General features: G+C 40.0%; 3 protein-coding genes across 4 annotated transcripts; 2 read left to right on the top strand and 1 right to left on the bottom strand.

The window, feature by feature from the left end:
* Positions 1 to 6,385: 6,385 nt before the first annotated feature.
* On the top strand, positions 6,386 to 85,045 carry dlc1 (DLC1 Rho GTPase activating protein). 2 transcript variants are annotated; one of them, XM_033974120.2, is made up of 18 exons: positions 6,386 to 6,788; positions 7,495 to 9,105; positions 11,152 to 11,280; positions 11,376 to 11,483; positions 25,867 to 25,897; positions 68,422 to 68,493; positions 69,945 to 70,026; positions 71,394 to 71,457; positions 73,198 to 74,822; positions 75,550 to 75,729; positions 79,190 to 79,349; positions 79,739 to 79,946; positions 80,544 to 80,760; positions 81,398 to 81,512; positions 82,641 to 82,859; positions 83,323 to 83,540; positions 83,625 to 83,798; positions 84,013 to 85,045. In XM_033974120.2, the coding sequence occupies exons 2-18, from the start codon at positions 7,531 to 7,533 to the stop codon at positions 84,110 to 84,112; spliced, it is 5,277 nt and encodes a 1,758-aa protein (XP_033830011.2). In that variant the 5' UTR covers positions 6,386 to 6,788; positions 7,495 to 7,530; the 3' UTR covers positions 84,113 to 85,045. The 2 variants fall into 2 exon arrangements, with proteins under 2 accessions (XP_033830011.2, XP_033830167.1); XM_033974276.2 differs by lacking the exons at positions 6,386 to 6,788; positions 7,495 to 9,105; positions 11,152 to 11,280; positions 11,376 to 11,483; positions 25,867 to 25,897 and adding an exon at positions 62,432 to 62,719.
* A 10,748-nt stretch (positions 85,046 to 95,793) lies between these two features.
* On the top strand, positions 95,794 to 103,484 carry lonrf1l (LON peptidase N-terminal domain and ring finger 1, like). The gene is made up of 12 exons (XM_033968264.2): positions 95,794 to 96,506; positions 97,819 to 97,940; positions 98,098 to 98,220; positions 98,870 to 99,070; positions 99,160 to 99,373; positions 99,455 to 99,557; positions 99,649 to 99,763; positions 99,959 to 100,080; positions 100,163 to 100,321; positions 100,412 to 100,574; positions 100,775 to 100,927; positions 102,254 to 103,484. The coding sequence occupies exons 1-12, from the start codon at positions 95,924 to 95,926 to the stop codon at positions 102,410 to 102,412; spliced, it is 2,217 nt and encodes a 738-aa protein (XP_033824155.1). The 5' UTR covers positions 95,794 to 95,923; the 3' UTR covers positions 102,413 to 103,484.
* A 1,435-nt stretch (positions 103,485 to 104,919) lies between these two features.
* cabp4 (calcium binding protein 4) lies at positions 104,920 to 117,393 on the bottom strand. Its single transcript, XM_055221733.1, has 8 exons — positions 117,289 to 117,393; positions 116,877 to 116,932; positions 115,885 to 115,983; positions 115,280 to 115,421; positions 111,219 to 111,249; positions 110,193 to 110,336; positions 106,757 to 106,866; positions 104,920 to 105,084 (listed from the first exon to the last, which is right to left on the bottom strand). Exons 1-8 carry the CDS (start codon positions 117,391 to 117,393, stop codon positions 104,920 to 104,922), a joined length of 852 nt encoding a protein of 283 aa, XP_055077708.1.
* Positions 117,394 to 128,655: the final 11,262 nt, after the last annotated feature.

Below are 128,655 nucleotides of genomic sequence, written 5' to 3' on the forward strand. Positions count from 1 at the left end.
GATGCCTGTATTTATAGGCTTTTGTGGCATGTGTTTTAAAACCAAAGCCACACAGATGGATTCCAGCTGTGGTCGCCATACCCCGACTCATATGGAGATGTTTTCAATGCTGCCCGACTTATTGGTCCCAGCGGCGTAGAGTTGTGTGAAATATGTGTAGTGCAATGTTATGAATGATAACCTCCAAGACCTCTACTGTGAGTGTTGACGTTAAAACGCTGCCCTCTAGCTGTCATCTGTTTAACCGCCCCTTCACATGCTGTCCACGAATGCTAAGAAATGAAGACCAGATGGGACACAATGAAAAGATCTTCAGTGTTTATCAACAGTTTTGACTTAAAATGTAAAACCCAAATGACACAGACTAACTTTTTGGCAGTGCAAACAACTTATTGCGTCAGTCATAAAATAAACATAGATAAACTCCAACAAATCTAATCTATAAACATTTGGGCACTTAAGGAAATACGTATAAAAGAGATGGACTGTTGAACAAAGTCATGAGTTAAAAAGCATTTAATCAGCATCTCCTGTCTAAATTAGCTTTAGATACTAATAGATAGATAGGAACAAGGCCGCTCCTTTTATTTTGTACAACTGTAAAAACATTAGCATCCAAGCAACCAACCCTACTTATGTTTGTCTGTCTCTGATACTCAACTTCTCTGTAGATCAGCTGCTTTTGTCTAAATCTTAAGCCAAAATTAGAAATACCTCATTTTTTTCCACAACTGCACTCAACTTTAATGAGATGTTTTGTTGTCATTACACGTTCTGCATTTTGTGTGAGTCGTGTTTAGAGTTAAAATACAGAAAATATATCAAAAAACTGTATATTTTAATAGAATAGATAGTATAGAAGTAATGTACATGTTATTGACCCAATAAATGTGTGATTTTCAACATTATATAGTACTTTCTTTACATTACTATGTGGTGGTTATACTGATGTAATTCCTCATAGGTATGTTAGTGGTCCATGGGTGTACAGTATATTAATCTGTGTGGTTTTATACTTTTCTGATACAACTCCAGATTATTCTAAAACAGTTCAGGAAAGCTTCATAGTATCAGTACCGGCTCCAGTGAGTATCTAGTTTTGATACTAGTTTTAGTAGTTTCTGATTTTCGATACTTTTGCCAACATGTCCTTTGCTTTTGACCCGTCCTTCATCGTTACCGTGGTAACCTGTCAGGATGTACGGGCGAGCAAAGCACAGCACGACATCTTTTGACCAAACTTATTCCAAATTGGGGATGTACAATGTCCAAGATCTTCACCAAAGGGCACACAAACCTCTTCATATAAGAAGATTACACAGATTACTTTAGCTCGGGGATTATTAAGAGCTGTATCTTCAATAACTCACTTCCTGTTCCCACAGTAGCAGTCACCATCCCAGCCCCCCTTCAGTTTCTCCCAGGGCCATTTATTGCATTTTGATCCACACAATCAAAGCAAAGCACAAATAAGCAGATCCTTCAAGAATATTCTTCACTTACAGCGATATCATTTGGGCCCATGTTGTAATCCCACACTCCGTTGTCTACACTGGGTATTTTGTTCCTGTAAATGGGGAAGCCTATGTTTCCACTAAAGCTGAAACAGTGTTATTTAAAGCACCATGACTCTTGGCCTTTCCAAAGGAGCTGTTAACCGCAGAGCAGAGTAAGTGACAGGGAACGATGGGAGGATTATGATGTGGTTTGTTAATGTTATTTTAAGGACTCCAAATGGGATACTACCATTTTAACATTTTGTGTAAATCTTAAACATTTCTAGTGATTCACATAACTGCTGCATTTGAGATAATTGCTGTTTCAAGTCTTTTAAACTTCCGCTCAATACTTTCAAAGCAATCCTTATGTATATGCGGACTTAAATGACTCACTTAAGCGTCGCCTACTTATTTTCCACGGGCAAACAGTGTGTGCTCTTCAATGCCCATGATTTAGGCTGGCTTATTTTTCCAATAATAAACTATATCAGTAAGGAATGTGAGGCTGTTTCCTTTGGGCCCGCATCGCTCCCCTTAAGAATGAATGACATATGGGTTTGAACAGTGGGGAATTACAGGGTGCATCATGAATAGGGCTTTTATTTGCTTCCTCTATGTGATTGCTCAAGACATGTGACTAAAGATATTTTCATTATTCATTTTTTTTTTTACATTGGTATCAGTCACATGTCCCAAAGGTCCAGCTTTGTGAAATTCTTTTGGCATCCTGTCTCTCATATTTTTTTACATGTTTACATAAGATATGATATAAGTAGTATATTTGTAGTTTTATGAGTACTGTTTTATGATGATTTTGATAAAGAAACCATTTTTTACTCCTGATTTAGTAAGCTTTACGCAGCCTCTTGTGTATTGTTGCATAAGATTTATCTGTTTTATTAATCAGTTTGTGTATTTGTAGAGGAAGAGTTCATTCATGTTTGAAGTGCTATTTAAAAACTAAATCATCTGAGACTTGCATTTCCTCTTTGTAGAGCGATGTATTTATGACTCAAAGATGTTCACTGTAATTAAATGATTATTTCATTCATTCTTGGTCAAATCCAGTGACTGTGATAAAATAACTCCATTTGAAACATTGCCAAAAGTGTTTGATTTTTTTTCTTTTTGCTACCATCTTCTAGAGGTGTTATCAATAAAAATAATGTACGGTGGATTTTATCAAGAAGGGATGGAATTGTAGTTTGATAGCAGTAAAATAAATCTTGAAAATCTTACTATACAAAGAGTAAACTACAAGCCCCCGATGGCTTTTTCAAATGGCACTTATCTGTTTTTGCAAATTAACTCTTCATAGGTAAAAGGTGGCAAAAAAAACCAAAAAAACAAAAACAAGAGTTATCTGTAGAGGAGTCTGTTTTTGTGAAGCTGCAACTAATGATTATTCTGCTAATAGATTATTCTAGTGATGATCTGTTAGCTGTTTAGATTGCAAAAGTGAATATAAGATTTTTACTAAATTCGACCTTGTCACGTGTGCACAGTTACAGAAGTAAGTTTTTTGTTCATCAAAAACACTTAATGTTCCCATTTCCTGTGTCATTTTGAGGTTATTACTGTCATAATACCTATTCTCTGCCATAAAAACTATTCTCTGTGGCATATTTTGAAATGCTTTGGTGTGGTGCATTTTATTATTTTTTTTCACGTTTTAGTGTACAATTAACACTGACCCAAAGGAAAATGCATTAGGTTATAGGTTATAGCAGAAAATGGTTATGTCCAGCTGTGACCCCTGAGCAGGTTGTTACAGAATCATAACAGAATCATAACAGTAGATGGATACATGACGATATTACTGAACATGAGCACATATAATTGATATTACAAGAGTGAATTACAAGCTGCCGATGGGTTTTTCAAATGGCATTTATCTGTTTTTGCAAATGAACTCTTCATATGTAAAATGTGGCAAAAAAAAAAAAAAGAAGTTATCTGTAGAGGAGTCTGTTTTTGTGGAGCTGCAACTAACAATTAATCTGCTAATGGATTGATCTAGTGATGATCGTTTAGTTGTTTAGATTGCAAAAGTGAATACAAGATTTTTACTAAATTCGACCTTGTCACGTGTGCACAATTACAGACAAAGTAGGATTTTTTATCAAAAACAGTAAATGTTCCCATTTCCTGTGTCATTTTGATGTCATGACAGCCATAAAACCTATTATCTGTGGCATATTTTGAAATGCTATGGTGTGGTGCTTTTTTTTATTTATAGGACAGTGTACGATAAACACTGACCAAAAGGAAAGATGCTTTGTACCAAGTTATAGCAGAAAATGCTCATTTCCACCTGTGACCCCTGAGCAGGTTAATACAGAATCATAACAGTAGATGGATACTTGACCATATCACCGAACATGAGCACATATAAGTTCATAATACAACTGGTCCCGCATCTGAACGATTATTCAGTTACTAAATGAATTGATGAGTATTTCAATATTTGATTAGCTGTGATTAATCGATTAACTTGTTTCAGCGTATGTTTTTTGCACATACAGATAAAAACATTCTCTGACTCTTTACAATAGTCATCTTTGTGTACTGAAGTCAGCCTCATGATCCCAAATGTATATGTGCACATTTGCTTTAAATCAGTTAAATTTTTAGTAATGGATTTGAACTGTAGTAAACCAAACGCCCGAGGCTTTTCAGAACAAGTCCCACGTTGTTTTATTGCCGTCATTATAATGTTTGCAGCTCACAAACAAGACTTACATAGATCGCTCGCGGACATATTCTCACACATGTTGTTGATTGAACATGTGTTTTGGACGTCATCCTACACCGACAGGAGGGGGATCGTGACGTAGAGCGCTTTACCCCACGCTCGCTGATTGAGGGGGGGCTGGAGTGGGGTCTAAATTATAGACTCATGTTGGCTGCGTCTTCGTGGTAATGAATGGATATCCTGAGTCATGCCCTCCACCAGCTCAGCGCACGTGGAAGCTGGGACGCTCCAGATCTGCTTTTCATTACAGTGGACAGCCGCATGTGATGTCGGGCTGCAGTTTGTTGAATTTGGATGGTTTCTCTTGAGAGGGACCATCTGCGTCCCAAGAGAGGCAGCGGAGACAGAGGAGGACACTTTCCCACTGTGGCCTTTAAGTAAAGACTCATCCGAGGGCCTCTGCTCTGCACATCTGCACGACCCTGGGTTAAAAGGCACTGACCCTGCTTTAAAGACCCAAGCTAAGTCTGGGTCTAGCTAGAACATGGAAATTCACAAAAAATTAACCATCGTACAGTTTGTTTTATGGTCAATGTTAATACTGACAGTCAAACAAGGCACGGCAAGTTTATTTGTACAGCACAATTTAAAATGCTTTACAGAATTTACACGTTTTGAGCCTGGATTTAAACATAGTCAAAGGATCCAGAGACACCGATTGAGACTTGCAACCTCTATGTATATTTTTGAGAAGATAAAGCCACTTTTCTATTGAGTTTTATTCCAGACTCATGTTTTAAAATGACAACCACGCCACTGTCTCCACATCTTAAGACTGAAGCGTGACATTATTTCATTTTCAGTCTTCGTACATTAAAGTTCTTATTTCTTAGTTCTTGTCCCTAAATTCATTGCTCATCCACAGCCCTGACGTACTACAAACTGGATAAGAGAGTCGTAGGCTGTAGTTTTGCGCCGTTCTCACAAAAGTGTTCAAATAAGACTGATGTGTGTTCTTTAAGCAGCTGCTTGGACCAAACTAAATATTGTCCTTTGATACAGATTCAAGCAGATGCACTAAAAAGTACAAATATTGGCGTGGTAAATGTGTGACTCAGTATATCGCTCTATCTCTAATCTTCTGTCAGGACTAAATAATGACCTCGTCCAACCGAATACAACCGAATAACAGTATGAACATCGTTTGAAGTACATTGTGCGTTTGTGTATTTCTGTTACATGGAAGACAATAAAGGAGCTTCATTCATTTTGGGTCTCACTCGTGTTAGAAAACCCAAACAAAAATCTTGTCAGTTGAATCTGTATGTTTTTATCTATTAAACAGTAATTTGAAGTTTGCCGGAGTAAAATTAGTTCCTCAGGTTTATTGGTTCTGATAATTGAATAAGGAAGTAGCGGGTCCCAAAAAATGTAGTGTTGAGGCAGACGTTGAGACTGTTTGTTTTGTAACAAGATACTTTTAAAAATTAGCTTTTGTCCTGATCTGCCCCAGTTTTTCATGCGTAGGCTTTATATAGTTTTAGGTTTGTGCAGTTCATTACACAGTTTTAATTGAGATTGTGTTATCTGTAATTGTCAGTGATAGGATTTTTAATTGAGGGGTTCACAATCACTGTCAGTCTGTAAAAATATATATTGAAAGTAATTGAGGACGATTTTTTTTTTTTGTTCTTTATCATATCAGCAGCTGTAGTTATGATACAGAATAAGTGAATGATTGTTTTTATGTTTTATTTGTGTACTCTGACTTGTTCGTATATGACTGCAACCCCATCACACTCTTAAATGCCCTTTTCTCTTTTTAATTTACCAAAACTTGACAGTTATTCTTTTGTTTTAGTTCACTGGAAAGACTGGTTACGAATGCTTGCAAACTTGACCAAATGACAAATTTGAAGCAAATGCATGCCTCAGATAAAGCTGCCAAAACAAAGTGCAATGTGCTCTGGCCCTCTGTCAGAGGTCTTACGAGGCAGCTCGCCTGTTCCTAATCAAAACCAACTGGAGCCACGAGCCGTTCCCAGTGCTCCGAAGAGGTGATGAGGAACTCCGACGAGAGAGACGAGAGCAACTCCAACGAGAGGGACAAGATTCTACCGACACTGAGCGGAGAAAGTCCACGAGGCAGAGGGACTAAAGGGATACAGTGTGCAGCAGGACAGGGGGAGGGGGCTTCTTGGATGTGAGTCAGACGTCCTGTCCACAGAGCTGGGAGGGGACCACGCTGAGGAAGAGATCCAACAGAGGAAAGCAGAGGTGGAGTGGGGGAGAGAGGAGAAAGCCAGCCCCTCAAACACAACCACCCTTCGCTCTGCGCACTCAGCGTCAGCAAAAACCTTAATGTGATCAAGATGGAAGTGGTGCGTGGACTCTTCACCGCTCCCCGGCTTCTCCCCTGCCACTGGCTTCTACCACCAAGACGCACACAACTGGCTAGATAGCCTGCAAACAGAGAGGACTACCCAACGACTGACAGGAGGTTCGAACTGCGGGATATAACATGGATTAAAGCTGACTTCTGGTGTATCAGATGAATGGAAAGACAACCTGAAGCTGGATTTGCTGCCAAAGAGGTGGATTACTACTTGATGTATAATAACTATAATCACTGTTTTTAGATTATAGGGCTATGAAACACACTCATCGTTGGAAAATTTACAAGGCGTTTATCAAAATGTATTCAGCTTGTCATTATAACATTAGGAGGGTACATTTTTACAAGCTTAGAAATAAACTTTAGATTAGTTGCCGTAAAATTTCACGTTGGCGCATTCTAGGTACAAGTTTAACATTCTTTCATTTGAAAATTCACCTTTCACCTTATTCCGTCATAAAGTGGTGCTATAGCTTTGTCAGAGTGGCAGATGTTTAGCTCACTAAGGGGACATCCTGCTTGTTTGGTCTTTATGTTCTCTTGCTGCTTGTGTTGCATGGTAAAACAGAACAGGAAAAGTGCTATAGTGTCTAATACTAAATGTAGCCTTGTGCTTTATACTTTATGTTAACATCTTTTTCTTATATATAGATATTATGCAAAAATCAAAAATGTTGTGTACTTTGCCACTGTTCATTATTTTCTTTATGCAGTAAGTAGTCATGAATCAAATGTGTGCAAAAATAATATGTAATTCGTCAAAATGTCATAATTTTTCAGTTTATTTTGGTAAAGATCTTCATTTGGCAGTTTTGCAGTTTAGATGAAATCAATTTAATATCAACCTATATGCACTAAGTATAAATGAATTGAAATCATGTCTCTAACTCCTCCTCTTCCTTCAGATCATCATCTCTATGGCCTAGCTGCAGGTCTGCATTATGCCGGTCGCCATCAGGAAAAGGAGCTGGGAGGAACAGTACAGCTATGACGACCTCCACTTGGTGTGCTGCCATGAACTGGACAGGAAGGGATCCCGGGTGACCGCGGGGCCCAAACAAGGGCGTCGGACAAGGTGTGCCTCCATGCCGGAACAATGCCATCACGAGTCGTCAGAGGTCAAAGGTCAAACTGCGGAAGTAGCAGCTCCCGTTGACCATATCGAGGTTTATTGCGGTTTGCGGGAGGAATCTAAAGAGTCCGTGCACGCGGACATTTTTGAGACCGCATGTGTCCGCACTGAGGAACTGGAGACTGACCAAAACAGTGGGATATCTACTACAAATATTGGTTGTGTAACTGATAGCGGGCGTCCTACTGAGACAATGGCTTTAGGTGATGGGGAAAGTGAACAGGATTATAACCTTGGGAATAATAAAAATGTCTGCAAAGGTTCAAATGCATGTGAGGAGCCACAATGCATCACTATCCATTCCAACAATGAGTGTTCACTGTGCGCGGGTGACGGCCCTGGCATTTCTCCAAATCATGAGGAAACAAAAGAGGGGCATACAGCAGGGCACAGCATAGCACCTCAAATCTCTGACCCTACAACTACGACAGCTGACCTCCCGCATGTCAGAGATGGTCATCTCAGCTCTCGTTTGGATGTTGCACCGGTACACGCTAAAGCAACGGACAGTTCGGTTCTTATGGAGAATGGTTGTGTTTCACCCCATTCCAACCAAACAGTGGAGGCTGTTGTGATGAGGGAACAACAATGTGACAAAGGACTAAGTCAAATCTCGAGGAAGGATTGTGCTGAGCGGCGAGATGGACCGTTTAACCCGGGAGGGCACCTGATCGAAAATAAAGACAATTCTTTAAAAAGCATTCAAGCTGGAGAGGGGGAGTGTCAAGAGACCAGTGAGACATTGGCTGAAACTGTGAACAGTGAACTAGCCAACCAGATGTTATTGGAACAGAGGGCAGGCATCATGGACCGGCCAAATGAAGACAAAAGCGAAGAATGTACAAACGAAAGCATTGAGCCTGTGTATTGTGATATTCTTACCAGCGGTGGTGATGATGTTAATGTCACAGTTTTTAAACAGTATTCAGAAGAAAAGATTATACAGGAAAGTGTGCAGTGTGCAGATGAACAATGGTCAAATTCTAATATTAGCTCTATTGAAAAAACAGTTGTTGACCAAGCAGCATCTCATTCAGAGAAGTCCATTTCTAAGTTAGACACTATCCCAGAAGCTACCTTGGCTGAACCAGATGCCCACCAGAGATTCAATTTAACCGCACTTGAGGTTTTGCCTAATGGTCCAACTGCTGAAAAACAGACCCAAGAGACGCAGATGTCTTCTGCACAGGTCAATGATGAGGTCGCGCCAACTGATTGTCATGGCAACCGCGCCTCCAGTCGCCCACGCTGTGACACACCTGCTGAAGAGGTGGCAGATGGTCCCAGAGAGCAGCACACACCTGTACATGCAGCCAGTGGGGATACAAATAAGACTGAGCAAGTTTTAGAAGGAGAGGCCAGAGTTAAAGTGCGTGTGAAAAAGGTAAGGATACACACAGCATTACTTGTGTTTTTTAAATTTATTTTCAAATTCATAATTGCAGTTTCGACAAAATGACACACACAATGCAGTCAAGGCCAGCAAGTCATTTTGGTCCCACACTCTGGCGAGCCTCATGGAAAACAATGACTTCACTCTCACATGCTCATAGAGATCTGTGAGTGAGTGGGGGGATCTGCGAAATGTTTTACTCTTTCTCAACGGCTCATTGCAAAACAAGGTCCTATAAGGGCATAGAGGCGCTGAATGCAGGGCTGAGCTCAAGCAGCCTCCACTGTGACTCCAACCGCCTTTCTAAATTAAAGTGTGCCAACAACAACAAGATAGACAACATATCTATTAATGTAATGCTCACTGACAATACTTGATTCATCTGATTGCACTGATACTGTCAAATAAGCACCAGAGCTTTGAGCTTTAATAATAACTCATAAATACAGTATATAAGCATTTCCGTTGCACTATTAGAACTGCCATACTTACACTACATTTTGTGTGAAGCTAGATGTGAAAACACTTGATGATGATGATGTGTTAAACATGCAAGATATTCCTGCAGTTTCCCATAATCACATTAGTTATCTTTTTTTAAATGTACCATCTGTTTTTTAGCAATGGCTTTAGATGATCCTGCTAGACTTTGTCTCTAAGTTTATTTGTTTTAGCGACCTGCTCTTATCCTGACCCTGGGCCAAATAAGCTCCAGTGTCATTTATCTGCAAAGCACACGAGCAGGAAACACCTTTTGCTGATTGCTTTTTCTTTATGTAATTATGAAGGAAACAAGACAAGACAAATTTTTATGGATATGAGCTGTAGAAACAGTATGAACACACTAGATTTTTGTCAGAAAAAAGCATGTATTGGTTTGTTGAGCAGATGTCTGAGAGGCTTAAAAAGACAAGGAAAGATAAAGAGAAAGGAGTGGTTTAAAGTGCACACAGTGTGAGAACTGTCTCCCATGTTAAAAAAACAGGATGTTGGGAGGAATGTAACTGAAACCTCAAGAGATGAGGAAGCAAGAACAGAACCTAAAGTGAATGCCCTTAAACGCAGCCTTCTGACTGGCTGCACTTGTTTTTAATTTGTCCATTTTGTGGTTGTTTTTGCCATGCTGAGCATGATGCCTTTGTTCATTCAGTGAGGGCTCGTAAAGATGTCATTGTTTTACCACTTACAAAGTTTCATTGTGAAAGTTAGCCTGGGAGACAGACTGTTCGTAGTGATGAACGGCCTTAGCTCAGACTGGAAGCACCGATGTGGACACACACACAGCCCCTGATGCCTCTGAGCTACCCCAGCTAACCTAACAGGGACCGCTTTGGGCAGGCTATGTGGCCTCTAACTGGAAACGACATTAAAGTGCCTGTCATAAGACGTTATTAGGATGTTGGTGAGGGCCAGGCCCTGTGCTCCAGCACAGCATGTGCATATTACTGCAGACTTGGTCTAGGAAGAACCATTAGTTAAAGACATTAGCATTACGGACAAATAAGATCATATATGCGGGTTGTCATCATACACACCCTGAAACCCACACTGTAGTACAAAGACCAAAGAGCATCAGTACAAAGATCTCTTCTAAACACTTAAAAGTGTCCTATAGGCGTGAGCACACACACACAGTGACCGAATGAGGTCATTCTCATAAAAAACAACTTCATAAAAATAGTACCAATTAGAGGAGAATAATACAAGGTTTGTTAAGCACCTCTGAGCCAACTTTGTGACATCATTTCTCTGGATCTTTCTTGAGAGAAAAATAAAACAGTTTGCCATAAGATAAGCTGTGGGAACAAAAAGAACACTGTGTTTATACAAGTCTATTACTTGGGGACTTAAACTTTGTGAAAACAACAAAGTGCAGTAAACTGGTTTATAACCTGTCTTACAGTTTAACAGCCACTAGAGGTCAGCGTGAGACTGGGTTTCTCAATGAGTAAAGACTGCCCTCTAGGTCAAAACTTATCTGAACCATGTTTGAATTAAAGACAACAACAATGAAAACATACATGTCCTTTGTTTTAGCATGAACAAGTACGTCTGGACTCAATGATACTCCTGCTGATGAAGCTGGATCAACTGGACCAAGAAATAGAGAATGCCCTCAGCGCTACATCCTCCATAAGGAGCACGCCTACCCTTCTCCGACATCAGGTACACCACAAATCTTTAAAAACACATTTCTCACTTAGTTATTCCACGGTCATAGTTTAATAGCGTTGCAGTCATGTTACTGTTCTTCCATACAGGAGTTTGATGAATCTGGATCAACAACAGTGAGAAGCTCTCCACAGCCAAATGACAGCCCCTTCCCCTGTACCCCAGAGGCCTGTCTTGGAGCCAAGCCCAAAAATGGAGTAAGTGACTGAACAAACATTACGGCTCTGGCACATGACTATGTGCATCCACACTGTAACACTGTAAATCACACACATTTAAGCAGACCTATTGTGCTTACGGCTGCCATATAGTTAAAATCTATGACACCCGCAGATCATTATGCTATAATTTTAACTCTCAATATTAATCTAAAACAACAGAAAACTGCAGTGCCCCATGGGAGCTGATGTTGCCGTAAATATCATCACAACAAAGACCCATGGAGCTGTTGGCCTCTTCTGTGGATAGTGGCAGACTGCACTGGCAATATGGCATCTTGAAAATTTTGAAAATAAGCAATTAAAGATTGCTCAAACATGCAGAATTCACTCCAAAAACAACTTCGAGAGGGTAAATAAGAAGGTTGAACAACTGTACTCTCTGAAAAGCTCGATTATACATAATATGTCTGCTTTAACATTTTTCAATTTTTTTCAAATTTAATGATCAAACCCAAACCCACAGTCGTCATGTGCAAATGGCTTGTTTTGATGGTTTTTTTTTTAACTATTTTCTGAAAACACTATGAGAACAGAACATTGTCATATTTGTACAGAAACAAACACCAAAAATATGCACATAGTGGTTGTTAATCTTGCGATTGTAGGAATGTCTCCCCATCACTTAGAGCTCAGCCAAGCAGACGTTAAACTCTATAATTAGCTGCTCCCAAACCTCCAGATCCTTTCGCCTCAACAAAGGGGTCAATCGGGAGGGTCTCGGAGGTGAAAAGCCAACATCGGGGGGGAGCGAGGAGGGAGAGATGTGCTCGCTTGCTCACTTAATGATTTTGTCAGGACTGTTTTACAACTGACTTCAGAATGAGGGCAAAGTGAAAGGGCAAAGTGAAAGGGCAAAGTGAAAGGGCCAGTAGGCAGCAGCCTCACCCTGAGCTGTTGTTCAAATAGAGAAAATATGACTCTGGTTTAACATGACTGCAGAAATGTGAATCGAAAGACACTCAAAATCTTGGTATCTGAAAACAGACAATTAGAATATTTTTCTCAGTATTTGCAGTAGATTTGGCTGACACAAAAAGTCCTTTGTGTGTTTTCTGCAGTGGAGGAAGAAGTTTTGTTACTAGTACTGATAATGGAGCAAAAAAAGACTCAAGTAAAAGTATCACGTGAAAAAATCAGCTTAAAAACATACTTAAAGAGTAAGAAGTAAAAGTATTTTGTGCAGATTTTGAGGTCTTATTAAGGTTCAAATGTAGTGATATTGATAAAGATTTGTGCTGAAACAATTGAATCAGTGTTTTTATTTGTATATTTTTTGTTTGTTCAGACTACAAACATGTTCAAACTAAACCCCTCAGGATTTTCAGCAGGTCTCAAACAATAATGAAAATTTTGTACTTTCTACTCCACTACATTTTGTAATAGGAAAAATAACATACCTTCTCTTAAATGTAGCGAAGTAAAAAGCCCATCTTCTTGTACTTATCCGGGGCCAGGTCACAGGAACAACAGTCTAGTAAGGACAGTCAAGTAAGGACTCCCAGACTTCCCTCACCCCAGACACTTCCTCCAGCTCCTCCGGTGGGACCCCAAGGCATTCCCAGACCAGCCCAGAGACATAATTACATATATACTTTACTACTTTTATTTCGTTACATTCCACCACTTGTTTTCTGAACTGCATTATTACTTTAGAAATAGAAATTACATTAGAAATAGAAGATTGTTCAGAATCAGAAATCAGTCCGAAAAAAACCTTTACAACAATGATGGTAATATAAATAGTAATATTTAAAAGCCATGCATAGAAGGCAAGTGTTCAGTAAAAAAAACCTGTTTCTTATAATTTAATCATGTAAATATTAGTAAATTTATCTTGTGTTATAGAAGGACCCTAAAAATAAATATGAATGTTATCTAACTGAAAATACTGCTGCGTGTTGAAACATCACAACATCCACATCAAACAGCATCTGTCATTCCAGGATTAACTATTGCACATGCTTGTTGACATTGCTTACTTTTCATAGCATTTCACAACTGCATTACTTTGGTTGTAGGCTGGTAGACACTTGTTGCAGTGGCTTCTCTGTGGGGTGAGTGACTCAGGCCAATGGGATGGTGGCTTCTTCAAGAGCCTCTCCTTGCTAACCGTTGCAGAGGAGTGTTGACTCCCCTTCGAACTTTCAAGTGTTGTGACGGCCACTTGATCTTTTTAGTGGCACGGTACAAATGATGAGGACAGATGCTCGGAGAGTTCAGTGCATGATGTACCTAGATACGCAGAATCAATGAATACTCCACGTTTGTCTTTGTTCTTTCATGGATTCAAATTTTTAACTAAGTCTTTTGTATTACTTATGTGCCAGCAGTGGAGGAAGAAGTACTCTATTTTGTTACTTAAGTAAAAGTGCAGATCCCAGACTCTGGTATACTCAAGTAAAAGTATCACATGAACAAAATTTATTTAAGTAAAAGTGTTAAAGTGACTGTTTAAACATGCATTTAAAGAGTAAAATGTAAAAGTATTTTGAGATTTTGAAACCTTATAATGCTTCAAATGTAGTGATGTTGATAAAGATTTGTGCTGGATTTTGCTCAATAGAAACAACTGAATGGATCTTTTTATTGTGGCTGTTTTTAGTTGTATATTTTTGTTTGCTTAAGCTATGAAAGCGTTAAAATAAACCCACTGGCCTTTTCTGCAGGGCTCATGCAATAATAAAAAATACTTTTACTATTCAATCCTATTCAAAAATGTAGTGGAGTAGTAAGTACAGATACCTGCTCTCAGATGAAGTGAAGTTAAAGCAAAAAGTATCCAGTACTCCAGTATTTTTCAGTATTTTGTTAACTATGTGGACTCTTAGATTTGACTAATTATTGTTATTTTAACTCTGTGTAAAGCACTTTTGAGTCGTCTGTGTTATTGAAAGGTGCTCTACAAATAAAATGGACTCAGTTCAGGAAGGTTTGAGCCTGATTAAATCAGTGCCTAAAGCTGGTTCCTGTTCATTGGAGTTAGATAATGAATTTCAAGTGCGGCATATCACTTTAGAAAAAACAGACAACAAACCATAACATTGAAACTGATTTATGCCACTGTCACAATAATCCTATAGCACTAAACATGGCAGAAATAAACAACTTTAAAAGCTAGTTTGTATCTCTAATGAGTCATGGAAGGTATTTATTAAACCCTCTAGAGCTCAAATGTTACTGTAGTACAAATTAGTACAAAGCAAAGTAGCCATGAAAAATATTAACCCAAAATGATTGTTCCATTCCATCTATGATTTGTTGAATAATAATGACAATAGTCCTGTTTCCTGTTCATTGGAATGTCCAGCCCAGTGGAATGTACTGTTAGAAGATCAGCTCACCAACAGTTACAACCTTTATAACCATGCTGTTTTCTCGCACTGACAAATGTACAATAATAACATTTGATGAGGACAGACGTTTGTTTGCATTCCTCCCACCGCTTGTTACAAAGGCATCGGGTTCAAGTGAACTGACTCCCGGCACATGCTAGTGTCACCCTGTGGCTATTGTTAGCCTTCAGCAGGTGGCTGTTATTCTGCATCAGATTTGGGGCCTACATGAGAGGATGTTGTGCCTCAGCAGGTGTCTTCTCTTTAGGGGAAATGCTATTCTTTCCCCCAGTGTTTTTATGCAGGTCCATACTCTGTGCTGTGTGGAGCAGGTGTCTGACTCGGGTGTTTGTTTTGAGTTGTTGTGTTGTGAGCAGGTGGCTTTCATTGGGATTATAGAACCACAATGCTGATATGCCATAGGTCTATATATATATATCATACCTACAAATATATATGTTTGTGATATGCTGTTTTTTTTTATTAATTTGGGACTAGGGCTGGGTACAGTTGAATAGTTAAAAAAATAAGGTAATACTGGTTCCAAATGGGCTGTCAAACCTATCGAAAATCAGATACTAATCAATACTAAAACCAGTATCAAAACTAGATACTCGTTTGAGCAGATATCAATATAGATATCTAAAACGAAGAAATTAACCTTTCCTGAATCACTTTAGAATTACTTTGAGCTGCATCAGAACAAGCATAAGACATACAGACTAGTACACACCCATGGACCACTATGGAACCTACCTGGACACTGAGGGATTACACAGATGTAAGTTTGAAATGTTTGAAACTCAGCCTTTTTGGTAAGGTCTATTCCAGGGTACTGGGGAGGAGAATCTGACCAATAGTCAAACCTCAGATCCAGGAGGAGCAGTGTGGTTTTCGTCCTGGTCGTGAAACAATGGACCAGCTCGATAATCTCCATCGGGTCCTCGAGGGTTCATGGGAGTTTGCCCATCCAGTCCACATTTGTTTTATGGATCTGGAAAAGGCATTCGACCGTGTCCCTCGTGGTGTCCTTTGGCGAGTGCTCCGGTACCCTTTGCTAAGGGCTGTCCGGTCCCTGTATGACCAGAGCAGGAGCTGTGTTTACATTGCTGGCAGTAAGTCAGACCTGTTCCCAGTGCATGTTGGACTCGCCAGGGCTGCCCTTTGTCACCTGTTCTGTTCATTCTTTTTATGGAGAGAATGGAGTGGTTTGCAGCCGAGTGTGAAGTGACTGGGATGAGAATCAGCTCCTCCAAATTCGAGTCCATGGTTCTCGACTGGAAAAAGGTGGTTTGCCCTCTCCGGGTGGGTGGTGAGTCTTTGCCTCAAGTGGAGGAGTTCAAGTATCTCGGGGTCTTGTTCACGAGTGAGGGAAGGATGGAGCGTGAGATTGACAGGCGGATCGGTGCAGCGTCTGCAGTAATGCGGTCACTGTACCATTGTGGTAAAGAAGGAGCTCAGCCGAAAGCTCTTGATTTACCGGTCAATACGTTCCTACCCTCACCTATGGTCATGAGCTCTGGGTAATGACCGAAAGGACAAGATCGCGGATACAAGCGGCCGAAATGGGTTTCTTCCACAGGGTGGCTGGATGCTCCATTAGAGATAGGGTGAGGAGCTCGGTCACACGGGACGAGGTCTGAGTAGAGCTGCTGCTCCTCCACGTCGAGAGGAGTCAGCTGAGGTGGCTCAGACATCTGCTCAGGATGCCCCCTGGACACCTCCCTTGAGAGGTGCTCAGGGCATGTCCCACTGGGAGGAGGCCCTGGGGAAGAGCTAGGACACGCTGGAAGGGACTATGTCTCTTGGCTGGCCTGGGAACGCCTTCGGGTCCCACCGGAGGAGTTGGAGGACGTGTCTGGGGTGAGGGAAGTCTGGGAGTCCCTGCTTAGACTGCTGCCCCTGTGACCTGGTTCCAGATAAGTGGAAGAAAATGGATGGATATTTTTATAAGCTGATGGGTGCTATAAAAAGTTATTACACAAACCCAGTGATTAAAAAATACTGTTTTTCCTTAAGTCGTTGTACCTGTACTGTGAAGGCCATGTACTGGTACTAGAAAAATATTTTGGCACCTACATGTACAAAAGTGGCTTGTATTCTGTGGCTGAACTAACTTATGCAACTGAAGTTATTTGTGGTTATTAAAGCCTTTGGTTTTATAGCCCTAGTCTATTTTTAGCCCTCTGTGGCTGAGGATGTGACAGGCCTCGGAGGCGGGTGGAGTCGGGTGGAGGCTACTGACCCCTGTGGACCTTCCTCTCAGCGTTACCGTCGGAAACAACACATCATTCAGCTCTGACTCTCAACGTTCCCACTGGCATCGCTCTTCACTATCTCCCTGAGACAGCTCTCCGATGGGGCGCATGGCAGTTGTGTCTGTTAAATGTAGCACACCCGCGTCTTACATTTCGTGCACACGCTGAAAGGGAAGACCTCGTTCGATCCATCACCTCTTCACGATCTCTGAGAATTTTCCATAACCGAGTCACCTTTGACCCCATATGTTTGGATCTGTGTTCTGTCTCCCTGACGACCACACTTCAGAGCATCACTGGTACCTGTAGGTGTCTTCTGGAAATGAAAACAAAAGAAACAGAAAAACATGCAATATATAGTCAGTTGAATGTTATTAATGAACTTTTTTTGTAGACGGATACATTTTTCTAAGTCATTTTATCTGTTGAGGAACAATGCTATCGGAGCGGGTTGCGTGCTAAGGCTGCTTGCAGATCTATGCTCTGTCCTTCCTCTCTGATCCGGTTTGGCTCTCACAGTCCCCCAACATCCTCTGTCCCAACCACACCTTTAGTAATGTCTTCTCTGTGATAAAAGACACGACTACTTGGATTTTCCACTCAGTGCTACCCGCGACTGAACAGCACTCAACAGTTTTATGATCTGGGCATTATAATGTTTGCTTATACATTCCACCCACATATTTGACTTTTAACACAGTAGAGAGTGTGCAGAGCTAGTGAACCTCAAACCCAATAGCTGTTCTGGTCATGGCCACTCTATGTTTGTGCAGTGTGAATGTCCTCGAGGTTGACATGCCATTCAAATGCTTTATCTGACTTTAAGCTCCTATATTGCACTATTTTCTGATCTGTTATAATGTTGTTTCCTCATCGCAAAACAACTGCAAGTCTGTTTTTAGGAGGTAACAATATTCAAAAAAGAGTCAATTTTGGATAATATAGGACCTTTAAATATCTTGGACTGTATTTCATATCTTTCTCCTGTCTTCATATTTCTACATTACTTTATTCACAATCTCTTCTGGGCTGCTTTGCGTCAGCGTTTGTGTTTATTGTTAACTCACACTAAGCTACCCGCTGTGTCACTGAAGTTCAGCGCATACTACAATAGACTGTTAAAGAATCAAATCGGCAGGGAGCTGGCACTTGCTGTCAGTAAATCATCTCGAATGAATGGAAAAATATGAGCACCTGGAAACAACCCAACAATAAAGTTCCATAAATCAGATGACGAATAAATGCACTCTTTGATTCGTACTGTAGTGTAGATGCTCAAACACGCACACAGGAATGTGTAAAACCAGGTGGAACTAGGACATGCTGGGGACTTGTGGCTTTTGATTGGTTATCTGAGGAATGTTTTTACGGATGTGGTCACATTCTGGTTTGATAATTATTAAATACCTACCTGAAAGTTATGCTCCATTCGCATATTTTTGTTGCCAATTATTATCTTTTTGTTGACCTACTTTTGTTTATCTGTGAATGGGTGACTGTGTAACGCTGTGATTCATGGGAGGGCCAGTGTCACAACAGTATGGTACATCTGCTTTCCCTTTTTTTCCAGTATGTTAGCAGCTAATCCTCATTGTTAGTGCAGTTGGGCTCCTAAAGCGTCTCCATTTTTACCCAGGGCCATAGGCTACATTCAGCTATGTGAGAAGAGACAGGTGACGCTGGTGTTGACTGTTCTGTTTGCAAGCACACTGATAAGTGACTGATACGGCCACACAGTCTGTCGCAGCCTTGTCACGAACATTTCAAACTTATTTTCGATACGAAGGAGTAGACCTGTCACAATAATTACTATATTGACTTATTGTTCAGTATATGAAAGCTGGAACAATATTTTTTGAGTGTCAGTATTTATCATGTTACACTTTCTTTGCACTACTGTGAAATTCTGGTTTACTTTTTTGGTATTTTTTGCTATTTACTTATCGCAGCTCATGATTTTTTAACAATATTGGACATTTAGAATAGTTTTTGTGTTGGCATAATATAGTTTCAATATTATTGTTTATCGTCTATATTTACTTCAGCGATATAACGAACTTCAAAATATGTTATGGTGACAGACGTACTACGGAAAAGACTCAACACTCAATCCACATTTCAAAACCGTAATAGTAAATGGACCCAGCAGAGAGGCTCAACAGTATTGGATGTGTGTTTCTGTGTCTACATGCACATTGTCTACAGTTGTGAGAAATACTGCAATAAATGATAATATTGAAACTACTTTGTGCCACTGATACAGAAACAATAATGCACGATAATCCCAGTAAATAATTGCAAATAGACAGTTTCAATGAAAAGGCCTGAGCTGCAAAAAATAAATAACAGAATGAACTGATAATTAGCCACAGAAGTTACTCAAAAATCTATCGTTCCAGCTTTCTTATACTGAAAAAACTCATATATGCCCCAATCCATAAAAGTGATACAGCAACATGGACTGATAGTGCAGATGTGTGAAGCCTGAGTGATCGTATATTGTCCATTTCTTTTTGTTTTTATCATGTCATGTCTGTATTAATGCTACTGACCTGCTGAACAATAAGTGGATATAGTAATTATGGTCCAGGCCTAGTGTCTTGTGCCAAAGTGATTTTGATTTGTGTTTATGTTTAGCCGATTTTTGTGATTATATTTTATTCCTTTGTATTGTAAAATGTGGCTTATCTCTTGGACAGTGAAAAAAATCTGAAGTCAAATCTTACAGTTCGTATAATTGAGGTTTCCAGTACAACCTAAACTGTTTTGTTGGTTGTAACTGTAGTCTTGGTGTTGTATCACATTTTCTATACCGTGTTTCTTTTTCGCGAAGGCACCTGCACGGGGGCATTTCTTGGACCTCTTTTGTTGCATAACTATTTTTTTGTGACACCCGGAGAAGACGCTTAGAGATGGTCACTTTTGGCAGGAAGCGTTTAATGTTCAGAGACAGGAGTTATTGTCTTGTCTGCTGATGCATTCCAGGGCCAGTGGACGTTTCACAGTTTGTGCTCCGGGGGCCCCGCACTAAATCCCACCAGACAGAGCATGAAACCAAAAGCTTGTTGCTCTGGTCTGGCCCTGTAAACAAAGATGGTGCATTCTGCTCTTTGCCATTCACTTGTAATTAACCTCGTAGCACAAGTATGTATGCAGAACTAGAGGTGATCAGCAGATGTAAATTTTAAGAGGTTTCATTCCAGAGGAGAAGAGGATTGTTCATATATGAAGGTCACATTTGGGTTTAAGTATAAGTGCTTGAGATTGTAGTGTCATGCTTCAGTTTTCAATTAAAGAGCCCATATTTTCTGATCTGGTCTTAGGTGCATATTAGAGATAATAAAGTGCAGATATTTGCACTTTTTAGCACATCGTTATCTGCCGTAAATCTATAGCAATGGTCAATATTTTGTCCCATCATATGTTTGTCCCAGTCAGCTGCTTAAACATGTATAAATTATGTATAAAGCTAAACACTTTCGTCTAAAGATGGTACTGCGAAACAGCTCTCGTGTCCTGTTTGTAATAATAAAAGGTTGTGGATGAGTTTGTGCTAAATTCAAATGAAATAATTTGGGGAAAATTATCAAAATTGGCCTCACACATACAAAAATATTGGCAGAGCTCATCTAATTTGTTTATTTATTTATTTTTTGAGTGAAAGGTTATGTTAAAGCAGACCTATTATGCAAAGTCAACTTTTTAGAGAGAACCATGTTGTAGTTGTTTCCCTTCACCATTTACTCACCTGGAAGTTGTTTTTGGAGTGATCCGTGCATATTTGTACCATCTTTAAGCACTTTATTGCCGATCAATCCCTGTTTTCACTTTCGCCGGTACACGCCCACTGCTGTACTTCGTTTGCCAATTTATTTTCTTAATTGGTGATACATGTAGGATTCGACAGTGCTGCGTAGTCATTTTGGTACTTTTTTTTTTTTTTTTTTATCTGCTGCTCGTTATCGTTGAGTGATATCATTTTCTGTGACTTTATCTCCCATTGCACACCACAGTTTTGTAACACCAAAGTGAGCGGACTTGTTCCTTTTATTTTTATTTTAAGTTGTTTTAGATTACTATTGTGATTTAAAATGTGCAAATTGAAACATAATGATCACAGATTATAACTATAGCAGACACAAGCTGAACAGATCTGCTTTAACAGTGTGGCTTAGTAGAACTATGCTGTCTTTAAAATCAATCATCTACAGCAGTCTTAGCATTACTTCCTGTTGACGCGCTCCATCTATAACATATGGAAACTATTAAAATGTGGGGAAGAGACTTAGCGGACTATGAAAGGGGGACAAGGGGTTAGACTTTTCCTCGAGGAGTGGGTGAAAATGAAATTGTTTCCCACGTTTTCTCACACAACTCCTTGTTGATGGAGCATGGAGAAGTGTGCGTTCATGCCAGTCCAGAAGGCAGACATAAAGTTTAGATAACATCTCTAAGTCCCTGGACAATAAATGCATGTGCAGTCAGTCATACACACAGATTTTCTTCCTCACCTTTGTGACTGGTGCTGAAGTCGCCAGCTTTCCTGACCCTATAAGCCATCTCCTCCAATTTAACCATTTGCGATAAGTGTTGGAGAAAGAGGTTTGGGTTAGCCTGAGCCCTCCTAATCCTAAAACAGTACAGAGCATGGGTGGCCACACACTGCAGCTGTAATACAGGAGGGGGCTGGGAGTCACAGAGCCACAGTGGACCAAGTTTGTGGGGCAAGGGACACGTGTACGTGGGCCTGTTACAGTGATTACTATATTGACTTGCTGGAACAATATTTTTTTTGGATCACTATTTATCATGTGCACATTTTTGGTTGTTTTGTGGCTATAGGATCAGACTTAAGTCATAAAGGTTTGAATTAATAACTTCTATGACTCATTACAGATGCAAACTAAGAACTGAAGTGTTTCATTCTCATATTTATTTATTGCAGCTCATGATTTTTCAACAATATTGTACATTTAGAATAGTTTTTGTTGTTTAAATCTGGTCTTGGGTTGTTGTGTCAGTGGCATAAATTTGTTTCAGTCTTATATCTATCTGAAGGGAGGAGCCAATTACACTGAAACTAACACACCTATTTGTTTCAGTCTTATATCTATCTGAAGGGAGGAGCCAATTACACTGAAACTAACACACCTGTTTGTTTACAGTTTCTGTTTGTTGGCTAGGTCTATGAAACTAGATTAAGTGTGAACTGTACCTGAGTTATACACTGTCTGGCCCCCCCAAAAAAGTCGCCACCTGGATTTAACTAAGCAAATGGATACGAGCCTCCTGCAGGTGGTCAGGTCTAGGTTCAGCAACAGTCTGTGGTCAAAGAATGAGGTTAGCTGACACCTGAATATACTGAATGACCAGGTTATTCCATCAATGGATTTTTTTCTTCCCTGATGGCATGGGCGTATTCCAAGATGACAATGCCAGGATTCATCAGGCTCAAATAGTGAAAGAGTGGTTCAGGAGCATGATACATCATTTTCACACATGGATTGTCCACCACAGAGTCCAGACCTTAACCCCATTGAGAATCTTTGGGATGTGCTGGAGAAGGCTTTGTGCAGCGGTCAGACTCTAACATCATCAATGCAACATCTTGGTGAAAAATGAATGCAACACTGGATGGAAATAAATCTTGTGATGTTGCAGAAGCGAAATCGAAACAATGTCACAGCGAAATGGGTGACATAATCAAAGCTAAAGGCGGAACAACCAAATAGTTAAGTGTGTGACCTTTTTTTGGCCAGGCAGTGTATTTTGCATAATTGTTCAGGTCCCTAGTGGAGCTCTCACAATCACACATACCGGGACAACAGAGGGATTACATAGACAAACACTAACAATAAAATATCTATGTACAAGATGTTTTTTATTTGTTCATAACATGCTTTTAAAACACTTGCTAATTTTTAACTCCATTGTATTGGTGACAGTTAATATGATTCTGCATATGATTTGTTAGATTATGCGATTGGGAATTCATTGTTACACAGTGACTTTATAGTTTGCTTGATGCTTAATGCGAGACTTTTAATACTGTAACATTGTTTATTACATTCACTAGCAGTCATTAAAACAACGCAGTTAAACGTTTTACACCAGATTTTACCTCACACCAGCTCCCAAATCATTTCACATACTAAATGTCACAAGCTTCTATTTTCTCTTTTGTCTTCTGGGTGCTACAAAATCACTTTAAATTATCGAGAAATAGCAGCACAGGCCTCCAGACACACACATAGCTGAGGCATTTGTGTTAAGCAAACACATACCATACCCCCCGTGCCCCTGAACAAGCCATTTCCAGTAAATTAGTGGCAGTAAATGAGGCAGCTGATATACTCGGAGCTCTCCCCAGTGAACACCTGACACGGCCCTGGCCCTCAGCCCACCAACCTGCGCACGAAAACAGTCCAAAGTATGTCGGATAACACTGGTACTCGCTGGTACCCATTCATTCACACTCGCACAGTCACCGCTACAGAACCGCAATTGTTATTATGAAGCAAAACACCAGGCCAGATTTACAATGTGTGCAAATGGCTTCAGGGGTCATTGGCAACAACCCACGGTGTAGTGTTTGCACAACAGAACGGGGACACACGGCTGAACTTGAAACCTGAAAATGTCTTATTAGTACGGTACAATGTATGAGCGGGAGACCACCCATACTCGGTTTACAAAAGACAGTATTTTAAAAGAACTTGTTCATGATCTCTCAACTGCATGTCATGATAACACATGATCGTTTATCTAAATCTGCAATAAATAAAAAAAAAAAAAAAGATGAGCTGTAATAAATAAACAGCAGAATGAAACACTTTAGTACTTAGTTTGTATCTGTAATGTGTCGTAGAAGTTATGAATTCAAAGTTTTATGGCTCAAATCTGATCATATAACCAAAAACTAACAAAAAAATTACCAGTAGTGCAAAGAAAATGTATACGTGATAAATATTGACCCCCAAAAATGTGGTTCAATAAGTTAATATATTAATTATCATGAAAGGCCTAACTCTTAACAACTTGTCTTACTTTCTTGACCAAAACATTTTGCTCAGTATCTATAGCAATTCTAATGGAACAGTTTGGATTTATAGATATGTTATTTGCAGTGTGTCTTTCAAAAACATTTTTAGTTCACTATTGTCAGTAGTGCTGTACAGTGAGTACAAGTAACTACAAAGATGCAGTGGACAGAAGTTTGTAGGGCTTGATACGAAATATAGATAAATTCGATTATGAGGATTTTATGGGACAGCAGCAGAAAGGAGAAGTTAGAGAGTAAGTTAGCTGAACATTTCGTATTTTGTGGTGTAAAAACGCAGAATAAACTCATGATTTTTTGTTTTGTAGTACTTTTTCCTGCTTAAACTCTCATGCAGGTGTAGTCTTGTGGGTACAGCTTGGGTCAGATGGTTTTGAAAGCTTTTTCCACGTCCACTTTTCAGTTGACTAATCGATTGCCAGGACTTCTCTTTAGTCTACCAAGAATGTCTTTAGTTGACTACAGCCCTAGAGCACCGACTGTGTGGCTCTGATTCGGTCTAGCTCTAGTTATTATATCATTACCACAGATTTTCTCTTTTATAATGTGATTACATGTCCCTGGCTGCCCTATTAGATAACTAATTTCCCCTCTTGTTTTTCTCATCTCCTGGTAATGAGGCCGTCTATAAACGAGGTAAAGTGATAATATTTACTCCAGTGGTGTCATTTTCCAAACACTGAAGTTCTAATGTTCTAAATCTCACCAAATAACACCTGACAAATACAAAAACGTAACTCATTTCATTGTGTACTTTCCAGGCTCTGAGATTATCCTCCCTTGTCTCCTCAGATTAGATAGTTGAGATAGTTCAACCAGTGTTTGCCGTGACCAAAAAATACACTTTTTTCCTTTCAAATTTACACTGGATGGTGTGTTATAAAGAAGAAATATAGATGACGTGATTGAGACAACACTTTATATGGCATAAATCTGTACAGACCTCTACTTGAAAGGTTTTTATTCTGCACCTTTCTCTTTATTTATGTTTTGATTTGTTATATTATCATTTTAATGTCTTTCTTATTCTTAATTACTTTGTGTATGAATGTGCTATACAAATAAACTAGCCTTGCCTACTACAAAGCAACAACAAACCATATATAAAAGACGCCATTGTGCGGACCCGACTGGTGTCATAAAGCTCAGAATCCCCTTGATATTTGAGAAGCAACATAAGCAGCAAATCCCTTGTCATAAAATAAAAAGTGAACAACACAAGAAGCTATATTTTGTTATGTTTTTTAGAACGTTTTGCTACTAACCCATAAAATGTCATCGCCCTTGTCAATAATTCTTCTTCAGATTTGTGCAAGAAGAATGTGTATTAAAGCAGGTCAGGTTATAGAGGTCAGCGAATGAACCCTGGGGTCAAAAGTCACAGCCAAGAAAGACCTTTGCATTCCAACTGACTGGTGCCCTCTGCTCACTCACAAGCACTCAGACAACCTCACATATGTTTAAAATGAACAAAGACGCAAAGGCATTTCTGAACTTTTGACATTTTAATGACAGTAACTCAATTCGGTAAGAGTAATTATATTTTCAGTAATTACAATGGATTACTGCAGGCCAGACTAGCCTCGGAAATGTGCACGTTTTTGCTGTGGTTCGATACGTCACACAACCATCAATTTGAAATAATGTTAAGCGATGATTTTTCAGATAACACATGCTGCATAAATAATCAAATGTCTTTTGTTTTACAGAGCAACTCCATATCTGAAAATGAAAAGGCCGGTGAGTAATAATCTATTTATATATTGCCATACACAGTTTTGGCTTTTCTGTGTTATATTTTGATTTGTGGCATTCCTCATAATCTTGTGCTCTTGTGAGGGGGTTGAGGTTTTGACGATGCTGGATTGAGGACTAGATAAGACCTTGACTTATCCCAAAACAGAATCTAGTCTGTCGCCCTCGCCAGATAAGGCAGTCTGGCTGTCCGATGGCATACATAAATCACGCCAGTCCATTGTATATTTAGTTAACTTCACTATTTAAAGATGCTCTGTATAGTCCAAAACTTTTTTTGTGTTTTGCCAGGAACGTTTCACAAAAGGGGAATAAATAATGTGCCAATCTCCATGGAAACAAGTAGATAACTCCAACAAAGAAACAAGTATTTTTGGCAATAAAAGCACCAAAAGATAGATTATAGCATACTGTGAAATTCCAAGCAATTCCAAGCAAAATAATAATTTTCTTGGCATAACCAGGGGACGGATCCTGCACCAGAAAAGTTACATAGTGTAAAGGTTCTATATTATGCAAAATGTACTCTTGTGAGCTTTAAACATCAAGAGTTGTGTTTTCTTTCATTCACATGTGTTTGAGTAACTCTTTATTATTAGTCTGTTTACATCTCCAAAGCTCAGTATGCTCTGTTCCACCTTATGACGTCATGACGTGGCAGTTTTCAAGTTAACAGCTCCTTTTTTTTGTTTAGTTGAGATCGATTCCAGGGCTGAAATTATCCGAATGATTCTAGTGAAGGTGTATGGAGTTTAAAAACACAGTAGAGCACTTCCTGTATTACCACATAACATCACAAGGTGGAACAGACTGTTTTCTGTTTGAGAGAAAAATCAGCCTAAATCTGCAGGGTTCATGTGTTAAACATGTGTGAATTAAATAAAATATAACTCTGGTTTGTTTGTGATGAGGAAACAACACTAGAACATAACATTATAGATCAGAAAATGGTGTAACATGGCTCCTTTAAAACGAGTGTGTAATGTGCATATCCATACTGTCATACATGTGTTGTATAAGTTGAATTACTTGACATCACATCAGTCAGTCAGCAAAGCATGAGGCTGATTTCTTGATAAAATGCCTGCTGTGCATTGACACGTTGAGTCGCTGCCCGCTGTCAGTTCTTTGGCACCGTTTATTATGAATCAATCTAAGCAAAGAGGGACCTCGCCCTGAGGTCACTGCGTCCTCCATTTTGGCTCTGGCCTCTGTTCCAACAGCCTGCCGTGATGCACAAGCTCAACAGGAAACTGTGCATGGACAGTTTGAGAGGATCGGCAGGAGAGCAGTCGCCAGTCCAATAGTAAACAATAGGGTGAGGTGGTTGGATGTGGGACGAGGGCTTTATTATAGTCTCCTGCTGTCTCTGAGCCTGCTGGGACTCCTCATTCTCCTCTGTGTCTCCCTCTAATTACTGCTCAGAACTCTGCATGGGAACTCTCTGTACCTTTTGACAACTTTGGCGAGGACTTAAAATCTGAACTCACAAATTGTTCGGTCAAAAGAATATTACATAATGCAAGACAGTGTACATAATGTATTAACTACTCTACCCTTTTAGTAATTTTTTTGTACTTGTGCTATCATTTACCGCCTTCATTCCTGCTACATGTTATAGCAATGGGCTTCAGAGGGATGAAAACCTAATACCGTTGCCATAGCAAGTAACAATTCAAAACAGTGTTATATCTTTTGAGTGGGCAAAAGTTCCAAAGGAAACCAATGACTACATACTTTTGGCTTTAACTAGAACAGGTTGCTTATCTCGGATACTTTGCTTCAGATATGGACTCAAATATCTTTCCCTCTCCATCATAGAAGTAGAAGTGACTATCTTTTCAAAATATTAAGAGTAACGTGGGTCTAATCAGCTCTGAATGACTACAGAGCTAAATGAAAGATACTTTTGCCCTTTTTTATTAGTCTGTTTACATGTCCAAAGCTCAAAATGCTCTGTTCCACCTTGTGATGTCATGAAGTGGTAGTTTTCATGTTAACAGCTCCTTTTACCTTTAGTTCAATATTAGATTGGCAGTTCCAGGGCTGAAATTATCCAAATGATTCTAGTGAAGGTTTATGGAGTTTAAAAACACAGTAGAGCACAGTGTTTTGTTTTTTTGTTTTTTTTTTTTTTTAAGAGAACTTTGTGTGTTAAACATGTGTGAATGAAACAAAACACAACTGCAGTTATGTTTTTGATGAGGAAACATTATAACATAGATAAGTTAGTGTGATAAATATTGTACTATAGGCCCTTTTAATAAACGAAATTGAAGAAAAGTATTATTTCTCCCCCCAAACCAGTTGCAGTACAAGTCAAAGTTCAAAAATATTCAAAAAGCAATTGTAAGCATGTAATTCTGTCCACCTCTGCCCTCCATTACTAGAACAGAAAGCCAGCAAGACTGCACGGTAGCAACTTCAAAGAGTGGTCAAGCATCTGCGGTAATTTTTCTTCTTTTAAATTAGTCTTGACTCTCCATAAGCAAGTTACATAACCGCCCCAGGGCTGCGTCCATTTGACTCGGGCCAGGACTCGGTGGGGGTTGGGGAATGATAAAACTTGGCTCAGTTTTTGGGGTACTTGATGAAGCGCAAAAACTGCCCCACTGTTCATTGTTGACAGTTCAAAGCTCCCCCTTGTGTATCTCCACCATGGAAGCCCTCTGGGAATGGCACACTTGTGAGGACGTTACATCACAAGCTCTGCCCTGGGCGCTGCTGCTGTGAAAGACCTCTCATTCACGGTTTAAATTTACTATCGGTGCCACGGGGGATGCACGCCATTGATCATGAAGATGTTGTTTTCTTCCTGACAAGTCTAGTAATAGCCCTCCTGATGACCTCCCTGCCGAGTCGAGTTCCACCTTAAGTGAGCGGTCACTGTCATGGCAGGATGTGTTCGCCTTAAGCATCATTACGAGTGCTAACCTGCTGTTTAGGATGTGCATTTATGAGGGTTCTCGCTGACGTTAGTTGCAGTTTTGGTTTTACTGCACTCGGGGTGTGTTAGTGCTAGCAAAAGGTCGTACGAGAGCACCCAGACTCTCTTTTTCATGGGTGTTCTGTTCAAAATACAATACAAACAAAAAAACAAACAAGTACATAAGTCCATATAAAACATTGTGCAACCAAAGTATCCAAAAAGTATCCAAAGTAGCAGTATTTCGCTTGATCTTGTATTAATCTTGCCCTTTTTCCCATTTCATTTCTGGTGCAGCTAGTCTTTATCATTATACAGTCATGTGATCTGGTATTAAATATTTATCTACAGTAGTAACAAATCTTATCACTGCTTTGGGCGACAAAGGAAGCCACGCATGAAATATCATCAACACTTCCATCAATGAGTAAACCTGGTCCCAGACAGCACAATCTTCACCGCTGTCATTCATTTTTGTATATAATGATGTTGCCCTTGTCACACCACTTATTTCTTCTCAAAACATCTTATGCAACAGTGTATGGAGACAATAGTGGATTTATGTCAGTTGCTGTCAAGAAAGCTTGAATTGGAGTTCCTGTTTGCTTCAAGAGGCCTTTCCCTTTTTCCTTGGAGCTAAAAATGTGACCTGTAAAGCAATTGCGATTACATTTTGAGTTCATTTTTAGAACAAGATTGACTTCAGATTTATAATTTTACAGAACACTGGAATATTAAGGGAATCATAATCAAAATGTGTATAGATTTCATGTGGTTAGCGTGTTGTAAACCAAGACCCAATGGAGACACATGGTATTGTCGTTTTCAGAGCGTTATATAACACTACTTCGTAAGCAGAACAAATCAAGTTTGTAACATGTCCAGTGTCCCCTGGTCGCCCGTAATAATGGCGTTAAATATGGATTACATAACATCAGACAATGGAATAATTATTTGTTCTTATATCACTTTATTATGAATTGTAATTTACTGTGCGTTAGATATATTTGCAGTTGTATCGGCTCTTCTCACTGAGTTAAAGTCTGTCACCAACTCTCATTGAAAATTCCAATTTCTGGGAATTCCGCAAATCTTTTTTTAGATGCTAATGGGTGTAAGCGTCCATACTGTGCCTTCTAGATCTAAATATAGTCCAGTGAGTTTCTATAAACAAAAAAACAATGATGGCCTCCCAAGCAGTCTGGGTTAGAGGCTGAACTTTTACCTGGACTCATAGTCGGAACCTCCCATCGCTTAGAAAGGAAGGAAGAGGTGAGGAAGTGGTTTAACATGCACATCTTAAGGGAGGGCCTGTCATTCAGATGAAGTTAAGTAGTTACTGTAACTATTCCATCATCTCTGACCATATTTCCAGTTTTATTCACTCTTTCCTGTCACTGAGTTCCACAATTAGAAACCTCACTTCCAAGCTGTCCAGTAAATCAAGCCGGTGTGGTCCTTCTGCCAATCCCAAGTCTGAATGGTAAAACAGGAATCCAGCTTAAAGTTATCATTTCGGATATGATGTTCCACAGTGTGCCGTTAAATTATCCATTATCTGTCTCCATGGCGACAAGGAGGTCACACCAGTAGGTCAGATCTGTAGGGAGGTAACTCTGCTCACAGTGAGAATGAATGTTTTTCAGGATATTTTGAGTCACAAAAACAATGAAATACACTTGGACACAACTTCTCATTCAATGTTTTTTTTTTTTTTTTTTTTTTTTATGTTTACTACTTTATGTTTACTATAGATACAGAAATATATGAAGTAAGATTTATTATGATATATATGAATTATGTAGAAAAGAAGATGTTAAATAACCCAATTTTAGATTCAAATCCTCAAAGTAGCCACTGTTTGCTTTGTCAACAGTGCTGCAAATCTTTGGCCTTCTCTCAATGGGCTTCACAATGAAGTCTCCTGAAATGTTTTTCACGTGACAGCTACACCGCATCAGGGTCAAGAAATTGCAAAAACCAAGGTTCAAATCAAAGGATGGCTATTTTTACATTCCATATGTGTCTGTTCGGAAACGGAAAAATGGAAATAAAGAAGATCAATGAAAAGGTGTGTCCAAACTTGTGAACTAAATATGTTTAATGCCATACTGTGGAACATTACAGGGAAAGCAGTGACATCTCCAAGCTGATGTCATAATGTCTACCAGAAAAGCTACATAGTGTGCCTTTAATGAAAATAAACAAAAGGAAAAAAAAACAAAAAAACTCTGAATACATTTCTTGTTTAATTACTTAACAAAGATTTAATTATCAAACATTTAACTTTTTTGCTGATTATTATGTCATAATTGAATCTAATATCCCTCTGTTTAATTGCATTTTTCCTAACCCTTTCCTTGTGGCTAAACAGTCTTGGAACACATTCCTCTCTGTCTTATCGCTCATCTGTGATTTTGACAGATGTAGTGAAGCATCGTAGCCTCGAGTCAATAATGGTTCACGACTGCAGTTTGTTTTGCTGTACCTTTGATTGAGTTTGCCCATATTCCCACTTCTTCATCGCACATAGCTACAGCGGTTGTGTTGTGTTTGTGCAAGGTCACATTCCTGGCCTGTAGCGTCAGCCCAATGCCAGCCTCAACAGCCCGCCTTCTCCCCTCTCTCCATAGCATCCTGTATGGACTCTTGAAAATCAGGTACTAATTGATATTAAAACTAGTATCGGGACTATACTCATTTGAGCAAGTATCGATACTAAAAAGTCACATTCACAGGACATAAATTACACTTGAGCTGCAGTATAAGACCACACAGACTAGTATACGCCCATGGACCACTATGGAACCTACCTGCACCAATGAGGCATTACACAGATATAAGACCACATGGAATATAAAAGAAAGTACTGCCATCATCGCGGTATCAGAACCTGCATTGAGTCTCCATCTATTACACTAATATAGACATGAATTCATTTGTATTTGACACCTCTTCCTACAGTTTACAGTAGAGCTAATTTCCTCAGTCACTAATAATGCCCCTTTTATCTCATAATTCCAATGTTTTTTCAATAGCGCTAGCCATTTTTGGCCATCTCCTTAGCCAACAGGAAACCACTGTATGGAGGGGATTTACAACAGGAAGTCAGCTCACTCAACTCCCAGAGCTGCAACAACACGAGACCCTCCCATCCCGAAGAAAGACGCCTTTAAAAGGGCTGTATTGTAGCATTTATTTCCCCTCATCTGCTCGGTATGCGTTTCATCACCCCACTTCTATATATACATTAAACACAGATATGGCCCATAATAGAAAATGGGTCAGTGTGGTGTTTGTTAGCACATATCCCATGGAGCTGTGCCTGTGAAAAATCATATTGACGGGTGAGTTGTGGGTTTGCATAGTTATTAAATTAAAAGTACTCTCAGAGCGGCAGGGATTTATTATAGAGCTCTGTACTGTGGATTGGAAAGTATGCCTTCCATGGAAACATTCTACTGTTTCTTATGAGCCAATGTTATTTTGCTGTATGATTTTATATAAAAGTATTTTCAAGACACAGCCCATTTTAAATCTCCAATTTAGGGCAGATCCAGTGATCAGCCTGTAGTTTTGTTGATTTGCTAATTTTGCTCTACTCTAAAAGGATGCTTGTACTCATACTTATTAGCTTATTGGGAGGATATAATAAATGTACTCTCAATTTACCTTTTTCTCTTTAATTTTTCCACAGGTGGTACTTAGTGGAATTCTAGAGAAAAACCTGTTTAGGTACAGTACAAGTAAATATACAATCTCTTACCAATAAAACAAATACATATGTAATACTGTGATACATACTGTAGGTATTTGATTTCTTGAGGCTGAGATGGAAGTGATCAAGACAATGGAGTAACTGTAATCTTAGTAACCGAGAATGAGTTTAATTATTAATACAAAAGTTTGGACACAACATCTCATTCAATGTTTTCTTTGTTTACTACTTTCCACATTTGATATACATATGGAAGCAAGATATGTGGGATTATGTAGCACATACATATTTACATATATACTCAGAGTAGAGCCACTGCTCCTCCATGTTGGTGCCAGCTGAGGTGGCCTCCTAGATGCCTGGGGAGGTGTTCCGGGCATGTCCCAGCGGAAGGAGACCCTGGGGAAAACCCAGGACACGCTGGAGGGACTCTGTCTCTCGGCTGGCCTGGGAATGCCTTGGGGTCTCTCCAGAGGACCTGACATGGCCCTGGATAACCGATAGAAGATGGATGAATTTTATATTAAAATTCCTTAAAGTAGCCATCCTTTGCTTTGTCAACAGTGCTGCAAACCCTTCTCACACTGAGCTTTATGATGAAATTACCAAAATGGTTTTGACTTCACAAATGCCAAAAGATGTTAAGAGTTCAAACCAGGGATCAAAACAAAGAAGGGCAATTTCAAAACATTTCAAACACCTTTTGAGCTATTTAAGATGACTGGATTTCACAACAAAACCCTTTAATGTGATCATCTGGTGACTTTGATGCTACTAGACCCCACATTAAGGAAAAGGAGGACATTGAAAAGTCAGTTTAGCTCTTGGGCGGATGGTCACTTCAAAAGCACTCGCACACAATTACAGTCTCAACTCGACACACCCACGCATACATACTTCAACATACTGACACTAACTTGGCCCTACTGTAAAGACTACACTATAGGGCATTGTTTTCATGTCCATTCTGAGCAGATGCATTCACATACTGTTTATACGCCGTTTGAAGTCCTTCCAGAGAGTCTCCCTCCCTCTTGTTCTTACTCCCCTGTCTGTAATTCTAGGTCAGTATGTTGGCAGGTAAAGCTGGCTAAGAGATTTAGGCCAGGACTCAACTCCCTCCTGGTTTGCATCATGGGGGGGTATTTGGTAAGTCTTCCCTTCCTGTGTTTATGGAAACTACAATTGTTTTTCCCTGGCTGCTTCCATCTCAACCCCCCTTAAGACATATCTCATCCAGGTTGTAGTCTGTGCATGGCGAGCTGTGTCCAGGTGTACAGCAGACACTTGACCCAGTTGCTGTACATTTTTGGCGTGTGTGTACAGAGGGAATGAATTGAATTAAGACAGGTAACCATATGTGCATAAAAAGATTGGGATATTTTGAGTAGGTGATGTATTGTCTGTATAAATTGCAGTCAGTTGGATTTTTTTAAGATGAAAAATGCTAAATGCAGCATATTTTTAGACCCTATTCTGGACATTTATTGTAGGAATTCTGTTACTTTATGGCTGGAATATTGGAAAAAACTAGAAGATGTCATTAGGAAAGCTGTGTGCCGAAAATTCTAAGCAATGTATTTGTGACACTAAATTTGCCAGTTCTATTAGTGATAATTTGATGGTCAAATATTACACAAGGCAAGACAAATGTATTTGTGTAGCACAAAGTAATTCAAAGTACTTTACAGAATAACAAAGACGTTAAAATCACACAAATCAAAACATAAATAATCATCATCAAAATATGCATATGTTTAGTCATTTCTGGGATTAAGTGCATTTTTATGTTTGTATTTTAGTCACACTACAAGACTCATGCACATAAGTACAATAGTTACACCTCTTGTCACCTCCTCTTTATGGGCCGTTTTGTTTTCAGCTAATCCCCATTTACAAGAGGTCAGAGCAGAGGCAAGCGTTCGAGGTCATGAAACTGCAGAGGTACATGCAGGAATTCACTCTTATCTTTGTGCAATCAACACGAAGTTATAAAACCAATTGTCCATGATGGGCACAATGCTATCAGCCAGCAACTCTTAGCTACACTCGCCACATTACCTCTTGGACAGTTTTGTGCATACTTTTAGCCGGGGTTATTTGAGCTGCACTTACCGCAACTTCACCCCAAGAGGAATGTACTCACACATAATGCATGATTAGCTTAACACCTTTAGAATATGTGCTATTTTTTCATATGGAGATCTCAAATTACCTGTTACTGTGAGGTTTAAATGCGAGCTATAGATGCTGGAAATCACTTATTGTTGAATTTTAAGGTTTTGGCTTATCGACCAGTATCCTATTGCAAACATTAAACATCTAATTACATCATTCATTCATTCTTTCATGGGTGATTCAGGCACTTTTCCTGTAGTCACAAATTAATCTTCTTTGAAACTTAGAACGGGCCAGTTCCTTTCTGAGACCTGCACGGCCTTATCCAATCAACCCTCTGATTTGTTTGGTTTTTTTTGCATTTTAGCAGCTTAATTTCTATTACATAATGTTTTTGTTTATTTTGATTTGTTTACCGAATTGTAGGACAAGGTCGTCTTAGGTTATAAATTTATAAAACGTATTAAAATAAATGTTTACTACATTTTACAAACTAGAAGAACACACCACACTATTTCACTGGTCAATATTATTCATCCACAGCTTATACGAGCTCCACATTTACATGTAACAGGGACGTGTGCAGTTTAACAGCTCTAAAGTCATATATATCGACTAAATCAAAACTGTGATACTAAAAGTTAAACCACTATACGTGCAAAGCTAATATGAAATGCACCTATTTAAATCATCAAAACAGTGAGTCAAATGTCAAATGTATTGCATAAACAAGTTTCTTTCCTGTGAACAAGCCACACAACAGTGCTATGACAGAATAATTTGGTAAAATATATATTAAAAAAAAACATATCTACACAACAGCCCACAATATCGATGCTGTATCATTAAATTAAATAATACAGTACGTTAGTATTTTGATATTTTTGCACATCCTACTATCTGCAGTGTGTTAAAGCAGCATAATGCATAAAATAGTCTGGCAGAAGTTAAATCACATCCATATCTCTGCTCTACGGCCATCGCCATAGCAATGGGTAAACAAAGCTAAACTCTCTGAGCAGAATGAGGGATTAGCTTCATTTAACACAGAAATAACTAATATTGTAGACATTTGCAGACAGTAAACAGGTTTTACAGATTCACAGGTGAACCATTTCAGTTTGTAGTCATGGTGTAAGCGCATTAAACAACTTGGAGCCCTAACCTTACGGCTCGTCACAGAACACCATGACACTTGCAAATGCTTACATAACGCACGCCGCCTAGTTTAATGCTTACTTCATCTCGTTTTGGGACTAGCACAATCAAGATTTTGTGTTATCCTCAGCATCATTTCATAATTAGTGAGTTTTATTTCTTGTGCAGCGTCGTTTATGCAGCTGGTCCTGATGCTGATTTGTTGCAACGGAGCTGGGCAGGTACACACTCTGAGAAAGACGACAGAGAATAGGCATGAAAAAGATGAGAGGATTAAAAAAAGATGAGTGAAGAAGGAGAGAGAGTGGGGGAGAGGGTAGCTTGTCGTGACTTTGAAGCACTCAAGAATTCACTGGGAACAGCATGTGTCAGAAAGCACTTACTCACACGTGCACACCACTCTCTCCCACTCACACACACTCACACACACACACACAGAATCGAATATGAGAGCATTGCAGCACTGGTTGTCCCGCTGCTGCACTGATGCTTGGCGCTGCAGAGGGGAGTGTTCTGCAGACGAGAGGAAGAATCCTAACCACATCCGTCTTTAACATCGCGCTAGTTCTCTCTTAAGTGTCTAGTAATTAGTCATGTTATTTATGTGGACAGATTCTGACAGATTTGTGTCGGTGAAGGAGACAAATAGAACAAGTGACAGTCTGGAATAGGTGTGGTTCGGTCGGTACTAGATTTGTTTAGGGATGTCTCGCTCCATTCGAATGCTCCTGCTGCAAAGGTCCTTAAGTGACCACATCCGATCATCCACATCGAGAGCCCTGGACATGCTGAGTAAGGGTGGCAGGGAGGGTCATATGACAGGTGAGTAGAAAGTGCCTGTTTAATGCTGGAAAAATAGAGGGAATTGTGTGAATGTATGTGCTCCAGGATGTCAAAAGTGCTTAGTCATTGGATGGATTAGAACAACATGGGTGTCAAGATATTTGTTCAGAGAATTATGCCTGGCCGGATCGCCTGTGAGTGGACATTAATCAAATGAGCAATGCGTCCATGAATCCAATCAGTTCTGGCATCATTCACACAGTTTGATGGACCCCACCATCTCCATCTTTGCGAATGTGTGAGTGGGTGAGTGGTTTATGATATGACGTGTTAACATTTACCGTTCAGACCGAATGACTTAAGAGTGACCCCCTGTCTTTCTTTTGGTCCTGCACAGCTGTTTAGGCCCCTGTCTCTCGTCCCACTTATTGAAAGGATGTCCCACTATTACATTGATGCGTTGAAATTGAAAACATGACACATTTTTTTGTGTGTAATTGGGTTACGTTTGCATTTATTGTTATCCTAATTTCTCTCTGTTTGTTATAATTGATAAAATCTGAAAATCATGCTTAGGGCTGGGTATCATTAAGATGTTGCCAATACAATACATACCTCGATACATAGGGCACGATACGATACGTGTCTCAATACAGTGCACTGTTGATTCAAAACAATACAATACAATATATTTAAAATTGATTTGATATGATAAATAAAAAAGCTATTGAGGCTTGAAAAATAAAGGCTTTCAGGACACATAATGATCAACCCCATTTTCACAAAGAATAAACAACAAAACAACAAAATTTATTTTTTTATTTTCCAGTTATTGAAGATTTTGTTTTGTGCATTTTAGCAACTAGAAAAACACATCAGACTGTTCCATTGGCCAGTATTACTCATCCACATCTTAAATGAGCTCCACATTTACATGAACAGGGACGATCACAACATCTTTATTAAATTACATCTGTGACACAAAGTTAATATGAAATAACCCTATTTTAATCATCAAAACAGTGAATTGAATGTCAAATGTTCTGCATAAACAAGTTTCTTTCCTCTAAACAAGCCACACAACTGTAGCACTCTGACAGAATAATTAGGTAACATATACAAAAAAATACTCTTGGCAATATATCGATACAGCAGCCCATGATATCGATACTGTCATTAAATGAAACCACACGATATATCAATGTTTCAGTATTTTTGCACACCCATAATCATACTGTGTTATTGCAGTTACCCTACGCAGCAGCTATTTATGAATCTGTTCCTCCACATTCAACAACTCGGTTCTCTTTTTCTGAGTTCACCCTAAATGACTTTATCTTGAGTATTTTTGTTTTTTGTTTCTTGGCTTTTGAATGAGTCATTTCCCTTATCTATGTCTTGTAATTTAATTTTTTCTCATCTTTTATCCTTTTTGCTTGAATTCCTGTCTTAGCCCATATATAACTAATGATGTGATTCTGCCTGTGCCGAAGTGAGTCCATTATACTGGTGCTGTAACTCCCAGGATAAAACCGCTGCAGCTTCTAAATAATACACAAACTGTTTCATACAGTCCAGAGCATGTCCTTTCTGAGCTGCACTTAAGGCACACTGACTGCAGATGCCTGATGTCATAGTACTCTCCAAATGCTCTGAATGGTACAAGGCCCTGTCCCTCGTCCTCCTCTGGCCCCCTTCATGTGTGTACAGGTGCACCTCTTCAAAGGCACCAGGGCTGGAGCCTTTTTTTTACCTCCAAGCCTCCAGGTCAGTGCCCCGTGACCTCGCCTCTCCATTGAAGTGCTCAGAGCAAGTCATAAATATTCAACAAAAAGTACTGAGGATGTATCAGGCGGATGCCAAATCACTCACTGTCCCACTTTAAAGAAGAAACTGAGAAAAATGGGTCAGGAGTTATGGTCTAGTGATACCTGGTCACATTTCATTTCATATTTTATGGGCTGTTTTGCAATATTACACTGGAGGTATACTAGTTGACATATGTGCACTTTGAACTTCTGAGGAACAGACATTGCACCAGGCTTTGAAATTACAATGCAACCACTTATACCTTTTTCAGGTTATATTAACACCTAATGGTCTCTCATTGTAAAAAGTCTCATAATGTACAGTTGTGTTCAGTCCTTCCCCCCACATACAGGCAATGGACACAGCTGCCCAGGGACACACTGAATGAATTATGGCTACTTTTCTGTGCCAGTAACCTCTATTTTGACCACCACTAAGTATAATTGCTTATAATCCAATTACTAAATTATTATTATTATTATTTTTATTTTTATTTTTTTGCAAGCTCCAGAGGCAAAGCTTCATTCTATAACTTTCTAAAACCTTTATTCACTTGAATGATATACAGTATATTATCAAAAGTAAACTGTAGTGAAAAGAGTGCATTCTCTTTTTTAACCTTCTGAGTCTTAATAATATTTCATTTAGGTATTATGCAGAGTATTTTAATGTGAAGCTGCAGACTTTCTGATCACAGCAGCAGATGGCTGCAGTGTTTGGGTTTGCGATCTTTGGTGACGCGTGAGCATTAGCTAATAGCACTGGCGGCGTCCTCTCCTTGAGGACTCCGCTCTCTGACATGAGCGGTATCATGATCCTGAAAACAGATCATCGTGTTGACATTTCCTGTGTCACCCAGTGATCACATCACATATTTGAGCATGTTTACAGCCCGCGGCAGAAATACAACAGCAGATAACAGTGTTTAAGCCATGACAAAGCCCGCCTGTCACTCAGATCTTTGTGCGCTGTGTCTAATGGGTACGTCATGTAGGAGATCAGTGCTTCATCAGCCTATTGTGTGCAAAAGCTCGCTTAAATCACAGGCCTGATGCTCCCTAAGGCAGTGAGGATGTGTCAGTGAAAAGTATAGGTACAGATAACCCCCAGCCTGTATTCTGCAGGCCAGTGGTATAAGATTAACAACACAACTGTAAATGATACCGCACAAACTGAATACAATTCAAAGAGGTCAGAGGCTTTAGTGGAAGTTCATGAAAAGTCGTGCTGAGTGACATATTGATTTAGGAACAGCACACCTGAGAGCCCAGTGCCTCTGGAGCAAGAGCTTAGATCATTTTCTGGTGCCCCTCTTGCCTCATTTTGACCCACATATTTTAGTTACAATGGTCAAAACCGTGGTACAAAATGTTAGTAAGGTATTATAAAATCCATGCCGTTGTTTGCTGTTGTTGTTAATACAGAAATATACAGTTTGTACATTTTTAGTTGTTTTATTTTTTGTTTTTTTTGTTGTTGTTCACAAATCAAGAAATTGTGAAATAAAACATATAGTGAGGATTGTGTGGCAAAAAAAACAGTACAAAAACCGCCCACTGATCTACAATATTTATTAATTTAATAATGTTTGGCCAATATTTCTCTAAAATACAACATATGACCAGTTCTGGAGTAGTTTCTTAAAAAGAGCTGTGGATGTACTGTAGTGGCTTGTGCCTCATAGTTTCCATGATCAAAGATGGCTGCCGTTGGATATGGTGGTGTCAGCAGCTTCGAGTGAGCAGAGAGCTCCCTGCACTCAACACAGTGAATTATGTCAGCACATAAATTATTTCCACCCGTCACACTCGCTGACGTACAGGCTAATCCACGCTGCTTTCACATTAGGATACTTGAAACGGTCTGTGCATTCGGCATTTACAAAAGTCGTCATTACAAAGTCGTACCACGTCTCGGGTGAAGTAATGAGTTTCCTCTGGTTGGTACAAGGCTGCGGGGGCTAATTATAATGCTATTGAGGCCATTACATAATAGTGATAGACCCAAGTCCCAGCAGTATCGAAACACTTGTAGGTGAATGGATGCTAATAGGCTTAAAGTGCTAATATTTTCTGGTCAGGCTTAAAATGTCTGGCAATGCTTGGAATCGTGTGAATGCAGACTGATAGGTTGTTTGTTAGCTTGTCTGTTAACTTTGTAATTATCTTTCATAATAACATGTGTTATGACTGTACAGTTGGTTTGCATTTTTAAAAAAATGTCTTGAGAAAATTGCGTAATTGCCACCTTCTACTAATTGTAGGATTTAGGACATAGTTGTGCTTCTTTTACAAACAGCTAACGCTAAGTGACAAGCACAGACCACCTGTGTTTGGGCTAAGTCTTAGCAGAGGCAACCCCCCATGCCACGCTGGGCCTTCGTTCATTTATCCATCTTAAAGCCACAGGCAAACAGCATCGGTTTATCTGTTAGGTCAAAAGGAAAAGGCAGTTAATAGACTATGGGTCAAGTGCATAGTTGTCTGGTACAGATTGGGTTAGTTTTTATTTTTTTGGACGCCTTATATGTTGTTGTGAAATGGGTTGGTACAGTGTATACTATAATGGGTTGGTGTAGTGTAGTGTGGTAGAAGAGGTTCTTCAGGGGTTTCAGCTGTCATCTGGAGGCCCAGCAGGTTTAGTGACGCATGACAAACACAGCTTTCATCATTTTTTGGACTCATTTCTGTGACACTGGGCCTTGGTGGAGGTCATCTCTGTGTTTCTTGTACTTGTGTATATGTTGTGAATCCCTGTATGTGAGCGATGCCCTAAATCTTCAACATTAACCTAAACCTTAAGATGGTGAGTCAAAGGTTAAACTAACCTAACTTGTAATGTCCTGTGTGTAGTTTCAAAGTGCTGTTGTTTGGCCCCACTCGTGCACAAATGTGTTATTGTTACATCTCCGCTGTGCTTTTGTGAGGGTTTTCAATGTGGTCTGGTAGGAGGTCCATACACGTGTTCCGGTGTAGTCCTGCCCTGCCCACCACTCGTCCACACAGATGTCCCGGGAGCATTGTGGCCCTTCAGGACCCAGTGGGGCCATTTCACGCCTCAGAGCTGCCCAAAGAGGAAGTCAGAAGGGGCTTACCAATGTGTCATCCCACTGAATGGAGGGGCAGCAGGCCGCTATGTAACAAATTAGCCTCAACAAGACACATTCACTAAAAGACTGGCCAGAAGTTAATCTTATAATAGAACAAAACAATTAGTAAAATAAAATGTTCTTATTACCAGCGTTTGGTCACCATCACATCTCTTTCACAGCGTGCTTTTTGTTGTGGCAGATGTCGTAGTGAGAACGATCAGCATGTTTGTGGTTGTGGTTCTAGCATGTGTTTCATGCATGCCTGGATTTTATTATTTCTCCCAGCACATTTCAAACCATAAAACACAGAATTCCCAAAACATGTGTCTAAAAGGGTCAGACCACACTGCAACAATAATGGGGCCTGTTGTTTCCCACCACAGTGAAGTTTGTTGCATGTGTGTTTTGTCATGTGGGCAGTTCTTTGTATCAATGTGGAAATGAAAACCTAAGGCAGTGGTGCAAAGTTATTGAAATATTTAAGTTAGATAAGAGAAACAGTGGGGAAATTCCAGTGTTGCAACACATTGTATATCCGCAGTCTGTCATGGTCTGTTGTTTGTAGTACTGTAGTGGTTATAGTAATAGTAGTACTAGTAGTTGTAACATTACCATTCTCTCTGATTAAGACCGGTACTGAGCAGTTGAAACTGTCAGGTATGAAAACAAACTAAACCTTTGTCAGAAAAAAATCTATTCAATAAAATTATCTGAAAAATCAGGTGAACCTCATTGGACTTTTACGCTCAAGTCAAGGACAACAATGTGTCAAAGAATTCAGAATTTAACTGGAAGAAAATGGATGGATGGACTATACACAGTAGAGTAGTTTCAATATATTTTACTTTTTCCTGGATATTGTTTTGAAATAATGATACTTTTATTTCAGCATGTTAGTAGTTTAATACCTTTACTATTTTTTCAGTTAAGACGAGGTCCACACTCGCAGCAGAACCACGATGGTTACGACCCACAGTCCCACATGTGTTTTATTGTTATTAGCATGTAGCTAATGAATGAAACATGCACTTAAACAAAAGCCAATCGACAGAGTTGTTTATGCATTTGTTTGTTTGTTAGATTTCATGATATATCCTCCGCACATGCTCTTGAGTCAGTGGATAAGCACGCACATGTGTTCTCTATAAGATTACAGTGGAACACGACCAGACACGACTTTGGGATATGGGCCAAGGACATATTGTCTTGCTCTGCCTCCTCATCCGCTTTTTTTCTAAAACTGTAAAAACACATCTGTCAAATAAAGCCTTGTTGTGGGTCTTATCAGAAGTTCTTTGGTATGAATATAAAAAAGCATCAGGGAATTTAAATAGATTTTTTTTAATATTGCGGTTTAATACTGGATTACATTTATTCTCTGCCAATTTTGCAATGATCAAATGAGGCTTTGACTTTAAACTAAATGGGACTTTGAACTGGAGATTGTTAAGATTTCTGTTAGGGATGACAATATATTCAGTCCCATGAGCCTTTGTGGCCCTTTGAGGTTTAGGTATTAATTTGTAACTTTAAAAACACTGATTGTCTACTAATGTTTGAAAAAGCTATAAATAAAGTAGCCACACGTCAAGATAGACATTGAATTTTAAGAGTAAATCAAAAACTTCCAATATTACTAGGCATTTTGGGCCTTTAAATATGCTATTACATTAAAGAGCTCATATTCCACTTTTATGCTTTTACTATTTCTGATCTATGTTATAATGTTGTTTCCTCATCACACACATACCTTGTGTTTTGTTTCATTCACACATGTTTAACACACAAACCCTGCATATTTAGGCTGAGCCCCACCTTGTGATGTCATATGTCAATACAGGAAGTGCTTCACTGTGTTTTTAAACTCCATACAATACTTTCACTGAAATAATTTGCATGATTTCAGCCCTGGGGTTGCTGGTCTTTACCAAACAAAAAGTAAACGGTAAATGTTAACTTGAAAACTACAACTACATGACATCACAAGGTGGAAAATAACTTTTTTTTTTTTAGCTTTGGAGATGTAGACAGACTCATAATGCAGGATTACTCAAACATGTGTGAATAAAACAAAACAAAAAACACACTCCAGGTCTGTTTTAAGGAGGCAACGACATAATAACATGACTTAAAGCTCACAAGAGTCAATTTTGCATAATATATGGCCCTTTAATTGATTTACCTAACCCTTAACCTGTGTCCTGGAGCTAATACTTTTTCTGAGATCTCTGTCTATACTCGTGTCAGTGTCGGTGGATCTTTAAATTCAACCATCTGACACGTTCACAAAACAGCGTGTGCAAATACATCAGGGAATTGGCTCGTGGCCCATTGAAATATGTTTGAAAGGTGCTTAGTTACACCTCAGACTAAAGACGCTATATTTCATTTTCTCCTTTACACTCTTTTTGTCACGTTTCGCTCTGTGGAGTTGGCCCTGTTATTTGCTCCCATTGTCCCGCTGTGATAAAAAACTGCCTTTCAACCTGACATGTGGCAGTGTGAACCTGAACACGCTGCATATTTATGATTGAATTGGCGTCTTTCAGAGGCGTTCCTGTTGGGTGATTTAAAGCGGCCTGCTCTCTGCCCCGTGCACTCACTAGCGCGCTTGTTTCGAATGCCCTGGAATGTTTTGCTAAACCCAGTGACTCCACCAAACTCACGCTCAACTTGTTTACTTTGCTTGTCTTACAGGGCACCCTCTTCTTCTTAGGTCTTTCCACACTTTCTCGTCCTAACACACAGACTCACTGTATAGGACCCGTGCTCTATAGAAGACCTTATACCAGGAGGAGTCTCTCACTGGCTGATATGACAGACGGAGGTTTTTGCGGCATCCAGGAGACAGATCGTGGCTTGAAGCTTAAATTCTATTCATACTCTTTGCAGTAGGGTTATACAATTATGTAAAACTGGTCGTCAGAATTATTTGAAGCAATGAACCTGTATCTTCAAATGCAAAAGACTCATTTATTAGTTCTGCTTTGTTATTATTCTGTTACGCGTCACTTTGCTCCAGGTTTTGAGGCCCCAACAATCACATTTTCATGAATTATTTCTTTTTGATTACTCTGTCTTTGTTATTAATTAGAGCAGTAATTAGCTCGACAGGATATCTTCGTGTTTTATTGTACTTTTCCAATGTACTGTGTTATCTAGACCTGTCATGTTGACACATTTTGAAGTGCGATATATGAAGAAAATATACACGATAAATGATAATACTGAAACCAAATCATAAAGCAGAATTATACCTCTATAACTTTTCTAAATGAACTATATATATATCTATATCTATATCTATATCTATATATATCTATATATATATATATATATATATATATATGTATATATATATATATATATATACCGGTGTATATATATATATATATATATATATATATATATATATATATATATATATATATAAACATGAACTGAAATAACTAAAAAGCAGAATGCAACACTTAAGTTAGTAGCTTGTATCTGTAATGAGGCATAGAAGTTATTTATTCAGCCTTTTACAGCTTAAATCTTAACATATTGCAAAAAAAAAACCCTCTCGTATCAAGGAAAAGTACCCACAATAAATAGTGACCCCCTCAAAAGTATTGTTCCATCTAACTTGAGCGATAAGTGGATTCGTGATGGGCCTAGTGTCATCTCGCTATTTCTTTTTTGTTGACTTTTATGTGAAGCTCTTTGGGCAGCTGAAGTAGTTGTTAAATGCTCTACAGTGTTCCCTTGTTTATCGCGGGGGTTCCGTTCTAAAAAATAACCTGCAATAGGCAAAATCCACAAAGTATCAGCTTTATTTTTTACAATTATTCTATAGGTTTTTTTGGCTGTAAAACCCCTCACCACACACTTTATACACTTTTCTCACACAGGCATTAACATTTTCTCACATTTCTCTCTTGTTTAAACACTCTCAAAGTTCAAACCTTCATGCCTTTGTTGGTGCAGAACATTTCATCGACATTGTGGGTTTTGTCAGGGAGAAAACTTGCAAACATACAGCACTTCAGCATCACACTGTGATCCAACATTTATGCAAATTTGTCTGAACACATTCTGTACTGTACAGGAGATACGGCACGGAGGAGACTGATGGACAATGGTCTACAGTCCCTCAGCCAATCAGGACGCAGAACACAACACACGCTCATACACTGTGAAAAAAACATGGAAACTGCAAAGCAAAACTCACATAGACCAATTTCTCACCACAAAAAAAGGAATTCTAGCATTTTTACTGTTTGCACTAGTTCATGCCTCATTATGTATCTTGTGTCATTCCTTTGGACCTTCAGACAGATTTATACAACTTTTGAGCAGAGATCAATCGACATGTGTTTTTTTCATGGCCGATGTCAATTGTTTATAATACAGATATTTTTGGGCCGCTCTATATACGACAGATGTTGAATACTTTCCTCATAATCTGAGAGAGAGCTGTATAGTCATGTTTTGTGCAGCCATCTTTTCTTATTAAAGTGTTAATTAAAAGGTATGTGTGTATTTTTAGGCAGCTGATTGACCAAAACAAAATATCGCCCTGTGCTGGAGACCAAATATCGGCCTGATGTATCGGCCAACCAATATATCATTCTATCTCTGCTTTTTAGTTTATGACCTACATTTCCTCTCGTTTCAATTCATCTTCAAATATTTGCGTTATTAGCAAAGCCTTTAACATGTTGCTTTGTATTTTACAGTGTTCTTTTTTGATACCAGCAAGAAACGATAACAGGAGCTTAAGTTTAAAAAAAAAACAAGAATAAGAGGAGGAAGGAGACAAGTACCACTCCTGAGCCACCCTCTTGACTTTTTAGTGCCTTGGCAGGGAATGATTCAGCACATAACTTTAAGCAAACACTCAAATCACAAAGTCAAATGTGCAGATAGTGAGCTGGAACCACGCAGTCTGCGATTTCAAGTGCCCATTCACATCACTCAAAGATGGAGATTTTTTTTTTTTACAAAGCCAACACTCTCAGCACTCAGTTTTGGCACAACCTGGGATTCCCAAAATGGAGCGGACAAATATTTGCACACTTTGTGGAATTTTCTCCTGCCTGGGCACTTGGGAATGTCTGGTTTTAACACTGCAGAATTTGAGGCTGGAGCACTCCTACACCTCAGCCTCCTCCGTCAGCAGGAAAAAGGGATGGAGCACACTGCTGGCATGGATGGAGGGTGCTTTATTAATGCTATGGACAGTGTCTTTGGCTTGAATCAATAGTCCCGCTCGATTCAAGTTGCTGAACAGTAGTGAGGAGTGACATTGCAAATAGTGATAAACAAAGGTGGGCTACAACAAGGCTGGGTGTGAATTGGTAAACGCACAAAACCCAAGGCAATCTATAGCCAGTGGTGGAATGTAACTAAGTACAAGTAGTAACATTTTTGGTATCTGTACTTTACTTAAGTCGATTTTACAGTGGATATTTTTTACTTTTACTTCACTACATTTGAGAGCAGTATCTGTACTTTCTCCACTACATTTTTGAACATGATATTTTTACTTGAGTATTTTTTTGCCCTGGTATCTGCACTTTTACCTTTAAGTAACAACATTGAGTACTTCTTCCAGCACTGTCTATAACACAGACATAATTGCACTGGGCTGGTTTCTCAAATACATAGTCTGTCATATTGACTCAAGGTAATTATCTGCTTTGAGTACTTCCTCCAAGAATATGTGAAAGTAAAGAGAAGTGTCAGCCACTGCATAAGAGCCCCCAAATATATTGTTCTCTCTGTCATATATTGAATAATAAGTCAATATAGTAAATATTGTGACAGGCTTGACTCCAGTGCCCTTAAAAAAATCTAATTAATTCCTCCAAACAACATGCTTACAACCATATTACTTACAAATCTGACCACTAGTTGAGTTCAAAGCTTTACATATCCCAACATATGTTACTGTTTAACCACAAAAATGTCACATATTTTTTTGCCATCTACATTTTGGCTGAAAAAGGTGACAGTGAACCATTCAAAAATTCCTTCAGCAGCACCTATGCTAATTCTATTCTTTTCCAATCTGAGCATCATGAGATCGATTCCTGGCTCTAACAATTTGCTTAATGTCTTGCCCCACTCTTCACTCCCACGTTACTCTCTCTGTCAAGCCTTTGGGTGAAAAAATATATATTTATGTATTCACTTCTCCACAGCTCAAATTTGATCATGAAATACAGTGGTTTCGTTCTAAAAATAACCCACAATAGGCGAAATCCGCGACCTATCAGCTTTATATTTTACAATTATTCTATATGTTTTGCAGCTGTAAAACCCCTCACCACACACTTTATACACTTTTCTCACACAGGCAGTAACATTTTCTCACATTTCTCTCTTGTTTAAACACTCTCAAAGTTCAAAGCGAGGTGAACCGCGATATAGCGAGGGACCACTGTACGCCAAATCTCCCCACTTTTGCAAATAAAAAGTGTAAATACTGAGTGCAAAAATCTATATATTGAAGGATAAGTTGATATAGTCATTATCGTGACAGTGGTAACATGTTGTCGCCGGTCATTACATGTGAAGAAGACGTCGCATTCCCGTTGAATCTCTTCCAGATGGATACTGCCACCGTGTTTTAGTGCCCCATTAAAACCCCGTGTCTCGTCCCTGGTCACTTGTCTGCCTGTTGGGGTGCCTGATTGCGTGGTATGCTGTTTGTTTACTCCCAGCGGGCCTTCATTTCCTGTGCGTGCCCCTTTTCACCACCCCAAAGGATATTACTTTAATTAACTTAGCCTAATGCAAATACTAATGTCTGCTGTTACCATGTGGTTTTTCACTTGGAGATGCGCTGTTTGTTCTGGGCTGTGATTAAAACCAAGAGTCGCTAACCACTACAGAGAGGAGCTTTGAGGAGCCACATTTAAAAGGAGGCCATGCATGTGCAGATGTTTCCTCGGGCTAATGGATGATTCAGGGTGATCATCCAACAGACCAGCTGATTTAAAATGTTTACAAGAATTTTTATCTTCCAAACAAACACCTCATTTTGGAGCGGATCACGAGTTTAAAGTGTGACCACATGGGCAGATACAAGATTAGCATTACGTTAATTTAGCAGATATACATTTTGTGACCCAATACATCTTAAACTGCAGAATAGCAAAGTATGGTGTCACTGGAAAAGTATTTGTCCACTGATCTGAAGGTTTTATCGAATGGCTTTCAGCTACATTGACAAAAACATGAATAACTGCATCCATAAATCAAGTCTTTTTAAATTAAATAAAACCAGATGGGTGGTTTTAATATAAAATATGTTGAGATTAATAGTTACAACAAAGCATTCAGGAAACTCTGGAAAGATTTCTTGCTTTGTTATATAATCTTTTAACTCTTTTTACCTTATTATATGAATACTTTTGTCTCCATCTGATCTTTTTACATCTGTCATTGAAGGTACATGACTACGGCAGGTATTGGTACTTAGAAAAGTAGGTAGCATTCTGTGTAAATAATTGATTGAACGATCTCTGGCCTGGTTCCGGCTTGTGTGTATAGTTATGTGAAAGCTGACAGCTGCTCCGTGTCCCGAGGCACAAACATATCCCTTCTCTCTTGAATCTTTCCGCTGTGCATTTGTCACAGTTTGAGCGGACGCACGTTGTTTGACAGATCATAAGGTATAACAATCAGAAGCCTCAAAGAACCTCCAAAATGACCCGTTTAGGCACTTAATACCATGTGAAATTGTAATACTGTGTAATACTGATTGATAGTTAGTCGTGACCACATGTTAAGGTGCTGTAGGACGTTCCAAGAGAAGGGTGTAAATGGGAAGTAAAAAACTGCCACACTAGAACTTCACTGATTCATTATTAGTCTTAATCTTAAAGCAGACCTATTATGCTAACATGACTTTTTAGAGCTTTTAACCATATTATAGTTGTTTCCCCTTAACATTTACTCACCCAATGTTGTATTTGGAGTGAGTCATGTTTGTTTGAGCTCATTTTCAAGACACTATATTGCCGATCAATTACTTCGTTCTTCAATTTTATTTACTTAATCAGTGAGATGCGCAGAATTCGACAGCGGCTCGTAGTTATTTTGGTGCAAATGAAAACAAATCTGCTGCTTGCTAGCCTGATCTGTAGCTATCCATCAGAGGTGCTGAATGTTTGCGGTAATGACGTTTAGGGCGACGCCAGCAGTCAGCGGACTTGTTTCTTTTATTACGTCGTTTCCGATGACTACTGCGATTTAAAATGTGCAAATTATAACATAGTGATCCACGGGTGTCATAAATTATAACAATAGAGCAGACACAAGCACAATAGGTCTTCTTTAATGGACTTTTTCACTCCTCCAGCTGACTCTCCATCTTCCCTTTGAATGTCTTCTTTTTCTAATCGTGATACATTAGTCATGACCTCTGACCTCAGGGTTCGTAACCCTATTGCAGACCTGAATGGATCAAGACAAGGCCACTCGTTGGGTGTTGTCGCCCTGTGTGTCCTGGCTAACCTCTCTTTTAACAGCTGCTAATAATTCAAGCAGTGGAGCGATTCGCTTTAGCACATTGACCAGCACATTGACACCTTGACAACTTAATGCTTATTGTGAGTGCGGGTGGTTGGATTCAGGGTCAGTGGGCATTTTTGAAGATGGACTGAAATTTCCTTAACCCAATAATGTGGTAAATTGTGCCCCTGTGAGTTTGGACTGCCACATTCTTGTATGTGACAATCCCATTCTCAAATAGCATTCATTGTGGCCTAATGAATGGTAAACATGTAGGGTCTTTATCCTCTTTGCCCATCTTTCTGCAGGGCCAGGGGCTGTCATGTGAACCACTTAAGTGCTTCTTACTGATATGCACACATTGAAATCTGAGAGAAAAAATGCTTTCAGGCTTCACAACAACATGGATCGAACAGAAAACAAATACAACCAGTTGGCTTTAAAGGTCCTATATTACGCTAAATTGATTCTTGTAGCTTTAAGCCATGTTATAATGTTGTTACCTCCTCAAAAATAGACCTGGAGTTGTGTTTTGTTCCATTCACACAAGTTTGAGTACCGGTAATCCTGCATTATTAGGCCGTCTACATCTCCAAACCTCAAAATGCTCTGTTCCACCTTGTGACGTTATGAAGTGGTAGTTTTCAAGTTAACCTTTTACCTTACCTTACTAGAAATGGGCTATTCCAAGGCTGAAATCATCCATATGATTCTAGTGAAGGTGTGTGGAGTTTAAAAACACAGTGGAGCACTTCCTGTATCAACACATGACATCACAAGGTGGAACAGAGTGTTTTGTTTGAGCCTAAATCTGCTGGGTTTGTGCGTTAAACATGTGGGAACAAAACAGAACACAGCTCCAGGTCTGTTTGTGACGAGGAAACAACACTATAACATCGATCAGAAAACATCGTAATATGAGCCCTTTAAGGAACGAAGCAATAAAAACTTGTATGTTCCAAATTTTCAGCGCCATAACGTCTTGAGTGTCATAGAGAGGCTGTTGTCTCTGCACTGAATGGGACCTTTGTTCAGAAAGATATACTGTTGTTTGGGACAGGCCTCAAAAACATGTGACATGGCTTTGATGACATGAACAAGAATATCATTTATGTGACAAAAATAAATGAAACTCATGCATTCTTAATATATGTTTTTTTTTTTTTTTAAGTACATTAATTTTGCATAACTGGAGTTGAAATATTTATACTAGCAGCACGGGATGGGATTTTTAAATTTGGTGCAAAGCTAATGTTTTTTACATCATGATCAGAATAGATGTATCAACTTGAAGAGTTCTGTGACTCTGTAGTATTTAAGTACCCATTTAAAAATATACTTTAGGAGTATCAGGAGTCAAAGTATTTCACGAAAGTGTTATTACAGTTGTGATTTTTTTTTTTTATGAATTTTGTTTATTTATTTTTGTTTGCTCAAAGCCAGAACTTGAACTAAAAAATTTAAGTCAGAATGTTTCCACAAACATGGTAAAAATAACCTGTCAAATCATATGAAAAGTACTTTTTTTATTTTTCACTGCTTTTCAAAAATGTAGTAGAGCAGAAAGTACAGATACAGCTCTCAAATGGAGTTAAGTAAAAATAAAAAAGTATCCACTAAAGTAAAGTAAAATAATGTAAAATAAAGTAAAGTACAGATGCCAGTACCTAAACATTTTTCTTAAGTGCAGTACTTTACTACTTGTACTTACTTTCCACCATTGGAAGTAAATTGTTTACAATTTAAAAGTAATTGTTAGCCTCAGACCTATTATGCACAGAGCAGATAACACTAATTGCAACATGAAGCTAACAAGAAGTTGGCTCACGCTAGAATTAATTTAGGTTTATCAAAATGATCTAGCTAAGAGCTTAATGATATAATACTAGTTTAATATGCTGCTAAGTGAAGTAGAACACATTAAAAGTACTAAAATAACCAGAAAGCAGATACTATTACACTGGATTTAGATTCAAGACTTTATAGTTATTACCTTAGAAAACAATGAAATTATGTTTAGAGCATCAAACACTGCTTAGTTTTGATGTAAAGTGCAATACTGAAAGTAAAAAGTAAAGGCAAAGAAAATTCCAAAAAGAGACTGGGTGAAGCAGCGTAATTATTTTCAACTCAATTATTCTGTCTGTGCACAACTTGTGTTTATATTTAACTTAAAACCCTGTTATTTTCATATGCACTTTTTGAGATAGCTGAGCCTGTGTAAACATAGATGGGTGACCCTTTCGCCTGGCCATATGGAGACTGCCAAAAGTCCAGCTGCACAGTATTAGGCCTCCCTTATGCTCTGGATCGTGCTATCATCCCCCTGGGAGTAATGAAGGGTTCTGAGATAGCCGGGGAGTGCCGTAGGAGTCACACGTCTGCACACCGCTCCTGTTCATCACCTAAATATCAGTCCATTACCCGCTAAAGCAAACAAATCAATGCGTACAGAGGAAGGACTGTAAAGCATGCACGTTTTTTATCAATGCGCTCACCTTACTTGGACTTTGAGGCTGGCGTTTTGGATTTTTCAGATGCTTGTGCAGGACTAGATTTAGGTCAGCTATGCCTAATGTTAAACAGTTAGATATGTCACATGTTTTACGACCATACTCAACATGCTCTTTGTGAGAAGTGTTGTAAAGTATGTCTGGAATGCATCATCTGTGTGGACCAGTACAAAAAATACTGACCATATCTGCCCAGATCAGGTGCATGTGCAGGGCATGTGTCTCGTGACTTGAGATTCTATTTGAGCGTTACTAGGTCAAGGCTGTGTCACAATACATGACTTAATTTGGATGATGGTGGCCTTCCTGTTATTAGTGCAGGGCAGAAAATTACTTGTACAGAAACCCTATAGACTTGCACCAGACCTTGTAAACGAATATACAGTAATACAAGCTCGGCCTGTGAGATGTATTGGATATCACATGTGCTTGCAATTAAAATTTGGTTTCAGCGTAATATATAAAAAGCACTGACTTGGCATGTTTTCCAATACTTAACTGTTGAGGTGGGAATAAAACATCTAATTAATATCACAATTTTCTAAGAGTTTTTCTATTAAAAACAGTGATCACTTAGTATTTGTATATTGCCTTTAAGACCTAACTAAACTCATTTTCTTCTTCATTTAGCGCCCGACAGAGCCTGACCAATAGGAGGAGCGGGTTGGGAAAATAGTTTTGTGTTTAATAGGATGATATCACATTGCATCTTAAGAATCATGATTTCATTGTCAAGCCTCACAGTAAACCACCTCAGTATTGACTTTACTCCTGTATTTCTGTTACTATACATACAATATAGTCTGTGTGTAAAATTGACTCCATTTTACCATTTTAATCCCTTGTTGTTTTTGATTGGTCTTTTGTTGATAACCTGCTCACACAGACAGAGTGGATTTATTCATCTCACCACTCGTAAAAGCCAAAGAGTTGCCAAAAAGCCAAAAAGTTGTAGGAGTAAAGATGTTTTTGGACGACTGAAGGATTACACAGACATCTCACCACTCCTAAACACTGAATGGTTACTTTACCCAACAAATTACTTTCATTTTTAATCTACAATCAAGTATTGTATGATCTGCTGTGATCAGTATTATATGTCTGTCATTTTGGCTGCAGAAAGTGACACTGGTCCCAGGTGAAATCAGACCCAGATTGGTGTATGTTTCTGTAGAGTCTGTGTAGATCACTGATAGTCTCTCCGCTTAACCTGGTTTGTGTTTGTCAGGACAGTCGGATGTCTGCACTCCGCGTCACATGACCATAGCCAGGGGTTGGGATTCAAAGGGGGTTACGGGTCAGGGCATCGACTTCCTGTGTTACTCATTGGCTGATTCTGCACAGGCACAAAATAGACTGCTCTGGAAGCCCACATGTAACCTCGGCGACAATAGTCAAAAACAGGAAAGAAAATGAGAGAAGAGGAACAAGTTTGAACTCTTCTCTGAGTTAGTGAATGTTTCTGGGTAGTCACACAGCCAGGAAAGTCCTGGTGATGGGAGTGGACTAACTGTCACTACATCAGTGAGACATTATTCACTGGTATACAGTCCAGAGCTAAAATAGACCAGGGCAACTAATGTCTGAATCTTATCAACCTGGAAATATTGATTTACTCAAACATGTTTTCATGCTGGTGCTTGTTTTTTTAATAATTGTAAAGTGCAGTCACTTACTATTGTAGCTACTGTAATAGTTAACAACTTGTTCCACAACAAAACAGTCAAACAGACATTGTGTCAGTGGCTCAGTGGTTAGAGCTTCTCCCCAACAACCCAAAGGACGACATTTCAGTCACATGGTGTGTGTGAGTTGGCGGTTTGACGTCTGTAGGCACAGACTGCCAGCGTCACTTGGGCCTGTTTACCACAAGCACCACAGCACATGGAGTGAATAATGACCAGTGTAGAGCTCTGAGAGCGTGTACGCTCGTAAAGCACAGTAAAAATGTCAGGCATTATTATTATTTACCAAATAATAATATTGTAAGTAAACCCCACATTATATTCAACTGATCCTTTTTCAGTCCTTGTTGCCTTTGACACTGGCCAATTTGAAAATATGTATAACTTAACAAGGCGACCGACCCTTTGCCACGAGCATGTAAGCTGAAATAGAAGATATGTTTTAACCTTGTAAAACCAAAGCTGTAAATCATGTGATGGCCTCAAGAGAATTTTAGCTTATTTTCTGCTGTTAAATCTGTCATCTGTTGTATATTAACTAGATATATACGCCAAATGTACTTCAGAGAACGTGTATGCACAAACTCATAAACAGAAACACATTCTTTGATACTTATGTGACGCTCCTCTGCCTGTGGCTATTAACTGCACTTCCAACTTCCAACCTTGTGAATTCACACCCAGCTCTTTACAACGCGTCCTCGGGGCTAGTCATCAGCTAAACCTTGCACCCAAGCGCCCGTGATTCATTACTGCTCAAAGGCACTTGGCAAATATTTGTCTATAGTGTAATCTTAACTCCCTTCCACTCATTTTAACGTCTGCCTTTTTGATTAGCAATTATAGAGCTATGTAGTAGTACACCTGTGCCTCAGACTCGGGGTTACTCCAGTCTCCTCTGAACTACATTACATCCACCTGTAGACTTTCCCTAAGGCTGAAGTTATATCACAGTGGACCCCTCCCTGTATGGGTTTCAATTTGTTCAGAGCTTATAGAAAGGAAGACGGCTTAAACAGTATTGAGTGGCATAATATTTTCAAATGAATACTCATACAGTTCTGGAGGTTTTTAGGTTTCGTTCTGGTTCTCATCTTAGGTTTCTGAAGTTGAAAAGCTTTAAAATGCTCTTCAAACATTATCCCTTCACTTTTCTTTACAGATGTTAGTTAATTATAGCAGTCACAGTGTGACAAATGTGGAAAAATATACAAAATCTCGAAGGGAGTACAAATATAATCAGTTTAAAGGGCCCGTATTAGGCTATTTTTGGATCTATGTTATGACGTTATCGCATCATAAACATGCCTAGAATTTTGTTTTTGTTTCATTCACACATGTTTAACACACAAACCTTTCTATTTAAGGTGAGTTCTTCTCTCAAACTGAAAACACTCTGTTCCACCTTGTGATGTCATCATGTGGTAATACAGGAAGTGCTCCACTGTGTTGTTTTTAAACTCCACACACCTTCACTAGAAACATTTGGATGATTTCAGACCTGGAATTGCCAATCTATGCTGAACTAAAGGTAAAGGTTAGCTGCTAACTTGAAATTTACCACTGCATGACATCACAAGGTGGAACAGAGCATTTTGAGCTGTGGAGATGTAGATGGACTAATAATAAACATGTGTGAACCAAAAGGCAACTCTGAGTATGTTTTTGATGAGGTAACAATATAATAACATGTCTTAAAGCTCACAAGAGACAATTTTATATAAGGACCTTTAAATATAAACAATCGTAGTTAAAGTAGAATTGCCGTGCCAACACATATGTTTGCCATAAGTGACATAGAAAATCATTATCATTGGAGTACACTGATCAATACAGAGCTGAAATAAAAGCGTATTCTAAAACTGGACTTTGTTTGAACAGGAGCGGTGGAAAGTTCCAGGCATTATGGCGCTGCTTATAAGTGTGTGTGTTCTTTTCACTGCCATGTGGTTGGCATCATCGCTCTCCAAGTATCCCCATTGGTTTCCCAGCCAGAACATCTTGTGATTCTTAAAAAATGCGGACTGACACACACAGTAAGCCTTTATGTGTGTGTGAAATCCTAGTCCCCTGGTTTTAGATGCTGCACATAATAAATCAAAATTACGCATTTTGTTCAAGTTAGCGGAACAGCTGCAGCACGGCATAAAACTGTGAGCTGAGGCTAAGCAGGAGGATTTATGCTGACAATTGATGTTCACAATATGGCATGATTAGTTTAGTATTTAGTGAATCCTTACGTCAACTGCTCTGCAATTCAACCCTTCTTTCATATTTTTGAAAACAAATCCTCAGTCAAACCCGTAAAGTTTATACAATCTATTTTCCCGCCAAAACTGAACCATCACCAGCAGTCCTTGAGCATGACTAATATGAAAAACACGCACTGTCTTCTTTAGCTATCCGTGACGCTTTTGTGCAAATTAACTTTTTTATTTTGAATGAGTAAAGGTTTTAATAGACCCTCATTATGTGGGTATTTCCTATGCAGATGCTATGAAGCTCTGTGGCGCTCTACCTCTAACTGTCTAAAACGGAGACACGTGTGCTCCTGACTAAGTGTGTGTATACGCTCACTTATGCACTGTTAGCTTTAGCGTTCAGACATTAGCGCCGGACTGTAATTCTTTCTGGTCTATTGTCTTGAGCGCCAAGGTTGAGCAGGAGCCACATATGGGAGCACTTTGTTAGGCAAAAGTGTTTTGAGCTGTCGGTGCGAGAGCGGAGCATGATTAACTGTGACTCAGGGGTAAAAAAATTAACCTTTTCAGTGGAGAATGTGGGCACTAATGTGGGCATGTTATTGTTGTTATGTACGTGTATATGTATGTTATTACGTATATATGTTGGAAGACATTTTGCAGATGTTTTTTATATTGCTCAAATGCAGTGTCGGTTGTTAAGACAGAGGGTTAGGGTGAAGTTAGGGTGAAGTATTTAGTAATCTTAGTCTTCTTCACTGTCTGTCACTTAATGTTAACCTTTTTTTATGGTTTTATTGAAGGTCCCCTGGATTAGGGCTGTGTTCAAAGAGAATGAAATGTCATATTTTGTGTGATTTAAATGGTAATTATTAAAAGTCTACAGAAAGCATTTTTTTTCATTTGTTTTTAAGACAAAATAAAACTGAATAAAAGTTTGTGATCAACAGAGTTTTTCGGCCATATTACCCAGCCCCATGAACCTACATAGATATTGGCAGTGATGGAATGTAACAAAGTAAAAGTAGTTAAGTACTGTACTTAAGTATAGATCCTGCGTATCTGTACTTTACTTAAGTAGATTTTAAAGTGAATACTTTTGCTTTAATTTGAAAGAAGATGTCTGTACTTTCTATTCCACTACATTTTGAACTGAAAAGTAAAGGACTGAAAAGTGAAAGTATTTTTTGTGATTATTTGTTACCTGCTGAAAGGGCTGAGGGGTTTATTTATTTATTTATTTATTTATTAAGGTCATAGTTTAAACAACAACAAAAAAAAAAAAAAATACAAAAAAATGGCTAGAAAAAACAATTGATCTGATCTTTTGAGCAAAATTCTGCACAAAATCACTCCATTTGAAGCTTCATAAAATCTCAAAATCGACACAAAATACTTTTACTTTTTACTCTTTAAGTACATTTTTAAAGTGGTATTTAATACTTTTACTTTACTTGAGTAGATTTTTGAATGTAATACTTTTCCTTTGACTTAAGATTTTGTTCCTTGCTTCTTCCACCACTGGACATTGGTTGTTTGGGTTTCATGTGTCATGGAAAATCAACAGAAAATAAGTATTCTGGGTTTTAACATTTGGCTTTTCAAGTGCTGTATTCTACAACATTCTCATAGTACTTCTCTCAAGGGAGAAGTTTGGTTCCCTGTCAAACATTCAGAGCCTAATTGAGCTGTGAGCACAACTAACCCTGCATGAAAACAAAACATCTTCACAACTTAGCACTGACTTTCACAAAGTAATATCTCCATAATCCAACATGTGGATGAAAAACACAGGTTAGCGCTGGGCCATTGTTCTGCTGAGCGTCCACTTGTCTCCATTGTGATCACGGGTCAGTCCATCAAAGTGTGGAGGCGTTTGGTGCAGTGTCTGCTCCACACTTCCTCTGTTTGTGAGTGTGCAGGTCCAAGCCACTGTCTCCTCACACTTCCTCCTCTCTATTGTCCACGCAGAGGCACATGCGCGGCTTCTATACCTTTAAGTCTTTGTCTGGCCTAGTCTAATCACTGTCTTATTGGGTTGATCCACTGCCAAGCTATTTGTGGTCATTCCTGTTATGAAAAGATTAGTGTCCCTCTGCTTTTCTGTCTCTCTGCCTATATATAACAATGTGAGCTGTGAGGTTAATGTCAGTATGTAGACATATAGTGAGAGGTGAGATTGACAGATCAGTCAGGATGGCTGTTGTTGAGGTACACTCACTGACCAACATTCTTGATTTGATGAGACTTGCAGCATTTGAAAAATGTGAATATCTTGCAGTTCATAAATGGTAAATGGTCACATTGTTATATAGTGCTTTTTCACCTTCAAGGCTCTCAAAGCACTTTACATCAAGGAATCACTCAACCATTCACACATACACCAGTGTACACAGACACTGGGGGCAAGGTGGGTTTAGCGTCTTGCCCAAGGTCACGATGGCAGCATTCATCCGTGGGAGCTGGCCACCAATCTCTGGGTCAGTGGATCTGACCACTCAGCCAATGATGTTTATGTTAAGAGCAGGATTCAAACCGCCAACCTTCAGATCAACCTTCGGATCAGTGGGAAAACACTCAGATCAGATACAGATTATACAATAAAAAACAAAAAAACAGGATAAGGATAATTTGTTAATTCATCTAAACAATTTTAATCCATCAGCACAATACAAATCATAAACATCTTTCTTGCTAATTACCACAAAATACTAACACTATTTCAACATCAAGTTTGGAGTTTTCTGTTCTGTTATTTCCATAATCTCCATGTCAGCTATATTCTAGCATGGATACACACCATAACCACATATGCAAACGTCTTTAACTTGAACTATCCTTTATATATTTTATTTTATACTAAGCATTATAGTGTTTTTGGATTTTTCACAAAACCTACATAATTAGTTTAGCCTTAACAGTAAAGATGGTTTAATGTGCTTTATAGATGCTTCTATTTTGAACAGCTTTCCTCAAATACTATAAAACTCTTTTTTCAGTGTGACAGTATAATCCCCAACATCATAACAGCGCGTGGGGTATTAGACTTATCCTCATTACCTTCTTTGTGTTTGTTGACACGGCCTTGGGTGTTTGTGGTGGCGGGTTTAAACGTCATCCCCTGACCCTCACCTGGCCCCTGTTTGGGGATGGGGACAGTAAAGAGGAGCATTGGGCCCAAGGCTGTCCTCTCAGATGTCTGCCGGGAAGGAATTATTCAGCCCCCTTTTTTTTAGTAACTTTCCATCATACACTTTTTATATTGTACCGCACCACATTTTTACACTTTTATTACTGTTGCTATGTGTTATTTCAGGCTCATATTGCACATTCATGGTCAGGGAAAATACTTTTAGCTTTCATTATAGGATCCATTTATTTTAGATCAATGCGGTAAACTGTCAAACTGTGGCACGAGTTCCTTTATTGGTTGGCGAAGTTTTCTACAGTGATTGGCTTTTATCCACATTTGTGAGTTTAGAGCTGCTGGTTTTGTCTAATGTTAGAACTGGTTTACCCCTAGTTTAGATGTGGAATAATACTACTACAGACCTGATTAAATCTGATTGTACTGCCTAAGACGCAGCCGGCTACTAGAAATATGTCTACACCAAAATACCTCTGATTTCAAATTGTAACTATCCAGCAACGCCTATGATTAAAAGCCCACTCTTCGAAAATTAACCACAAAATCCCTACATTAAAAACAGTTTGTAAAATGTTTGTTTTATGGATAGGCTAATCCCTCTGGCGATGCTGTTGTTTCCTCTTTTTTATGTCCAAAGCTCTCTTTAGCCCCATCATCCATTTGATCTGTGTCTGAATCTCGAGCCAAGTCTGGGGCGTAGTTTGATGAATGAACACCCTTCGACAGTACGAGCAGGCACACTCATCTGCCCTGTAGCGACTGGCAGCGTTCGGCAGTCTGGTGTCGGATCTCCTATCACTTTACCACACACCTTCAACCATCGCCCGGCTTTGGTTGTGTGTTTGTCCATGCCAAATAGTGAAAACGAGAATCCTTAACACAGCGGTGGCGGTGGTAGTGGTGGTGGTGGTGAGTCTGGTTGGTCGGGTGCCTGGGTGGTCGGAGCTTATGGTGCAGGGATTTGGTCTTGTTTGGTAATCTTACTTCATCTTTCCTCCCGCGCTTTATTTTCTCTGTCTCTTTCTATCCCTCACTCTTATGTGTGTTTTGGCTTTACACACAACAGACACTAATTACACCACTTATCATCGAGTGAGGTAACACATTTACAAATCCAAACTCCAAAAAGTACTTATCACTGAAGTTTATGTTTTGTTTTTGTTTAATTCAGATGAGTTTATGTTTTGTAATTGTACCTAATTGCATTACAAATATAAAAAAAATGATATAATGTTAATCCAATTGTGCTTCTCCGAGTATTTTTCAGATAACATCCTTGTACTCTCCTCTCTGCAAGTCTACACCAGACAAAAGCTTTCTGTGACAATGTTATTTATTAATGAATTATTAGATTAGATTAGATTCGTAGTAGTTGCAGTAGTAGTCAAACAAGTCGTATTAGTAAATGCAGTGAGTACTTTGATTTAGAAGCGCAGTTTTATCAGACAACTCAAACAACCCCCCACTTTTAAAGTCCTCTGTGGGGGGTAATTGCTTATCTAAAGGATAAAGCAGTCATAACATAACCTATTTTACCCTTTAGTCTGGATAAAATACCAAGAATATCTTAAACTCAACTGATTACTCTATTTTTTTATGTTAAGCAGTCCATATTGTGCCCTATGCTCCCTCAGCTAGCCCATAGAATTCCCAGAGTTGTTCGAGGAATCAGGCTATAAGATTTCATCATTTATTTAGACATCCTTAGAGACAAAATGTTGCTCACTTTAAGACCAGCTGTGCGTTAGTTGTGGTGCGATTGGCCCCAATACTGTAGCTGCCAGGTCTCGTCTGCGCTGTGATATAAGCCAGGGTTTTTCTGCATCATCCTTTCCCCTGGAGCAGCCAAGCATTGGATTACACGTGTTTCCCTGCTACACAGTCACAGCTCTGGCTTTCTCTTTGCGAGCGTTGCCATGGAAATAACAAAGCGATGCCTAATGTCGATGAGCACCATGGAAAGGATGAAAATGTCCTCAACAGGCAGGGAAAGTATTTAAAAATAAACCAATTACAAATGAGTAAGACTCCCCCACCCAATGCATAGGCTGTGTATATACTGTGTTATACTGTGTTATGTGTGGCCTATCATCAAGGCACCAGCACTTTAGCACTTTCCCTGTACAAATAATCCAACAGTTATGATAGATGTCCCCGAGAACTGCTCAAATGGGACTTCCTACATACTTTAGGGGTATTAAGTGATCCAGCAATCGCTTTAATTACACAGACTTCCCCTTCAAAGTGTGATCAAAGCGTGGTTCTACTAGAATGTTTACTTCCTATAATCAGCCATGCATTGAGGACTGCAATTTGTTGATGCAGGGACCGTGCTAGAGTCTTGTGGGGATAGTTGTAGAACCTACCAGCCCAGGCCCAGGCATTGGTACTGCATTACCATACCGCCACTTGCGCTGTTGAGACTAATCCCCAGTCACAATGGACGTACCTCTACTGTCTCCACTGGGGTTCGTCTAATGATATGCGCACCCAGATGCAGTCTATGGGTGCCTATTAGGCCAGACTAAGTGGGGGCACTGAAGAATAGAGGGGCATCCCGGGGAGAGCCAATGTGGACACTTTCATTTTCATAGAAATCATTTGTAATCGCATTGCACACACATTGTTTAACATAGTGGCTAAGAAGACATCCACATCCACATTAGACCATTGCGCGCGTAAAGCAAAGGAATATTTATACTCTCTTTGTCAAATGGAACCTCTTGTATTTTCTGCCCAAGATAACATGATATCAGTGTTTCGTGGATTGTGAGTGATCAGAAGGTGTCCGTAGTGTCTTATCAGCGCAGCGCAGGGGCGGAGTCACGGCGCAGTTGGCCATTCCTAAAGCTTGAATCACACTACTCCTCATTCACATTCCGGACGGGGACCGCTTCATTCAGCCTCACAGCGCTGGAGAGAACTTGGGAAAGCGTGGATATGTTTGTGTAAACACAGTGAAAACGTGACGAAAGATATGGATTTTGTATTTTTGGTGAACGACTAATGGACAGTTGCAAAGGTGTGTTTCTTTTTGGGTGGATTTACCATGCGCTAACCCTGGAAAAAGGTGACTGGACTGTCGTACAGGCTGGAGTTAAGTTTTGAGAGGAGGCTGCTGTTGGGCACGTCACTGGAAATGATATTAACACGTAAGTCCTACTTGATCAATTAGTTTTATACCTATTTTAATTATGTAAATGTGTCTGTAATCGTGCGTAAACGTGGGACGCTGTGACGCATGGGAACGGTCTTGGCAATCCTACATTTGCAGCATTTGTGACAAGTAATACAAGAGTTTAAAATGTTTTTTGTGTGTAATTACCTTATTATATGTTGAGTTTTTCGTTGTCATCTTCATGCCTTCCTCTGTGGAGAAGGCTTGATGTCAGTTTGTGTTGGACAGGCTACAGCTGGCACAGTTAAGCGTCTTTTTATTATGATTTGCGACTTTTCCTGTGATGTGTTGATGTTAACACGGTATAACTATGAGCTTTTATGATTTAAGAATACTTGGCATTTCTGTCTGTGCCTCTGCGCTCAGTCAAACTCCGGGAGCAGTGATGTGAATTGGATTATACTCCGGTGGGATCCGTGTGGGGAAATAAGGCCGTGAACTGGAATGTTTAGCCCAAGACGTATTTAGTGTCTTTGGGATTATCATAGTACCAGTGTGCGCCATCACCAGTCCCTTCAGCGCCAGTTTGTTCAATTGTCCTCAGCCTTTTGCCAGATTGGACACCTTTTGCTGAGTGACATGTGCTGCCACTGCATAAAAACCCGCTTCTTTCTAACCGTCTCGACTTGATTTACTACTTGAAGACTTGCCCACGCAAATTATAGCTATTGTTTTCATAGATGCCGTCTTATCAGTCATTTAAGTGCATATAGGGGGGCGAGTAAGCTTGAAGTGAGCCATATAACCATTAGAAACGTGACAGGGGGCTACTTTCTACGAATGCGCCCCAAGAAGCATTGACTTTAAACCTGGACACTCTGACTCATGACTTGGTGTTTCCAGTGGTGCCTTATTTTGGGAATGAAAATATTCCTCTGACTAAACAAAAACGTACCAACCATCTGCCTTGAACCTCTGTCTGTAATTATTTCTGTGCGCGCTCTGGTACATGTTTATGGGAGTTGGCGCAGAGCAAGGAGAGTAGCAGATAAGGAAAACGCGCTTCATTGGCACTCTTTGTCAAACAGGAAGTGTCCAAGGTTACCAGGCACTATCTCAAGGTTTGACTTTTGTGTGTAAATTAGGAAACTGGTTTAATGTAGTTTAGAGCACCACTTTGGCCCGTGGTATCTGATTTATATGGTCACATGATCCACTGTCCCCCACATCTGAGCATAAATCTGTCGTCATCATCTTTGAGGCCTCCAGGGAGCAGTTCTGCGCCCATCCATCTGGACCAGCTGTGTGTGAGCAGAGGCGGCTGGCCCAAGAGAACTTTTGGAATGGACCATAGCAGCAGTTGTAACCTCATTATTCTTTGGCTTGTATGTCAACGGGGCACCGCCTGAGGCCCGCCAGATGGTGATGGTATCCCTGGCACCGGCTCATTCGTCTAACAAGCAGAACTTCTCTTGCACATTTAACGGCAGCTGTCCTGGCCATGCAAGCACAAAACGTGATACCCATCTGGGGGAAAATCTGATATATCTTATCTAAGCATTCCACTGAAGGACAAATAGAAGCTCTTTTACATTTGTGCTTGGCTGTCTAGCACTAAAGTTATACAGCAATTAAGCAAAAGATTGTCCAATTTGGAGTTCTTAAAGCTCACATGTTCAGAGTTGAATTGACGTGCTCTTCAGCCTCATGGTCATAGATTGACAGAGAGCCATGATGTCTGGGATTCCTTATCAACTCACCTGTCTAGACCCTCTTGACAGTGCCTTCAGGGTGACCCACAAGAAGGACTTGATAAAAAAATTCCTTTTAGTTGCTTTATATGCTAAACTTCAAGACCTGGCAATGATCATGTATTTACAGACAAGCCACACCAATGCCAGTTGTTGTCAGTGAAGAAATCCATATGCAGCAACTTCAAAGACAGGCCTTGTTTGCTAGTCACTGACAAACGCAAAGTATTCACGTTTACCCAAGCCAGACTCTTCTGCCCCCTGCAATGAGGGGAGGCTCTGGCCTGCAATTGTGAGAATTTCCTGCCGCAGGAAAAGAGAGAGAAAGGGGAGAGCCAGGTTAAAGTAAGCTAAAGGAGGACAGTGGAGATGGAGGTTACAACAGGAAGAAGACAGAAGAGAACAGCGTGGATAATTATAGTAGTCAATGCTTTTGGCCTGGGAGGAGAAGCTTAACCCGAGCCGGCCACTCACCACCGCTGCTCTGGCCAAAATCCAAGAGAAAGCTACTTGTGATCCATATGAAATCTCTATTAGCATCGCTTTGGGTCTTATTAGAAATGTTATCTGCTGATAATCGCTCTCATATCTTGTTCCTACTCCACAGGGTTTTATGTTATTGTTGTTTTTGGTCATTCATATGAGCCAGAACTAATGCTACATTATACAGTCCAGATGAAGGATCTCTGTCTATATTTATCACCGTAGAACAACACAGTCTACCATAATTATGGGAAAGTAAAACATTTTTGCTCTAGTAACTGTTAGGATTCTGGGTATCAGATTTAGCAACTGCTTGTTTGCTGGGCATGTCAGAGATCTTTTCAGGGAACTGAACATAGGAAAGTTTGGTTTCATAATAGTTCATCAGGCTCATTTAATCCACAATATGTGGCACAAGATAACATAATATCACTGGTTTTAGTATTATTATATTGTTCCTGCCACATGATTGACTGCCTGCAGTGTACATCACTGGTCTCTGTCTTACGCCACCCAAAGTTTCACATGTTTTTTTTGATCAATGGTACATGAAACATACATTGTGCCATGCCTCTGTTGACCTATTCACCTCTCCTTTTCAAAATGCATAGTGTCTTTCTCCAACCACAAGAACATTGGGTGATTGTACATAATCAACTTGATCCATTGTTTGCCTTAGCAGCCGGTCTGTCTATTATCAGGTTTGGAACAAACGAAAGGCGGTCCCTCTGAGGCCGGTGGTCGGCATTCAGTGCAGCGTTGTTCTGCTGGTTTCCTGTGAGGGAAGCAGGATGAGGAAGTGAGCTAGTACTCTGGCCAGGCCCAAGGAATTGAGGTGAACATTGAGAATATGTTCTAAACCACTTTGTTTTAGAATGACAGTTTTATGACCACAGTCCCTTCATCTATCTCTCTGTTCTTTTTTCTAGTTATTTGCAATTGTAGGTACATATGCTGCTCTATTGTCAGCTTGTTTGTGCCAGATACCACATGCAGCAGTTCACTTCCTGTACCTAAACAAAAGGCAGCAAAATATTCTCAGTTTGAATGAATAGTAAATGACAACAAATATGATTTAGTTTAAGCCATCTGTGTGCTTTGAATGCTGTGGTCTTTCAGTTTCCTCTGCACACCGGGTCCATATTATGTCACTGTAAAGTAGATTTGACACACATTCATGTCAAATGGGGTGTGTCATGGGATAGCTGCCTCCCTAGTCACCTATTGGATCTAGAGTCTTCAGTGGGGGCTCGGGGGGTGGAAAGCTAACCATGTGTTTGAATCTCTGATTTACATTTGAATGGCTTTACTGTCTTTTGAGTGGTTTGTCTTTAAACATGAGGTTGACTATTGCACACACACACACTTCTTTGCACACGTAACCATGCCATTACAAACATGCATGTTTGGTGGGGATGTAGACCTTTTAGTCACGTAGTCAATAGGTGTAGTTGATCAAACATTGTTTTAGTAAAATCTTCTTATTTAGATTATAAGGATTTATATGGCATAACAGCAGAAAGGAGAAATGACTGACTGAGTTACCTGAACATATATATTTTTTTTGTATTTAGATGTAAAAAGACATGTCACACTAACATGTCAGACTAAAGAGTCAACCAAGAATTTCTGAGGAATATGCTCTAATGGGGTTTTGATCACAAAATAATAACACTATCTTTATTATATCATGTCGTCTCAAACTAATTCTGATGAAGCTCACCCTAAAACGGTTCAAAGGTCAAATTTTGTCCTCGTTTCAAGACTAGTTTTAGTATTGATTTTGAGTACTTTTGACAACCATTTCACATACATCAATATATTGCCAAATCTTGAGGTGGACAAATATAAAAGTACTGCAATACACATGTGCAGTATTTGATGAAGCTGTTGGCTATTTGATTGCTGGTCCCTGCAGTGGGAGAGGGGAGCCCTTTCCTGGTCGTGTCACACCTTGTTGTTAGTGGGTTTTGTCTGCCGTCTAGGCTTGTTGTTGGTATGTAAATGCTCGTATGTAGACCCAGCCTTGTAGTCTTTTTTTTTACCTTTCTCGCCGATCCAACAGTCTGTAATTATCGCCTTCCTTTTGTCCCTTAAAGTCATTTTTTCTCCTACTTTCTTTTGGAGATGCCAGTTACTTCGCTGTCATTTGGGTCTTGAAGTGCATATTCGAAATTGCTGGACCAATTTCTGACACAGTGACTATACATTACAGCCAAATAATTGCATTTTAACAGGTGAACAGCATATGTTGTCACTTTCATCTTTGGTTTACCAGTGCCTTTTCCTGTCGTTGTTTTACTATATTTCTTTACAAGTTTTTCTCAAGGTTGTGCTACTTTTATACTCGCTGTCATGCCTCTCATGTAGACATTGTAAAGGCTGTTATTTAGGACTTGCTCCTGTGTGTTTTTCTACCCAAATAGCTGAGCATGGGAGGGGGTCGGGATGGTCAACCATTTGGCATATGTCATCTAAAGAACTTTGGCAGATAATTGAGGCTCGTCCCCATGGTTCCGCCGACAAACACGGTCTGGGCATTAGTCACTGTACTTAGCACTACAAGCCCAAATGTTGCACCTCGTCTTTAAAGAGTTATGGAAGTGTTTGGCAGGAAGTGTAGCGAAAACATTCAGAGCATCCAGGACTGTGGGAAATAAAGCATGTACCAACAATACTTTCATACATTCCAGCCATTTGGACTTTGTTAAACAAGGGGCCACATCTGTAGCACTTGTGTGATATAAAATAGACCTGTCACGATAAATACTGTATCGACTTATCGTTCAGTAAATAAATGCTAGAACAATATATTTTGGGGCTCAGTATTTCTTGTGTTACATTTTCATCAGAAAAGTGGGAGATTTTAGTACTATTACATTTGAGCTGTAAAAGAATAAGTGACTGTGGCTAATTATTGACCTATAAAAGTACATTGTATGCTGCAGCTCAGGCCTTTTAATAATACCGTCTATTAAAAATGCTTTATTTGGATAATCTTGCATTATTGTCATTGTGTCAGTGGAATAAAGTAGTTTAAATATTACCATTTATTGCAGTATGTCTCTGTAACAAAATATCATGCTTCAAAATTTGTTACCATGACAGGCCTAATATAAAAGACATAGCTCTGTTCAAAAGTATAGTTCTGTAAAGGTATTTATGTTGTTGATCTCTGTGTGAACATGAAAAGCCACTGTGTTACCTGTCTCCTAATGAGCTTTAGTTTCTGTGTGATGGAGTTAACACTGTTTGCACGAATGATGCTTTGAGCTGTAGCTTTGGAAGCATGTGAGAGAGGAGTGACTGAGTGTGACACACTGTAGCTAATGAGGGGTCAGACAGTTCACTTTAAGGTTCTGGCACCATTTCAGTCGATTTGTTTACTTTTTAGCTTTTCTTTTAAGAAATGTTTTTACACATTCCATTCTTAAGAAACAATGCTTATTTTGTATGGTTTGGTTTCATGGACATCAACATGTATTCTTTTTTCTTCTTCCAGAGATCGAAGCCAAAGAGGCCTGTACGTGGCTCAGGGCTGCAGGGTTCCCACAGTACGCCCAGCTTTATGAAGGTAGGACAGTCTCCACGTCTCCAGCCTCTGCCCCCTTATGTCCCACCGCACTGCATGCATCAACCTTGTAAAGTAAAGCAAACAAAAGCTGTGTTTACAACATAAGAAAGGCCTAAATGCTGGAAGGCCTGCATGTTCACTGTCTACTGGCATTAGCTTCTGATTATGTTTATGCAGTTTCAATGAGCACAGCGTCCCTTTTGTAGCACAAACACTAACAGGGAACTCTTGTGCCTGCTCCACCACACGTAGCATGGCATTCCTGAGGAGTGAAGGGCGTGTTATTTCACCAACCAAGAGACTTTGCTCTTCCTATACACCAACCACAAACATTAACCTTTCTATAATGTGGCCGTAACCCACATACAAGTGCGTCTGACTCAGTCTCACTCAGCCTTCTATAGGTCTGATTGGTGAATGACGAGTGATGGTCAGAGGCATATTTTTTCTGACCCTTACGTTTTAAACACACATGGACCACAATAGTTCAAACAGCCTTTACACTCCATATAGTAGCTTCTACATTATGGCATACTGCGGTCTGTCCACTCACCCTTATGTAACTACAGGATGTTGACAGCAGCGCTAAGCTACCTTTGTCAATAGATTGCTTGTTGCCACTTAACCGTGAAGGGTCTCCTTTCTAAAAGGGGAGCCTATTGTACTCGGGCTCAGGTGTTGAGACACTTTTTAAAAACACAGGAACAACAGTGGCACAGAAGGATCTCAAGTGGCAATCAATCAAACTTATTTTACAGCACAACACCAGTCATTTTAAACTGTCTAAGCTCATGGGGAATCCGTGCTGACACTTTCAGCCAAGGAACAGTCTCCATTGTTGCAGTGGTATATTGCCCCACTAAAGATAAGCAGACTGATAGGCCTGTTTCAGGACAGTAGACTAAAGGTGCTAGCCTCCTTACAACAGCATGTTCTTATCATAATCATCGTCTCCCCTTGGGGTTTTTAAGATTCCCTTTATGGGATGAGACATGTTGAATCTGTTCAGCCATTACATATGGCCAAAGAAGTCAAATCCTTGTACACGCTGTACGGTGAGCCTTTGTCCAAACTCTGACTTAGTGTACAAGTGTCTCTGTTAATGAAGTGGATTAAAGAGAAAGAAGTAGAAAGAGTATAGGAAGTGGAGCTCTGCAGTGCTGGAGTACCTATTGTCATTCTTCAATCAGTCCCCTGCTTCTGCTGTGTGCTCCACATCCCCCCTGCTTGTCCGCTCTGAAAGCTGCAGCTGTGTTTGTTTGCTCGGCTAAGACGCTACTTCCTCTTTTAGCTTTTCATCAGGACCATATGGGGGAGAAGGTGGGATGGAAGGGACTGGTGGGCGTTTGGGTGGGTGGCTGGTTTGGGTTAGGTATTGGCACACATTGGTTATATCACTGTCAAACCTTCATTAACAAATCACCTTGAATGTGTCGTTTCTTGTCTTTCAGATGCCCAGTTTCCAATAGACATCTGCTCCGTCACCAGAGATCATGACTTTCTGGACCGTGACGCCATCGAAGCTCTCTGCAGGTGACCCACTCTCCCCGTTTGTACTCAACTCCCTTTTGATGTCATGTACAGTGCTTCCTAATCTACCACTTTCTATACTATCTCTTGTTTCCCCTTAAATGAATCCATGAGGGCTTGACTTCAAAACCAGACCTGCTTTGAAATGCTGCTGATGAGATAAAAGAATACTGCGATAAGCACCTTGGAGCCATGAACCTTTTCGCTTTTTTTAACCGTTGGATAATTACACTTTTCTTTTCTGTCATTTTGAGGTTGTGTACTATTTTGGACGATTTTAAAGGTCTTATATTATGCAAAATTGACTCTTGTGAGCTTTAAGCCATGTTATAATGCTGTTATCTCCTCAAAAACATACCTGGAGTTGTGTTTTGTTTCATTCACACATGTTTGAGGAGTCTGTCTACATTTCCAAAGCTCAAAATGCTCTGTTCCACCTTGTGATGTCATGAAGCGGTAGACTCGGAATTCCCAGGCTGAATTCATCCAAATGATTATAGTGAAGGTGTGTGGAGTTTACAAACACAGTGGAGCACTTCCTGTATTACCAAATGACATCACAAGGAGGAACAGAGTGTTTTCAGTTTGTGTGTTAAGCATGTGTGAATGAAAACTCAGCTCCATGTAAATTTGTGATGAGGAAATAAGATTATAACATAGATCAGAAAATAGCGTAATAGCTGAATCATGCATTATAGACACCTCACTTCACTGGGACTACACCAGATGTATTATAAACCTATTCTTCAGATTGTCTCGCACCCACGTAACATACATTTAGCTTATGAGGGTGAAGCTAATGGTTATTTAATAGACTCCACTCCTTTATCAAAGTTGGCTTGCTGGAGTTATAAACCACAGCAGGTGTCCCACTATACATCTGGAAGCTATCATCTCAGTGTCCTGCCCCCGCGCCCCTCCTCTGTCTCGCCTGCCCCCTTTTACTCCACACTCCTCACCCCCCCATCCTTGCTATTGTTACACGATCTCCTCTAAGAGCTCTCTAGAGGGAGGACCGGGCCTCACTCCCCTTGTCCAGGTGGCAAAGGGGATAAGCCCCCCTTGAAACACCCCTACACCCCCTCCCATACCCCCCTTCCGCTCTGTCCCGAGATGTCGACGCCATTCCAGCACATTTCATTCTCCTGGACCTTTTCCTGTTTTACTCCTCTACTAGCCTTCATGTGGGGATTATCCGTCACCAGCTCATTAACTCTCCTGGATTCTCCCCCATCACTCTTTAAGTCTTCCTCTCTTTTTGTATTTCCACTTCTCACCCATGTTACTCCCCGCTGGTTACAACAGAGGGGTTGAAATGCTGTTTTCGTTGTTTAATGTTACTAATTTGGTGTTTGTTTGTTTGTCTGCAGGCGCCTGAACACCTTGAACAAGTGTGCACTAATGAGACTGGAGATATCGCCACAAAGAAAACGAGTAAGCGCTTTTATTGCTTTTTCTCACCTCTGTAATTAGGCCACAGGGTGAACATAAGATTTTTGTCTTCTTATTTAATGACAAAGCACCTGTTGGCTTTATTTCTCACTGTCGGTCAGGACCCTAAGGGAAGAGAGGTTAAGACTAATGGAGGGGTCTGTGGACTAAGACTCCCTTCAAAACCTTTGTTGCCTATTTAATACACTACTGTCTGTGGAAAAACAAACATGGTTTTATGCAAAAAGAAAAAAAAAATTATAGAATCGTTTCAATGTGAATGAGATTTAAGGGAATTGTGCCCAAAGTGAGCATTTACTTTGAACCAGGAGTCACAGTTATTGCCTTTGTCTAAACTTTTGTCCCTTTCATTTTCCTTCCCTTTTTCAATTAGTGTTTTTACAAATTATTTCCCCTATTTGAAAATACACTGTAACTCATCTCAGGGTTCACCACCTGCTTGTCTTGATAGAGATTTTATTGCCTTGCTTGAAAGGTTTTCCAGTATGGCATTCAGTGTATATATCTTTGATTTAATGTATCACTTGTAAAATGTGGAACATTCCAGGCAAAGTAGTGACCTCTCCATAAATAAAAGTTATACAGTCTACATTTAACATAGCCTTAAATATAATACAAACAAAGACACTACAGTGTCTTCACTTGAAAGATCAACAATAATCTTTGTTGCCCAACACTACTGATTTATTCTTTGAAGTTAAGATGTAGATCTTTCTTAGAAAGCTATGACTGTGTGATCCAAATGGACTTTCACTGTTTGGGAGAAGAATTTCTCCTAATCAACTTTCATTTGGGTAATATCCACTAGTGCTACATAGTAACATCCTTGTTCATCAGGATGAGCCACTCTGTCACCTTTCAAATCTGGAGTCAACAGAGACAGAGAAGTCAAAGAGGTTATGTGCCATCCTTGTCAGATGTCAACCCCCATAGACAACATAGGAATGCATTGATCTTCTAGTCTTCACATTCCCTTTCCCTCAAACATGCACCTCCAACACTTATTTTTTTTGTGCTGTAGTTTACTCCGTGCAAGTGTTTATAGATTCCACAAGTATTTGAAAATGCTCATTTGTCTTAAAACCTAGAACAAGCAACTCAAAAAGTTGGCAGAACCCAGTGTTAGCTATAAAAGAGGAACACACTGTTACTGAGCCGGTATGTTTTTCTTTGCAAATTAAAGACGGTCACAACAACCTGACAACATAGAAGCAGGTTTAAAAACTGAGAGCCTTTTATTTGGATCTCTTGAGGGAATTTAGCTGCAGAAGCGCATCAGAGCCTAGTCTCAAAGTGCTATCTGGATAAAGACGGTAGGTGGGGAATGACCCCAGTCTGGCTGGCTGCCTTTTGAGCTATAGGGGTCATGATGGAATTTCCTGAAGTCCCCCCAGGGCCCGAGATACATTAACTGCACTGGGGGAGGAGTGTGCATGTTGTAGGTGCTGGAGCATGGATGTGGCTCAGTATATTGGCTGCCCTTGGGAGTCTACCTCTGTGGGTTAGGAAGTCACACAGACACGTTTACTAAGCAATGATGTCTTTGCTTCATCAGTCATATGTTTGACCACAAGATCTCAGTTATGAAACATGGTTGTCTGTGAGTGGCTCCCATGAGCATAGAGGGAAAGAGATCACTGAATGGTCTATAAAATATGTTCAGAGTATTTTATAGAAAATATACTGTTAAAAAATCTTAAATGTAAACTGTCTTTCTCTTAGAGTGAAGACTCTGATGAAGATGAGCCCTGTGCCATCAGTGGCCGCTGGACCTTTCAGAGGGACAGCAAACGCTGGTCCCGTATGGACGAGCTGGATGTCTTCTCCTCACTCCACACAGCCGACACCTTGCCCCCGTTTCCTAAAGACCAGGTGTCACAGAAAAGCAAGATGCTCCTGCGAGAAGGCAACAGCTCAGAAAGTGTGCTGACTGACCTGAGCGAGCAGCCCGAGGTGGGCTCCATCCATAGCAGTGGCAGTGGCTGCAGAGTGGAGGACAAGAGCCACATGACCACCCTCAGCGAGCCTGTGCCCACTGGGGCCACACGCGCCAGCTCTGTGGCGAGTATGTGCTCCTCCTCTGGCACAGGCTCCGGCTGTGCAAATGAGGACTCTCTGTCTGATGGCATGCCCCCGTCACCCCTGGAAACACTTGGACATTTTACCTTTGACGTGAAAACAAGTATGGCTGGTCGGGGAGGGAGTTTGGATAGAGGAAGCAACAAAAGCACTCGATCTAGAGCGAAAAGCTTTCTGAAGAGGATGGAGAGTCTGCGGCTGCGCAGTGGCAGCACCTCCAAGAGGAAGAAGAAGAGCACCCCCAGTGGTGCTAAGATCGAGATCAGTGGTCCTGTCATCAAAGAGGGACTGGACGATGACAAGCTCAGGAGACTCAACTGTGTAGACATCTCCAGTATTAACCTGAACCTCAACCACCGCAACCCCACACAAACAATGACACTGAACAGAAACCGCACAGTGTCCTACTCCACTCAGACCAGTAACGGCAGCACTGGCAGCACCGGCAGCAGCCAATCAGAGGCCAGCAGCGGGAGTGCAGTGAGCACACCCAGCCCTGTCACCCGTGCTCGGAGTCACAGTACAGCAGCTGGCTCCGGTAAGAGAGGAGGCATGTATTTAGAGGGTTTTGATCCATTGAGTGTGTATCAACAAGCTTCAGAAAGACAGCCCACACCACCTCCCAAATCTGCTCCCCCTGTTCCCTGTCACACAAGTTCAGAAATGACTGTAGATGAGCAGAACCGCAGGAATAATTGTACCGTCCCCGACCATAGTCCCAATGTGGAGGAGGAAGAAGAAGACGATGGCATGATTTTCTTTTATCTACCAGAGGGGCACAAGCCTGGAACATTCCCCAAAGCTCTACACGACAGCACCTCTCGTAATAATAATAACAAAAATGAAAATGGCAACTCTGTGATCCTTAGAGGCCGACAAAGCAGACGTCAGCGCCGAGGCTCCTCTGGGTCTGTGGACAGCAGCCGGCTCAGTTTTTATGACAACGTCCCATACACAGAGGACGCAGAAGAGGAAGACAAACTAGAGGAGGTGCTCCAAGACGTCAGCGGCCTGCAGCGGTTCGTTAACGATTGGTCAGAGGCTGTAGCGGGTGAGGAGGACGAAGAAGAGGAGGACGAAGAGGAAGACTCAGACTCAGCCCTGGACTCGGCCTCCCCGTGTCCATCGTCTCCTCTCCAGAACCGCCTGGAGGAGACGGAGAATGGGAGCGACCAGGACAGCACTGGGAACCCACTGGGAGAAGGAGAAGAGGTGATGAGGGAGAGAAGGGACTCTGGAGTGGGAGCATCTCTGACACGGACCAGCAGGTGAGCAAATCAAACATGTTCAGTTGTCTGTGGTTAATATATGAGTTTAAAATGCATTGTTCTGGAAATATGGAAAACAAGTCCAGTATTATCACTTTAGGTTTATTGTTTTGTCACATAATTGAATTTAGCTAATTTTCTATTCTCTTAAAAATGGAAGCTTGTTTATACTGCAGTGCAACAAAGAAAAGGGTGAAAAAACATCCCTCCTGTATCAAACTTGTCTTGATAAATTGTTGGAAGTGAACGGAATTTGCCTCACTGTTGTGGAAAAGCGTTTCTTTGTTGTGAAAATTCCATGCATATTTAAATTACAGCTTTACATCTTTTAAATCTAAATCCAAAAGTAAGACAATGCCATGGTTTAGCAAACAAAGAGTATGTATAGAAAGTGACGGCAGAGGACAAGGGGGCACGCTGAGACTCCTCTCCTTACGTAATGCCGCAGAATGCTCTGGAATGCCTCTCCGTCTCCAAGGGGACTGTTGCTGTTTCTCCAAGAATTTGCAAGGGGAAAGTCTTTGGAAGGCATGCATTTTTTAGCCCCTGATTGATGTGTACACAAATCCATCTAATCCCCCTAGTCTGATCACTTGTACATAAAACTACAGAACAATGTGTGTGGCTGCATTTGCATTATGTTTGTCCGTACACAAAGATATGACGCACACAGTGGTCTAAACCTACATTCTCAACGTTCACATCTCAATCGCCTTTGTCCCCGCAGACCCCAGAAGCTGCGTTGGCCCAGCTTCCAGAACTCCCATCGTCCCAGCGTGGCCTCAGCTCAGCTCCAAATCAGCTGCCAGTCTGTTTTGCAGATGAACCTTCTCCAGAAGCTGTCCCTGCTGCAGCTCACCGCACTCTTGGAGAAGCACACCCCAACCAACAAACATGGCTTTAGCTGGTGGGTACATTAAAAAAAAAAATCTGAATATTAATAGTATTTTGAATTTCCTAAAACACTTAATTTACTTTTCAAGCCCAAGGTGCACTATATTACTTTTCTGGTATGTAGCGGATTTTACACCTTAAAAGTTACACAGTACACCAGAATTGTCCAAACTTTTTTCACCGAGGGCCACATAACGAAACATATTTGAAGTGGAGGGCCATACAGGGAGTCAAATTGTGCATGTAACACAGGTTTTAACACAGGTTTGACAGAGACATTGTACCTTTAATAAGACTTGGAAGATTTATTTTTAGGTCTGTCACAATGCAGTATGATGTTATTCAGGTCTTCAATTTGTAGTAAAAAAAAAACTTCCTGATCAATTGGGCCAGTTTAGGAGGAGGCGTGAGGGCCAACAAAAATTGGTCTGAGGGCCGCATTTGGCCCCTGGGCCGTAGTTTGGACAGCTCTGCAGTAAACCTTTAAACATTGTAATCATCGTAACTAGTGTATAAATAATAAGGCAATGAAAACAACATCTTTATGACTCTTCGAGAACACCCCGAAAGAGTACCTCTGATTTGTAAACTTGGCATTCCCGGTCTTATATATCCATCACTATTACTACAGATTCAGAAGATGTCCGCTTTAAGAATAGATTACTGTGGTCTTTGTATTTTCCATTGCTGTATATTGACAGACAATTTGGCGTTAGTGCACTGTTACTCAAAGTGTTCCTTGTAAATAACACCACTCCAGTTAATCCGTGTGCCCAGCGATTAGCCCTCCATCCCGCTCTTTCAATCCCCTCCATCTGCAGGTTGTTGTGTGGTGCGCTGACGGCTGTCCGCAGAGGTTGGGTTTCACATTCTTTTCCCAGGCCCATAATTGCTGGGAAGGGGTCTATATTGTCTTTTTTTTTCCTTCTTCTTCTTCTAAACGGGCAATCCTGGCCATTCACACGCATGGTGTTACTGGAGCTGGGGAAATGTACCCTTGACAATTGCATCTAAATTCTCCTCCCTGTGACTGTTCCTGTTTGTCCAGTCTGGATCAATAGCATTTTTTAGTTGGTTGTTTGATTGATTATTCAGGTCACAGTATAATCGTGAGAGCTAAAAAAAAAAGAATGATCGGGGCAGTTTTAGGAGGAAAATATACTGATTTTAATTTAATAGTACACACAAAAATCAAAACTTTCATCTGTGTGTTTATGTCACATTCAGCTGTTCACATACTTGAGTGAATGAGAGAAAAGAAAGTATCCCATTGTTGTCTGGTGTCAAATGAATAATTCCAAATAATCGTAATGTTTCTTGTTAAAGCTGTAACACTTGAGTGAAAGCGAAAGTAAAATTTAAATTCCGTGATGTTTTTGTACTGTTCTCGAGGCCAGAGCAGGAAAAGACAGTTATGACAGTCTTATGACAGGCCTGGACTATTTCAAATACAGAGGCCGTTTGTTGCTTTGCTGAAGGCCCACACGTATTCAACATTCCGGGCTGTGATCATAATGTGCTCCTTTTTTCATTTTTCCAAACTGCAGCTCTGAGAAGCACTTTTCCCTTACAAAGAGTGACTTGTCCTAAGAAACGCACAACATTTCATACTATTCACACCCAAGAACATAGCTACGAATGTGTGGGTGCCCAGATCTGTTCATGTTTCTGCTTTTGGAGCGGAGTTGTCCATTTGCCAGCCGCACACACCAGTAAAACTGTGTGGATTGTACAAAGAGGTTGAGGCCAGCCATTTTTAAGGCCCAGAATGCACGCTTTACCCCCTAACCCTGTTTATCCACCCCTCATAAAGTTGGAGACAGGCTTCTTCAACCTGGCTTCCGGCTGACACACTCATAAAACACGTAACTGGCTGTACCTTTAAAGTAGTATTACAAAAACAGGGGTAAGTAATTGGTGGCGATCATGTGACATCACACCACTCTACAGTCGCTATTTTTTAAAACTGAGCAGGAGGACTGATGGTAGGGTTTGCTGTTTAACTGTCACGTTGCAAATTTGTTGATGGGCTTATCCACATGGAACAAGCACTGACAGAAAGTTCGATGCCTTTTTTCTCAGTATAAATATATAAACTCTAAAAGTGATGCCATCGTTCAACCCCGATGATGGGATTCTAGTCAGCTGAAAGGCATTCAAGCTATAAAACTAAAATGGCAAGTTTGTGGAGCCAATCCAATCCTTAGGCCTGTCACAACAGCAAATTTTGAAGCTATATTGCTACAGAGAAATATTGACGATAATGCTGAAACTAGTTTAATTCTCACAACAATATTAAAGCAGGATAATCCCAGTGAGCCTTCTGTAAATAGACAGTATCATTAAAAGACTCAAACTTGGAACATAAGATTCGGGGGCTCAATATTTATCATCTGTACAGTTATTTTAGTTGTAATATGATGAGATTTGAGCTGTCGAGGGTTGAATAAGTGCATTTTATGGCTAATTATTGGTTCATTCTGTTGTTTATTTGTTGAATATATTGAACGATAAACCGATATAGTAATTATCTACAGGTTTATCAATCCCCACCGAATAGCGATAAGGTTCAACGATTGATTGATTGATTGGTTTTATTTCGAGTTAGTGCCAAGAGAAAAAGAATAATCATGTTTACTACATGTACATTGTAAACAAAAGAAAAGCACATCTCTCGAAAAGGAGTGGGAAGAAGAAAAACTTATATTAACCCACCCCTGTTCATATCATAGCTTCAAAAATTATGTGGTTGCTTTTGTACATTGATCCCGGAGCTTAACAAATATTTACATATTGCAAAATAAATTACATATTACATCTGTATATATATATATATATATATATATATATATATATATATATATATATATATATATATATATATATATATATATATATATATATATATATATATATATATATATATATATATATATATATACATACACACACACACACACATGTATATACATGCATATGTACACACATACATATACACATGTGTACATATTTATATACACATTATATATACATATATCTATAAACATTTTATTTAATTTTTTAAGATCACCCAGTGCTGTCACCCTTATACAACAAAAGCAAAAATTCTTTATAATTCCTTTTAAAGCTGTAAATATTTGGGCACTGCATCAGGTTATCTCCCAACCCATTCCACAGACTGACCCCACACACAGATACACACATGCTTTTCCTGGTGGTTCTCACTGATTTTGTTTTAAATTTACCCCTTCCCCTTAAATCATAGTGTACGTCCTGTGTGCTGAACAGTTTTTGGATATTTGGATATATACGATAAGTTTGGATTAAATTTGGATATTTCTTCCATTCCCTTTATATAAGTCCTGCCCACCACATAAAAAACATAACATTTTAGAACATGAACTCAACCTATTGCTCATATAAAACAAAAACTCATATTGGTATTGATATATTCTCGTCTCATGTTGTCGCAGGGCTGTGCCGAAGTTCATGAAGAGAATCAAGGTGCGCGACTACAAAGACAGGAATGTGTTCGGTGTGCCATTACAAGTTATTGTGCAGCGGACAGGTCAACCCCTCCCTCAAGGAATCCAGCAGGCCATGCGCTACCTACGTAACCACTGCCTTGACCAGGTAATTTAACAGTTAACCTTTTAAACGAGACACTGACATTTATGTGTACTTTGAGTTATGAATGTGGAAATGTGTGCCCTCGTGCCCGTCATTCAGCAAAGATAATAAAAAGATCCTCCTCCTTTAAGTTGCGGGAAGTTATGTAATAAGTTAATGTATTTTTTTACTTACATAAGAAATGGAAAAATGTGATACAATCTGCGTGTGTTCCTGGGACAGGCCGTACTTGTCTCTTGCTGTAGTCTTCCTCCTAGTTTTATTGAAGTAGACAGGTCTGGAAAGTGTAACCACAAACCAGTGTCTAATATCTCCTAGGCCCCGGTTCGATTTATATTGTGAGGTTTCTCTGCTTAGGATAATTTCTAAACTCATTTTGTCTTTTTATCCAGGTGGGGCTCTTCCGAAAATCGGGGGTGAAATCTCGCATCCAGGCTTTACGACAGATGAATGAGGCCAGCGGAGCGGATGGGGGCGGGGTCAACTACGAGGGCCAGTCCGCTTACGATGTGGCCGATATGCTCAAGCAGTACTTCAGAGACCTGCCCGAGCCCCTGCTCACGAGCAAGCTCTCAGAGACCTTCCTCCAGATCTATCAGTGTAAGAAAACTGGTTACATTTACACTTTGAACAACAAAACATGAAGAAAATGTATGATTATATTGTTTCAAAGCAATAGTTGGTGTCTGAGCCACATTGTAAAAACACTTCAGATTTCAATTTCTTTTGTGTCCTTTGTGCACTTTGCTTACTTTTGCCATAATTTGAACTAGACGCTTGCCAATATTGGTCTACATATTCCTCATGGGTTTCAGCTTCCTGTTTATAGGTGCCATTTTGAGTACTTTTGGCCATTCAAATGATATAATATTTTGTTTGCTTTTAATCACTATGGCAACAGTGATAATTTCTTGTCAGTCTGAATCCCATGGATATATTGGTATTAGAATAGAGTTTTTTTTTTTTTTTTTTTTTTTCTAGAACTATTATTGACATGTTATTGCCTGCGATCGTAACTTAATAATAGTGTTTATACAAGATTTACCCCAAAAGCCTTTTACACGAAGCACAGCCTGGAGTGTTGTCACATGTTTAGCCTTACGCAACAGCATCTCATCGCTGAAACACAAAACAGATATCATCAAGTAGACTGTTCTCATTGTTTATAACTTTTAACATGTTTGATCTCCCCCACAGACATGCCTAAAGAGCTTCGCCTTCAGGCCGCACGTGCCGCAGTGCTGCTTTTACCCGACGAAAACAGGGAAGCACTGCGGAGTTTGTTGTGTTTCCTCAGCGATGTGACCGCTAACGTGTCGGAAAACCAGATGACCCCCACCAACTTAGCCGTGTGCCTGGCCCCCTCGCTGTTTCACCTCAACACGCTGCGACGCAAAGAGAGCTCCTCGCCAAGGTGAGCATCTGACGCTAACTCAGACGAGGATAAAGGGGCGGGGAATGATAACTTATGTAATACGCAATATGTTTTATGTTCAATCTCATAAAAACAGGAAAACAGCACTAAGAAAACAAAAGAACAGGATATTGTAGATAGAGGAGGGAAAGGGAAGAGCAGGGAGGATGAGAAAGAGATAGCCCAAATGTAAAGGTTATGTAAACATGTCCATATTGTGGAGACTACATTCACAGAACGTTAATGCTGCTTTGTTTTCTTTGTATAAAATTAAGATTTAGATTTTTATTTTTTTTTATTGAACCTTTATTTAAACAGGAAAATCCTATTGAGATGACTTTTTCAAGGAAGTCCTGGCCAAGACAGTGGCACAGATTGAACCATACATACATTTAGACAATTACAGGAATTGCTCAGCTAAAAAAAAACAACATAGATCTCTTTTCCAAACCTTTTAGCTTTAATAATGTTATAATTTAGTAAAACATCAGGGAGTGGTTTCAAGGTGGTGGAGGAAACATAAAATACAGTTCATAGGACGACTCAGCCAGTGATGTAAAAGTAAATAAGATGTCTGGTGCTATTGTCTGTTCTCTTTATAACGTTTTATTCTATTTTATTCTATTTGTCATTTCAGGGTGATGAACAGAAAGCAGAATTTGGGAAAGCCAGACCAGAGGGACCTGAATGAGAACCTGGCTGCCACTCACGGCCTGACCCACATGATCCAGGAGTGCAGGAAGCTGTTTCGGGTCAGTACTTAGCAACGGTTGCCATCTGTACACACAAACAAGACAGTTTCAGCACACATATCACTTTTCTAATTAAAATGTGTGTGTTTTACCTGTTCATGATGTGCTTGTTGATTGTAAAGTTGACCTTGGTCTTGTACCGTGCTATTATATATTGCGGGTCTCTGTTTGCCCTGTAAATACACTCAGTTACATAACGTGAAGGTAACACAATGATGCAGACTTTTGTTTAGCTTGTCCTGGACTCACATAACGAGAGAGGACATATCTCTGTTTATACTTCAAACTTGCTAGGGCATGTTTGGTAAAAGACTCATTTATATAATTATACATCCCTTTTTAAAACCACGGTATTAGAAGCCCACTTGGCGACAATAACAGGAAGTAATCATATTGCTTCTGTATTATTAATCTAATTTCATCTTCATTTAGCGCTGGTCATTTTAGTTCTGTTGAGGCTTCACCGGAAAATGAAGAGTGTGTTGTTTGGTTTCTTAATTTGATTGTGAGAGAGTTTCCTGTGATGGTCCTATCACACGGGGAGAAAAATGAATTAGTCACCGCCTAATGTCCTTAAAATTAGATTTCTGTTTGCATGCAGGTTCGTGTAAGGATGACAATCTATTAAACCGGGGTTTAATGAGCTTCCATAATTCCTTATCTTCAGAGATTTCTTGCAGTGTAATGATGTTTGTTTGCATATTAGTTTGGGATATGACAGACTTAAGCAGGATTTGCCTCATTCAATTCATTTATACAGGGGAACCCAATGAGAGCACCCAGACTCTTTTTTTCAGGGGTGCCCTGTTCAAAACACAATACAAACAAAAACAAATAAGTACATAATTCCATATAAAACATTAAAACATTAAAAACATGTGCAGGTGTGTGTATAAAGTTAGTTACTAGATTATTAAATAGTGATTGTGGCACCAAATTAACCAGTTTAGCTTGATCTTGAAATGTATCCCACATTAAATGAGAAGCTTTTACTGATTAAATCCAAAGTAACATATGAGTGTTGTCATATGACATTTATAACGGATATTTGTGAAATAATGTGATTATGTTGCCATTCCTGAAAGATTCAAAGTAATAATGTCTGAATTGTTCTTTTGCCATAATCAGATCCCGGAGGAAATGAACCGCTGCAGAAACTCCTATGTGGAGCAGGCTCTGTTGCCACGGCGCCTGGAGGAGCTGACCAGCGAAGAGGCTGGGCCAGAGGGGGGGTACAGGGCCTTTCTACGGGACAGCCTGGACACCCTTCTCAAAGAGGCCAAAGACAAGTTCAGAGGCTACGACAGCTGTTCCACCCCTGAGCACGCAGAGCTGGCGTACAGAAAGGTCAGTGATGCACTCCATCTGAGGTCCCATTGATGAAGACACACTGTCCCTTCAACTATCTGCTTCCTGTCTTTTATCTTTCCTCTTCCATTTCTATCTAACAGAAAAAGTAGTTTCCGAATTACATGTGCGAAAACGACTCGGCTCTTAGCTTATTTTTCCCACCATAGAATTGGACACTACCCCAGTATGACTTCATTCACTTTTTCCCAAATGGACATTTCCTGTGTGTTGTAATGCTTCCGTGGAGTTTCCCCCTTCCCCCCCCAATTTACGTAATTTATCAGATCTAAACGAAGCAACAGATGAAATGCTTTAAGAGCTTAGGCTGCATGAAATTATAACTGGATTAAACGTGACTAATGGGATTTCATTTTATCGTGGAGTTTTGCCTCAAAGCGATGTCACCGTTTTACAATATAGCACGCAGACCCAAGTTTAATTTGAATAATGCTCTTCCCAGGTGCATGATGTTTTTCCGCTGCGGTTATGGAAGGTGACGGTGGAAATTCCTGCTACTCCCGAAGAGGTTTTAACTCGGATACTAAGAGAGCAGAGCCACTGGGATGAAGACCTGCTGGAGAGCCGTGTATTGGAGACTCTCGATGACAAGATAGAGGTTTATCAGTACGTGCGCAACACCATGGCTCCACATCCCACCAGAGACCATGTTATAATCAGGTAAAAATTATTCAATTATGTACTTTTCTTATATTCAGGACTGCAGTTTCACCAGATTAGGTAAACTCGTGCTTTCTCCAACAGGACCTGGGCTACAGATCTGGCCAAAGGGGCTTGTGCACTCGTGTGTTCGTCAGTGGACCATGAAGGACTGCCTGTGGTCGGAGTGCGCGTCAATGTCCTCACATCACGTTACTTCATTGAGCCCTGTGGAAGCAACAAATCCCGACTTACACATCTCTCCAGGATTGACTGCAGGTATGTTACTTAGAGACCAGCACACACACACACACACAATAACAAATGTGTCTTATATTATGCAATCTTTAGTTTTATAAACACTAAATCATTTGTCTCATGACTTGTCTCAGGACCATAACTAATTGTGACCATGACAGTTAAGATTTTTCTAATTTAATGTGGTGTTTTGTTGGCTCACTGTGACTAACTGTTTGTTTGCTGTGTTTTGTAGGGGCCGTTTTCCTGAGTGGTACAATAAACTCTATGGACACTTGTGTGCTGCTGAGGTGGCTCGGATACGCGACTCTTTTACTGTGCCAATGGACAAATAAAGCTTGGGCAGGACTACAGATGTAGATTGGAAAACCACACTCACTTTGAATCCAACAGGGCACTAGACATGATTCATTCCAGTGGCGCTTTTGTGTTGATACGTTTTAAGGACTAACTCTGGATCTCATTTGAAGGACTTTGTGACTCTTGATACAATGTCACAAGAGACTTATCTGTAAAAGTGTCCCATTCTGATGTCCAGCCACACGGACTGTCACGCCAACTTTTATCTGGGCCAAAGGACATGTGTGAGAGGATACGAGGCTTATCCAAAGGGTGCTACTGCTTCTGAGAAGCAACAAGATTTGGCAGTGTACAGTGTCTGTGTATATGTGAGTGAGTGCTGAATGAATATTCTCTGCACTGGTTTCCAGCTGCAGTATGTACATACAGTGTTGTGTAAATGTGTTGTCTGTCACGTATTACCTCTGTCCCTTTTTCTGTTACAGCAAAGCACACACCGATATTAAAGTAGTACATTACACATATATATCTGAGAGTGAAGCATGATGAATGTGGATGGACATTAGACAGGATCCAGAGAGAGGACAGACGGCACAGAGTTTAGTGTTAAAGAGGGTGCTGGATCACCTGCACCTCGTTTATTCACAAAAAACAGATTTTAATTTATTAACAAAAATATCGTCACGTAAACGGACTTGAAAAGAGTTGTTTTCCAGATGTTTAGTAAAGATCAGTGATTCTAAATGGGCCAAATTGGAAAACACACCAAAGTGAGTTATTCAACACTGATAAAATCAACACAAATTTGTAAATAAGATAAAGGAAAGCTCTGGTGAGGCGAAGGGTTTAAGAAAAAGTGGTCCTTTTATAAAGGTGGAGAATCTACAGGTTTTACTGTAGTGAAGGGGCAGACTGAATGTGTGTGTGAATACAAAAGAAGGTAATATTTTTAGGTAAACGTCTTTAAAGGGCCCATATTACACTATTTTGTGATCTGATATAATGTGTCCTCATCACAAACAGACCTGTAGTTGTGTTTTCTTTATGTTTGTTAGACACACAAACCCTGCATATTTAAGCTGAGTTTTTCTCTCAAACTAAAAACACTCTGTTCCACTTTGTGATGTCATGTGGTAATACAGGAAGTGCTCCACTGTGTTTTTAAACTCCACACACCTTCACTAGAATCAATGGATAATTTCAGCGCTGGAATTGCCACTGATCTCTACTGAACTAAAGGTAAAAGGAGCTGTTAACTTGAAAACTACCACTTCATGACATCACAAAGTGGAACAGAGCATTTTGAGCTGTGGAGATGTAGACTAATAATAAAGTGTTACTCAAGCGTGTGAATGAAACAAAACACAACTCCAGGTCTGTTTTGAGGCGGCAATGACATAACATGGCTTAAAGCTCACAGGAGTCAATTTTATGTAATATAGGACCTTTAAAGTGTAAAAATTAGATCAACATAACAAAGCTGACCTTTGCTATAACACTCATGTTGTATACTTCATGTGGACTTGTATCATTAACACACTAAGCCATTGTTCATATGATACTTTACTATAACCTTCAATTTATGCAACTGTGTTTTATTTCTTTTTTGACCAAATAACACATGGCAATGACAGTTAATTTAAAAGAAGTATTTATACCTCAGTTATACAGTACAGTTTGTGTTGTATCATCTATGTTATTTTATTGTAAATGTTAAACAAATGTTTTATCTTTTTTATTAATATTATTTCTGTACAGCTTAATCAAAGTGCACTATTAAACTATCAAAGTGACAATGGCTGTTTCCTTGAATTATGCAATGCAAAGCCAACCCAGTTAAACATACATTTGAAGGTTGGCAAAGGTCGATCAGATCCACAGGTTGGCAGTGCAATTCCAGCTCCTGTACATGAATGCTGCCATTGTGTCATTGGGCAAGACACTTAACCCACCTCGCCCCAGTGTCTGTGTACACCGGTGTTTGAATGTGTGTGTGAATGGTGAGTGGTTCCTTAATGTAAAGCGCTTTAAATGTGGAAAAGCGCTATATAAGAAATATTTTGTCTTCAAAGTAAGTTTGACACTGGAAAAATTGGAGATTTAACTGTGAGATTTAACGCGGACCAAATCGTGACGGAATCTCAGTGGGATCTTGTGGAGAGTTCCCAATGTGCAGTGATAATATGGAAGGAACAGAAGTGAACCAGCAGCACATGGCAGATTTACTGCGTATATCAAATTACTATAACATGAGTAACAATACAAAGCAGACGGGCTGATGGTATTTTAGACAATGATTTCCAAAGTTAAGCTCTTCCAAGTACGTATTTCTTCATGATTTTCCTTTAAACCCCTCTAATATAAGATGTGGTCACAGAGCGCTGAGGGAGAAGGGTATCCGATGGCATGCTAAATGCTGACTTCACTCTTACAGTAGTCTCTTATGTAACCCATTCTCATAACTAAAACAATAGAGCTCATTCTGTTGCAGCTGGCCAAGGATTTAACACTTCATATTTTACTCACTGTGTATCTTGAGTGTCAGCTTGCATGTACTGCGTTTCACCAATCCATGTGGTGTTTTGCTCCAGTCCAAATATTTGAATCATTTTAATCTGTGTAGTAAGGCTGTGCTGTGTGTTGGTTGGAGGTACTTTCCACACATTGTGCAGTGTGACAGACGGAACAGGCAGGAACTTGACTGGGAGTATATACACAGCGCATGTACATTTCCATCTTTATAATTAACACTTTGCACTCTCTCTTCCTGCTGTAATCCTCCTACAATTATTTTTCATACGAATCCTTGGAACCTGAACGATCATCTTTGCTCAAATCCAGCATTTCTCATCTTCACAACATTCCGACATCAAATGCTGGTATGTTTTCGAATCAGCGAGTGTGTATTTTTTGTGGGAACCTAAACACCTCAGGGAGATTATGTATAGGGCCAGATAAGGCAACCAAGGGCCACATTCCGGCATCTCTTGTTGAGAATCAAGAACTGGCTCTTTCCCACATTGATAAATGAAAGTGAGAGCACAGGTTTGTGTTTGTGTTTGCTGTTCAAAATGTACTATGTGAAAACCTACACGCCTACAATACTGCCTTTATTGAAAATGTGTAAAAATTCAGTTACAAGGCAAGTTAGAAGTAGCTTACACGCTGCTGCCATAACTGTAGGATGCAGATATTTGAGGTATTAAGTATTAAACTATTAACATACATAGATCGTTATTTAAAAGTCCCATATTACGCTGTTTTCTGATCTATGTTGTAATGTTTCCTCATCACAAACAGACCTGGAGTTGTGTTTTGTTTCATTCACACATGTGTAACACACAAACCCTGCAGATTTAGGCTGAGTTCCACCTTGTGATGTCAACATGTGGTAATACAGGAAGTGCTCCACTGTGTTTTTAAACTCCACACACCTTCACTAGAATCATATGGATGATTGCAGTCCTGGAATTGCCAATCTACTGAACAAAAGGTAAAAGGTTGCTGTTGTTAACTTGAAAACTACCACTGCATGACATTACAAGGTGGAACTGAGCATTTTGAGCTTTGGAGATATAGATAGACACAAATGCAGGGTTACTCAAACAAAACACAACTCCAGGTCTGTTTTTGAGGAGGCACCAACATTATAACATGGCTTAAAGCTCACAGGAGTCAATTTTGTGTAATATAAGACCTTTAACATTTCGTTCATTAGAGATCGGGAGAGATGAGGAGGAGATAAGTAGAGGGTGTAAAGCCTCAAGCTTCAAATGCAGGACGAGACAGGATTACTGAAACATGCATGAATCAATCGAAATATAATCTGGTGTACACGAAAGATGAGGGAAGCTAATAGGTCGAAATGTAACAGTATAAAATACCACTCAAAGTCGTTACTTACTATTTTTTCCACAGTTTTACATCAGACTTTTATAGAAAACTATGACCTGATATTTTGTGTTATCTCAGAGTTGACACCTTTTTTTGTTCTTGTAACTGTTTATATGTTGTTGTTAAAGTAACTGCTTTTGTATGAGATACTTGGTTGCTATGCCGACAAGATGATGTGAATTTTCGCCTCATCAGTCACTGGTTGGACTTGGTTTACCGTAGCCCTTGTGCTCGGAAAATAAACAACCAGGAGAATTTCGACATGCTTCCTTACAACAGAATGCTTCAATATTAACAAAAAGATACTTATCTCGAACAACACTTCCTCGAGGGCCCTTAATAAACATGGATACTTGAACATGCATTTACAGAACACTGGGACTTTATCGCCTGCACCGACATGATCAGTGACTTCTATTGGTTCTGTCAGTTCACAAACATGCCAACAATCTGACACACGTATGGCTCAGAGCTCACCGTCTGGAATGCTCTGCTGCAGATGGTGTGCTGTGGCTATGGAGGCTTCAAAACAATATCACTCAAGTATAAGTGGTCTAGGAAATTACTTAAAGTAGAAAGACTGTGGGCGTAGCAACTGATTTTTAATTTGAAGTTAATATGGGCAAGGAAAGTCGAACCTCGGATTCAGGAGGAGCAGTGTGGTTTTCGTCCTGGTCGTGGAACACTGGACCAGCTCTATACTCTCCATCGGGTCCTCGAGGGCTCATGGGAGTATGCCCAACCAGTCCACATGTGTTTTGTGGATCTGGAGAAGGCATTCGACCGTGTCCCTCGTGGTGTCCTTTGGGGGGTGCTCTGGGAGTATGGGGTCCGGGGCTCTTTGCTAAGGGCTGTCCGGTCCCTGTATGACCGGAGCAGGAGCTGTGTTCGCATTGCCGGCAGTAAGTCAGACCTGTTCCCAGTGCATGTTGGACTCCGCCAGGGCTGCCCTTTGTCACCGGTTCTGTTCATTATATTTATGGACAGAATTTCTAGGCGCAGCCAGGGGCCGGAGGGGGCCTGGTTTGGGAACCACAGGATTTCATCTCTGCTGTTTGCAGATGATGTTGTCCTGATGGCTTCTTCAGGCCAGGACCTGCAGCAGGCACTGGGGCGGTTTGCAGCCGAGTGTGAAGCGGCTGGGATGAGAATCAGCTCCTCCAAATCCGAGGCCATGGTTCTCGACCGGAAAAAGGTGGTTTGCTCTCTCCGGGTGGGTGGTGAGTCTCTGCCCCAAGTGGAGGAGTTCAAGTATCTCGGGGTCTTGTTCACGAGTGAGGGAAGGATGGAGCGTGAGATTGACAGGCGGATCGGTGCAGCGTCTGCAGTGATGCGGTCGCTGTATCGGTCCGTTGTGGTAAAGAAGGAGCTGAGCCGGAAGGCGAAGCTCTCGATTTACCGGTCAATCTACGTTCCTACCCTCACCTATGGTCATGAGCTTTGGGTAATGACCGAAAGGACAAGATCGCGGATACAAGCGGCTGAAATGGGCTTCCTCCGCAGAGTGGCCGGGCGCACCCTTAGGGATAGGGTGAGGAGCTCGGTCACACGGGAGGAGCTCGGAGTAGAGCCGCTGCTCCTACACGTTGAGAGGAACCAGCTGAGGTGGCTCGGGCATCTGCTCAGGATGCCTCCTGGACGCCTCCCTAGGGAGGTGTTCTGGGCATGTCCCACCGGGAGGAGGCCCCGGGGAAGACCCAGGACACGCTGGAGGGACTATGTCTCTCGGCTGGCCTGGGAACGCCTTGGGGTCCCACCGGAGGAGCTGGAGGACGTGTCCGGGGTGAGGGAAGTCTGGGAGTCCCTGCTTAGACTGCTGCCCCCGCGACCCGGCCCCGGATAAGCGGAAGAAAATGGATGGATGGATGGATGGGCAAGGAAAAGATATTAAAAGGTCCCATATTACACAGAATTGACCCCTGTGAGCTTTAAACCATGTTATAATGCTGGTACCTCCTCAAAAACAGACCTGGAGTTGTGTTTTGTTTCATTCACACATGTTTGAGTAACACTTTATTATTAGTCGGTCTACATCTCCGAAGCTCAAATTGCTCTGGTCCACCTTGTGATGTCATGAAGTGGTAGTTTTCAAGATAACAGCTTCTTTTACCTTTAGTTCAGTAGAGATGGACAATTCCAAGGCTGAAATGATCTAAATGATTCTAGTGAAGATGTACAAATAACATTCAAACATTTAAGGTTTTATTCCTTGTAGATTTACTCAAAGTAGGAAGAGTAACTAAAATGTTTATTCGAGTAAGAGAGCTTGAAAGTACAGTGTAACTACTCGGAGAAGTACATTTTTTAAGTAAATGTACGTGAGTAAATCTAATTGTACTTTTGTGCAGCTGGGGTGTTGTGTCATCACTTTATCACATTACTTTATTGTAGCAGAAATCCCAGATGTAGAGAAGCAAACTTGACTATGAGGATTTAAAACTGTGCTGATTTGAAATTTCCAAATTGGTGGTGGCATAAACAGACTCTAACAGTGCAGTTTGATGGCTTCATCATCCTTTCCCCATGTGTCAGAGCCAGGTGGCCAGACGTGCATGTGTCTGTGGTGGGCAAGTCTAAACCTGTTGAGCCAAGACACATAGAGTCAGTGTTCATCAGATCATTAAACTGGTACTATTGTGAGTTAATAAAAAATAAATAAAAAATACAATTGACATGAACTGTTGCTTTAGCGAACTTAACTGAAACTTAAGTGAGGCCTGCCTGTTACATTTCTAGACATATTTACAAATGATGTAAGATTGGCCTGGCTTAACTAATGTTTAACAGGATTTACTAAACACAAACAGCCCAATCTTGAATAATGGCAGTTTTAGGGACAAATGTGAACTTTTGCTGCCCTCTTGTGGCTAAAGTAAAATCAGTTCAATTTGAAAGACTTTCTTCCTAAATATGGAAATAAATAATAAACACATGAATATAATATCCTCGGTATAGCATCAAAAGAACTTTTTTTTTCTTTTTTAGCTTTCATCAATTGTATTGACAGGACATGTTAGTTTAAATTAAATCTACCCTGGTCTTCAAAGTGTAGGCTTATTGTAGAATAAAAGGCCAGGCCTAATGCGAATGATTACCAAATGTTTATAATTAAACACAAAAAAACTCCTAACTCCACGATGGCTGTGATTGGGTTTGTAATCTATATGTTCCCCTTTGACCACAAGGTGGCGCTGTTTGTTTAGCTAATAAGCTGCACAATGACAACATTAAAGTGAGGCTAAACCAAACTCCGCCCACAGTGACGTTTCACACGAGCTCAACAGTGACGCTCTGATTCCGGAAGTACATTTTTCATTCATTTTTCCCAGACATTGTGAAAATTTCAAATATTAAAAGTTCAAAGGTATCACAGAGGCTAACCAGTGTCGAGCTGAGTAATATCCATAACACAGTTCAAAAGCACATTTAAAGCGCAAAATTTGTTGAAATGTTTTAATAACTTTGAGATCAATAAAGTTTCGGGAAACAGATTTTAAATAAAATGATTGGTCATTTATTTTTCTCCATTTTGTTTCTTTTATTGAAAACATTGCATTGTTTATGAGTTAGCAATGGCGACTTCAACCTCTACATTGGGCTTGATGCTGATGAGTTGATCTGCTTGACGATCTCAGTTGGACTGTGCAGATCAATGAGGTGTTTGGTCTCATCTGGAAACAGTTTCAGGGTTTGGACCCAGGTTTTTCCTGGTGGTGATGTGCAAGGTCTTGGTTGGCATACGGACTGGCCTCTTTCACCTGCAGGTTCTTCTCCTTAGCTCGATGGATCAGGTCAGCACAGATCTGACGTTGCGGTTGAATGAGGTGGTATGGATGCAGTGGATGGTGACCTAAGTGTCCACAGGTACTTTACCAGAGTCTTTTCCAGACCGACTTATTCTGAGAGAAATCAAGTGAAGAGCGGTGAGCCAGAAATGAGCACCACCAACATGGGTTTGCTTCACGAAAAGGTAATTTTTACCACATAGCTGATTAACCCCTGAGTAAGCTTTCAAACTTTGAATATATATATATATATATATATATATATATATATATATATATATATATATATATATATATATATATATATATATATATATATATATATATATATATATTTATTTATTTATTTATTTATTTATTTATTTATTTATTTATTTATTTATTTTAAATAATTTATTTAATTATTATTATTATTTTTTTTTTCCCAGAACTCATTGTCACTGTTGAGGGGCGGGGGTCTGTACATATGATGTATTAGGACAGTCTTCCATGATGTCACAGAGTGCTTGAAATCGCAGTGGCCACTGAAAGCAGCACACTTAGATTTAGACATTTAAGACCAGAAAGCATAAAAGTAAGAACGTAAAAATGCAAAAAAAAAAAAAAAAAAGACAGTAGATAATGCTATTAAAATTCCATATACAGTTCAGTATCAAAAAAGTAGATTTAGTGTTTTGTTCCATTTTAGGTTTTGCAAGCTAAATTAAATGCTAAGTATGAAAAGATGCAGGCCTGTTTCAAGAAACAGGTTTAGGCCAAACTCAGACTTTGTTAACCTTGAAAAGAGGTCAACTCAGAGTATTCTGTTTCATAGGTCTTGGTGGGATGGCTCAGACTAAGAGCAGTTAAGAGCCTTTCATGACAAGTAGAAGAGCAAGGCCAGTTATGTCGCCCGGACTGGCGTTACCAGGGCTCCACTCCGGAAGCCAGGTCTGGGGTGGGTGATTGACAGTCAGCACCTTGGCCTTTCTCCACAGGGCCTGGTTGGGCCCAGCCCGAAGGAGCAACATGGGGCCGTCTTCCCGTGAACCCATTACCTGCGGGAGAGTCTGTGAGGGGCCGGGGGCCTCGAAGACCAGATCTTTGGACATGAACATTGGCTCTGGGGACAAGGAATGTCATCTTGCTGAGGTGGGAGGGAAGACTGAACTTGTGCAGGAGGTTGAGCATTACTAGATATAGTCAAACTCAGCTCCACGCACAACTTGTGCACTGAAACCCAATTCCTTGACAGGGGCTGGACTCTCCTTTTCTCTGATGTTGCCCGCAGGGAGAGGTGGCAAGTTGGTGAACAAGAGGGTCGCATCCCCTCCCTGATCTGAACCCGAATGTTGTTCTGTTATTAGACTTTTGTGCTAGCCATAGTTTGTCCATAACGGACACCACGTTCAAGCAGAAGGGTGTCCATCAGTGTACATGGCACCAGGATACTCTAGTCGATGATCGACTTTGTTGTTGTGTCATCCGAATGCGGGGGGTGGACACCAGAAGGGATGCCGTCAGGCTGAAGGAAGAGTCCTATTGAGTCTTGTTGGCTTGTGGGACTCCTGAGGCAGCTGACGAGTACCGGCAGGCCAAGAGTGCCATGGCTCGTGCAGAGGTAAAACAGAGGTAAAAGCTCAGGATTGGGAGGAGTTCGGGGAGGCCATGGAGGAGGACTATCAGTCGGCCTCAAAGAGATTTTGCCAAACTGCCTGATGCCTCAGGAGGGGGAAGCAGTGCTGTTTACAGTGTGGGTGGAGAGCTGCTGACTTCGACTGGGGATGTTGTCAGACGGTGGAAGGAATACTTTGAGGATCTCTTCAATCCCATCATCACTTTGTCTGAGGAGAAAGCAGAGACTGGGGACCCGGAGGTGGACTCATCCATCACCTTGGCAAGCTTCTCGGTGACAAGATCCGTCTCAGGATGTTGTGGGGCTGTCTTGCCTGACACGTCTCTGCAACATCGTGTGGCGGTCAGGGACAGTACTGCTGGACTGGCAGACTGGGGTGGTGGTCTCTCTGTTTAAGAAGGGACCGGAGGGTGTGTTCCAGTTACAGGGGAATCACACTCCTCAGCCTTCCTGGTAAGGTCTATTCCAGGGTACTGGAGAGGAGAATCCGATTGGAGGTTGAACCTTGGATTCAAGAAGAGCAGTGTGGTTCGGCCGTGTCCTTCGTGGTGTCCTTTGGGGGGTGCTCCGGGAGTATGGGGTGTGGGGCCCTTTGCTAAGGGCTGTCCAGTCCCTGTATGACTGGAGCGGGAGCTGTGTTGGCATTGCTGGCAGTAAGTCAGATCTGTTCCCGGTGCATGTTAGAATCCGTCAGAGCTGCCCTTTGTCATCGGTTCTGTTCATTGTTTATATGGACGGAATTTGTAGGCAGAGCCAGGGGCCGGTGGTGTTCCGGTTTGGGAACCACAGGATCTCGTCTCTCCTGTTTGCAGATGATGTTGTCCTGATGGCTTTATCGAGCTAGGACCTGCAGCAAGGTTCTCGACCGGAAAAAGGTGGCTTGCCCTCTCTGGATGGGTGGTGAGTCCTTGCCTCAAGAGTCTTGTTCACGAGTGAGGGAAGGATTTAGCATGAGATTGACAGGTGGATCGGTGCAGCGTTTGCAGTGATGTGGTCACTGTATCAGACTGTTGTGGTAAAGAAGGAGCTGAGTCGAAAGGCAAAGCTCTCCATTTACCGTTCAATATATGTTCCCACTATTGTCATGAGCTTTGGGTAATGACGGAAAAGACAAGATTGCAAATACAATGAAATGATTTTCCTCCTCAAAGTGGCTGGGCGCTCCCTTAGAGATACAGTGAAGAGCTCGGTCACACGGGAGGAGCTCAGAGGAGAGCTGCTGGGAAAATTGATGGATGGGTTAACCTAAAATCTGAGTCAGTCACCATGGTATCTCACTCTGTGAACCTAACCTGGTCCAGAGCAGATTTTACTACTTCTTCTGTGTAGTTTAAGGGCAGCTCACATCCAAGAAGTTGTTTTACTGCCATTAAACAGGTTTTATTCCTCAATCCCCAAGTTTAACCAGAGTCTGCCCCTGAAGGAGAGCTCTGATTGGACAGTCAAAATTACTACAAACTAGAAAATTATGTAGGCTTTTTGAGAAATATAATTTGAATCTTCATACAACAAAATAATAAACTGATTAAACAACGTGCTCCTCCCCATTACTTCAATATTAAACTTGACTGATCTAAACCTGTTTAGTTAGTCTGTCTCAGGGGAGATTAAACCTGAGTTAACTCTTAAACCCAGGGTTAATTGAACTTAATTTATTAAACAGGGCCCTACCCTGACCTCTGTATGAGATATTATGTGCATGGCAACATATTTAACAATTTCAAAACTTAATGTTATACAGCTGAATGTGTGACTTTTTCTGAAGGATAAATCATTCGTCATAATACTGTTGTAATCCAGTTAAATTGCATAATGTGCATAATTCTCAGCCTAGTGCTTTGTAACATGAATCACAATGATGTGTGATTAACCATAATATAGGGAGGATTACACCTATAATAAAGCCTCTAGCCATTAATGTAGGCCTATAGGCTCTAAACATAGATTCATGGCATTTATGGCATAGCTTGTTATTATTGATAATATAACTAAACCCTGGTCTAGATAGCATTTGTATTTATTTAATAAATGGACAGTGCAGTAAAAGGAAACGCAAAAAACATGTCGGTTTAGGCCTATGTAATCCATAACCCAGCTGCACCAAGGCCAGTTTTACAGTAAAATATGTAAAACATTACATAAAATTTAATAACAGTGTTACAAAATATCGTTACACAACGCGTTATGAATTCAAACTGCGGTATCACTTTCTCACAAAACCTAAGAGGTAATACCTTTTGCTCTTCTATGACATTATGTGTACAGGGTAAATTAGGTTATTTAAGATTTGAATAAAGTTTGCAGCAGCCTTTATTCTTAACAAACTCTCCAGGCTCTTCCGTAGTTATGAAACTTCCAAACGCACGTTTTGTAATCACGGCGTCGGACCAATCACAGCACGAGTCTGCTGCTCACGTGACGCACTTTTTATGTAACAAACGGGTGTCAATTGGAAAGTCCTTTCTGCTTCTGTTCTCAAGGACCACGGCAGATATAGAAATGTATAGATATAGTCTCAGAACACGTCTATAACCTTTATTTCACTTCACAAAATGTCGATTGAGTCGCACGCGGCTCCGGGGGCGTCGGACAGAAGCGCTTTCTTCATCGGGGAGGACGATGTACCACATGAGGAGAACGACCACCATGAACTCATATTACAGAAAGCAGATGCTCTAGCATCGGAGAACTGTCTCAAAGAGGCCATACACTTGTTTTCTGTGGCTATGCGGTACGGCCCGTTAAAGCCGGAGCAGCTGAGCACTTTTGTGGACTGTATCCTTCGCAATTTTAAAAGGAAAACAGAATCCTGCTCAGAGCAGTGCCTGGACACAGCTCACAAAGACGACTTATTTGATTGTCCAAATTGCCATCATTTCTTGGGAGAACCTGTGACTATAGCCTGTGGACATACCTATTGTAAAAGATGTTTACAGCGACGTCTGTTGTGTAAATGCAGGGTGTGTAATGAAGCAGTGAGAGGGGATAAAGCCAATATACTGCTGTGTGGACTAGTAGAGAAATGGTTTCCTGAGGAACATCAAATATCCAGAACTCTAGGTGAAGTAGATGCTCTTTGTAAAAGAAGACGATATGACGACGCCATTTCGCTGGCATCTGAGCTCATAGATTCAGGTTAGTACAGCATGCATAACATCACATCCCTGTTATGACAGTGTTTCCTGGTAAGCCCCGCGCAGGCGCAGTACACTCAAACACGCGCGCGCGGCCTACGTGACAGCGAACATCCACATTGTGTTCACTGTTTATTGTTCTACTGACCAATATTCTGAAATCAGTTACACTTGCTCTACTTCAGTATGGATCACTTCGGGGTTTTGAGCGGAGAGGAGGTGATGTGAGGAGAGATGGGTCAAATTCAGCTTACGAAAGTTATCAGTACGCGCATGCGCGGTGTGAACATTGCATAAGGCAGGACGTGGTCGTGACACATATGTCAGAAGAGACGCACCTTAATGCTGTAGTACTGACCTAGTGCTGCACTGATTTCCTGAGGGATTATAATAGGCCAGCTCATGTGGGTCATGTTAGTTGGGTATAGGGTATAGTGTAAATACATTCATATTATTTTGTCTTTTACATTGTTATTCATAGTTACACATATTTCACCCAGTTGGAGATGCTTCTCAGTTGTATTTAGGTCAGGTGACATAATAATCACATAACCATGTTATCAACTACGTCTGTCTCAAGCTGCTTCACCTGTTAAAGGGAAGCGATGCATCTATTTGTTCTTGTATTATAACCTCACATAAACAGCACTTTAATTCAAGACTCATTGATCATATTTATTTCATACAGTTGTGCATCTTCTGCACAGGCTCCACAGCTTCTCCTTACAAAACCTCTGACAGATTTGTGCTTTTGAGATGGGTGGTTCAAACATTTTCTAATGAGAGGGCAGTAAATCTATGACTTAAATGTGCACTATGTATGTTTTCTGGTGGAGGGGTTGTCACAGTTTAAGGTTCACTTTATTGTCCTACTAAGGATATTTGTCCTGTCTATTCTACCCGTCTTTCATGAAGCTGTATTTTATTTGTTCAAGTCTGTCTTTCTTTTATTCAAAAACAGTATTTGTATCAAAACTAGGCTACTTGGTTTGGTGGAGGTTTAGGCCATTTTCTGAAACAACCCAGACAACAGAAAAAAGAAGCTTTTGGGCCCTCCACCTACAAATGACATAGTCTTTTGTAACTGGAGATTTTTTGATGTTCACTGTATTTGTTGGCATTTTAGGCCTTTTGGTGCAAATGTAAGAAAAGTGCTTGTCACAGCTTTGTGGAGACTGACTGACAGCAGGTGTGGATTCATACGATCTGTTTGCACTACCATCTTAGAAACATATTGCTCTATAAGGGGGAATTTCCCAAAAAAATGAAATTTAAATCTATTTGATTTATAATTGCTCTTTTTTCCTCTTCAGGTCATCCAGATTCAACAGCAGTGGCACGGCTGTCTCGTGCAGAAGCATTCATGGCCATGAAACAATACCACCAGGCTTTGGAGGACACTGAACACTGCTCCAACTCCAGAGACTCTGCAGAAGTAAGCCAGGATCTTTACCATTTCTCTTTATTTTTTGTCTTCTGTATGTTATTTTTATTGGATTTTCCTATTTAAATTGAAGAATGTATTAAAAGACATCAGCAGTTAGATGATATTTAAACAGCTGGTGTATTTCTGACCTTGTTTGCTCCTTTAGGTGTTGTTCAGGAAAGCCATGGTTCTGAATGAGATGGGTCAGGTGGATGAGTCCCTTCAAGTCTTCCTGCAGTGCTTGTCTATAGACGAGGACTTCCCCAGTGCTAAGAGACAAGTAGAAAAGGTGAGAGATGATTGTTTGTATTTCTTTAAATATTTAAATGTAGGTAATTGTTCCACAAGTAACTGTAACTAGATCTTGCACACTAATTTGTTATAATCACTTTATTACATCTTATCTCAAACCACATGTTTATCAGAAAATATATTTCTGGGAAGGCCTTGTTTACTTATTGGAGTGTTACACAATCTATTTCCATGAGTTGTTTTAGTGGGTCAGGTCCCTCTGTGTAATGACATTAGTATCACTTAACAGTTAGCATGCTAAGTAACAGAGTTCACATTAGTACATTTAACAAAATTATTATTTTATCATGTGATACATAAAATGATAAAGGTTATTAATAAGTTTAGTTAACAATTAGTTTGCTCCATATGACTTTTTTATTCAACTCTGTTGTGTTCTTAAAGTGTGTTGAAGTGTGTTGTCGCTCAGTGAATGCCATGCAAATCAGGTTAAAAGCTTTGATGTCACTATTACATAACTCTGCATGTTAGAAGTTCAGCTGCACAGTCTCGACTGTTCCAGGAGTACACAGAGAATAGACAGGTCAAGGTCTGGTGTATATTTTGTATTTATCTACTGTGCATAAATTTATATTGGGTCAATCAAACATTGAAACATTTTAATTAAGCAATAATTTTTTTTTCAGATTTTGTGTGGTCTACTTTCTCCAACTGATGAGAATGTCAAGGTTGGCCTGCGAGAAACGACACAAAGCACGTCGCCTCGCCTGCGCTGTAAAACCCTGGTGTTTGACGCACAAGAGGAGCCACAGAGTCCAGTCCAAAGACAAGATTGTCAGCACCAAGGTCGTGCCGCCTCTGCCCATTCCTCTCCAGAGAGTCAGGAGGTACACAAACAGCCTCGTTTACACTCTCTTGCAAATACTTTGTGTATTAGCTTTTTGTTTGAATTATTTTAATATTTATGATTCCATAGAGGCGGTGGGAAAGCTTAGAGCGGCCTGGTCTGAGCCGGGCCCTTTCCTTACGAATGCATGGGTCTATCAGCAGTGATGAGGGCTTGAAGAGGGTCTGCTCTGCTCCACAACTGGGCGACCAGGAGAAAGGAAGCCTGTTGAAGAGGAAGTTGTCGGTGTCAGAGACAGAGCATAGTGTTTTGGCTAATGGAAACAACAAACATAAAAAACAAGGTTTGTATCTTTGACGCAATTGTTTCAATTTGATTTCAGTTTTTTCATGCTTTGGAAAACTCACTGTTTGTGTGTGTCTAGGTGTCACAAGCAACAACCATCGTGCCAGAAAAACTAGAATGTATCGAATTTTTCCCGAGGGTGGACTTGATCCCAATGATGTTGAGTGCTCTCTTTGCATGAGGTAAATACTGCTTGAAACGACAAAACACTAGTCTTTAGTGGGAAATAATAATAACAATAATAACAACATTTTCACCATTTGTCTTTCCCAGATTATTCTATGAGCCTGTTACTACACCCTGTGGACACACATTTTGTAAAAGCTGTCTGGAACGCTGCTTGGACCATATGCCTCAATGCCCCCTTTGCAAAGAGAGTTTGAAAGAGGTGCGATTTACTTACAACTGTAGTTATCAGAATCTGTGTCTAAAGTAGGGCTGGGTAATATGTTAATAAAATATACAATCATTGACCATTTGAAAGTATTGGACCACAGTTTGATTAAACTTTGTGCTTAAACACAGTGCTAGTTTAAAACATCTTGATTTCTAGCTCATCGAGTCCTCTTCTGGTCTTTTTCAGTATCTAGCATCTAGAAATTACATCGTGACTGCACTCTTGGACACTTTGATTAAACAGTATTTAGGGGATGAATATGAAGAGAGATCTAAAGTGCATCAAGAAGAAACTAGAGAACTTTCAGAGTGAGTTTTTCCTTCTTGTTTTTAATTTTAATAGAATATTTTTCTAAAAGGTTAACTTTTTTTTTCTTGTTTTTTCGTGCAGTTTGACAAAGAATGTGCCTATATTTGTATGTACCATGGCTTACCCCACCGTGCCTTGCCCTCTACATGTCTTTGAGCCTCGCTACCGCCTCATGATTCGCCGCTGCATGGACACTGGCACGCGGCAGTTTGGGATGTGTATCAGTGATCCAGAAAAAGGGTACGCAAAAAGTCATCATAACATTACCTCCCTTGGAACAGCAAAATTCCTTTAAAAAAATCTAACTAAATCTGTTGTTTGTGTGTATAGGTTTGTGGATTATGGTTGCATGCTTATTGTCAGAAGTGTCCATTTTCTTCCCGATGGACGTTCGGTGGTGGATACGATAGGTGGAAAACGCTTTCATGTATTGTCGCGTGGAATGAAGGATGGCTACAGTACTGCCAACATTGAGCACTTAGAAGATACAAAGGTAACATTAACTTTGTTTATGAGTTTTAACCTTTTCTGCTATGACTTTTGGCCGTAAATAAAAAGCCACCTCCTCTCTCTGGCATTTAATCCTCACTAAACAGGATATATTGGTGTTTTATTGTTTATGTGTTGTATGTACTTTGGACAGCTTAAGTTGTACTTTATATGTGCTACATAACTGATCTGTGATTCCGTCAGGTGGAGGACAGTGGAGACCTCCTGAGACTACAAGAACTACACGATGCAGTATATGAGCAGGCCTGTGTATGGTTTCAAAATCTCAAAAATCGCTTCCGTAACCAGATCCTACAACATTTTGGGGCAATGCCAGAACAAGAAGCAAACATTCAGGTAAATGTCACTCAAATAGGAATGATTAAGAGAAAAACAAGTCTTTTCATGCCCAGTTAGCAATGTTTCATTTTAAATTCAGAGGTCTGCATCTCTGAGAAGTGTGGTAGAAATGTTAGTGTTGTGTGTTATTTTACCATTTTCCAAGAAGTGTTAACAGGACAAGACAACCTTTAGTCAACAGGAAGGCTATAGGTACCCTTGTGTTTATTTACAGTTTGTATGTCTGCTAGTTGACCTCTATTGTTTTATCGTCCTTACCTGTACTCAAATGCTAATGTAAAGGTGTTACCTCCAAAGGCCAAATAGCCAGCCAGACTGACCTAAATGTAAATTATACTTGGGGAAGGGCTTGGACCTCAGGCAGTATTTAAGCCTGATATGTGTTCTCACCCCATTGCTCTGGGCCCACTGCACCAGAAACTCTGTCTGTCAGGTGTGTTTACCGGTGCAAATGTAATAAACCAACATAGACAGTGTTTTTATTTATCTTTATTTATACAGACAGAGCCCAATGAGAGCACTTAGACTCTTTTTCATGTGTGCTCTGTTCAAGTACTAAAAATACAAACACAAACCAAACAAATAAGTATACAAGTCCATTTAAAATATTAAAAACAGGTGCAAGTGTGAGTCTAAATGTTTGATGACACAAATGCAATTCAACAATCTGGTAGCAAAGTTTCCAATTTTGTTTGTCCTTGAAATATATTCAATTTTTTGTGACGCAAAACAGCCAATTGAGATAAAGTTACACAGAAATTAAATTCTCTTACCAAGGCTTCTGTCATGGAAATTAAGTGTTATTCTTAGAAAAACTGCAGCAGGCTGAAGTTAGTTTACAATATAGGCTAAAGAGCTTTGTAGTTAATCCTCCTGGGTGTGTTGCATCACTGTGGTTATAAGCAGTAACCGACACCCACACACACACAAACACCCACACACTAATTAAGTGTCGCACATTTGTTTCATGAATTACTCTTGTTGTGATAGTAAGATATTGTAAGAATGCTTAGTCTCCCACTCTATCATAGAAACAAGCAAGCATTACCTAAATACATTACCTTATAAGGGAATTTATGTTTTGCTCTGTTCTGTTTTTTTAAATCCTTTATCCATATGCACTTCGCTTCTTGATTCTTTATATTAGCCATTGTATTAGTACACAATGTAGACGTTTATATTCAGTGTGATTTATTACAATACATTTTTGTGCAAACAGAGCACAAGGCCATATGCATTTCTTTGTGCTGAGAGATATGAATAGTTTGTAAAGTAAAGTAAATAACCCTCTTCTAAATATTAAACTAGTGTATTTTGTTTTAGGCAACTACAAACGGTCCAGCCTGGTGTTGGTGGCTTCTTGCCGTTCTTCCCATTGACCCACCGTACCAGCTGTCAGTCCTGTCCTTGACCAGCCTCCGAGACCGCCTAGTGAAGATCCAACACATCCTGACATATTTACAAAGTATCCAGAACAACTAAAGTTTCCCAGAACATTGTTTAAGGTCAAACATTGGTTTATTTCTTTCTACCAGTAAAATGTCATTGGAACTTTTGTTTGTTTCTGAACCTTCCTGAGATGAGAATAAATATAGATGGGATTAAATTGTGATCATTGTTATATTATGGATAAGGCTGAACACCTCAGGGATTCTTCCATTGATTTAATTGTGTAATAACATCTGCCCTCCAGCCTTGCCCCGTGAACAGATAGCACGGTTCATTTAAAGTAAAGCGGATCAAATACATAAAAGGCTTCCTTTAAGCAGTGTTACACCATGAGTTAGGACACATGAGCTCAAACTAAGGCTGGCAGCCAATAGAGGATGATTTTAAAATCTGTGTGGAAGAAAGTAGACCCTAATGCTGGAACAGAAACTTATGTGTTGACACTTACCTGTAAAACCTTATGTGATTGTTCATTTTCATCATTGCCCAAAACATCTGTTGAATCTTCTTCCTACCAGAATAGATTGCCTCCATTTTTGTTTTGCTTGGCTTCACTTATGGTTCACAGACATCTTCATACTTAAACGATAATATAACACAGAGATAAATAGTCAAATAACAAAACTGAAATCTTCCAAGAAAGTTAGCTGACATTTTGTTCTTGTTTTGCTGTGAAAACGTTTCGAGTTAGATATTCTCATCACACTACGAGAATGTACAATTTAATAATAAATTAATCTAAATTATTTCAGTAATAATTGTACATTCTCAATTATGCTGCAGGAGAATTCTAATGGGTATTTGCAATATTGAGACAGATCGTGTATGTGGGGATGGGTTTGCAGTGTTCTCCATTCAAAGCTGCTTTATTGCTGCACGGAGCTTTAGTCAAGGGACGGTGTTTGCCTTACATCATTGTGAATTTAAAACTGCTTGGTTACCATTCCTTTTTGCTATAGTTTGAATGCCATTGTATCGTATCTCAATTTGAATCTTGTTTATAATGTAAAAACAAGTCAAACGCTATCAATGTAAATCATTTGTACCATTTTTTTGTTTTTGTTTTAAGTTAACAATTATCAAAATAAATGCACATTTTCAACTTAACTATGTTTTTATTTGAGTTTTATTTAGTACTCTGAGGATGCAGCAGCTGGTAAATGTATGTCAGCCATGTGTGTTGAGTATCAGCCACTAGAGGGCAAAGTTACAGCATCATTTCCTTACAGAGGCGTTTTATAACCAACATGCATTTATTAAACTCACATTCATCTTCAAAAATGTAAAATCCAAACACTCTCATTTATTAATACAGTTTTTGAGAGTTAAGATGGTGGTCCACTCTGCCTCTTCCTGCCTCTCTCTCTGTGTTCGAAATCACCGCGCAGAGAGCATCATAACAAACTCTGGAGGCACACACAGACACAGCAGCACGATTCAATGATAAGCACAAATGACAGGGTAATATCATAAGACCACAGCGCAGGATGCAGACACAATATTATCTGCCCAGCCCTTGACTTAATAGGAGGAGAATGGCTCATTGTTAACTAAGTTTTCAGCCTGTCCACATGAATAAAATGGTAATAAACTTCACTCAAAGTTACGGTTGTCAGAAGAAGCATTAAAACCTGTTACATAACATTTGTTTTCATTAAGCTAGGGTTACTTGTCAATCAACCCTATTGATCTGACAATGAAAACCACTTTTGTTTTAATGCATGTGGCTGGAGGCTCTGACTATTGAATTCAAGCAGCCAATCAAAACTTTTCTTTTCTGTTGCGTTGGTTAAGGCCTGGGAGCTGAAAGCCCTTTGATTGTAGGTGGGAAGCTATTGATTGGTGTTAAAGTGTAAGTCCTGATTAACACAGAACCATTATTCCCCAGGTCCACATTAACCCTTTTCACCAGGAGGAGTTCAACAGGGGAGCTCCCGTTGGTAATGTGTCTGTGACTGGAGCCCTCTCTGCTGGCGGTGCCTTGTATACTCAGCCCATGAGACTAAACTGGACAGATATACTGCCCCAGAGGCTAATTGATGATAATGAGGTGCACCGGCTGCTTATTGATCCATGCCAACACTGACACGCCTTTTCATATGTTCTCAATAATTATAATTGATCAGACAGCTCTGAGAGGACAAACAGAATGTCAACTATATCAGCAGGTTTTGTGAATCAGTAAAATATGTGTTGTTATTGCGGATGTCTTTCTATTGTCTATCCCATAATGCCATTTGAGCAGGGATGTCCTTGGAGCTGTCCACTGGAGTGGTGCTGGTGTGTGGCATGTGACAGGTGTCCAGGCGTCTATTGATTTGCGTAATGCACTGCTGATTAGATTGGACTCCCGCCCTTCCCTAACTAACACACCTTGACACTTTTACTTTCACATCACCGTCCCCCTGCCCCATTTCTCCCGTGTTCCAGTGCACCTCAGTCTATTCCTGTCTGACGCTGCCACCTGTCTGCTCTGTACTTTCTCCTTGCGTAACACCACACCACCTGCCTAACTACTTTGATTAATTGTCTTATAATTGTCAGATTCTGTTCTTACCGTCAAAGTCAATGCAGCCGTCTTTATTAAGGTCAATGTCACTGAGGATCTCCTCCAGCTCGCCCTTCTTCAACTTCTCTCCAAGCAGGGTCTTCATTCCCTCTTTCAGCTCGTCTGATGTGATCTTTCCATCTCCATTACAGTCAAACTATGTAGAGACAAGTTTAATGTTGTAAAGAAGAATGACTTGAAACTGTCTGCATGAGTTCAGCGGTAGCCTGGAAACAGCTTGTCTACAGATGGGCTGTGCTGACTCAGGAAGTGAGATCCCAAGTGCGAAACACTGGAAGCGAGAATACTGTGGGTAAGATGTGCCAAAAATCTATTTACATTTGTTGGAGGGAAAAAAAAGCAATGAAGATGAAAATAAAGGTATATGGTTATTTGACATTTGGGGATGTAAAGGGTTTTTCTGTCCCGCAGTGTGTCATGACTTTGTACCAAAATGAAAAACAAAACAAATCAGTTCTACAAAAGTTGTCAGGAAGACTTTTCACAAACATGACATGCATTTTTGTGCAACTTTTTAAATTTGTGTCATTTTAAGCTGCCCTGTGGTGTGACCTCTCCTTTCACTGCGCTGGACAGTTACTACAAATTTAACATGTAAAAAAAAATCTAATAAATGACTTAATACATCTCTAGTGTTAGTTTAATAATTATGTAACTGCCCCATCTTAAAGAATATCTTTACAATATCAATTAGAATTATATTTTTCTCAGGAAATACAGCTGTCACGCCGCAGGACATCTAGTTTTTTTCAGAAAAGTACTATGTTGACAAAAATAAGAAATGTATAATTATAATGATTAATTTTGACTTGTAGCTTAACCCCAGAGCTCTTCTTTGTCAGATGAATCCCTGATATTTGTGTAACTGTCTTCTTAAATATGTGATTTTTCATGTCACACAACAGGACACTCTTTGGATTACAACATTAAACTGTTTACATCTTTTACAGATTTAAAGTACAGATAAAGGTGTAATTTTATTAAATGATGGGTATATGTTTCCCTTTATGCCAACACCTTTATGAACTGTCTGACACAAGAGGCTCAATCTTAATTTTTTAAAGAAAAGTGTTAAAGTCATATCTGTATTACTGTAGTTTGTTAAAATACCAAAAAAAAAAAAAAAAAAAATCATTCTAAGACTGTGTGCAATTTATGGAATACGTATGTGTGCACAGTTCAGTTGAATTTTGTCATTTAAAGTGATTTAAAGTGATAACACCGAAAGAGGGCGTCACATCAAGTACCCATATATACACAGGGCTTTATCTCAAAACTACTTATGACAAAAAGTGCCAGAAACCAAAAACATTTATGATATAGTTTGACCAAAGATGTGTACAGTCAGATACGCAAATAACAAATATAGTCCCATCATCCTGCTACTAACACAAATGAACACACACTATTACAAACACAGTCATTGAATATATATTAAAAAGTGTTCTGAGGAGCCTAAATACAATTAAATTAATCATCCCACTTACTGCTTAGCCGAATACTACGTCACAGCAACACGAGGCAGTTAAATCAGGGCCGGCTACCTGACTCTACTGACGTAAGCCCCATAAATGCTCCTCTTGCTTCCCTGCGCTCAGCTGTCATGATAAATTAGCTGGAGTATAGCAGGGTCTGGGGTGCACACAATAGTCATCATTAATGTCAATATTTCCTCCATTTCATTCTCTCCTCACTGGAAAATTCCCTGCTATTTTACTATTCCCAAAGGAGGACCCCTGTGGTTTGCTTCAAAGTCCTGTCACCCCAAAACTCTTTCTTGCACCGTGATTTCACCAGGGTGCTCTTACTTGTTTGAAGGCACAGCGGAGTTCTTTCAGCCCGACCATGTGAGCAGTCTCTGCCAGCATCCTCGGTCCCATTAACTCGCAGAAGTCATCAAAGTCGACATGGCCGCCCCCTGCAGAAAAATATGGACGACATGTAATGCTGGACCGTATAGTGGCGTGGAGACACTGAGGTTAAGTGGCTCTGACTCTGTCCCCCCTGAGAGTTGGCTTTACCTTATGAATGTATGAATCTATGCATAAAGCACAAATAAATGATATGTTTGGTGAACTGGGCCATAACAGAAAGGGTAATAAGAAACATACAGATAGTTAAGAAAATGAATCAACCCGGAGAAAGCTGCGCTGAACCTAAAATAGCTCAACATAACAGCATAACAAATATTATGATGAGTATGACTTCACATCTAAACTCCTGTGCACAGCCGTATTTGTGAAACCTTTTTGTGAAACATTAAAAAAACTGGGACTGGGAATGGAGAATTGAAATCAAAATAAGGTTTAATCTGTGGAATAATAGTAAAGTTTTTGGGAAAAGTCATCATAGTCCATCAGTTAACCAGAACAAGCAACTTTTGGTTGTAGAGCAATTTAAGACTAACATTTCTTAGTTTTTCGTGCTCTTTTATGGGGATCCAAATCTTTTGGATCCGTTCATTTCAAAGTCAGTCAAAAGGCTGGCTCCTGTACTGTTTATTCATATGACAGAATCCAATATGAGAACTCATTTTATCTACAATTTAATCACAAACAGAAATGGTTCTCAAGGCTAAGATCTGTTTAAAATGGTTCAAACTGAGAGTGAGAGTGTGTTTACCCTGTGGCATGATGAAGAGATAAATAAAATGTTCCACTATAATCATGATAATTAAAAACTAACTGTTATTATGATGTCAAATCTGTTTTTGTGCACACAGCTCTCACTGGTGTCGCCTGCTCTGCGTCTGTGCTGATTCTTTTGTTGGTTCAGCGTTAATCTGTGTGAAAATGTATAAAAAAATTTGAAAGAAAAAGATTTGGTTCTTTTGGAAAATGACATTCACATCACGTTAAGGAATCGTTCAAAGGAGCCGACTGTCTGAAACACTGTTAACTAAACCTCATATTTACCATTTACTTATGTTCTTTCATGTTGTAACTCTGTCATCCCTTTTCTTATGTAACTCTTATCTTTGTGAAATATATTATCAATGAGAAATCCTGTTAAAATGTCTTCATATTTGCAAATGACTATAATTATCTAGTGAACAGCAGCCCGTATCAACAGGCTTGTGCCCATTAGTCCATATCCACAGACTGTTTTGTTTTCTTTATGCTCCAGATAATGAGCAAAATGCTGTTTTTTTTTTTTTAGTTCAACAAAAGGCTCATTGTCCTGATGTGACAGTGGCGGTCCTTGGTATTGGAAACTTTTTTATGTGAAACTGTGGTTGTCTCTCTCTTTGGGTGTGTGTGTGTGTGTGTGTGTGTGTGTGCATATGGAGCTGTCCATGGTGCTGAATGTTGACCAGTTCAAATGGACAGGCTCATGTTTATAAGATTAATAGATAAAGACACTGCCAGAAATGTGAAGCTAAATTAACTCTTCAACCCTTCAGCTCTTTAACAGATATCTCCACAGTCCTGGTCTAGTTCCCCTCTTATTCATAGCTATATTCTTTTTGCTGGTATTTACATATTACTTATCAGATCTTTCCACTGTAAAACAAAAGCTCAACAGCAAATACTGTATGTTTGAATGCATATGTTAAATTAACTGTGTTCTGTTCTGCTGTTGCCCTATTATTTCCAATTTAATCAGGAAATGATAAGGCTGGAAAGCAGCTGGCCCCGGTCCCAGAGGAGTGCAGCTGAGATCCACCTCCGACTGTATCTACTTCATGATCTGGTGGGATTATGGTGATTTTCCGTTAAACTGATAAGCAAAATTACGGTGGAAAATTGAATCATATACTCACTACTGTAATCCTGGATATTACATCTTTAACAGTTTCCACCACAGAGCGACAAAGCTTGTCAGTTTCCTTCCTCGATTATCAATGAAGAGTAAAATTACCAAATTATTTCCACTATGTGCACACATGACTGAACAGAAAGGGACATACAAAATCTATTTCTGACTAACAGCAGCTGCTAACACTGTTTTACAGCCGGGGAAGACTGGGTCAATGTGCGAGATAATAAGCGTGTTACTATGTACATCTCAGCTTCCTGTACAATGATCTGATCTATATCTGTGTGTGTAATCCCTCAGTCATTCAAGTATGATCCATAGTAAAAGAAAAATTCAATTCTATCAGCTGGACAAAACGTAATTTTTTTTTGTTTTTTTCTGGCCTGAAAACGTTTCGTTGCTTCTTCATTTCTGGTCAGATCACTGCTGGACACTGCCTTATATTAATCTAACTACAATGAAACTAACACCCCATTTGTATATAGTTTATAGGTTTTCTTTTACTATGCAATCTATAATATAGAAAAATCTGGCATCAGTCCAAGAAATCAAGGTATATTCCAAAAATATGAAACAGGAATTTAAAAGGCCTTTAATATTCTCTGATCTATGTTATAATGTTGTTTTCTCATCACAAACAGACCTGGAGTCGTTTTTCATTCACTCATGTTTAACACACAACCCCTGCATATTTAGGCTGTGTTCTTTTCTCAAACAGAAAACACTCTGTTCCACCTTGTGATGTCATCATGTAGTAATACAGGAAGTGCTCCACTGTGTTTTTAAACTCCACACACCTTGCTTGACTCATTTGGATGATTTCAGACCTAGAATGTGTCGATCTCTACTGAATCAAACATAAAAGGAGCTGTTAACTTGAAAACTGCCACTTCATGACATCACAAGGTGTAACAGAGCATTTTGAGCTTTGAAGATGTAGACAGACTTATAATAAAGTGTTACTCAAACATGTGTGAATGAAACAAAACACAACTCCAGGTCTGTTTTTGAGGAGGTAAGAGCATTATAACATGTCATAAAACTCATGAGAATATATATATTTTTTATAATATAGGATGTTCATCAGCCAGTTAAAGGCATATCCGCTTATTCTAATATAAAGTATTAGTTATTAAATGCTTAAATTTGTGTATATTAGACACTACCTGAAACTTAAACAAGCATGCAAAACAAAGTAAAGAGCTAAACATAAGGAAGAAGTGTTTTATAGGTACACCCTGCACCTGCTTTCCTCAGTTCATTAATCAATGTGCACCTACACGCATGAAGGCTCACTATCCCAAACAAGAGCCTCTTTTCTGTCTAAACCTGTGGAAGAAACAAACATGTACACAAACAGTGTGTCACAACAGGCAGGCTATTATTCATACACCCGCTGACATCAGCAACACCTCTGTCATATCTTATACACACACAAAAAACAAGATCTGCCCCCCGAGCACCAGCCCCCACATAAATACTCACATCTCATCTTGATCTGTTGGATGATCTCAATCAGCTCCATCTCTGTTGGCATGTAGCCCATTGTCCGCATACAGTCTGCTATGTCTTTGTAGTGTATGTAGCCATCTGCGTCGTAGTCAAACTCCTTAAAAGCCTGCTGGAGTTCTGTTCAAAACAAGTGTCAGAGCAAGTTTCCCCCTCAGAAATATGGTGACGTTATTATTGGCTGAGAACACTTTCATTTGTCTGAAAGTTTGGAGCGTGCAGTAATGGATTTTGTAACTCTTAAGAAAGTGCACATATTAATACTGGGTAAAAGAGGTTGTTGCTTCTAAACAAAATAAACAACAATGTGATTAGATTTTTAATAAGGAAAATACTAGTCATTTATAAAGCCTACTAATCACTACTTATGCGTCAGAAGTATAGACTGTATATATAAATGGACATAGCTAAACTGTTAGCCACCGCATTCCAAATAGGAAGTGATCACAGGTGCACTTCCACCTCCATTCAGTCTGGCTCCAATTCAGTTTACATTAGAAAACTGTGGCCTCTCTCTCTGTAACTGCTCCTGTCAGACTCAGCATTTTCATCTAAAAATGTTTGTATTCACCTGTTCTACATGATTCTGATCTTTTTATTTTACAATTGTGTACGTAAATCAAAATATAAACATTAATAACAGACAAATCAGGCGCCTTCTTTCTCTGAGGTCACTCCCGTTAGCGTTAGCAACAGGTTTGATTGACAGTGTTGCTAAGTACCCACTCCCTGCTAAACCAATTGTGCAAATCAACAGCCTCACTCCTGATTGGCTCTTTGGTTGCTATGATACTCATGGTCAAAATTTCCAATATGCAACTTGCCTCCAAATTCACCAATATAACATCACTCTAACGTAACGTCACACTCACTTAGTCCACTTGTTTATACAGTCTATAGTATGAAGTTACTACTACTTGCCTGACCAGCCAAAAGCACATGCATTCACAATAGAATAAAACTGGAACAGAAAGGAGGGGCTGGTTTATCACTGCGTCTTACCATCCAGCTCCTCAGGCATGAGCTCTCTCTCCTGTGTGGCAAAGTAAAAAAGAAAAGACCAGCGAAATAATTACAAGGCAGCATGAGAGCTGAAATCAGGACGTCTTAAACGCGGCTAATTCTCAGGAGAAATACCTCAGCAATAATCTTTTTTTGACCACCAAATTAGAATAACACGCGTATCATGTCTACACCAGTGCATACTGACAGTGCACTCTAATGGGATTTCACCCGGCAACATGTCTTTCTAATTTGCAGAATGACACAGTACTGCCTTCTCAGGGGGGCCATGTATTGCGAAATAGGTCCCCGTACAAACTGCACATGACAGTGAGCAGGGCAGCTCCATACAATTTGCATTTACCTTGCACACAATTTGCATCCAGGCCAGTAGCTTTACTATTTCCTGCCTTGTTTTGACATTTGCTCTGGGTGATGCTGTCGACTTCCCTGCACTCACTTTCCTTGTGCTTTCAGGGATGTTTGAGCACAGCCTGGAGCATGAGACCAAACCAGCAGGCGCAAGTTTAGGGAGAGAAATAGAGGTTGGTGTCCACGGATAACCTTGGTTTTACCTCCATCAAGCTGGAATTTTTTACTAATTATAAAGAATCTGCTGTTGGATTTGTGAAATTCTGAGATTGACTGGACGTATCAGAGCATCCTAGAAAAAGCATTTGGACTGTCAAAGCTAAAGACGCTCTGATCATGGAAGTATAATAAAATCTGGAAGATGAAGCTAAGATGGCGTCGTAGTGTTTTCAATGGCCTGTGCTCAATGGTGCATGGTCCCAAAAATAATTTTCTTTTCCGCATTACTTCCTCCGTACGGGCTAGCGCCTCTTACCATGTGACATCAGAAATAATCAGTATTAAACTATGGGGGAGCGGGGCTAGGCTAAGTTTTACAAAGGTAACTTTCACACTTTGAGGATTTATTTTAAATGTTCGTGTTGTGAAAATGCTGAAGAATCCCTACAAAATCTGACCTTTGTGAAAGTTGTGGATGCCCCGTCAGCCGAACATGGGCAGATTGAATTCCTAAAAAATGCATTGTGCTCTATGGCAGAAGTCTTTCTCCAGCAGCCACTAGTCGATCTCGCCCCGGGACAGAGGGGCAATGTCTTATCCAGTTCTTATTATAGATCCATGGCTCTGATCAATAGTAATAAAGTATCGTCATTATTTGTAGATAGAATCACACAGTTAAGCTAAAATACAGCAACGATTTGTCACTGAGAGCAAAAGCCTGCACGTTTAAACCATTAATCTCACTGTAAACAAGTGTGCTGTTCGACATGCTGGATACAGATCAATACACAAAGACGGAATGAGCCTGAAGACTAGAGACAAGCCTGACAAGCCAAAAAAATAAATATATAAAGATTACATAACTGCAGACTTTGATTTGAGCAGAAAGGTTTGGTCTTCTATAATCTGCATGACAAAACTGCATTTGACATATTGAACCCACTTTGCTGAGATAATCTTCCTCATGCTAAGTGAATTAAAAGTCCTGAGTAATGCTGATTCTTTAAGTCTGTTTTTCAGGAAGAATCTGTGGAATAAAAGAGTGGAGCAATATTTTTCCTAATATCTTTCAATGCCAGGGAAGCTAATGCATAATTCATACAAGGTCAACCTGCTGAGGTCCACAGTATTTTCAGGATAAGAAGAGGCTCTCGCTGTTTATTTGGAAGCTGCTTGCTATGACAGATGCTCGTTCACTGTATAATATGGCCAACAAGATTAAAACGCAATGCAAAGCTAGACTCATATTGCATCCCTGTCTCTTCTGTACTATTTGAACATAATAGGAGGATAGTACCTTTACTCATTTAAGCACACTCAAATGGACAAGGGCATATTTAAAAGGCATATTTAGATACAAGGTCAACAGGATAATTGGATTTTTTTCATCCAGGATTAGGATAGCATGGAGCAGACTCTTTAATTCATCCCCTCGAATGTGCCTATTAACTGTTAATTTCATTCTGTCTGCTTTGGCATGGGCCATTGAGCAGCGGCCCACTGTGCTGTGATGCATGTTGGCTCATGTGAGTGCAACATGATACACACATATGGGAAGGCCTTTCAGAAACAGCCTACAGTCAGAAATGATGTTAATGTTATCTCCTCTGTCTGCTCTGCCTATCTGCCATGTCAATGCATCAAATGATCTCAGCTTGGGCTGGGAATCACAGAGTTTGTCAGGATCTGATATATGAGTTGTGATATCAATAATGTCACAGTGTGCCTATATTACCATCCATAATCTACAGTGTTTTGTTATTTTAAAGGGCTCATATTTGATGTTTTCTGATCTGTTCTAATGTTGTTTCCTCATCACAAACAGACCTGGAGTTGTGTTTTGTTTCATTCACACATGTTTAACACACAAACCCTGCATATTTAGACTGCGTTCCACCTTGTGATGTCATCATGTGGTAATACAGAAAGTGCTCCAGTGTGTTTTTAAACTCTACACACCTTCACTTGAATCATTTGGATGATTTCAGCTCTGGAATTTAAAATCTTTACTGAAGAGAAGCTAAAAGGAGCTGTTAACTTGAAAACTACCACTTCATGACATCACAATGTGGAACAGAGCATTTTGAGCTAATAATAAAGAGTTACTCAAGCGTGTGAATGAAACAGAGCATTTTAAGCTTTATAGATGTAGATAGACTAACAATAACAGATTACTCAAACATGTGTAAGTAAAACAAAACACAACTCCAGGTCTGTTTTTGAGGAGGTAACAACATTTTGACAAGACGTTTAAAGACAAATACATCTTCATAACAATATTATTTTGATGATCCACATGCAGGTTGTACTATCAATCAACCAAGTGCCTAAGTCAGACATACTCATTTGACCAAAAATACAAGTATAACTATAATGGATATGGTTTGAGGAGCCCTTGTTCTCTGTATCAGACTGATGTACCTAATTTTTCCACAGTGGTATTGAAATTAGCATCAAGCTTACTCCTTTGTATTGACATTGAGTTTGTTATATCAGGACTTTGACAACATTAGTATCCCATTATGCATTTTGTAATCCTGATCATCAACTGAAGCTTTTTTTTTTTGCTGGACCTAGTAGTGAATGACTATGCTCCTCTTTGAAAGGATTAATAATACTTGTGTCTGTGACTCAGGGTAACAGCCACATCACTGCATCTCATGTCCTGTAGATGTGATGCCTTCTTCTTTACCTGAGCTTTAACAATTCCCAACTTGGCACTGCTGAATGGGAACACAGCTGATAAGTGCTGAGTGGTGAGGTAAGCCATGGCAGAATGACAGGGAACATCAAGGACATTGTAAAAGGCCTGTTCCATAAAGCACTTAAGATTAATGACACTGGACCGTTGATAATTGAGATGTGTAACAGCAAAGCTCTGAAAGGCGCATAGTGCCGCTATGGATTTGATCTTACACAGTAAAATCCTCTTTTTTGAAATAAAGGCATCATTCCACTGTGGACTCTGAACTGAACTATTTAATGGAAGTTTAATAACTGGGCAGCTTATGTAACTGTACTAGCTACAGATTTGCCTTTTATCTACTGTAATTTTAAAACATTACATGATCGCTGTGTTCAACACTTGATTTTATAAAGTGAGTTATTGAATGAAGTGAGATAATTTCATGTTCCAATGAACAGTGGTGTGAACTGTATTGACTTCCACTGCTTCAGTTCTCTCTGTTCATTAGAAATTAGCAGCTTGCGAACAGGTCACGTACAGTTTATTCTGCTTTTACTGGTTCCTATGGCTCCAGTGGCAATGACTGGTTTACAGTGTTGATGATTGTATGAGTTTTGATGTTTTTATAAAGATCAAACTGCAAACTGACTTGTTTTCATTGCTCCTATCGGTGCACATTAGTCATTTTAATCATTAAAAGTGTGAAAATTGTCATGACCCAAATCACATTTTTCTATTGGTTTATAGGTGTTTCTTGAGAAATCTGTAGTGTAGTATATGTATGTCCTGAACATAGGAGCACAGCTGAATGAATGAGTAGATGATGATGTGATGCTGAACTGACCTGGCCAAAGAGTTTATTGAGGAAGGCGACGTAGGCAGCTGCCACTGCGGAGCTGTTGCTGAGGCTTCTCTTGCCACGACGTTGTTTTTGCCCCTCTGCATTTGAGCTTTTCTCCTGAGACGAGGATGATGGAGACTTTGTGCTGTAAAATATTAGGTACAAAATATCTTCATCACTGCCACTACATTTGACGTTTCATTTTATGGTTAAATGGACACATTTTATATGGGTTTTCTACTTCCAACACACTCAAAGCACTTTACATCAGGGAAGCACTCACCCATTCATACACCAGTGTACACAGACACTGGAGGTGAGGGCGGTTAAGGATGGCAGCATTCATCTGTGGGAGCTGGAATAACACCGACAACCTGTGGGTCAATGGATATGACCGAGCGGGATCTAAACCATCAACCTTCGGATCAGTGACAAACACTCTACCAACTGAGCTGAGCCACTGTCACTACTGTTCACACAATACATGCCTGCTGCCCCCCTCTTCCCCCTCTTCCCCCTCTTCCCCCTCTTCCCCTCTCTTCCCCCCTCTTCCCCGCACATGCACTCGTCTTAATGAATGTTGGTTAGAAAGAGAGACTGATAATAACCAGAATTTTTGGGAGAGGCTGAGCTGAAGGGCCTTGTTTTTGAATCTCCCAGCGGTGGCTGGCCTGCCAGCTGCTGTGCCCCTTGCTCGTGGTGGCGTGCTACAAAGAAAAAAACAAAAACAAAATGAATCTAACTGGATTTGTTGGTCTGTGAAAAGAATGGCTCCTGCAAAACACAAAAAAAAAACACAATAATGATAAATGAGGTTTTTGAGATAGCTGATTTTTATTCCCTAACAAATGGAAGTCAACAGTTTTTATGAAGTGTTTTTATTACAAGAAAACAACTCTTCAGCCATGACAACTCTCGGCTTAGATCAGGAGTCTGGAACCACTCTCTAAAGAGCCACATGCGGCTCTTTAAATCCGCCGGTGCGGCTCTTTGCAAAAAAAAAGTTTTGGAAAAAGTTTTTGGTGTACTTTACATTACTTTAGAGCATTCATTCTATTGAAATTATTATTTTTTAATCTTACTTTTTTACTATATTTACTGTACTTTTTTGTACAGTAAATATTACACATAAAACGCATCAGAAAGCAGGAAATTACATATAATTTGCTGAAAACCTGCCCTCATAAATACAAAATGCTACACATAAACTTTCTAATGTGGTAATAACTGCAAACCGTGGACTTACTTCATTCAAATTAATCTGTTATGGCTCATATGGCTCTTTTTGACTTTCATGTAGTCTGAAACAGGTCCGTGCGGCTCTTTTTGCTGTTAAACGCTGCAGCTCTCTGATTTAGATAATATGGACACATTATTTTATCATGTTTTTCTAAGTGAAATATTACCTTGAGACAGGATGGACAAGGATCAAGTCATGAAAAGAGCTCATGTTGGCAGCCATCCACAACCATCACAAAGATTTATTTGAATCTCGTAAAACTGTAAACTTTATGAAGACAGAATGTTCCAGGCATGTGAGGCCACTGAAGCGGACTGAATCATGTAGTCATTAGTTTACCGGGCGTGTCGTCTCACTGACCTGGTGGACGGGGAGGGTCGAGCGTCAGGTCCTCCTTTTGCACTTTTTACAGACATCTGAAGAAACACTAAAATGATTATTTAAAAGGCCTTGAATACTTGTACATGTTATTAATTCACCCACAGGAAACAGGTTTTGTTGGGGTGTTGGGGTGTAATAATAAAAAAGGTCCTTTATGTTCCTTCCTGTGTGAGTAAGTAGACACACATAACATAAAATACATAGAATCAACAGTTGAACAAGGTTAGTTCTCAGAAAAACATCCAAAATAGAAAGCTGCCTGAAAAAAAAAAGTATGAATGACCAAACTCATGTCTAGACAGCTCTGTCAGCCCATTTGAGCATCAGATTTATGTTGTGTCGTGCCTCTCTGCAGTTTGGACCATCAGTGTTTGATGATGAATGCTTGTACTGGCTTCAATGTGCCAGAAATGTAACGCTCCAGCACTGCACGGCCCATAAGGACACTGCTGAGATGGTTCTCCACATGTACTTCAGGAGGTGCTGCTGTTGCCATGTACAGCCCCTATACCAAGTAATGAGGAGAGACAGGAGTGCTGGGCGATGAATGAACAGTGATTGCCTGCCTGTCACACTTTCACACAGTCACTTTACATGTGATATGAGCTGATTGCAACATGCTTAGAGCGTGTTAAACTGCACGCAATGGGTAAAACAACTTTGAATGTGTCGATTAAAGGACTGAAAGTAAAAGTGTCCATATTACGCTATTTTCTGATCTATGTTATGTTTTCTCATCACAAACAGACCTGGAGTTGTGTTTTGTTTCATTCACACATGTTTAACACACAAACCCTGCAGATTTAGAGATCTTCCCTCAAGCAGAAAACACTCTATTCCACCTTGTGACGTCATCATGTGGTGATACAGGAAGTGCTACTGTGTCTACTGTATTTCAGCCCTGGAACTGCTAATCTCTACTGAACAAAAAGTAAAAGGTAGTTGTTAAGTTGAAAACTATCACTTCATGACATCACAAGGTGGAACAGAGCATTTTGAGCTGACACAAAACACAGCTCCAGGTCTGTTTTTGAGGAGGGAACAGCATTATATCACTTAAAGCTCACAGAAAGCAGTTTTGCGTAACATAGGACCTTTAAAAATATCCACGCGTACTGAAGGACACACACATTCATTCCTTTCCATTTCATCTCAACTAACAGCACTATTGAACATGTAGGCACAGCAAGCAATCTGGGCTTTTCTGTTGTGGTGGTCTCACTTTGTTTGCATGAAGAATTGCACTCATCTCTGGTGAGGACAAATCTCACCAGGGTAAACACACCCACACACACACACAGAAACACACACTCACGCACTGTATTCTGTCTGAGTGCACAAGCCATTGAGCCGCAGTGTGTGTCTGCAGCAGTCCTCCCTAAGTGACCAATTGCTGTCAATCACAAAGCAAACTCAAGCACTTTTAGATCCTAATCACACTAATTAAAGTAATGAAATGAAGGGCCAGGTGGACCGGCTGAAGCGAGCACATGATGACTTCTGTTAAACTATAAATACAAAAACAGTCTGTCCTGCTGAAGATGTGAGACAGGCCTCTACTTTGATGATGCTTAAATCTCCAAATGGTTCTGTTTAGCTGATGATTATTTATGTTATAGTTTGATTTTAACGTCTTTCTTATCCTGTAAAGCACTTTGAATTACTTTGTGTACGAACTATACAAATAACCTTGCTTTGCCATGCCACATATACACAGCTACAACGCTACAAAAAATAGACAAGGTTTCATCAAACTACTCTGAACTTACTCTGAAAGTGGGAAAATAAAACACACATAAAAAGATAATGGAACTGCCACTGAATAGTCATAATTGCGAATGCATCATTAATACACCTCATCTGTTTCACTAACAACATGACAGCCTTAAAAATAGACGCAAATACTGATATAAATTCCCTACGTAATATTTTTCACGCATGACACAAAATAAACAGTGGTTGTTGCATCTCACTATTATCTCACTAGTCTCTGCTTTCATATAATCCCATTTGCCCGCTGTTCTGAGGGAAATCAATCCGGGAGGGACACAAAAGGCCTGCGTCTGATCCATAAACAAGCGCTCGTAATGCACTCGGTACCGGCTCTCCATCTTATCTTCACCACCACCTCCTCCTCAACACCACCACCACCGAGCCCCACCTCCCTCCACGGCTGATTTTGTGTCATGCTTTTGAAATGAGACTGTCGCCTTCAATATCGCAGTAGATAACGTGGAGCGCGGGGTGAGAATAGGCTTTTTCTCTCATTCACACGTCGGCCATTATGCAATTGTCTAATTTTTCTTCAATTGCAATCGTTTTTTTTCTTTTTTTCTTTTTTTTTGGAGACCTTTCTGCTTTGAATATGGGATGTGATACTGTTGTGGGTGAGAGACAAGAGCACAAACATTGAACTAAAACAAATGCAAACACATTTGTTGACTCGCGAATAAAAATATACTCAGGATTCAGATCGTTAAATATAATAAAGGAAAGAGAGGCTGGCTTTGCGGTCTAATTACAGCACACATTTAAATGAGCCGGAGCTGCTTTGGGTTCCCCCGAATAACAATGTTTGCAAAGCATGAGAAGTTTATAATATAACAAGAAAGAAATACTCAAGGATGCTTACCTCCTGTTGTGTGTCCTGACTGTGTGGCTGGCTCAGGTTAGCTCACTTACAGTATATGGACATTACTCATACAAGGATTAAATGATGAAAGGGGATTATCTCGCTAAATGTGTCTGGATTAAACTTGTTACATAGCGACCTCTGTCCTGGATTATTAGGCCAATTTCGTTTTAAACCTATGCTTTCATACATTATACTGCAACCATTGTCTTCCTTATCTTTTTAACACAAATATTGATGTTGACAGTGAGATTAAGTGGATATAGATCTAATTGTGTACTCCATTCAGGCCCGAGCACAGACTAAACTGACTGAGGAGATATTTTCAAGTTACAAACAGGTTCAAACACTTCCAATAAGTGGCATTGTTTGAAATGAGGGTGCAAACGTTTCTTACTGATGTGGCGATGCACCCTCTTTCACCCTGCAGACTCCGTTGTGACTTGTGTTTTTCCTAACAGACAGTTTTCCTTGTGGCCACACGTTCACACCAGACAGGTTCTTAACTGACACAAATCACTGGTGGCTGTTTGTTAAGTCCAGGGAAGGATTTAAAGGGATTTGAGCCCCCTGCAGCCACTTTGTTTGGATCCATGCTGTTTATTGACGTGTGGCTTGTTTCAGGTCTGTTCTAATGCAGAGAACATGTCTAAAATGTCTTAAACCTTCTGTTTTGTCTGTGGGTGATATATTTAATGTATGTAGCATAGTCACACAGATACTGAGCAGATGTTTGTGGTCAAGAGGCGAAGTTATTATGCCGAGGTTGTAGCAGTCACATATGTGCAATGCTTTAAAACACCGGCAGACACAATTTGGCTGATTTTTAAGACAGATGCCCTTTTTGTTGTGATTGACGTACCGCTGTCTGGTGACGGGGGCTTACTGACGTATCAGCATTCCCCCAACACTCGTCTATAATAATCCACATTCTTCATGGCGCTGTTCTTCTCCTTGGCATTTGGTTTGTTCTGCACTGATCTCTTTAAGGGCATTAACTGAACTTTGTCTCACATCAGTGGACAAAACTGTGGCTTTAGAAAATGTCACACACAAGGCGACAAGTATCCATAATCACAGAATATCCAAAAATAATATAATTATAAATTGGCATCTGTTCATTTGGCTCGTGATTGTGATAATGGTTACAGAAGTGGCAAAAATACATGGGTCTAAATGTCATTTTTATGCTTTGCAGCATTTCTTTTGTGGCTCTTTGTTTTATGCTGAGGTGAAGCAGTTGGAGGTAAACTGTGCAGGACCAGTTTTCTGTGCGATCAAATCTCCGTTACGCTCGAATATGCTTAGTCTGTCTGACTAAAGTCCTTATTTAGCGCTTTGCTTTTTCGAGAAATGGAAACTTATTTCACCCTATACCTTCAGAGGAAAAGACAAGGCAGCACAATAATGCTGTAGTACTGCATGTAGCAGTCAGCTCCCCATAGACCCAGGACCTTTGAATTGTTGACTTAAGTTAAAAGTTTTGAAGTTAGCACGGTTTGCATTGACTCTGGGCCAACTGCATTAAACAGATCTGTGGACAAAGGTGAATGCTGTGCAAATACACAAGTATATCAATATTTACACTAATAAATATTGAAACTAATTATGTTTCCAATATGCTCTGTATATTTTTATATGATTAAAAGCACATTAAAGCCCACGTTATATATTTGGATTACCATCATAAATGAATAAGACTCACTTCGTAGTGAGTGTAGTGTTAATTAAAAGAGAATTTGTTCTGTATCTTGGCCACATGCATGTGCAAAGTGACAGCCAGTGTGGGTGGGGAGGGGCCTTGGAGTTAATGGCGTGTTCACTTATTGATGACTGATAACATCCTATCTGAATCTAATTGCCTGAGCTGCTGCCTCATTAAGCACAGTGTGACGTAGTGCTAAAGGGTGGAGGGCCCAGCGTCCCGCTACAAGCCACACTACCATCCCCACCATTTACTGTCTCCCTTTACACAACACTAATCATCCTTGTTTTTGCCATCAAATTCACTTTTGCATTACAAAGACTGAATATGGCACAGTGGAGATGGATGCTAATCATAAGTGGCTGGATTGTGTTCCCTTATGATGTTATTTTAAACTCTGTTTAAGCTCAGGAAAGGAACAATAGTTGTTCTTTTACAAATGGAGCGCAGTCACCTTCACAGTGAAAGTGGGAGCTGCCCTCCATGTCACACATGACCACTGCCTCCGGGCCAGTGCCATTCATTGCCACTGCTGCCTCCTTTATTTATGGGAATATGCTGATGGGACAGACCCACAGAACAAATATTTCTAGTTACAATGTGAGGGACTAAAATCCTCGAAATGGAATTGCTAAAGAGAAATGGTGAAAGAGCACACACAATTAATCATTAAGCTGTCATTTGGGCTAAAAACGCAGAACCATTCATCAAAGGGGTCAGTGAAAATAAAGAAAAGGGTGAACAAGAGGAACAGAAAGAGAGGACAGAGAGCAATACGTACAGTACGTTCTAATTGGGTCAGGGGGAATGTGGTGTGTTAGTGCTGAGCTCAGAGCTGCAGCAGCAGGCTGCTCCAGCGTCTCCAGCACACTTACTCAATACAAGAGGAATGACAAATTAGGCAGCACATGTAACATTACTCTCATCAATGGACTTGGTACTTGTAATGTCATTTTCTCCTCTGTTTACCTTGCACTGAATTGCCAAAAGCCTTATCTGTGGCTTTTTGTTGTTTGTCAGATCCAAAAAAAAGAGCAAAGGAGACGAATAAACACAAAATAAAAGAACACATTTAGCCGGAGGGTGTATCATTCAGTCAGTCTGTCATCACTTTTGACAGGGGTCATTTTTGTGCGTGTGTTACGCTCTGGACCTGTCACAAAACATTACTAAACCAAAATGTGGTGCATAACTTTACGTTTGATCTGGGAGAGTCACTTTTAATTCGAGGCGTATAGGCCAATCCCAAGTAGGTTAGCGGGACCTATAGACTTGTTTCAGATATAAGGGTGAGAAGACGTCAAGGTGTGCTGCTCCCCCGATTCACACGGGGCTAAAGTTGGTGATGAGCCTCAGCCAGACGAATAATGCACCTTGACAGAACGGCCCTGTCTGCCAGCTCCTCCGATGACTCTCCCCCCAGAGCAGAGCACACCATGCACCTGTGACACCAACTGCCAACTAAAGGGGGCGACGTCAAAAACAACCAGCCACCTGTTAGAAATGCACATACCAGCCCTCGGATATATACAGATATATAGAGTATTCAGGGCTGGGCATATTAATAAATCTACATTTTAATTTACATTTTAATTATTTATTTTTAAAGCAAATATTTTTCAGCATTGATTTCATGCACATAAACAAGACATAATTTTAATCAGTGCCAGGCTAATTTCTTCCTCATAACTTCAGACTCTTTTTTTCTCCCTTTTAATTACAGAGAATTAGTTGTGGACAATTAAAAAGACAACGAATGTTACTGATGAGTTGATATGAAAGGATCTTTATTTAAATTTGATCACCTTTCTGTTTGTAGTTTGCACGTTCTGCCTGTGTTTTCAAAGGTTTCCCTGGTCGACCATGAACAAAATTTTACTTTCTAAATTGTCTTAACTAAACCTAAGTCAAGATCTTGACTTTCTTTGAAGAACTGTTCAAATGCAGAGGAAAAACTTTGGGTCAAGGACGTATCGTGGTTGAATGCTCAATATTTTGAGATTTATTTTGACCAACAAAGGAGTGCATCTTGTGCTGTTCAAATGATGGAAGTTAAAGATTATTGGATTATGTGATTTGAGCACTTTGTTTTTCCTGTATCCATGGTGATCCTACATGTAGCTAGCTATGCTAGTCCATTAGCATAATTGAAATGCTACAGACTTTTTACACCAATGCAATGGACTTTCTACTCCAAAAGTGGGAGAAAACGTTCCAGAGGAAACACATCGAAAGAATGTCTCGTCTCATGACCAACCGAAACAACAGAGTGCAGTGAGAGGCTCAGGAGAGGCTTTCCTGTTGTGTCTCCACAGTTCCCCTGGCTCCCTCTGGACACTGCTGTGATGCTGTAGGACACAGAGGACACAGATGTCTTGACAGATGTTACTCACCTCAAACTGCCCTAACACTGGCTCTGATGGCCTACCTGTTGAGCTGAGACTTTTGTTTGAACATTTTATTATTGTAGTTTATGGCTCCTGTGGTTAAATTGCCCCTCTGGGACAAATAAAATGATATTGATTGAAACCTCTGTGGACATATGCAAACCCACTTTATGTTTGCACATGGTCCCTGTTAAAATAATCCAATCCAATAATCCAACTAAACTAAGAGCTTTTACTTCCTGTTTTCCCCCATGGCCACTGCTCAGTACTTACTTCATGCTACAATGTTTTTTTTCTTTTTTCTTTTTTTTAATCAATGAAATGTGTAGAGTTAATTCAATCGGCACAGATGCAAAAAACAAAAGAAAACACGTATGTAGTCAATAAATCCAAACAGTGGCGGTGCAACATTTCACACTTTCAATGTAATGAAAGTTTTCAATTAATAAAATGTTTTACACTTTCAGTCCAATTTCATTCAAACAATAATGACAACGTTCCAACATGGCCACAATGCACGAGTTCCCAGAGATCAGAAAAATCCTACATCTTCCTACATTTCATAATTTCATACGTTTCTCGAGCAGAGTTTTAGAAGACAGCACTTGGAACACTTAAAAAACTCTCTGGACGTCTCTTTTACTTTGGAGGACAAGTGTAGGAGAAGCTTCTTTGATCTTTATCTGAAAATCTATGCAATTTCTAATCTTATGCATGAAATGTTGAGAATTCAGCATCCTTGTATAGTATGTAAATTGAGGTTTAGTTAAACTGAAATCCTAGCGCCGGGCTGGGAGAGGCACTTACACATTTAATGGAAAACCTCCTGCTTTGTGCTGCTGTACTGTGAGCAGATTATCATGCCATGCAGAAGGGCCGCTTGAATACTCCGTCACAAATTGCTAGTACTCTTTCTCCCACTTTCCTCCCCCTTCTCATTCTAAAGGTGTTTATTATGTATTTAACAGTCATGAGCGCTGCGCCTTTAATAATGTGGATACACTGTAATGTCGTAATGTACATAGTTGATTGCAAAGCGCCTTGGGTGTTTGTTTGACCGATTGTTGGCAGGTTATGTTTGCATGTATTACCTTTGTTTGAATTTACGTCGTCGATATGGCATTGCTCGGTATCAATACGGCAAGCTAATGTTTACCCCATGGATCAACTGCACAGCACTATTGGACAGACATGATTTTCTCGAGCTGCTCTGATTGAGTAACGCAGGCAGATCCATGCGGCCGGGTGTCACAGTGAATGCATCACCAGCATCAATAAAACCCGTGGTGGCTTGAATATATTGAGTCTACTTGTTACACGCACTCTACCACTATCTGCTAGTCACCCAGATCATTCTCTGCCAGAGCTACGTCGGTGATGTTATATCTGATGTATATGATATTTCTTTGAGATTGATGAGCCAATTTGCGTTCAGTTACTTAATTTGCAAACACACACTTGACTGTGACTGGTCCAATCCGCCTGTCACTCACTCAGACCATAAAGAGAGAAACATTTGGACGTGTGCGTGTGTGTTTAAAGGTGCACTGGTGAAGGGTAAGCCTATTGCACATGTCCATGGAGATGCTTTTGCTATGCCTGGAATATTTCACATTATGGCATTATCTGTAGCAAACAAGTGAGACCACAAATCAAAAAGTTACTTCATCCATGGAGAGAAGTGACCCTGTTCACAGTTAGAAAGCATCTTTTTGGAGCAATAAAAATATCTATAATTGATTAAATGATGTGGAACAACAAAATTAGTTTTCCACAGGGACAAGCGTGTGGCGCATCCTCCAGCAGAAAAGTTACACAGTGCATCTTTAGCTGCGTAAACAGGAATGTGTCAATGACATCTTCTTATAATGTACAGTGGTCCCTTGTTTATTGTGGTGGTTACGTTCTAAAAATAACCTGCAATAGGCAAAATCCGCGAAGTAGTCAGCTTTATTATTATTATTTTTTTTTACAATTATTCTACATGTTTTGCAGCTGTAAAACCCCTCACCACACACTATATACACTTTTCTCACACAGGCATTAACATTTTCTCACATTTCTCTCTTGTTTAATTAATTATTAGTGACTCACGTGTATTTCATAGTTCCTCTGATGTTGCCTCTTCGTGCTGGCACCGCTCTGCTGTAGTGTCGTTCGAACATTTATATACATTTGTCTGAACACATTCTGTACTGTACAGGAGACATGGCACGGAGGAGACTGGTGGACAACGGTCTACAGTCCCTTAGCCAATCAGGACGCAAAACACAATGCACGTTCATACACTGTGAAAAAAACATGTAAACTTGCACAAACGGTGTTGTGGTCTGTGTGAGTGTGAGCGGTGTTGTGGTCTGTGTGAGCGTGTGAGTGCTGTTGTGGTCTGTTTGAGCGGTGTTGAGGTCTGTGTGTATGTGTGAGTGGTGTTGTGGTCTGTGTGAGTGTGTGAGTGTGGTCTGTATGAGCGTGTGAGCGGTGTTGTGGTCTGTGTGAGTGGTGTTGTGGTCTGTGTGAGAGTGTGAGTGGTGTTGTGGTCTGTGTGAGTGTGTGAGCGGTGTTGTGGTCTCTGTGAGCGTGTGAGTGGTGTTGTGGTCTGTGTGAGCGGTGTTGTGGTCTGTGTGAGCGGTGTTGTGGTGTGTCTGAGTGTGTGAGCGGTGTTGTGGTCTATGTGAGCGGTGTTGTGGTCTGTGTGAGTGTGTGAGCGGTGTTGTGGTCTGTGTGACCATGTGAGTGTTGTTGTGGTCTGTGTGAGCGGTGTTGTGGTCTGTGTGAGCGTGTGAGTGGTGTTGTGGTCTGTGTGAGCATGTGAGCGGTGCTGTGGTCTGTGTGAGCGGTATTGTGGTCTGTGTGAATGTGTGAGTGGTGTTGTGGTCTGTGTGAGCGGTGTTGTAGTCTGTGTGAGTGTGGTCTGTGTGAGTGTGGTCTGTGTGAGTGTGTGAGCGGTGTTGTGGTCTGTGTGAATGTGTGAGTGTGGTCTGTGTGAGTGTTTGAGTGGTGTTGTGGCCTGTGTGAGTGTGGTCTGTGTGAGTGGTGTTGTGGTCTGTGTGAGTGTGTGAGTGTGGTCTGTGTGAGCGGTGTTGTGGTCTGTGTGAGTGTGTGAGTGGTGTTGTGGTCTGTGTGAGTGTGTGAGTGGTGTTGTGGTCTGTGTGAGTGTGGTCTGTGTGAGTGTGTGAGCGGTGTTGTGGTCTGTGTGAGTGGTGTTGTGGTCTGTGTGAGTGGTGTTGTGTTCTGTGTGAGTGGTGTTGTGGTCTGTGTGAGTGGTGTTGTGGTCTGTGTGAGTGTGTGAGTGGTGTTGTAGTCTGTGTGAGTGGTGTTGTGGTTTGCTGGTTAAGTGTGAGTTCTCTGCTGCCAAAGGAGCATCAGAGAACATATCCATATACTACAGATGCAGAATACCATTAAACTGGACAGAAGTACTTGAGCAGCACTTGTGCATACATTTGACCGACTCTAAAGCCATGGCTCGCACTTATTTACCGAAGGAGTGTCCATTTACTTCATTTCATCTCATTTGGCCCTCATGTTCCCTCTGCAGATTAATGAATACAGAATGTAACGGTCTGTTAATGCAATACAGATGATCAGATCTTAATGAGGTTTCCCAAGTATATTTAAATGTTTACAAATGGCTTGGCACGCACGTACACATGACTGCACCGACATTTTCTACATCTGCCTTATTTGTAATACTGGAACATGAAAAATAACTAGCGGTTCTTAATGATTTTTAACAGTCTTGATTCAGTGGTTTTTAACCCCTTACCAGATGGGCCTATTTCTCCTGAAACGCTCGACTAAAATGACTCTGAATCTGTCTCTAAACACTTTGGAGTACAAACAAATGGCTCGGCTCTTTGTGAAGCTGAGGCTCTGTAGTTTGTCCTCTGTCTCATTTACTCACTGATTTACTTACTTTAATTATAAGTGGGAACAAACTTCACACAGAGGAAAAAACAGATTTCAAATCCTGCCAAAGTTGTTTTTGAGGAAAATAATGGATAGGTACAGCTGGTGTCTGAGGTCGTCTGATACACAGTAGATTGGTTATTTATTGGGTCCTGACTATTTGTCACGTCAAAACTGAAGCATTTCTCACTAAAAATTAGATTTAGGTTTATCAATTTTTTGTGCATTTTTGAGACAAACTGGCCCAGAGTCTTTCCAGAATGGTTGATTTGACTGGAAATAAGTGAATTAAGTGGGCTCCCTTTTATCAGACAGAGGGCAATAAGTATTAAAGTAAGAAAAAGTCGAAACTCTACCTTATGTAATTGCAGTAACCGCCCACATGGGGTCAAGAACAATTTGTAACAATCAGTATGTGCTTTGATTGAGAGCATAGCACTGGCTCAAACAGTACCACATTTGTCCCTGAACTACAAGATCTTTATTTTAAATCGAGGTTGAGGACTGTCTTGTTTATCGATTCATTACCATTGTGCGTTTCAATAGCACTGCTCTCGCGTCATCAGCTCTTCCCTCTCTTCTTCTCTTCCTCGGCGTCCATTGTACCCTCCGTCCATTGTAGTTTTATTGCAGTGAAGGAGCGCACAAGGCCGCTGTTAGTTGAGCATTGCTGTCTGTGATTAATTTCATGAGGCAGGTGTCAGCTGCACTATGAGGGCTGCCACAGTCGGACGCCCACAGACAAAAACACAGCGCGCAGTCAGTCACACATATGCCTGGCCGATATTGAGTCTACTCGTGGCCAGCTCAAAGTAATCTGCTGATGTGACTCCATAACTGGCGGTGTGTTTTGTGCTGTTCAATCAACATTCTCAATTTAATTTCCTCTCCATGTCCTTCAGCAATGTCTTTTTTTTTCATCTCAGTGGTATTTTCTTCAGTGTGTGTTTACGGTTATAACTCACATTTAACTGTATGTGTCACAATGTTTGCTTTTGGATTGGCTGTGACTGTGAAAAGGATATTTTGCTATGTTTATTCCTGACCATTCTTAGATAAATCTCTATTAGTACCTCATTTTCTATCCAAGTCTAGACAGGATATTTAAAACCCAGCTTGTTTCAA

This window comes from Periophthalmus magnuspinnatus, chromosome 1, assembly GCF_009829125.3.
Source record: "Periophthalmus magnuspinnatus isolate fPerMag1 chromosome 1, fPerMag1.2.pri, whole genome shotgun sequence".
Classification (NCBI taxonomy): domain Eukaryota; kingdom Metazoa; phylum Chordata; class Actinopteri; order Gobiiformes; family Gobiidae; genus Periophthalmus; species Periophthalmus magnuspinnatus.

Excerpts from the sequence above, each read along its gene's own strand:
- dlc1 (XM_033974120.2), top strand. The coding sequence starts at position 7,531 with ATGCCGGTCGCCATCAGGAAAAGGAGCTGGGAGGAACAGTACAGCTAT. Across the intron at positions 11,484-25,866 it reads GAGCCAAGCCCAAAAATGGA|AGCAACTCCATATCTGAAAA; the intron begins GTAAGTGACTGA and ends TTTGTTTTACAG. Across the intron at positions 68,494-69,944 it reads GTACGCCCAGCTTTATGAAG|ATGCCCAGTTTCCAATAGAC; the intron begins GTAGGACAGTCT and ends CTTGTCTTTCAG.
- lonrf1l (XM_033968264.2), top strand. The coding sequence starts at position 95,924 with ATGTCGATTGAGTCGCACGCGGCTCCGGGGGCGTCGGACAGAAGCGCT. Across the intron at positions 99,764-99,958 it reads GCAAAGAGAGTTTGAAAGAG|TATCTAGCATCTAGAAATTA; the intron begins GTGCGATTTACT and ends GGTCTTTTTCAG. Across the intron at positions 100,081-100,162 it reads GAAACTAGAGAACTTTCAGA|TTTGACAAAGAATGTGCCTA; the intron begins GTGAGTTTTTCC and ends TTTTTCGTGCAG.
- cabp4 (XM_055221733.1), bottom strand. The coding sequence starts at position 117,393 with ATGGCAACAGCAGCACCTCCTGAAGTACATGTGGAGAACCATCTCAGC. Across the intron at positions 115,422-115,884 it reads AGCCTCTCCCAAAAATTCTG|CACAAAGTCTCCATCATCCT; the intron begins GTTATTATCAGT and ends AATATTTTACAG. Across the intron at positions 111,250-115,279 it reads TCAATAAACTCTTTGGCCAG|GAGAGAGAGCTCATGCCTGA; the intron begins GTCAGTTCAGCA and ends TTTGCCACACAG.